General features: G+C 43.8%; 20 protein-coding genes and 2 long non-coding RNA genes across 74 annotated transcripts in view; 10 read left to right on the top strand and 12 right to left on the bottom strand.

The window, feature by feature from the left end:
• Positions 1-589: 589 nt before the first annotated feature.
• LOC129600902 (uncharacterized) lies at positions 590-3,042 on the bottom strand. 5 transcript variants are annotated; one of them, XM_055499560.1, is made up of 9 exons: positions 2,696-3,042; positions 2,524-2,604; positions 2,054-2,080; positions 1,727-1,908; positions 1,379-1,532; positions 1,270-1,311; positions 1,176-1,205; positions 1,044-1,096; positions 590-957 (listed from the first exon to the last, which is right to left on the bottom strand). In XM_055499560.1, exons 1-9 carry the CDS (start codon positions 2,766-2,768, stop codon positions 850-852), a joined length of 750 nt encoding a protein of 249 aa, XP_055355535.1. In that variant the 5' UTR covers positions 2,769-3,042; the 3' UTR covers positions 590-849. The 5 variants fall into 5 exon arrangements, with proteins under 5 accessions (XP_055355535.1, XP_055355533.1, XP_055355534.1 ...); XM_055499558.1 differs by having other exon boundaries at positions 1,727-1,962; XM_055499559.1 differs by having other exon boundaries at positions 2,065-2,133.
• A 338-nt stretch (positions 3,043-3,380) lies between these two features.
• LOC129600898 (uncharacterized) lies at positions 3,381-6,087 on the bottom strand. Of its 9 annotated transcripts, none has more exons than XR_008692169.1 (10): positions 5,867-6,087; positions 5,713-5,793; positions 5,568-5,648; positions 4,941-5,143; positions 4,811-4,871; positions 4,690-4,743; positions 4,386-4,433; positions 3,765-3,820; positions 3,606-3,701; positions 3,381-3,509 (listed from the first exon to the last, which is right to left on the bottom strand). XR_008692169.1 is itself a non-coding variant. In XM_055499546.1 (10 exons), exons 1-9 carry the CDS (start codon positions 5,919-5,921, stop codon positions 3,619-3,621), a joined length of 711 nt encoding a protein of 236 aa, XP_055355521.1. In that variant the 5' UTR covers positions 5,922-6,087; the 3' UTR covers positions 3,381-3,509; positions 3,606-3,618. The 9 variants fall into 9 exon arrangements, 7 of the variants coding, with proteins under 7 accessions (XP_055355521.1, XP_055355523.1, XP_055355525.1 ...); XM_055499546.1 differs by having other exon boundaries at positions 3,606-3,690; XR_008692168.1 differs by having other exon boundaries at positions 3,606-3,820.
• A 103-nt stretch (positions 6,088-6,190) lies between these two features.
• Positions 6,191-14,836, top strand: LOC129600896 (cilia- and flagella-associated protein 61-like). 3 transcript variants are annotated; one of them, XM_055499540.1, is made up of 9 exons: positions 6,191-6,415; positions 6,799-7,360; positions 8,096-9,376; positions 9,785-10,305; positions 10,649-12,034; positions 12,537-13,198; positions 13,368-13,643; positions 14,229-14,320; positions 14,405-14,836. In XM_055499540.1, the coding sequence occupies exons 1-9, from the start codon at positions 6,207-6,209 to the stop codon at positions 14,609-14,611; spliced, it is 5,196 nt and encodes a 1,731-aa protein (XP_055355515.1). In that variant the 5' UTR covers positions 6,191-6,206; the 3' UTR covers positions 14,612-14,836. The 3 variants fall into 3 exon arrangements, with proteins under 3 accessions (XP_055355515.1, XP_055355516.1, XP_055355517.1); XM_055499542.1 differs by lacking the exon at positions 6,191-6,415 and having other exon boundaries at positions 7,041-7,331; XM_055499541.1 differs by lacking the exons at positions 14,229-14,320; positions 14,405-14,836 and having other exon boundaries at positions 13,381-13,518.
• A 177-nt stretch (positions 14,837-15,013) lies between these two features.
• Positions 15,014-16,865, bottom strand: LOC129600906 (uncharacterized). The gene is made up of 3 exons (XM_055499575.1): positions 16,180-16,865; positions 15,555-15,706; positions 15,014-15,479 (listed from the first exon to the last, which is right to left on the bottom strand). The coding sequence occupies exons 1-3, from the start codon at positions 16,778-16,780 to the stop codon at positions 15,309-15,311; spliced, it is 924 nt and encodes a 307-aa protein (XP_055355550.1). The 5' UTR covers positions 16,781-16,865; the 3' UTR covers positions 15,014-15,308.
• A 56-nt stretch (positions 16,866-16,921) lies between these two features.
• On the top strand, positions 16,922-23,175 carry LOC129600892 (cullin-3-like). Of its 2 annotated transcripts, XM_055499528.1 has the most exons (15): positions 16,922-17,061; positions 17,120-17,317; positions 17,794-17,907; positions 17,964-18,242; positions 18,438-18,666; positions 18,967-19,115; positions 19,228-19,404; positions 19,481-19,762; positions 19,821-19,942; positions 20,276-20,610; positions 20,857-20,925; positions 21,009-21,273; positions 21,342-21,892; positions 22,017-22,163; positions 22,533-23,175. In XM_055499528.1, exons 1-13 carry the CDS (start codon positions 17,032-17,034, stop codon positions 21,364-21,366), a joined length of 2,274 nt encoding a protein of 757 aa, XP_055355503.1. In that variant the 5' UTR covers positions 16,922-17,031; the 3' UTR covers positions 21,367-21,892; positions 22,017-22,163; positions 22,533-23,175. The 2 variants fall into 2 exon arrangements, with proteins under 2 accessions (XP_055355503.1, XP_055355504.1); XM_055499529.1 differs by lacking the exons at positions 21,342-21,892; positions 22,017-22,163; positions 22,533-23,175 and having other exon boundaries at positions 20,276-20,588; positions 21,009-21,146.
• Positions 23,176-25,014: 1,839 nt separating this feature from the next.
• LOC129600889 (EF-hand domain-containing protein 1-like) lies at positions 25,015-28,335 on the top strand. Of its 2 annotated transcripts, XM_055499523.1 has the most exons (6): positions 25,015-25,329; positions 25,398-25,637; positions 25,914-26,213; positions 26,528-26,882; positions 26,941-27,299; positions 27,604-28,335. In XM_055499523.1, exons 1-6 carry the CDS (start codon positions 25,261-25,263, stop codon positions 28,258-28,260), a joined length of 1,980 nt encoding a protein of 659 aa, XP_055355498.1. In that variant the 5' UTR covers positions 25,015-25,260; the 3' UTR covers positions 28,261-28,335. The 2 variants fall into 2 exon arrangements, with proteins under 2 accessions (XP_055355498.1, XP_055355499.1); XM_055499524.1 differs by lacking the exon at positions 25,015-25,329 and having other exon boundaries at positions 25,454-25,629.
• A 394-nt stretch (positions 28,336-28,729) lies between these two features.
• Positions 28,730-32,059, top strand: LOC129600890 (calaxin-like). Of its 2 annotated transcripts, none has more exons than XM_055499527.1 (8): positions 28,730-29,164; positions 30,045-30,185; positions 30,256-30,281; positions 30,348-30,426; positions 30,600-30,727; positions 30,850-30,984; positions 31,060-31,160; positions 31,657-32,059. In XM_055499527.1, exons 1-8 carry the CDS (start codon positions 28,897-28,899, stop codon positions 31,766-31,768), a joined length of 990 nt encoding a protein of 329 aa, XP_055355502.1. In that variant the 5' UTR covers positions 28,730-28,896; the 3' UTR covers positions 31,769-32,059. The 2 variants fall into 2 exon arrangements, with proteins under 2 accessions (XP_055355502.1, XP_055355500.1); XM_055499525.1 differs by having other exon boundaries at positions 28,732-29,164; positions 31,060-31,231.
• On the bottom strand, positions 29,540-34,538 carry LOC129600891 (uncharacterized). Its single transcript, XR_008692161.1, has 4 exons — positions 34,370-34,538; positions 34,171-34,272; positions 32,688-34,104; positions 29,540-32,552 (listed from the first exon to the last, which is right to left on the bottom strand). It is a non-coding gene; the product is annotated as an uncharacterized LOC129600891 (long non-coding RNA).
• Positions 32,307-37,216, top strand: LOC129600887 (dynein regulatory complex protein 1-like). Its single transcript, XM_055499522.1, has 13 exons — positions 32,307-32,924; positions 33,014-33,107; positions 33,168-33,383; positions 33,440-33,661; positions 33,736-33,822; positions 34,000-34,122; positions 34,189-34,328; positions 34,402-34,536; positions 35,170-35,316; positions 35,462-35,876; positions 36,176-36,426; positions 36,542-36,697; positions 36,780-37,216. The coding sequence occupies exons 1-13, from the start codon at positions 32,695-32,697 to the stop codon at positions 37,054-37,056; spliced, it is 2,493 nt and encodes an 830-aa protein (XP_055355497.1). The 5' UTR covers positions 32,307-32,694; the 3' UTR covers positions 37,057-37,216.
• Positions 37,217-37,254: 38 nt separating this feature from the next.
• Positions 37,255-48,296, bottom strand: LOC129600909 (uncharacterized). 2 transcript variants are annotated; one of them, XM_055499578.1, is made up of 4 exons: positions 47,505-48,296; positions 47,098-47,387; positions 40,016-40,352; positions 37,255-39,264 (listed from the first exon to the last, which is right to left on the bottom strand). In XM_055499578.1, exons 1-4 carry the CDS (start codon positions 47,700-47,702, stop codon positions 37,342-37,344), a joined length of 2,748 nt encoding a protein of 915 aa, XP_055355553.1. In that variant the 5' UTR covers positions 47,703-48,296; the 3' UTR covers positions 37,255-37,341. The 2 variants fall into 2 exon arrangements, with proteins under 2 accessions (XP_055355553.1, XP_055355554.1); XM_055499579.1 differs by lacking the exons at positions 47,098-47,387; positions 47,505-48,296 and adding exons at positions 40,844-40,878; positions 46,023-46,037.
• On the top strand, positions 47,602-49,205 carry LOC129600913 (uncharacterized). The gene is made up of 2 exons (XM_055499586.1): positions 47,602-48,283; positions 48,651-49,205. The coding sequence occupies exons 1-2, from the start codon at positions 47,982-47,984 to the stop codon at positions 48,853-48,855; spliced, it is 507 nt and encodes a 168-aa protein (XP_055355561.1). The 5' UTR covers positions 47,602-47,981; the 3' UTR covers positions 48,856-49,205.
• On the bottom strand, positions 49,071-51,120 carry LOC129600911 (intraflagellar transport protein 52 homolog). The gene is made up of 3 exons (XM_055499584.1): positions 49,839-51,120; positions 49,523-49,674; positions 49,071-49,460 (listed from the first exon to the last, which is right to left on the bottom strand). Exons 1-3 carry the CDS (start codon positions 50,983-50,985, stop codon positions 49,230-49,232), a joined length of 1,530 nt encoding a protein of 509 aa, XP_055355559.1. The 5' UTR covers positions 50,986-51,120; the 3' UTR covers positions 49,071-49,229.
• Positions 51,121-51,138: 18 nt separating this feature from the next.
• Positions 51,139-53,094, top strand: LOC129600912 (uncharacterized). Its single transcript, XM_055499585.1, has 3 exons — positions 51,139-51,451; positions 51,541-51,732; positions 52,399-53,094. Exons 1-3 carry the CDS (start codon positions 51,394-51,396, stop codon positions 52,851-52,853), a joined length of 705 nt encoding a protein of 234 aa, XP_055355560.1. The 5' UTR covers positions 51,139-51,393; the 3' UTR covers positions 52,854-53,094.
• Positions 53,095-53,177: 83 nt separating this feature from the next.
• LOC129600910 (muscarinic acetylcholine receptor M1-like) lies at positions 53,178-67,677 on the bottom strand. 3 transcript variants are annotated; one of them, XM_055499582.1, is made up of 3 exons: positions 67,418-67,677; positions 55,690-56,453; positions 53,178-54,460 (listed from the first exon to the last, which is right to left on the bottom strand). In XM_055499582.1, exons 2-3 carry the CDS (start codon positions 56,267-56,269, stop codon positions 53,259-53,261), a joined length of 1,782 nt encoding a protein of 593 aa, XP_055355557.1. In that variant the 5' UTR covers positions 56,270-56,453; positions 67,418-67,677; the 3' UTR covers positions 53,178-53,258. The 3 variants fall into 3 exon arrangements, with proteins under 3 accessions (XP_055355557.1, XP_055355556.1, XP_055355558.1); XM_055499581.1 differs by lacking the exon at positions 67,418-67,677 and adding an exon at positions 61,049-62,104; XM_055499583.1 differs by lacking the exon at positions 67,418-67,677 and adding an exon at positions 59,156-59,273.
• A 7,181-nt stretch (positions 67,678-74,858) lies between these two features.
• On the bottom strand, positions 74,859-79,729 carry LOC129600893 (choline transporter-like 2). Of its 7 annotated transcripts, none has more exons than XM_055499534.1 (19): positions 79,108-79,729; positions 78,964-79,032; positions 78,791-78,877; positions 78,418-78,466; positions 78,277-78,350; positions 78,136-78,214; positions 77,999-78,080; positions 77,762-77,890; positions 76,877-77,361; positions 76,706-76,818; positions 76,562-76,621; positions 76,425-76,502; positions 76,249-76,349; positions 76,097-76,184; positions 75,575-76,033; positions 75,337-75,509; positions 75,132-75,260; positions 74,980-75,059; positions 74,859-74,910 (listed from the first exon to the last, which is right to left on the bottom strand). In XM_055499534.1, exons 1-14 carry the CDS (start codon positions 79,199-79,201, stop codon positions 76,101-76,103), a joined length of 1,584 nt encoding a protein of 527 aa, XP_055355509.1. In that variant the 5' UTR covers positions 79,202-79,729; the 3' UTR covers positions 74,859-74,910; positions 74,980-75,059; positions 75,132-75,260; positions 75,337-75,509; positions 75,575-76,033; positions 76,097-76,100. The 7 variants fall into 7 exon arrangements, with proteins under 7 accessions (XP_055355509.1, XP_055355505.1, XP_055355511.1 ...); XM_055499530.1 differs by having other exon boundaries at positions 78,943-79,032; XM_055499536.1 differs by having other exon boundaries at positions 76,097-76,189; positions 78,943-79,032.
• Positions 79,730-79,966: 237 nt separating this feature from the next.
• On the bottom strand, positions 79,967-83,842 carry LOC129600905 (uncharacterized). 4 transcript variants are annotated; one of them, XR_008692175.1, is made up of 7 exons: positions 83,428-83,842; positions 82,880-82,967; positions 82,771-82,819; positions 81,605-82,521; positions 81,297-81,429; positions 80,842-81,169; positions 79,967-80,715 (listed from the first exon to the last, which is right to left on the bottom strand). XR_008692175.1 is itself a non-coding variant. In XM_055499574.1 (7 exons), the coding sequence occupies exons 4-6, from the start codon at positions 82,188-82,190 to the stop codon at positions 80,926-80,928; spliced, it is 963 nt and encodes a 320-aa protein (XP_055355549.1). In that variant the 5' UTR covers positions 82,191-82,521; positions 82,771-82,819; positions 82,880-82,967; positions 83,428-83,842; the 3' UTR covers positions 79,967-80,715; positions 80,896-80,925. The 4 variants fall into 4 exon arrangements, 1 of the variants encoding a protein (XP_055355549.1); XR_008692177.1 differs by having other exon boundaries at positions 81,277-81,429; positions 81,550-82,521; XM_055499574.1 differs by having other exon boundaries at positions 80,896-81,169.
• A 6,728-nt stretch (positions 83,843-90,570) lies between these two features.
• On the bottom strand, positions 90,571-98,202 carry LOC129600903 (uncharacterized). 12 transcript variants are annotated; one of them, XM_055499567.1, is made up of 12 exons: positions 98,023-98,202; positions 97,528-97,615; positions 97,380-97,443; positions 97,064-97,198; positions 96,858-96,995; positions 96,024-96,744; positions 95,314-95,438; positions 94,939-95,024; positions 94,438-94,765; positions 93,619-94,172; positions 92,831-93,311; positions 90,571-92,536 (listed from the first exon to the last, which is right to left on the bottom strand). In XM_055499567.1, the coding sequence occupies exons 8-12, from the start codon at positions 94,983-94,985 to the stop codon at positions 90,803-90,805; spliced, it is 3,144 nt and encodes a 1,047-aa protein (XP_055355542.1). In that variant the 5' UTR covers positions 94,986-95,024; positions 95,314-95,438; positions 96,024-96,744; positions 96,858-96,995; positions 97,064-97,198; positions 97,380-97,443; positions 97,528-97,615; positions 98,023-98,202; the 3' UTR covers positions 90,571-90,802. The 12 variants fall into 12 exon arrangements, with proteins under 12 accessions (XP_055355542.1, XP_055355539.1, XP_055355537.1 ...); XM_055499564.1 differs by lacking the exon at positions 96,024-96,744 and having other exon boundaries at positions 97,077-97,198; XM_055499562.1 differs by lacking the exon at positions 96,024-96,744.
• Positions 98,203-98,357: 155 nt separating this feature from the next.
• On the top strand, positions 98,358-100,642 carry LOC129600894 (cilia- and flagella-associated protein 298-A-like). The gene is made up of 2 exons (XM_055499538.1): positions 98,358-99,619; positions 99,989-100,642. Exon 1 carries the CDS (start codon positions 98,597-98,599, stop codon positions 99,482-99,484), a length of 888 nt encoding a protein of 295 aa, XP_055355513.1. The 5' UTR covers positions 98,358-98,596; the 3' UTR covers positions 99,485-99,619; positions 99,989-100,642.
• On the bottom strand, positions 99,793-106,184 carry LOC129600895 (uncharacterized). Of its 6 annotated transcripts, none has more exons than XR_008692163.1 (7): positions 105,561-106,184; positions 105,183-105,334; positions 103,960-104,228; positions 103,550-103,767; positions 102,983-103,087; positions 102,341-102,587; positions 99,793-100,125 (listed from the first exon to the last, which is right to left on the bottom strand). It is a non-coding gene; the product is annotated as an uncharacterized LOC129600895 (long non-coding RNA). The 6 variants fall into 6 exon arrangements; XR_008692164.1 differs by lacking the exon at positions 99,793-100,125 and adding an exon at positions 100,622-101,352 and having other exon boundaries at positions 105,569-106,184; XR_008692166.1 differs by lacking the exon at positions 99,793-100,125 and adding an exon at positions 100,622-101,352 and having other exon boundaries at positions 103,960-104,213.
• Positions 106,185-106,350: 166 nt separating this feature from the next.
• On the top strand, positions 106,351-108,581 carry LOC129600907 (uncharacterized). 4 transcript variants are annotated; one of them, XR_008692178.1, is made up of 4 exons: positions 106,351-106,931; positions 106,994-107,055; positions 107,204-107,410; positions 107,517-108,581. XR_008692178.1 is itself a non-coding variant. In XM_055499576.1 (4 exons), the coding sequence occupies exons 1-4, from the start codon at positions 106,803-106,805 to the stop codon at positions 107,567-107,569; spliced, it is 447 nt and encodes a 148-aa protein (XP_055355551.1). In that variant the 5' UTR covers positions 106,351-106,802; the 3' UTR covers positions 107,570-108,581. The 4 variants fall into 4 exon arrangements, 2 of the variants coding, with proteins under 2 accessions (XP_055355551.1, XP_055355552.1); XM_055499576.1 differs by having other exon boundaries at positions 106,994-107,051; XM_055499577.1 differs by having other exon boundaries at positions 106,994-107,051; positions 107,204-107,326.
• A 5,985-nt stretch (positions 108,582-114,566) lies between these two features.
• LOC129600901 (uncharacterized) lies at positions 114,567-117,446 on the bottom strand. Its single transcript, XM_055499555.1, has 5 exons — positions 117,337-117,446; positions 116,518-116,737; positions 116,201-116,435; positions 115,189-115,342; positions 114,567-115,076 (listed from the first exon to the last, which is right to left on the bottom strand). Exons 3-5 carry the CDS (start codon positions 116,306-116,308, stop codon positions 114,787-114,789), a joined length of 552 nt encoding a protein of 183 aa, XP_055355530.1. The 5' UTR covers positions 116,309-116,435; positions 116,518-116,737; positions 117,337-117,446; the 3' UTR covers positions 114,567-114,786.
• A 2,466-nt stretch (positions 117,447-119,912) lies between these two features.
• LOC129600900 (uncharacterized) overlaps positions 119,913-132,611 on the top strand; it is an 18,033-nt gene continuing 5,334 nt past the window's right edge. For 4 of the 5 annotated variants that reach the window (XR_008692171.1, XR_008692170.1, XR_008692173.1 and 1 more), the window contains exon 1: positions 119,913-120,239. Coding sequence is in view for 1 of the 5 variants with exons in the window: in XM_055499553.1 (XP_055355528.1) it covers positions 120,213-120,239; positions 131,577-132,080 (531 nt within the window). In the remaining 4 variants the exon portion in view is untranslated. Of the gene's footprint in view, positions 120,240-131,576 lie in introns of all 5 variants that reach the window. The other variant, XM_055499553.1, reaches the window with a different exon arrangement.

Below are 132,611 nucleotides of genomic sequence, written 5' to 3' on the forward strand. Positions count from 1 at the left end.
TACGTTCTGGCGTTCTGACGTTCTAACGTTCTGGCGTTCTGACGTTCTAACGTTCTGATGTTCTTACTCTATGACGTTCTGACGTTCTAACGTTCTGACGTTGTTACGTTCTGGCGTTGATATTCTAACGTTCTGACGTCATGACGTTCTGACGATTTTACGTTTTAAATTTGACGTTTTGACGCTCTGAAATACTTATGGACTTTTGCATGACGTACTGTAATATACATATTTTACCTAAAGAGCAAGTATTTATGCATCCGCTATAGTCTCCGTGGTTACACTCATTATGTTAATCGTAAGTACTGTTAATCGCTGTGCAGTGAATACTTTTTCGAGTGCTCTTTACGTTTCCCATACTTAAGACCTGGTGAAACCATCTTCTGACCACTGGTTAATAAAAAAAAAACAAAAATCTATTGGCAAACCTATGGAAAATATGGAATTTTTTAAGACCAAGCTGGACTAAAACTGACCACGCGTTGACGAGTCTATAAAAACGGCGCATAAATATGTTTTGGTCGGTAAGATTGTATGAATATATAAAGACATACGTAAATCAAGTAGGGTACAACTACGTGCAGGAAAAACGCTTCACAGTCCACAACATTTACTCGTGTATTATATTACGACATAAATTACGAACTACTGTGCATCAAGGAAAATTAACCTGCACCAAAGCTATCAAAAAAGCGAAATTCTATCTCATGTACGACCGCAAATATCGTAGTGTTTGAAGAGACACATTTTAAACACAAAGATTACCAAGTACATTACCGAAAATATTCAACCTAAAAATTAAAAAAAAACAGTTTACATTTTTTGCATCAGCCTCTTGGAAAGAATCTTTCATGCAATATCTTCATCTTCTTCATCCTCGTCATCCGACTTTCTCTTCTTTTTCTTTTTATTACGTGTCATCCGCCAGACCATAAATAGGATAATCAGCGCAATTACCTAATTAAATATAATACACAGTCTTATCTCCTCACAGCACGCCAGAACAGTAAATAACAGCTATGAAACAATGATGTGTGTATTACCAGAACCAATCCAACAATAATTGCAATTGTCGTTGTAGACAATCCTCCCGTTTCTACTCATAAAAGCCGCGATTAACAGTTGCCGCATTCAACCACCCAAAAAGGCACACACAATAGCGCGCAGTGTTTTACCTTTCTGTGCAGGGATAGGGGTCGTTGTGGCTAAAGAGAATATGCGTCATTTATAATGCGTTTACATAACTTCGAAGTACCTTAAGCCTCTTACCGTTCACCGCTCTGCCCTGTGCGGCCGCTCCTCCTTCCTTTTCTGAAGAAGGTCGAAAACTTGTCATGACTCCAACTGGTTGTAAGGGAGCAATGAAACCATTACTAACCAGTTGCTCCTGGGTATGTTTCGGGAGGAAAAGTGAGCGCAGGTGTCGATTCGGTCCTTGATGGCAGACTAGGAGGAACCGGACCGTCCGGAAGCGCTATAAGGTAATCGACGTCCTCTTTGTTCATGCGCCATTGAGTATAAGTCATAGCTTGCTATCCAGCAAAGGGAAATAAACAAATTCATTTGTAAAAAGAAAACTGTCACAGCCGTGGTCGTAATGTATTCGTGATGATTCGCTGTACGCAAGAACGGTAGCTACTTGTACAATCATGCGTTGCCCCGCACTGAAGCAAATGTTTAACTGAAGCACGTAGCAGCAAGAGGAGAAATGGCATTACCGTCGTACTTGGTCATTATCATGAAATCTTTTCAACTTCATAACTTGGTTGTATAGCATGTTGTTGCAGCCGTCGTAGCTGCACACACATTCGTAGGGCAGTCCGATGAAATAGCAATCCATTGTGCCATTGGGAGGCCTATCTGTAGTGCGAACTTTTTCGCCAACGTTCGGACATCCGCGGATAAGATCTGAACGAAAAGGCATCTGATTATCGGGTAGCGGATTGGATCTTTTAAGCTGCACTGAAGGCAGAACAGCAGCCAGAAATTATTATCGATAGATTCACACTGTTGACCCGAGACGGTTTGCAGTATCCGCATGCAGGCTGTTTACCGTTGACGTACTGTAGCCTCCGGTATCCTTCAAATAAATGCGCACGTCACAGTACCCCTGGTAGCACGCTTTTGGCACGGCTGCAAGATAAGACTTTTGCAAAAGGCATCCAGGACAAAGTACAGAGTAGAATCCTGTACTACTCTGTACTTTGTCTTTAACAAGCCATGGCGTTAGCGTTGAGTAAGCAGAGATTTCGGCAGAAAACTAATCAGAAAAACGTAAAGCTTATGTGAGTTGTTGATCTGCTACTTCACACAGCAAAAGCAATTTCGGGTGCAGTACTAGATTATGTAATAATTTACACGCGATATAACTCATCCAGAACGTGTACAACAATCAAAATCCCAAAAACCACTACCAACTTTAAAACAACCAAAATTAGCATCAATAATTTTCAATAAATATATGTGTTTTCCAGCTACATCGTCGGACAATTAAAACGATATACTTTCGGCGTGCTAGCTTACTTTGCGGTATAGGTCCAGCGGAGCAAGGGCTGTCCGAACTATCCTCACAAGCCGTGCACACACTTCCTCCGCATCTCATCACTGTCCAACAAAATATAATAATTATGCGGCTAGTGGTATAACGTAATAGTATGAGAAATCCCAAGTCGCCTACTGTACGCTTTGTTATTACCTCGAAATGACAATACATACAAGCCAACAAGTATTCCTACGGGCCACAGAAAAATCCGACCGAGATCACACATACAAAGCCAACTGAAACTCGCGAAACCATTTGATTATGAGAGTGCGTGCGACTAGTAACGGTTATCCAAATTTTTTAAATCAAGCCGATCGGTTTTGCCTAAATATAAAATTCAAATTTCATGTTCGTCATCAGAAATGGTGATGGTGAACGGTTCGAATCTACAAAATTCTATGGGAAGGATAGGGTCAACTGAATTCAGAAACCAGTAAGTATGTGAGAAGTTTTCCGTAAGTACTTAATTTTCCCAACGTGAGATAGTTGATTGACATAGAATATGCAAGGTGTGTATTAGTCGATAAGTTGCCAGGCGAAATTTTCAATAAGATCCAGATGGCTTGGTGCGCCACTTGGTGCGCCACTAGTAACACTCCGTATGCAGATACTTATCTGAAGCTGTGTAAAAGCGTTCGTATGTGGATTAAGCTATTTTCTCACCGGAATCTACTGCCCGAATGAAACAATAGCTGCTAACTGCTAAGTATTTATTATGTTCAGCCAAACCGTTTCCGGTGGCATTTTTAGAAAAATTGTTTAACTGTTTCTGTTGTGCAAAAATATTCTAGAGCCACCGTGAATACCGAAATGCAATACTCAGGGATTGGTAGCCACATTTTATGTCGATTTATGTCGCAGTTGTCTGGTTTGACAGAAAAATATACGCTGCACGAAATGAAAGTAAACACACCAACACCTCACATCACACTAGACGCAACAATAAACGGTTACTGAGTTGAGGAATCTATAAAAAATCCAGAATGTAAATTCTCAATAATCAACATCACAACGTACGCACTAGACTAATATTTCTAAACATAATATTGCACTCAGCGTGTACCATCGAATTCCCATCAAGCTCTTCCTTTAGTTGAGCTCTGGCGACACTGTCGTGTGCTGGCGAACATAACTCCGCCAATCATAACCTGGCAAACACCTGGCAAAAATTACTTGATTTGCAGATTTGCAGTTTATCACGGACGCGAAGGAATTGGCATACCACCGAAACGCCGGCAACGATCACGATCATTTCCATCGACATTCTTCGCGATCCTGCTAAATTACAAAATATCCCGCTAGCCAAATGAACGAAATGTTTCAACAAGCGATTTATGGAACCGCCTCGTTTCGGTGCACTGACTGCGCAAATAGTTTGCCCCACATTCTCGGGCCGGGGTCAAAAGAATAATGTAGATGCCAAATATACAAATTATATTTTTGGTTTTTTATGTAAACATATATACCCATTCACTGAATCCAGTGCGCTGGCTGATTCCGTGTACAAGGGAATTAGCCGTGCGAATTTGGAACATTTGCGACATTTTTTGCGGCAAGAAACTGCGAAGAACATGGAAGCTAAGAAAATCGCTGCGTTTTGGTCTTCGGCTGCATTGTTGCTGTGCCATGACACGCTGGGCATGCCTTTGAAACGGCTTCTGCGTCTTATTACTCCGTATAACAACGACTATAATTGTCAACATTCGTGCTACTATTCGGTCCAGCTGAAGTCAACAAAATCGTACTGGCTCGTTCGTTTATAGCAGCTATTACGTTTTGTGGTGTCTGCCATCGCAGCTCGTTCCAAAAAATCAAACTGAATAAAATTACAGAAGTCGCATACCAAGACGCGGTACAGAAGACGTGGCATTCCGAGCTGATGTTTGGTTTCCTACAGGAAGTACATCACGTGGCAATAAATCAACGTAAATCAAAAGAACTATTGCGGATATGCATGCAGTATGCAACCTTTTATGTCTAACGGCTCGGCTATTTAAGTATGTAGCATATGCGTGCGAGAACTGATGTAAAAGATGCCTTAATGTTCTGTAATCGAGTGATTCTAACAAGCTCGCAACAACTGATACGGTACAACTCACTTGTCAGTAAAAGCTTAATACCTGCTTACAGTATGTCATGCTATATACCTGATCTGGTCCTTCCCATAGCCGGTGCGCCGCCCATTTTATCGTTAATATCGTCTGTTACAACCCATAAATTGACATTACAATCGGTTTGTAATCAGCGCACTGTGTGACCCGAACATACCAGACATATTGGCGACCCATGGTGCCTTGATTAACTGCTTGGCTTCTTCGGCTGTGAAGAACTACTAATAATTTCCCAAGCTTGTTCACCGTTAGAAACGACCGGCCACAGTACAATGTAGTAGACTTACACGTCTGCCTGGTAGTTTGTTCGTCTGTATGGGGATAGCGGCCATCAACCTTTCCAACTGCTCGTAGGAAAGCCCATTGCAGAGATCCTGCTGACAGATGCAGGCGTCACGGTTCTTGTTCCAGTTCTCGCAGTACATGGAGGCGTTTTGCGGGATGGGGATGTCGGTCGTATCCATGATCAAGGCACAGCTCCGGCTAAAAGCTACAAAACACGAATGTTTGGATTGCTGAGATTGTTCTTTAACCATACGGCTTCCCCGCTACAGTTTACTCTTAGGGTTTTACCTCAAAATTAGTTACTAAAGTTATTTCCTGGTCTAGTTACTGTACTAATGATTAGTACGTAGACCAGGAAATAACTTTCTCAGAATAATAAAGTTCAAATTTGTTATGGAACTGAAATTTTCTGAGCCACAAGGTATGGTCAAATTTTGAAAAATTGAGACCGGCATTTAAAAAATTGCTTTTGACGGTTTTTTCGATGCTTTACTGTTGTCCGAGCAATTTTTAGCAATTAATGTAGAACAAAAACTCGAAAACGGAGTTAATGATGACAAGAAAAAGGAAAAAATGCCAGAATGCAAAAAGAAGTCATACAACGTTTTCTGCAGTATACTTTGACTTACGATTGCTTAGTGGAGCGTTGATGACCTCAAAATACTCTGTCCTGCAGACTTTGTCACAGCTTGTCTGAGCACTGGCGGAAGCTGCAGGCATCAAAAGAACAATATTTATTGCAAATTGCTAACATTTTAAAATCCAGGAATATACCAAGATCGTTAACGGAAACGTCACACGTGGACCCAACCGAACCGGTACACTTGTAGCAAGTTAGTGGGCGTACTTGATTAACTGCAAGTTACAAGAACACATAATCAGCCAGAGTCACACAATTTTGATTGACAGTAAGTGTCAAAGAGATTACCATTAAACCAGAATTGCAGAAACACAATGACGATAAAGGAAAACTGACAAAACATACATCAGTAAGTTATTGCTCTTCTGCCCAGTAAATTAAATTAATAAATTTATTGGAATATAAAACTTCCTAGCTGAACTGCGTGTCTAGAAACAAAAGCATCGATTTCTAAAGCTGTAGCTGTCTCTAGTGAAGACCAGTGAAATACAAGACGGCTTATTTTTTGATAAACTTTTTACCATTTATAGTAGATCGCTTCCGGTTTGAGGTTTTAGTTCCCAGGCAACGCTGGCATGCTGTCAACTGTGGTGTCAGGCATGTGGCAAAAACGTGGGATTTAGCATAGATGAATAGTACTTCGCGGGCTATGAAGAATAACGACAATGTATCAGAGTCAGCGCCACGGGTATCACATTACAGAACTAAAGGACCAAAGGTCTACAGTCGATTTAAGGCTCGCAGAACAGAATATGCGGATATATCAGTTTTGCAGACGCTGAGCGAGGAGCAATGGAACGCAGGGAGGTTTGGTCGTCAACGTCTTGAGCAGTTACTGTAAGCAAAAATTCCTTCTCAAAACCCGCAAAATCTTAATCTTCGGTTTTCGTTGTGCCCCGATTGTTGAAGGCGCCTTGTACAGTTTCATTTTTGTTTATTATTAGAAATGGAGATGACAGGTTAACGCGATATAATTATTATGCGTTATATTGAGAAATTCTTGTGAATACTGCATATGCTCTGAAGATTTTCATTTTAAAAAACTGATCAGTATGCTTCACATTCGTTTCGGATTTTCAATATTTTTAGCAATTTTATTTTGTTACTTTGGCTTCCTTTGGCCGAGCTTGTTTTTACTTGTACTACTTCATTTTAAAAGGTACGAGTATAAATAACTAAAATACAATAGACTGCATGCTCATGATTTCTCTGCATTGCAGTGAGAACAGCCTGTACTCCGTTACCGTGATCGAACAGACCAAGCGCTTTGAGCACATCTGCGGTTACGCCGCCTTCAGCGACATCCCCACCCGTGTTCTCTCGCATATCCCAAACTGGTCGGACATCCTTCAGTCTTCTCTACCAACGAAATATTTCTCTAATGGGAACACTATCTTTCTCAGTGCATTCCTTTCCGAGCCATCCTCCTATCCTAAGATCTTGGAAGAATCCCTCACGGTCCTCTTCCATCTGCAGCCGGAGTTGGATTACTGCTTAGTCGTCACGGAAGGCAGCGAACTCGACTGTGTTTACCAGAAATGGTTTCCAGCATGGATTACATATACAGACGGAACGGCGGAGTTTTGTGTGGGCATTTGTCGAAAGGAATATGTGTTTCCCCGAATGGAGATCCGAGAAGCGGGATACGATGACGTTCCTCATGTTATTGGATGGTTCGGAAGGCTTCACGAGAAGGTGCGGAGGGAAGTTGGAGAGATATGGCTGGAGAAGATTGTCAGGGCCAGTCCGCAGAGTAAGGATACCAAGTGCTTTGTCGTTAAGGTAGATTACTCTGCGATTTTCTATACTCTTACAAAACCAAGGGGCTTTCCGTTGCCTGTTCTTCCCTTCATTTGCTTCTTTGCCACATTCTATCTGCTTAACGCAGAAGCCGCATACTTCTTATAATTTATCACAAAATCACGTAGCGGAAATCAGTTCCCAGGAATGTTATGCGTGGGAATATGCTCCGATACAACCGAAAGCTTTTCTGCGTCGCATTTTTTTCTATCGTTCCTTCTTTGGGTTCTTTTGTCCTGCATGCACTATTAATTTTCCCGATGCTGAAAGTTCTATATTGTATTTTGTTCTATGTTGTTCTATGTTCTGTGTTGAACTCAGTGCACACGATGAGGTAGACAGTACCGAATTGTAATAAGCTTGGGAACACAGTTTTGCTTTATAAAACTGCAATCAGATCTTAGTGCACTGTAGTGTAATTCTTCTCGCAACTTTGCTAAATAAATATGTACGCTGTTTTAAATGCTAGGCTATCTATTTATCTCGTATCTCAACAATTTCTCGTGAGGCTTTCGTCTACTTCCATCCATTTATTCGTATGCTGTCTGTTCTACCTGTACAACCAGTGCACCGTGCACGCACTTTCGAGATCGCATGTCAGTCAGCATCCGCTTAGGAATTAGGATTACGTGCAACATTTTATATTGTCGTTCTAGACTTACATTTTCACAGTTTTTGAAACACTAATCATTCTAACAGGTCGTTTATTTTTACTAGGATACGCAAGACACCATCCGCGGCTTCATCGGCTTAACAACTGCCAATATTGATTGGGATTATCTGAACCATTACTACGAAACTGATATCTTTCACCGGTTCAAAAAGATCACCGACTTTGACCGAGTGGCCGCGAGGTACTCCAACTGTGACATTGACCTTGGCGGCACCACTTCAGATGATCCTATCTATGGGCTACGGCAATCGGCTCCTAGCTTTGCGGAAGGAGGAGCGCCAGTTCTACCGGAACAAGAATCAACGGAGATGTTTATCACTGCTCTGGTTAATCAACTGGATACTGAAGCGATAGAAAACGAGGAGCAGAGGCGGGGTACCATTGAAACAGCTAAAGAAATCGTAGCAGAGTTGGTGGATGCGGCAAATGCACCGGACAGACGCAGTACCGCGGCAGTCACTTTAGACGCTGTTGAAGAGATCGAGACAGCAGCAAAAATTATGATCCGCGAGAGTCGCACAAATGTGGAGAATGCGAAAGCGATTGTAGAGGACATCGTAGATTCTTCAAGAGATCAAGCTGAAGAGCCGAGAACAACGGTCGAGGCAGCCGCTTTGCTGCTTGATTCCGTAATCAACGAAATCGACCTACCTGACGACGACACAGGACCGTATGGACTACTCGAATCTCCTGCAAAGGTTATAGCATCCGCATCGTCAACTTTTGACCTTTTATCAACCGCTCGCGCAATCGTAAATGATATGTTGGAAACAATCGACCATCCACGAGAAACGTTAACAGCACTGAAATCTTCGTTGCTGGCTGTTCCCAAAGTGGTGATCCCGGTGATTGGTCCATCAGCCAGTGACATCGACTTGGCGGATTACAGAGAAGATTCAGTGGATTATTCACCCAGCTTCAACATCGATGATTACGCGAAACGGTTAGTAGGGAGTTTGGTGAAAGTAGCCGAGTCGTCGCATTCTCTCACGCCCGCTTTGACGGATTCAGTCAAGAGTTTGATTAACTTTCTGGAAGAACAAGGAGTCAAGATGGCGGAACTGCGGGATCACGTAAATAGCGTGATGGACGTGGCGGGTATCGATGAGGCCACGGTGCGGTCCGTGGAGAATCTGATCGCCGATTTGGAGAGACTGGGATCCGATATAGTGGAAGAGGTCACGGAGCCGCCCTTGTCTAAAAACACACTGACGACGTTGCAAATCCTGATACAAAAATTGGAGGAGCAGGCGCAGGCTGAACTGGCGGCGGAAGAAAAGGAGTTCGATCTGCGTCTGCGACCCAGAAGATTCAAACTATCGCAGGTAAGGGAGTAAATGAATTAGAAAAAACCGGAAGAAAATGACGAAAAGAAACTGTTGCTACTGGTTCCTTGCATCCGCACAACGGCGATAAACACAACTCTGTAGTTGTAGTTATTTCAATCAAAAGCTGTTTGTAATATTTATAGTGCAGTTATGCGTAGCTACAATAACATTTTGAAAATTCAATGCTAATTAAGACTGTTTTAAAAATTCGAATCTTTTAAGAAATCGGTTTAATCCATTTGCTAATAGTTAAGCACTAAATTGGTGTTGCATGCGCTGCAAAATATCTAGGTATACTACTGGCTAGCTAAGCCTTGAACCCTGACGTTTGCAAGAAGAATATGCTACAATATTATGTAAAACTGATGAGCCATAGTCAGCAGCTGTTGAACTTTTGCATTATAGGTTCCTTACGAATTCTCCGTGGAAGCTGAGAACCTTCCCTTTGGCACTTTCGCCATACAAAGCACCAACATCGAAGATCTCGTGCGACCGGCTCGCTTATCCATAGGTACAGAAGCTGCCGACCGTTTAGCCGCGTTAACCGGTGGCATCCGGGATATCGTCACCGGAATGAATTTCAACGTTAAGAAGCCAACTGTACCTGTGTACGACAGCGAGCACAACGTCATCCCGCCTACCATCCATCGGGAAAAGGAGAATGCTCCCGTCCGCAAGAAGCCTGACCAGCCGCGTATTCTGGACACGGCGGATGAGCTACTAGAACGCGCGCTAAAGAATCAGCACGGTATTAAGGATTACGCATCGGAACCGATGTTCAGCAGTGCCGATGATCTCGTCAGGGTGCCACAGCCGCACATCGCCAGCAACCGTCAGGAGCCCGGAGTTCGGCATCTTCAGCGGCGATACAATCAGTTTTACCGGAATCCCGTGGTTGGACGGTCACATGAATTCAACTATATTGAGTAAGTAAGTAAATAAACAAACTGGTATCGAATAATAACATAAAGCTGAAGTACTTTATATTTTAACGTAGAGCATCAATCGCATATTGAGCAGCGCCAGATGCCTAGGCGCTGTACGTGAGGCAGGCTCTGTTGTATCAAAGTTGAATTGCTCCTTTTGTATCTTAGAATAAGAGACATAGCACCGAGCCTCCTTTTCAGAAATACGTATAAACAAGCTACGAAGCTACGATAAATACGAAGCTTGGGGAAAAGCAAAAACTGAATCCGAATTTATAGTGCTTCGCTTCTTCTTTGGTTGCTTTCAGAATAATGCAGCTAACCAATCCCGTGTTTTTTGTAGAGCGCACGGCGGTCAGAACGCGATGTTCCTCTTTCTGTTTTACCTGGATCCTTTATACACTACCCACACCGACGACATTCTAATGCACTGTTACCGCACATTTCCCGGTTATGATTATCTGCTAACTCTTACCACCACTACCGAACCCGACGGTCCGCTACACCAACTCCTCCGCGTCCCTTTCCGGGAGAACCGTTTTTTACGAGAAGACCTCTACATCCACCACATTGCTGGCCTCATCCGCGCACACGACATTGAATTCTTCCCGGGCAGCACGCGCGATCTGGAGGCCATTCAAGCCTTTCTCGGTGGGAAAGCCGATGGTGACCTTCTCTTCAACGCATTCCGCGACGCCGTTTATTACCGCACCAACCTGGAGACGTCACGATTGCTGACAACAGTGTTCCGTGTGGACGGATGTATTATTGGTTTCGCTGTGTATTTTCTGGAAACTGACATGGAGTATCTGGTGGCGCATTACGCATTAGAGGATCTCATGTTCGTTCCTGTACATAGTGACACCGGCTTCTGTCGCATACTGCATTTCATTATCAATCCGCTGTTCAACCATTTCAATCGGTACATTCTGAAGGAACTAATGCGGAGTTCCGGGGCGACATGTTTCTTCTATAAATTCTATCCGGTAAAATCGCAAGCGGAGCGGAAAGACACGCGTCCGTGCTGTCTAGAAGAGATGCTGCTCGTGCGACCGCGGAATGTGCTGAGGTTCTCTGATAAGGCCGACTGGAAACTGCTCCCGCCGCAATCAGCACGTGAACAACAGGAACCATTCGCCTTATACATGGTTAATCGGCGATGGCTCTTCGATCGCAAGAAAGTCATTCCATCCAGGATTGCCGTAATCGGCGCTTCGGATATGTCATTGCAAGTGACACGTAACATTATCCTGAATCCGCATCTCCGCTTTGCAAATCTGATACTGGTTAGCTCGCATGGTATCCCGCTGATCGATCAGGATGACGTGACCGTTAAGGCGTTTCCTTCCGCGAGGCAGTTGTTCACCCGGCGCGAACTAAATCAACTGGCGATACCGGCAAATATTCAAGTGATTTTCGGCACCGCGATTACGCTGGATAAAAGCCGGAAGGTGCTGTATGTCAATGATAAGCAGCGGATTCCCGTGGACTATTTAGTCATCGGCACTGGTTTACAGTTTCTCGATTTCGATGTCAGTGTGGATTCGCAGTGGCTGACTAAGCTGGCGGAGACCGTGTGTGCTGAGGCGTGCGCCGTTGCGAAGATGCCGCCGCGAAGATTCCAGTCGCCCTGTCAGACGCTGACGAATTTCTTCGTGGTTAATGACGCATGGCAAGCGGACAGTGTTATATCACAGCTGGAGGCGATAAGAAAGGATTCACAAAGCGGGTAGGACGTGGTTGAATGTTTTTAATTAATCAAAGCGAGCCTCACCGAGAATCTTTGCGGACTATGTTTTCAGTTGGCTACTAGCGTATATCTTCAGTGCATTTGTATGCAGTATTGTAGTGAAATGGCTATTGAACCCAATAGGTTTCGTTTGGTGCTATTGAACCAATAGGTTTAGGTTGGGTTCGTTTGGTTTCGTTTCGTTTACGTTTGCGTTTACATCCGCAAACACAAATTTGAAATCTAATTTTTGAGTCATAGATTCTACCCTAAATTATCGGCAACACCATAAAGGGGAAATTTCAAAATTTAATCAAACTTTTCCATATAAAATTATAAGTTGTGCCGTCCACAGAAACGAGATAATAAAAGCAGCTAACTATTTTTATCCGATCTCTCTGTGCCGAGTCTGCCGGTTACCGAACATAAAAGGACTGTTCGTTTTGCTTATAGACCAAAGAAAACAACAAAGGTTAACATTGATAGTTTGCAATTTCCATAGGTACTACGTCATATACGGCATGGCTCTAGAATCCTATGGATGCGTGACAACACTCCTTCGAATGGGCATTCTTGCCGAAGAGATTGTCTTCGTGGATCCCGCGCCCGATATCCGCGAAGCCCGCACGGCTTTTAGCTCCCCCGAATGTGAAACCTGGGTCAAAAACCTTATGTATATCAACGGCATCGTCGTATGCAGCGGCTGGCACGTCGTGGCTTACAACGACGGCGACGGCGGTGAAACGATCAAGACCGTGACCTTTTGGACAGACGAGCGGACCTTCAAGACATACAATGCGCGTGCCTTCTTCAACTTCACCGAGAAGGATATCGGTCCGTCAGCGTACACCTTCGTTAATTCGTCGTATTTGGTTATGGATGGGAAACTGGTGGTGGACGAAAGGTTTCATGCAACTGAACAGTGGATTTGGGCCGGTGGCGCCGGCTGCAAGTTTCCGCGGCGTTTGTATGCACCGGACTTCCGGTTAGCAGAAGTGAATGCCAGGGAGATTGGTGACATTATTGCTATGGACTTAATAAAAACTATTGCGCCAAGTCAACTCGGCGGCGCAACGGGGAAAGATGCAGATAGAGTGCCGGAGTTTAAGAAACCAGTTGTGGAATGTACGGAACTGCCTTTTGGATGGTATTACTGCAATATCAGTAAGCATTTATCAAACGTTAACTGGAATAAACAAATTGCTTTTAAGTGCTATTTGGAAAATATACGTACAGCATAATTCTAGATCCTTAACTGACCTTTTGGCAGAAGATTAAAGTAATCGACTAGAGTAATCTTACACTGATTTCGCCAACTTTTACCGATCTGCAGCTTCCCCGGCTAGATTGATACCAGGAGCGGGATGCGGAGAACCAGACGCACGATCCTTTAGAAGAAGCGAGAACCGCCGGGCGTTATCGACAGGAAGCCTTTTGGACGGAAATCTCTGTGAGATCTATCTAGACGAATTGAACAATGTGGGACAGATCGTGTGCTTATCTCAGTTACCGCTGGATGTGCAACGATTGGTGTTAGTGCACGGGATGCAAGAACGCTGGCTCGAAATGGTCATTCGGTTCGAAGATGGATACATAAAGGATTTTTTCGGTGCGTTACGTACACATAATTCTGATTGAATCTACTTAAAAAAACTATCTTAATAAACTGTACTCCCAGCCTCCCGGGTTGTAAATCTAGGGTCAGGTTTGAATGTCGACAAAAGAGCTAACCCATTATAAATCACCGACTATAAATTCAGAACTTTCTCATTTTTATGCTGAGGAACATTAGAATATTGAGCACAGTACTCGGTTCAGATTTATAAGAGTACTTATTTAACTACCAAATACGAAAAAAACATAAACTGGCCCGTACAATTACGTATGCGGTGCATTGACTAATGGCAACAGTCTGCTCCTTTTAAAACTTTGTTTTGGCGACGCCCTATTGATGATGCCAGATAAAAATTCATTTTTTATGCTTATTCTAATCTTCCTCGGTCTGTTTATTCCGAGTGCTCTAAAAATAAACACATAACTAAACATTATAGTGAACAAATAAGTAAAAATCACAATGAAATTGCATTCACGATGCGGCGACTTAGATCAAATAAATCAAACCAAATGAATCTGTCTTGGCTTTGAGTTTTGTGTAGTCAGTATAGTAAATCGCAGGTGCTATTTTATTTTTCAGATTACCTCCAAGAGTTGTGGCTATCATGTGTGCTTTACGATCGCTTTCCGATTCTGAACGGGGAGTTACGCCGACTGCTGTTGGCCGATCAGGTTAGAGCTACTGTAACCATGCGGCTCTGCAGTTGCTGGGCAACAGTTTAAATAGTTTCTCAAGAGCAGTTTATTTATTTTCAGCACGAAGGATCCAATCAGTCCGTTGTGGATATGATCCTGCAATGTTTTCGCGACCAGGAGCCCGTTCACGCACATGACAATTACCGTCTTGAGGATATCATTCGCAGAATTCGCATAACCGGAATTAAATTTGACTGTGTGCAAGCTATTCACAATTTTATGGCGACTAATTCTTCCGATTTAACGATGTATGCGAAAAAGTATTGAACTGATTTGTTAAAATTAGCTATTAAGTTACTGCCTTTGTGCAAGCAGCCTACCTTCAAATAATAGAAAAAAACAATGCAGCTGTTTCTTGACCTCTAGAATAAACTTTTCGATTGAATAAGGTCTATCGATCGCGGTGCGTTGTGCGTTGCTCATAAAACAATATGATTCAGATTTTATCCGAATACTGTAAAAAAATTGTCTGTCTGCGGTTTGTGGATTGCAAAGTTTCTAAAATCGTCAACTATTTTTGCCTCTATTCTCGCTTTTCAGTCTTTAGATCGGTACGATAAATATTCCGTTGTTCGAGGACCGATTTGGCGATTGGTGTGTTAGCAACGACTATAGAATACTGTGACAGCAATGGGATGGATTATGAGATCGTCGAAACTATAACGCTTTAGTAAAATTTTTTTGAGCATTCTTATTAACCGCAGAAGTGCTACAAAATGAGAAAATTCCGGTACTGAAAGGAACGAAACTCTAATGCGACACACGTGCCATAGTCGTACAGATCCGCTATGCTGATTAAAACAATCAAACCAAACCGTTTCTGTGCCTTCAGCTGGCCTAAAGGAATTACCACAGAATTAAGAGATAGAAGTTCCAATAAAAATTGTGTTTTAAAAGAATTAGAACAACTTGCACTGCACCGTAAAGGCTAAACAATCAAAACCCAAATAAAGATTAGGCATTTCTACGCTGGTGGCGTCACTTCAATGACAGGAGGTGGTGCATCGCCAGCTGCCGGTAGGGCTGTCCCATCGGCCGGTGGTGGTACGGCTTCTACTTTTGCCGTGGCATGGGCATTGACACCGGTAAGTTTGCTGCCGCGCTTCGTATGTCCCGATTTGCCGGCCGTGCTTGTCTATAACAGAAAATCCCATTAATTTTAATATGTACCCCCAAATTTTCAACTGCATGTAAACAAGCGCAGACTGACCTTTGCTCCCTTCTTCTTACAACAACTACAACAGCTGCAACATCCATCGTCGTCGCTCTCCTCATCTACTTCCTCTTCTATGGCGTTAATTCCGGCATCACCCGCTGCGCCAGGAGTCTCCACGGACTTTTTACGGGTCTCTTCCACCAGTTCTGCAAAACAAACACCGCACTGAGATCAAATACCTTTAACGAGATGCAACAAGGAGAATTTGATTTTGATCATCTTCGATATGGCCGGAGCAGCCATAGGTATAACCTGCCAAACTTAATAATTACTGCCAATGATTAACTGACTCATCTCAGATCGGCTTACACTGCTCAATTCCTGTTTCGCAATTTGCGTGAATGAAGCTAGGTAAAGGTCAAAAAACTAACATTAGACAAAAAATTTCAGCGCATCGAACAATTGTAAACAATTAACGGGGCATTTGACGAAATCAAATTTTTGACTTGAGCAAATGAAAGAAAGTTTATAATAAATACCCTGGATCTTCAAAATCTTCAAATTACATTCATCTGTTCTGTTCTCGTTAATGAACAACAACTACTATTACAACTCCTATTATACAATTACTATTACGTTATTACAACCCTCACACAATTGGGCTGCCTTACTCACTTACCTTGGATCGTGACGTTTAACGCAGCGATATCCTTTTTCAACTGCTCCGTTTCCGCTTTAGCCCCGCCATCCTGCAGCTGCACCCTCTCCAGCGACGATTTAGCCATCTGCAGTGTCAAATCCTGCTGCGACTCCATTTGTTCCAACAACTGCATATTGGTGGCCAGCTTGGAGCGGGCCACCTCCAAGTCTGCTTCCAGCTTCTTCCGTCGCTCGCTTTTACCTTTGGTTTTGCCCTTCTTTTTCTTCTTCTTATCCTTGCCCGCCTCCGCCAACTGGTCCTCCAGATTCTTGCGCTCGTCATTCAATCCGGACAACTGTGACTGTGAGGCGTCAATCTGGTCATTGAGCAGCCGGTTGTTCTGTTCCGTGGCGCCCAGACTGGCGCGCAGACGATCCAGCGCCGCCTGAGCGTTAGCTGCTTCCGTGCGGGCATTGGTAAGCTCAGCGCCCCCATTGGGACCGCTGATGGAGTTGAGACTGGTGCCGAGATTCTGCTGGGCAAAGTATAATTTGGCGAGAACGGCAAAGAGAGCGATCACCGCAATCCCGATAAATGAGCCGCCGATTAGTCCGCCATACGTGGCTAAAAACGCTGGCATATCCGTTCAGATTAATCCGACACTTTACGCACACTTAAACAATCGCCAACATTTACAAGCATGTTGGACAGCGCACGCTGTATTCCCGCTTGTACACATGTCAGGCAAGCGCGTTGCTCGGCAATAGGGAGACGATAAACATCGATACTTAAGCATCGTAAGCGAGATTTTAAAGAGCACGAAGTGCTCATAATTATGCTGTAGAAGATGCGGTTCTTTATGACGTAGATAAGCCTTTTGATGCATTCACGATGCCCCATTTGCGGATTAAGCCGTTTCCCGTAAGAATGTAGATCTCGAAAGGAGCGTGGACTGCTAATGACCTTTGCATCTTGTTAGGCGCCAGTGGGGGTCCAGTACGCGGATGATACGTGGACGGTGCTGAGGACCGCCATCGAGGCGATACTGCAGAAGCAGCCCGTTGAAACCAATTTCGAAGACTTGTATAATCATGCCTACGGAATGTTCTTGCATAAACACGGTGGGATGGTGCAGGATAATCTGCGTAATGTCATCGCTGCGCACCTGGAGAGCCATGTAAGCAACTTACTCAATGTTAAGTTTGTGCTGCATCTCTTTTCAAAATAAAAATTAGCCGGAGCAAGCGCGCTCCATGTTTCCATGTTTAACGAGCCTGCTTCGTACTTGGATTCAAGAACATAGTTATAAAATATTTACAAGCCAGCAGGTGTTAGAATATGCAGCAGTTGAGAAAAAAAACTGAAAGAATGTTCAGTGCGGTAACGAATCTGCGTATGTATTTCTATCTAATTTTGAGATTTTTATCACTGACAATTTCCGGATTTCGATGTTTGTTCGGATTTTTGTAGCTGCGGTAGTAGCTAGAAATTTTAGAGCAACAAAGCAAAATCTTCCGCTTGAGAACAGCACTAGTACATGTGTTTTTGAAAGCTGACTGCAAAGTAATGGTAAAACAGTTCATTATATTGATCAGTTATAGTGCTATACTGTTTACAAACTCATGCCGTAATCTTCTTTCCAAACTGCTCCAGGTCCGCAACGAAGTGGCCCAGTGCGTGGATGCCACCTTCCTCACCACCGTCAAGCGCACCTGGGACGCTTTCTCCTCCGGGATGCAAATCCTGAAAGACATTTTCATGTACATGGTTCGTGCTGTCCCCGCATCGCAGTCAATCTGTCATTTCAGTATGGTCTACTACAGGATCGCAAAGTCGATGTCCAAGATACGAAGACTTCCGCCGTATACGCTATGGGATTGGGATTGTTCCGGGACACGGTGCTGCATTTCGGTCGGGTCAAGGAACGCCTGCTCAGCACTCTGCTGGAGCTGATCAACAAAGAGAGAAAGGGTGACAGCGTCGATCGGGAGACGATCAAGGGAATAACGGTCATGCTGATGGATCTGGGTGCGGGATCGCGGATTGTGTATGAAGAGGATTTCGAGCGAGATTTCCTCGCGGATTCGGCTGCGTACTTCCGAGTAAGTTTGCTTTGCCATTTGATACTATCTGTGTTCTTCATCAGACGAATTTTGAGTATTGGAGCAGCCTGACTCAGCAGCTCTGCGTAATCTTACTCTGTACTGTACACTTGCAAGTGCACATGAACGCTTTCGATTTTGAATTTTTCCATGGGAGAAACTGAGTGTTTACAAGCAATCGTTATTGTGTTGCAGTTGGAATCACAGAAATATTTTTCGGACAACAGTGCCACCGATTACATCAAAAACGTGGAAAAGTTGATCCAAAGCGAAGGAGAACGGACTATGAACTGCTTGGATCCCTCGACGAAAACCGGCGTAGACAGACTGATTGATACCGAGCTAATCGAGAAGCACGTTGAGACCATCATCAATATGCCGGTCGGTGGGGTTGTGTCCCTCATTCAAAACCGTAATTTTACAGGTAAACCAACTTGTTATGTGCGCCGTGTAAACTGCACCGTCTAAAGCGTATGCCGGCGAATACGTGGGTGCATGTACTAGTACATGAACTGGGCGCAATAGGTAATATGCATAACATTATTTTAACTGAAATTGTGTTCGTCTTGTATATACAAATTTTACTTCATAAATTTTATTGTTGTTTAATTTTTCTTAAGTTTTACGTAAGTAATATAATTTTGCAGCATTGCGCATATTCCGTTTGCATTCCAATAAAAAATACCAGATTGGAAAGTAGAACAATGTACACCGGTCTCTGCAGAGATGACGGCAATGTACAAAATCCTCAACCGTATCAACGAAGGCATTCCTAAACTGCTAACACCCATGAGTCAATATCTACGCCAGCAGGGAACCGCTCTGATGTCTGACAGCACCGGCACTACAAAAACTCCTGTCCAGCTAATTCAGGTGAGCATCGCTTTCGACAGTATACAAAGGTTTGAAGCGGTTACTATCTGTACCGAACACTGTACGAACCAAAAACGCTGGTCAAATTCCCAATGTTATTTGTGATGCACAGGCTTTATTGGATCTAAAGCGCGAATACGATCTCTTTTTGGAGAAATCTTTCAAAAAGGATCCTCGTCTGCGTAAGATGATCGCCACGGATTTTGAATACTTCTTTAACCTCAACAAAAAGTCCCCGGAACTCTTGACTTTATTTATTGACGAACAACTGCGGAATGCCAGTAAGAACGTAAGATTGTAGTTTTGGGAAACAACCAGAAAGGTTACACTCAGATCATATTTAACATAAACCGCCTATGTTGTAGGTACTAACGGAGCAGCAGCTTAACACTGTCCTGGAGCAATCCATGGTCCTCTTCCGTTATCTGCATGATCGTGACCTTTTTGAACGATATTATAAGCACTTCCTAGCGCGGCGCTTGTTGAACGCCCGCGGGCAGGCGGAAGAGGCGGAGAAGACCATGTTGACGAAACTACGTAATGAGGCCGGGTACAGCTATACATCGAAACTGGAGGGAATGTACCGCGATATACTGTTGTCGGGGACGTGCAATGATAAGTTCCAGGATCACTGCTTTCAGAACAATGTAAGGTAGTGTAAAATGACAGGTCACGCTTTCGGCAGTACGTCACCGTCTGTTGTAGATTGCTACGTCGGTTGAGTTGAACGTACAAGTTCTGACAACGGGATTCTGGCCGATGCCGCCGTCACCGGCACCGATTAACCTGCCCTGGGAAGCGCAGAAGACATTTTTGGAGTTCCGAAAGTAAGAAACCTTTACGGTATTGCATGTTTTGGCTTCAGTTCCTAATTCTTTTAAAGCAGTACTGATTTGAGAAGAGTAAATAATGTCATGCGAAGCCTTTAAGAATTGGTTTTTATCAGACTAATTAATGGATTAGTTTTCTTTTTTACCGTATGCAATCAGTATTAGTTTTAAAAAACTAAGTTTGCGTCATTTTTTATTTTCCAAAATTCGAAGTATCGTGTATGTATATTGTGAATTTTTATGGCAAACGATGCTTCAAAAATAATACAAGCTTTTTTTTAATCGTAATTGTTTACACTCTACGTCTGAGTTATATTTTTTCCGTAATAGACTGTACCTGGATATGCACAACGGTCGCCAACTCAATCTGCAGAATAACCTCGGTACAGCGGAAATCGCTGCGGAATTCTACGGTCCGCCGGCTATCAACGATCAGCCACCGGCCGTCACTGGTGCCACCGGGCAGACTGTTCGCAAGTACATGCTGCAAGTGACAACCTACCAGATGGTGGTGCTCATGTTATTCAACAAACAGCCGGAGTGGTCTTACCAGGACATGGCGACAGCCACAAACATCCCCGAAAAGGATCTCAAGAGGGCCATTGCATCGCTGTGTACCAGCAGGATGCGGCTGTTAATAAAGGTGGGCGCTGGGAAACTACCAGGTACAGTTCCAGATTAAGTCAATAAAATTCAAAACACATACAAATACAGTATAAAAAGTAAACCAAGAATAGAAATTACTTTGACTAGACCAGTCAACTGCTCTGTCTTCTTCGCATAGGGTAAAAAGAACTAATATAAACTTATTAATTTTATAACGTTTCCACATAAGTAACGTTTTCTAAGAGTAACGCTTTCTTAGGATCACGAACATTCAAACTTGGTTAAATCTGTTGCGGTTTTTGCAGAAAGCGGGCATCGATTTGCTGTTAACGACAGCTTTTACTCTCAGCTATTCCGTGTAAAGGTCAACACAGGTATAAATAACATCTTTCACGGTGGATTTATGGTAATTTTACCAGTGCTTACATAACAGTCACACTGAATGTCGCGATTACAGGCGGAAAGACGGAGTCGCGCGAGGACACCTCCCATGAGGAGACCAGCAAGGAGGCGCGTGAAAAGCAGGAAAGTGATCGCCGCCACGAAGTGGACGCCGCCGTGATTCGCATCATGAAGGGCCACCGGCAGATGGATGATGCGGATCTCATTGCCGAACTACACAATGCACTGCTTCACCGTTTTACGCCCACCATGGATATGATCAAGAAGAGCATTGATGGACTCATCGCCAGGGAATTCATTGTGCGAGCAGAGGACAACCGGTACAGCACATTGTGTTAAAACTGTACCGTTGTGTGGCTTCCCGTTAAAGTCACCATGTCTTCTGCAGGACAATACTGCGGTACATCGCGTGAGCGGGAGACGGCGTTCTCATGCCAGTCGAACATTCGTTTTCGTTCTGAACCGAAATGGGGAAATATTGGCACAGCTGAACTAGTACTCGGCACGGTGAACAAGGCTAATCTTCTTTTCCAAATTTTATTGAAGCTGCTGAAACCAGTGCTGGTGCCATTTGTGATATGTGCTTCTAGTTTTTGTTATCTGCTTCAGTTCAGAAAAACTAAAATTCAGAACTTTAGCTAGTAAATACTCAAAAGGCGATTTTGCGGAAGATGTTTATCAGTGCACCTTTTCTCTCCAGTGGGTTGTCAGGAGACAACATACTTATTAGAAGTTTTCTGCCCATAAATATATGTACTGATGACGATCACGGTAAAGTTCTTGCTGCTTTTCGTGGCAGTATTCGGAATTCGGAAACTGTCATATTAAACCACCGATAACCACAGAAAATATGGTCGTACTAACGAATACATGTGTGGCGAATGTTAGCTCCAAAAGTCTATCTGGAAGTACTCATCGTCTTAGCTTTAAGCCAATGCAGTAAGTCGTGGCTGCATAACTTCAGCCCTGGATTTCTTGTGTACTCATACCGATGCAAAACGTTAACGATTCCCCGCGTGGCTTCCTAACCGCATTTTTTAACATTTACTCGCTGTTTCTGAAGGCGTAGGCATTAAGTGCTATGGATGTAAGGAAGAGAGCTGTTGGATGCTGTCAGCTAATAAAGGCACTCACAATCTGCAGTACGCTTCCGCTGATGAGCGGAAGGACTGCCCGACTGCGCAACTCTGCATAAAACTGCGATTCACAGGTGACTAATTTGAATTAATTGTGCTATGAAAATGGGAGACGAAGCTTGAGAGGACGAAGCGGAAGACAAAAAAGCCCGCACCGAACGGAACGCCACATAAAAATACTTTAGTCGAAAAAATTACTAAGCGCAACAAGATTTTAGCAGTTCAACTGTCAGGCAGATAAGAATGAAATTCACTTTGTCCACTTTGGTTGCGTAAACGAATGAACGGTTGATTCGCAATCTCTTACAACTCGATTTCGCTTGGGCTGAAAGTTCACGCCTTAAGAATTCATTTTGCAGATGAGTAGTAATAATACAAATGTGCTGTCTGAGTATTTTAGGTCACTCTATTAAGTAACGTGACACTAATTTTCTGTTCAATAGATCCGTTCGAAAGCCATGCGGATCCGTTTTACATTTTTGAATGCCTTTTTAACCCGGAATATCCGACTTGCGACAGCATAACCAAAGTCTGGACAACCACATTTGGGCGGAGCGTTAAGTGTCATGCATGCGCGACAGACTACTGCAATAACGAAACGTTGGGAACGGAGGAGAATCCCGGTTTGCCAGGCGATGCCAAATCAGCTGGCCCACATGTACACCCGGAAACCAGCCTGCTCATACTCATCCCAATGTTAATCCTTTCTACGGCCAATATACATCTGTCAACGATAATACGTGGAGCTGTCGTGCAGAAATGGCTACCTAATAATTTCTTTGGACATTCACATTTGTATGACGCTTTGTATTGGATAAATGCCAGCGCACTCTTTCTATACTCTAAAGTGGCATTCTGCTGAAACTTTTATCTTGGCACTGCCAGTAATGCTGTGGGCAGGACTGCTGATCTGTCCACTTCGAACGAGCACAGTAGTAAAATAGAATGACCAATGAAATCGCTGTATGATTGTTACAGCTGCGATTTTTCGCTTTGCTCTGCGCAGTGTGTCGTGTTTGTGATAAAAGATGGCAGCGGCACCTGCCACTGGCAACTGCCACCGGCAGTGGCACATGCCACCACGTGTTCTGGCAAGCGATAAAAGGTAGCAGTTGCCACAAATCAGGAGTGCTCGCATAAAGTTATTTTGGCACGCCAGTTAAAATAAGAACTTAACCGGATTAGCTCCAAAACAGGTGGAAATCGTTTGGCTTTTATTCTTTTATTAGAAATCTTTTATTCGGGCTACAGATTGTCATCAAACAAAGCATAAAAGTGCTTGGGAATATGCGAAAGTGTAGGTTTTCGCGCGGATATACGAATTGGTAATTTGGTACCGTGTATCAGGCCACTTCCCTTAATAATTAGAACTGCTACCTACATAAACGTATACTGAGCTGAGCGTTGTAAGCAAACTTTTTACTATTTAACAGCATAATCTATTGCAAAAAACCTGAACCGTAAAATATATCCTAGAAAGCCGGGGGCTGAAAAGACTTCCGAAAACCTTAGCAAGCACAAGAAACCTGAAAAATCTGTTAAAATAAGCGAATCTAACCAAAGAGTCGAAGAAAACTTCCAAACCCAAAATAAACGAACTGGATGGAAACACCAAATAAAACCAAACAGTATAATAGCGGTACGGCAGTCGAAACCAGCCTTGTTACGATAACCAGCATGGCAGCATCAGCGCCACTAAGAGTGCCAGCACCGCTGCCGCTACGACCACGAGAACCACTATCCGTAACTATCTGTAGAATCATTTTTTTCAGTTTTCGGAAGCTTTTTAGTTTTTTTGCTTTTTAGTTTTTGAGTTTATTACGTTTTTTCGGTTACTTAAATGTGTAAGGCCGTTTAAATGCGTTTTATATTTTATCAGAATATTAAAATTAATTGTTTTTATGAGCAATGCGGTTTTTATATTTCTCAAACCATATAACCGAGTACATTGGCTGATCCAAATTTAGAGAAATCGGACAGTTTTGCAGAAAAAAACTAAGTTTTACCGTTTCCGGCAACTGCCACCTTTTATCGCTTGCCAGAACGCGCAGTGGCAACTGCCACTGCCGGTGGCAATCGCCAGTGGCAGGTGCCACTGCCACCTTTTATCCCCTGCCGTTTGTGTTTTCAGTAAGTGGCAAAATGTGCTCAGATCTAACGAAAGCCAACTGAGTGAATGGTTGATGAAAAGGTGCCCAGCCACAACGATGACCGTGAAAGTGGCATTAGACGAAAACCCGACGAATAATCCCGACAATCGTTAAAACTGGCAACGCTAAACTTAATAAAGTCTGCGCTGTAAATTTATAGACGTAAGGTCACGATAAACTTGCGAACACTCGTAAAGAATAAAGTACAGCATGTTTCGGCAACAGGATACGTACTCAAAGTACTCGTATGAAATTATAGCAAACCGCGTAGATACGCGGGGTCTTTACAGATCCTAGAGCAGTAGACATTTTCCACCGCCGATCTTTCAAAAGTGCGTCACCCTTTGCAAAACGAAGACACGGATGATGATTGTTTGCAGATCAGACATATACCGGACCACCAGACAACTTTTACGAATGCAAAGATCTGCTGCGCAGCTGTCGTAGTCCGAATAACCAAGCAGGGCAAACCATGCGAGAGATGTATATGTGCACGGAATGTAGGACCGATCTTTACAATATTCCAGGAATGGAGGTACTTCCTCAACACACAAGTGAGACAACCCGATACTGCCGACAGTAAGTACTTAATCGTGTTACTTCAGGCACGTTTGATCATACACTGGATCCGTGCCTTTGGATTAAATTTGTTGCCTCTTGTCGTACGTAGATTTGTTGAACGAACCGTGTACCGTGTTTAAAAGACAGGCGTTAGCATGCTAATATGCTAATACCATGGCAACATATTGAGTGGGTGTCTCAGCCGGAAGGGGAATTTACTCGGCGAGGAGCTCAGGAGCACGTAAAATTCATGCACTATGTTTTCTTTATGTGCAATGTAATTCTCTGTCATGATAAAAACTTCAGTTTACAGTACTTCCAAATTCATGTGGATTGGAAGGCTAAGGAAAGTTTTGCGCTGTTTACGCCTATCATGCTATCTTAATTTGCTAGCTTCGTTTTAGATGTTCTGTAGGATAGAATATAAGATTTCATTTTCTGTCAGCGTTACTACATCATAATGACTGCACCGCAATTAGTGGCACCATCGTTTGCTCTCGGCTACACTAACGATTACCTGCGCACCAAAGTATGGAAGACAATCGTCGTTTAAACTGCAGTGTTTCTGCATTGTCTAAACACAGTTTTTGTGTGTAGGAGCGACATGGTTATACCCGTGCGCAGTCCCTCAGTGTTCCTGGTTGTGTGCGCTCCAGCCGCCCTTCGGGCGCATTTAATGTGGACGAACCTCGATTGGATTCTGATCAGTTTGGCGATCTCATTAAAACGGGATGCCTCCATCCGGAGTTCTACACGACGCCAACGCAACGTGCAACCAACCTGACATTGGCAGATGAGAAGAAGCTCCTGCAGGATCGCAACGCCGAAAGTGCGCCAGTTAGTATCTTTTTTACGGGCGGACTTTACTTTTATTAACAACGATCAGTTTCCTATTGCACAACGATTAAACTCATTAGCGCTTTGATTTAAAATATACATAACAATTTATAGGACACTTGGCATATAAAAACTTGAACGCGGTGCTTGTTTCTGCACTATTAAACTGCACCCCACGTTATTAGCATTATTGTACATAGCTGCTCAAAAATCTGTTTGAAGTTGTTACTGTTGAGCTAACCAAAGGCAAATTTGCTTCTTGATGTTTTACCACAGGTGTTGAGGTTCTTCGCCTACCGTGTGGATGTTGTACAGCAGGAGAATCCGTTTCTGAAGCTGAACCATCGGGTGCGCCAGTTCACAGTGTACTACTACACGGAGGATAACTCCATCCGAGTGTATGAAAATCCACAAGTTAATGCCGGCTTTGAGCAAGGAGTATGTTTGCGAAGAGCGCGCTACTACATGCCCGGCCCGGAGCGTGTATTCTGGCACTGGAGCAATCTGGATATCGGTGTGGACCTGGATCTCAGCGGACATCAGTTCCACCTTTACGACTGCGATGATTATACAAGGGTATGGTCACTAAGGTGCACTGGCATTTTAAGTTTTGTCGCTAAATCGATTATGAAAACAACGTAAGTTTGTGTCCAGTGGCGATCTCTTGGATCTATTCCAATGTTTCGCGATGTCGGATATTAGCAGCAGAGAATCGACACATGCCGCCACTATGTTCGTTGTGTCGTTCAGTGATGATTCGCGCCTAAATGTTTGCGTTTTCTGACGAGTGCGCTGTAGTTTGCCGTGCGAGCACTTCATATAGCTCTCTGGGATTGTAGAATCTCATTCCCACCAAAGTATGCAACTTATCGAACTTATTGTTTCTTCAGTACTATTATCTTTACAATGGATCAACAATCGGTCCCCCCGAAAAACTCCCGGACGATCCATATCTTCAGTACAGAGATTTTGCTGCGCGACCACATACCATTCCATCGGACAAGCCAGACATTCCACCGCTCAGCCGTTTCCTTCAGTACGACGGGAAAGTCCTGACTTTCGAGGTCATCATGGACGAGACCATGTTCAAAGCCGGTGATGTCCGCAAGATGTGCCTCAAATACTATATATACGATGACACCATGGAATTAACAATGCGACCCGCGAAGAACTCCGGCTACGATCCCGTACGGACCATCATCAAGCGCCAGAAAATCCCGAAGAACTTCTACAAGGACCTTGTTCGTAGGCACGCAGCGGTACTTCACTTCAACATCGCATAAAGTTTGATTCGTTTTTATAGCGGAGATCGGGGATAAGACAACACCGGAATGTTACACGTGGAAGGACCTGAAAGCGGGGCAAACGCTGTTGTTGTTCGGGAGAAAGGTCACTATTTGTGATTGTGATGAGGCAACAAAGGAGTGGTACAAGGCAAAACTGGGGCACATGGAGTTTCCCAAAGTCCATCCGGATGAGCTGTTGCCGCAGCAGCCGGAGTTGAATAAGCATCGGCATAGCGAATGGCATCCGATGCACCGGCAAGGCGGCTTCGAAGACAGTATGCAGAACTGTCTGAGTCTCAATCCACAGCCTCCCAAGAAAAACGATCTGCAGGCCATCGTTTACGATAAGGAAGTTCTCCGTTACGAAGCGCGACTGGTAAGCGATGCATAACAGAAAATAAGGGCATTACATAGTTAAGAAAACTTAGCGTGTGGTTTGCTGCTTACTTGTTAGCGCTTTGAACTCCCTCAGTGGCTTACGAATCAGCGAAAACTGGATATTGCGAAATACCTAACTTCAAATTTGTTCGACAGATTTGTCCTTAATTTATTGATTTATTTTATTGACTTTGGTTACTTGCTTCTTTATTTTACATTTTAGTTGTGGTATGAAGCTTCCTCAAATTGCGCTCGCTCAAACATCTATAAAGCGATACTTTCTAACTGTGCTCTTGTTAAAGGTCACCCAGGAGCCGGATGATCGGTCGCGACGTTTCGTCTTCTCTTACTTCGTCGGCGATGGAACCGTGATGATTATGGAGCAGTCTGTCGCCTCTATCAGTTCCGTCAAGCAGACATTCTTGTCGCGACGAAAACTGATCAAGGAAGGCACATCCAACCCACCCGAGTATTACACCGAGCAGGACTTCACTATTGGATCCGTGCACTTCATCTGCGGACGCTATTTCCAAATTGTTAACTGTGATGAACACGTGGTTAACTTTGCCTTGAGCCAGCCGGGAATGTATACTCCCGAGCAGATTGATCAGTTTCGCAGAGCGGTGGACAGCGGGAAAGCGGCAGTTAGAGAGGATGTGTATGTGGCAACCGGCGAGGTTGAGAGGGATGTTGCTGAAGCGTTGAACAAGCTGAACCGCTGGTACAACCTCGATCACCAACGGATCTACCGACTGTTTTTGGAAAACGATGTCGATAAGACTGGAAAGATTAATAAAGAGATATTGAGTAAAATCTGTTACGGTCTCGGGATTTCATGTGAGGATGATATAATTAAGGGCATGCTGCAGAAAGTTGGCAAGACCGAAGATGAGTCGTTCGAATTTGTGCGATTTCTTCATGGCGTCAATATGCTGCACCGATTTGTAGGGTCCGCTTAATGTACTCCATTCTAAAGCGTTTTTTGGAGATTTTTGGAGATTGGAGACATTGGGTAAAATAAACTTGGGCAGTAGCGCCGGATATCGTTCGTCGTGTTCCGATTTCGCAATTTTCAGCATAATAGTATCCAGCATTTATTAATGATATTTTAAATGGACAGTAATTTGACCATCCAGCATCCAAATCTCATATGACGTTATTACAAATTTATAGCTTGATTTATAACTCCCATTAGGAACAGAAGACCTTGTCTGCAAATGCAACTGACGAAACAACAAACGAAAACTAATGGTAGCACCATGAACAGCACAGTAAGCACTTACTGTACGGGTAAGTACAGTAAGAACAGCACAGTGAGTACTATACTTACCTAAGCTCGTACTTCAACGTGTGGTGTAGCATTACGGCCGTGCTGCCACGCTGAGTCGCTGACTTACCCCTATGAAACGGCACCAGTAAGCAGCAGTACGTTGGTTACAATTACTTGTTGGGTATTTGCTAAAGTGAATAATAATTAATAATTAATTAATAAGTAATAGTTAATAATAATTAAAGATAACGATGCAGGCATGATGCAGTTTTACATGTGCCTTCTTTGAAATAGCTGAAGTAGTTCGAGAGTTTTAAAATCTTGCATGATGGATAAGGACAAGACTACATCGACGAACCTGCTCAGCCAGGGAGTGACCCTGGATGATTTTTGGATGTTAAGCAAGAAACCGTACCTGACAAAGGACGGCGTATATAAGAAGCCTGAGCATGGCGAAAACGACGCACTGGCACCTCAGAACCTGAAGCTTTATCCTACGGAGGAGGACGAAGAGAGACGACAGCCGCCGCGGCTAGTTATTTTGAAGAGCGAAGTAGATCGTTTCATCGACAGCTTCTATCCGCACTCGGAACGTAAGTTCATGCGTAGATCTTTGAAGTTTGAATGTGAGATACAGTAAGTCAGAATTATGGTAGCTTAACCGCTTTCATTAACTTAAAGACACTTTCCAGAAAGTGTCGCTTTCCGAAAGAACCGCCTCTATACGCAATGCAAAATGTTTTATAAGGTTTGTTATGAGTTAAATTTGTTAGGAATTTTCTGTTTCAGTTATGTTACTTATGACTTATACAGCTTGAATTACAGCTTAAACAATTTCTTTTAAATGTGTATCAAGCTTATTAAATTTCTGGTTGGCTTACTTAAAATGGTTTGTTGCATATACGGGAATGGACTTCTGGCAAATTTTCAGCGGAATTATTCTGCTTGACAATTTAAGCTGGGTGATTTAAATGTTTTCGGGGTTCTCAAGTGTTGACACTGATTTCTCCCTCAGTTTTAGCAAGACAGTAGGCACATTTCACTTTACAGGCGGATTTAAAACTGGCTCATGTTTAGAATAAATTATGTAAAAACACTTTTTACCAAATGCATCATATTATCCACATATTTTAGCCTTGACATTTATGGATTATGCCTTCCTGATTTTTCTACTCTGCTGCGAAGCACAATGGCTTTATCATCCACTCCATTCGTTCCTAATGGGCAGTGGATAATTAATGTATAAAAAGAGCGTGTTAACTAACACATACAACCTAGAGTAGGCGTAAAGAGATTTTAATTTCGGAAAGTTTGCCGAAACTATTCCGTGAACATTTTTTATGAAACTCTGCCGACCTCCAATGTATTCTTGCTACATGACTGTGCGATGTTTACGCATTATGCCGTACGGTTCGTATGAAAAATCACAGAAAGGATGGCCGGTATAAATGCTACAGCTATTTTTCTTTGCAGTTCAGAAGAACGAAACTAGAGCGTTAGTAGATTTGTTCTTCGAACACGCTAAAAAGCCTAAGGGATACATGACGAAGACGCAATTCAAGCGCTTTATTTTTGGGACTCTGGACATGTATGACGCATTTCTTTGTGAACGCAGTAGGTACATGTTCACAACTGGTAAATCTATTCTTAATACAAGCGGTAACAGTAATTATTGTTTTTTCAGTGTTCATTATTTTTGACAAAAATAAGGTACATCGCACTAGTGGCAGTCCTATGCAGCCATTGTTGAAATCCATGTTCCAGCGAATTTTCTAGGATGAGTTAATCGACTATCAGGAGTGGACTCATGGAATGCACACGATTTTAGTGGGATCCATTCACGAACAAATGAAATGTATGTTCAACAGCAAAGTAGGATAAGGCGGTACAGAGAATAACTAAATACTTTATGTACGACCGCTTGTGATAAATTTACTTTCCACTGAAATAATTTATAAAGAGACGCACTACACGAAATAAGTAATTTATTGATAAGTGATTAAAAGTTACATTGTAATTGCTTTATAGATTGCTTTTTGGCGTACGATCTGCGCGGAAAAGGTCAGCTGGAATCTGAAGACATTAAGTTTTGGATCAAGCGGAGCTATTATAACCTGAACCCGATGACTGACAGCCAAAAAGCCGAATTTTACGAGGTCTGGTACGGTAACCGGCATACGTTTGCTGAGTTTTGAACGCTAGCGCATAGCGCCGCATACAGAGGTTACCCCAGGAAAACCATTTCGCTACTATTATTAATTTCCCTGTTTATTACTAGGACATTTATCGTTTAATCATGAATCGCATTGCCCACCAGAAGGATGACTACATAACCTTCAAAAAGTACCGCACAGCTGTCTGTGATAATCCGTCACTGATGCAGCTAATCGGGGCGGTTCTACCCGATCCAGAGGTAAAGGCATATGACAGATTAAAAGTGCAGTGATCTTTCTCTTTTTGGTACTGTTTAACAATTTCTTGTTATCAGATTGTCTGGAAAGTCAACGATATGCTCTTTCCGCGTTTCTTCCGCTCGCAGCATCTAATGCTGTTTCCACGTGGTGATGTGCCTACCGACCGCGGAATCAAGTATGACCCCAGCCGTCTAATGAAACGCTTCCCACAGCCGGAAGTCTGTTATCCACCCAATTTTATTAAAGGTCACTTCACAGAGTTATTGTTGTTAAATATATGAATTTTATAAAAACTGATTTTATTAAACCTTATTTATTATAATTATTAATGACTTATTAAAGTGCAAAACATTCTTATCCTTTGGCGTCACAAATCTGAGATCAAAACTTTGTCATTACTCAGCACTGAAAGCGGCCTTTGTATCCTTAAAAGTTTCTGAAGTTCCTGAACAATGCAGATACACCAATTTTGCGAACACAAAAACTTTATGATTTATTTCTGCTTCGTGACTTGTTGATTTATTACTCTCCTAATCATTTTTATTTTACGAGTAAGTCAATTATTTTATGTTGCTCTAGTCGCATTTAAATACTTACTATTTTGCAATCTCTGAGAACTAACACTCTTTCAACCTTTTACCGGCGCAAGTGAATAGTTTTGTGTGTTAAAGGCCCCGATGGGAAGCCGGTGCCACGAGGAAAATTTCCATACGCCAAGGAAGAATATCTGCAAACGTCAGGGAAAGATGCAAAGGATCCAAAAGCACCAGCAAAGGAGAATAAGCCAGAAGTAGCGGCAAAGCCACCGGAAAAGGCCGACGGTGGAAAAGGCACTCCGAAAGATGAGAAAAAGAAATGAATAAAAACAAGCAATTAGGCTATGTTTCTTGATTATCACAGCCATTATTGCGAACTATAAGAACAGCTATGATCTTTTAGGAAATTTTCCGATGTCTGTTAACTGTTAAATAAAGAAACTCGCAAGAAAATATACGAATAATACCGTTGTTTCTCTGTTTGAGCATTCAGTGCAAGGTACTGTATCGTTCCAATGCAATAAAAGTAAAAACTGTTTTATTAATAATTCTGTGAACTTTCACCGGACACTCGGGTCGCTAACACCAAGCATTTGATCTGCTATGGGCTGCAAATATTAACCACTCGACAAAGGAATTGGTTACGCGTCACACGTGTGACGGTGATGGTGCGTACCAAAATTCTGGACTTACTAGCCCTCATACAGTAGGAGTTGGCAGTTTTTCCAGCCTCCTACCACTCAGCCAGACTTTGAGCTGTTACTTGGTAACGACGGAGCACCTGCGAAACAAAAAGCAAAAGCAACGAGCTTGGTGATTTTATGCAAATTGCATACGAGTACTGCACATATAATGTACCAGCAATACTGTACAAGTTGCTTTATGTTAAGCCTCAAAGTACTGCTCATAATGAGGAATAATACAACGTTTTATTTTCTCCGATTCTCAGTATCACATCCACCCATAATCTAAGTCACTTCTACAGCGCTTGCTTTCCTTGAGTCCACAGCAAATTTGTTCGATTGGATTATCTATGAAAGATGTAAGCTTACATTTTGGAACAGACAGCGTCACTTTTAATTTGGATCTGCAGATGGTGGCCATACTTATAATGCGTGCTAAGTTTGCTGTTAAACTATAAGAAGTGCACCAGAAAAGGACCCTACCATTTGTATGGATCACGAAGCAGATTTGCGAGTTAAAGATGGCGATGGTCCTGCATCACAAGCCCATCTGGATGCAATCTTTGGCCAGTTTCAAGATAAGGATCCTATTTTGGATTTTCCCAAATTTCAGAATGCACAGCCTGTTAAAAGAGGATCTGGCATCTTGTCGAATGTTCGCGAAGAACGCATCATGGCTCGGCGCAAGCGGTTGGAGCAACGTCTGGCTCGCCAAGATCAGTGCGTTCGACAATTACGATCGCTTCAACCTTTTGTATTTATGTTGCTTTCCTATAAAGAGCATAGTGCACCTCGCTCTGTGGTTGCAGAAAGTCTAACACGGAGGAACAGATCGAAGATCAGCACGAAGAGAAAAAGACAGCCAGGATGCCATCCTTTGCACCAGTGGCGGAAAGCGCAAAGGTCACTTCATAAACCCGCTTGTATATGCAGCGTTCTCTAGGCAAAAGTTTCCTATGACAGAACTTCCGGAGAAACGTTGCGAAACAAGAAGACGTCCTCCATGGTTTCGTTAAAACTGTATGCCACCGTCGAATCCAGCGACGTCGTGCCGTTCGCCAACATCTCGCCTTATTAGAGCAACGCATCAAGGAGAATAAAGCCTTAAGCTCCCAACGAATGCAAGCCAAATTCCGGAAGTATTCTGAAATCGGTCATAAAACGTTGGCACTGGATGAAGTAAGTTACAATCAATCATTACAATCGGAGGAGTTATTCTTATTCGTTGATGATAGTTGGTGATGCTCCTAGAAAAATATCGGAAATACGGTCAAGAGCTGGTCAAATCGAAACAATCGTTTGTCGAGGAGATTGAAGATGAACTGAAAAGCCTGGATGATAATTTTACTCGCATACTGCGAACATATCAGAGGGACATTGATGGAGTTAGGAAGAAGGCTTGGGAGTTTTGCACGAAGCTGGCGGCATTTGGAAGGAAAGAAATTTACGAATTAAACGTAACTACGTGAAACTTCTGGAGAATTAGAATCGCTTCCTAATTATATTATGTAATGCAACCAATATCTTGCAGAAAATTGTGATCGGGATTGAACACGACTACACAAGGAAGGTTAACGGCCTGTGGGAACAAGGTTACGCCCAAGTCAGAGCGAAAGATGTAAGACCAAGTAGGTATTACATTTTATACGGTATCTCATAACCATCATGTTAACTGCTGTATATTTTCGTTAATTCCATCTTGTGCATAATTATTTGGGCTGTGAAGTTAGCGGTGGAAGTATTTTGGCTAATTTTGCCAGAAACGGAAGTTAATACAGTATGTGAAATTTCATAGGATGCGATTACTGTCCAAAGGGAAGAGTTACTAGACGAAATACTGGGCAACATGAAGGTCCTCCGCACAGCGAAACTGGATGCTTATATGGATGTAAAGATGATCCTGGATAACGACATTGTCGTAAGTGAAAACCCAAACGATATGTCACTTCTAGGTGAAGGAACGTACATGTTTGCCGTTTTGCAGTTAATGACGGAGCAACTGCAGAACATGCGAGCCAGCTTCCTGGTTAATGCTGAGAAGCTGGATTACAATTTGGAAATTCTCCAACTGCGCGAAGAGGAATCGATGAAAACCAAGAATAAACAGAAACGCATCATCACAAAGTATGGAATATACTCATAGTTTATAATGATCGATATTCTACCTGTAATAATGGTTCAAAGATATCGTTAATAGGATTCAAGATGAATTAGCGCGTGCAACCAATGAATTACGATCAGCGGAGAAGCGAACCCGTGCAAAATTAGTTAAGTACAAGAACCACTACATTGAACAAACGAAAGAGCTGATTCAAATGCACGAAACGCATGAGTAAGTGTTGTTGTTGTTGAGCGCTTGTACCGTTGTACGCATCAATAATAACCGGTATACACGCGACACGCATCCGATAAACGGTGCAAAGTGCACCGGCGGTTATGTAAGCCGGCAGCACGGTGCTCGTGTTGAGCGTAAAAATATCAATTGATTTTCACGGCATATGCGAGATAGCCGAGTTGGTAGCACTTATGGCTGTAAGTCGACAGACTCCGCGTTCGAGCCCCCATCTTGGCTCATTTTCCGTGAGTTCAAACCAACCTGAGGACGTAGAACCAACCTAGCCAGCCGATGTAAAAGTCATTTCAAAACCGGCTTTAATAAGTGTAGTTGGGTGCGATTCCCGACATCTCGCTTACTTTTTATCCAATTACTAAATGTGCTATTAGGTTAGAGACATTTTTTGGCTTAACTTTTAAAGTAAAACCAATAGACTTGTCAAAAATTTTGGCGCTGATCTATGGCTTTTTTCGTGCGTTTAACTTTTTGAATCAACGTGTTCTTGAAATAATTGTACTTTGCACTTGATAGTGAACTGCACGAATTTGCATACGGTAGTTAAAACGAAGCTGAAATTTAAAGAAAAATTAACTGATGTTGGCGGTAACATTTACATGACTGCCCTTACAGAGAATCAGTTGGAAAAGAATGGGCCATGTTTCGGGATTGCTGGATATCCAATGAACTTGCAATACGAGACACATTCCGAAGCCTGGTGCTTATTGATCGCTTCATCACTGAAGAAGTGTGCAATCGCACATGGTCACCGCCACCTTTGTACGTTTCAGCAACCCCTGTTTAAGCAGTAAACTCATTCATACTTCATAGTGACTAGTTAGTGATTGTTATTGTTTCGCGGACACACAAAAGCAATAGACCTGTAGGTTATTTTACCACCGAAAAACAATTTTTTATTGTGTAGATTCTTTCTCTCCCACATCGGACCAATTCACGCTCCACGATGGCGGCAGCTGCTGGCTACGTGGAGCAGCTACTACGAGCAACTCCAGGCGCAAGCGTGCGCAACCACCGAGCCCATGATCTCCCATGAAACGGCGTATGTCTATCAGTTGCATAAGCAATGCTGGAACATTCTCAATACCAAAAGCAAACGGCTCAGCATGTTCCGGTCGCTGTCGCTGGTGCGCCGGTTCCACTCTCCTGGCACCAACCTGCAGAATAAGATGAGCAGTGTGCAGAAAGCAGCGGTGGCATTGCCGTCACATATCCTCGGCCCGGTATTGCGCTGGATTCTTAACCATCTGGATTTCTTCAACGAGGACTACACGATGGACGTGATGAATCAGCTGCACTGGCAGGACAAATTTTGTTTCCAGGTATGACTAGTGTTACTCTTATTCGTGACGGTTGTTTTTACAAATGTGGTTGTAACCTTCAAGCGTTTCGTAACCGCATACAGTATCTTTAAAGTAGTTTTTCTCAACTAACTAGCACTCTTGAATGCCATAAGTCTCATCCATTAAGAAATATTTAATATCTTGTCAGTAAAATAGTATGAGTTTACAAATTGCTTACGGTAATATTAGTAATCTTTTGTAATCGAAATTTTGCACATGTAATATACGCGTGCTAATTAAGCAGATGGACGATACATATTATGGTCTTGTGGCTACAGGTGGAAGCTTTCCTTAACGAGTTCAAGGATTTGCATTATGAAGATCTGTGTGAGTTGGCCATGTTCTTTCTGCGCTTCAGCCGGTACGCAAATGCCAAGCAGGCCCGCAACGAAGTTGTGGATGTCAATGGCCCCGAAGTGCAGGACATGCTCAGGAACGTAACCGAAGAAGAATTACGCGACGCCAGGATCGAGTTCAATGATGTCTTCGTGGCACTGGCAGCGTTCATGGATTACAAGGAAACCAAAGTGTATGTATCTGCAGCTGCATCGCTTCCTTTAACAAATTTCAGCTTTCGTTTTCATTTTGATTCTACACGTACTTTTAATTCGGTCGGTAATAACACAGCGTTTTTACTACTGCAGAGTCCATGCAGTAGATTATAATCTTGTGAAGGCGAAAGGTAAAGGTCGCGATCCATCAGCCGATAAAGAATACCTGGCGCAGTACTTAACGGCATTCGATTTGGAGAAGAAGGCCATCGAATGGGAGCAGCTGATGTATGGAATTCGCAAGGAAGCGTAAGTGACTTCATGGCACATAAAAAGCACGTGACTTTTAAAATGGCATGTGTGAATATTCAGCTTTCTGATGTTTATGCAGACAAATTTCGGACAACAAATTGAAATTAGCCACGCAAACCCGGCTCTTGCGAGAGCGGAATCAGCGCCTCAAGCAAATCATGCACACCCAGCTGTCGATTAATCTGCAGCCGAGTCCCCATGACGATTATTCCAAGTTCATCTTTCCCCCGTTGTGGTCCAAGATGGACGAGGTAGCGCGTGAGCTCAGCTTGGAAGTGTCGAAAAAGCCGCATCCTGTGCCGAGATTTAAGCCCCACCGGCGCGTGTCTTTTGACAACTTAGCCATCAAAATGTGAATTCTTTAGCAGTTTCTTAGTAACTTTATTTAGCTGCTTTTTGATAACGTTGACCTAACTGTTTGGAAGATTGTTATCACAAAAGCGAAACTGGTAGTTTTCGACTTTTCGTGGAAGATCTGCACAAGCGGCGCATATCGAAACAGTAAAAACGGATGACAACCGGCAACATGAGCTTATTTCTTTTTTCGAATTTATTCACACAATTCTGTACTTAATAATTACGATACTTAACCACGCCTGCACTACAAAAATAGAGAACTAACTAGTTAATCCATAAAAAAATCAAACAACCGTGCCCAGTGTGGGAATGAGCACCTGCTGCAAATGATCACAGTCCATCTTATAGAAAAACAACCCAATCTCCATAATTACATAGCGATAACACGGCCAGTAAAAATAATCCGCCACGGCTTTCTGCAGCGCTGTCTTCTTCTCCCCCTTCACCGTCTGACCGCGTATCTGTTCCATAACCAATTCAAACTTCCGCAGCTCAAACAACAACCGATTCATCTTCATCAGCGTGGCGTAAATCTCATCCATATGCGACACGGACGCCGACCGCGAGCTGGTCAAATCTTTCATATACCGTTTGTATATCCGCAGGAAGACTCGCGGCATCCGCAGTCCGAAGACTTTTGCGTACGACTCTTCCATTCCATCCAGTAAATCTTTAGTCAGGGTCGACAATGCGTCTGGCTTCTTGGAAACATTATCCGCTTTAGCACTGATGGCTAACGGCGTGTATGGGCAAATGCCATCAAAGAACGCCATGACCTTTTCCACAACCAGCAGATATTCCTCACTGGATATCGATAGGACGAAATCCTCGCAGATCCGCATCAGATCGGCGAAATAGATCATGACCTTGCTTAGAAGGAGCCCTTCCGGTCCACGGCGCGCTTCCGGATCACAGAAGCGATTCCCGTCACAATCCCAGTACAGACGCTGTTTGGCTGTATCCAGCTCCTTCTGCTTCCCGGCCAACAACTTCTTGACGTATTCAATCTTTTTGAAAACCTTTTGCGGGGCGCTGACATTCAGTACAAACTGGGATAGGTCCTGGAGATGGCGGAGGAACTCCGGGGCCACATGTCGGGATTTCTCGTGACAGATCCCGGCTATCACTGAAATGTACGCTTCGATGGTCTGCCACAAATCCAATACAACAGCGCGTAGCTGGGTCTTCATTTGCTGGTGCTCAGCCAATAAACTGAAACTGGCAGATTTGCAGACTTCTTCGCCGAACTGGGGAAACGGCGGGTGGGGTGGTAGTTGGATAGCAGATAACAAACACCTCAAAAATGCCACTTTCGTCTGCTCAGTTTCAATGGCTACAGATGTGGTGGAGATATCGGGTTTCTTTTGCTCCGATTCGTGATCGCCGGCTTCATCCACACTGCGATGTTCCGGCCCCGATTCGGTGGTAGTCGACGCATGCGACGACAATATCGAAGGGATCCGCTTTAACTTCTTACCGATCTTCCGCTGAAGGAAATGCTGCTGCATCCATAGTACGGTTAGCATGACCTTTGCCAGCTTATGCCGGCTGTGTGATGCTTCCGCCAGATCCTTCTGAAGATCTTTGTTCGGTTCCTGTGAAACACAGAGATTCTCTAGTTCCTCTTCGGAATATCCTTTCAACGCGTCGCTATGCCGCTTCGTCTTCCGCAGCATCTCCACCGCTTCTCTTATCGGATTCATCGTCCGGCGATTCCGATCGATGGCCTCAATTGACCACTGGAGTTTCGGCTGACCGGGATGATAGCGAAACGGCACCACCGGATTCCACTCACTGGCTAACGCATCCTTGATGTTTTCGATCAATGGTTTCTCATTATACGTCGTCTCAAACGCGGTAACCAGAGCGTAGGAGAGGCAGCGGGGTGTGGCGTCGTGGAAAGGCAGGCGAATCTTCTTATCCCGAATGCGGCGTTCCCGGCGCTCAATGGCCGGCTTATCGCTATCGCGGGGCCGTGGTTCGTACCAAGGGATGCTGTCGGCGGAAATGGTCATCAGTGTGTAGAGCAGGGATTCCACGTCGTCGCGAGAGCTCTGCGGTTGGCGGAGGTGGTTGCGGATGGAAGTGTACATGAAGGTGCCGTCGAAGGAGTCGCGCTGCTTAATGAAGTTCCAGTCTTTGTTGAATCTGATGCTGAGGCCGAGATCGATTATCACAGGTTCGCTGCTTTCTTCTCGCACACAAATCTGAAAGAGCATAAAAAACTTCATAAGCAGCAATCGCTGGCTGACTAGCACAAAAACGGTATTAACATCAACGGCAACAAGCATAAGGAAAAAAGGTATACAAAATATTGTTATATACTGCAGATTTCAAAAGCAATTTTAATCGCAAAAAGAGGTTTAGTCAAAGGATTCGGAGTCAAGAATTTCTTCACCCAACAAGAACAAAGAGAATGCTTTTAGGGATTATCATTAAATCCAAAATAAAAAACAAAGAAGACTGCAACTTTGGAATTTGCTTCAATCTTTCTTTTCTTCGCATTTAGTACGCCATATTTTAGTATTAGATATGCTATATTTTAGCGGAAGAAGCGTCGTAATCAGTTATATAATGAACGTTTGTTTTGCCGTAGGATTTCGCAAAAGAACCACCAGTCACGCTAGCGGGGAAAGTTATTTCATACAAGTGCAGGGGTACCACAAATGTTATTCTACGTTATTCCCGAATAAATTACAGTAAAAATAATCCAATGTTCGCATCGCAAACGCTTGAAATGCAATAACCGACTTATTTTAGCCGTCGCTGTTCAAGGAGCAAAGAATCGGATAATGCAGTTAGTGCTGCGGCGTTACATACGAATAGCGAGAAGATTTCTAGTGCGGAAAAAAAGCGGAATACACCGCGTTAATAAACCGTCTACCATCTGCAGAATTCGTCTAGCAAATAGAATAAGATACTAATTATTTAACACGAGCAACGTTAGGCCAACCTTACGTTTGCAGGCTTGAGATCATGATGTATGTAGCCGAGATCATGCATGGCCGCCAGACTGTCCAGTAGCTTAGCCGCAATTCGGCTGAGGGTGACCTTATCCACGGGCCCGTTGGCTTCCACTAAGGTTTCCAAATCGGGTCCGATATACTCGGTCACCATGTACCGCTTATTGGCCAGCCAGCCCAATTCGCCTGTACTACACTGGTGTAGTTTGGGAAAGCCTTCCACCGTCTGCAGTGCCTGCAGCACGGTGGCCTCCCATTCCAGATCCTCGCCCGGCGCATCTTGGACCTTAAGGGCGGTAACGATACCACTATCCGGTTGTTTCCATCGATAACTGCAGACATACAGCCAATTTAAAGGACATTCTTTGTGATGGCGCGGTTTCGTAGGATGCATGCAAAGTGTACGCATGTTCGCACATGGGTAGCACGCAGTGTACTATTCAAATGAAGCTCTCACTTTCAGAGAACCGTTTGCGTGCTCCGAGCTTTGCGCCATAAACTCAGAGAGAATGTCCAAGTTAGGACATTAGTGGATTGGTTCTGAACCACATGGCACCACCAAGGAACCACAAGTGAACCAAGTCCTCTTACTTGCCGACATGCTTGCACACTACCCCTGTACCCCGTGAACCAATGGAACCAATGGAACCTAATGGAACCACCATGGAACCACAAGTGAACCAAGTCCGCTCTTACTTGCGGACATGCCTGCACACTAATTTCTGTATCCCGTGAACCAATGGAACCAATGGAACCTAATGGAATTACCATGGAACCACAAGTGAACCAAGTCCTCTTACTTGCCGACATGCCTGCACACTACCTCTGTATCCCGTGAACCAATGGAACCAATGGAACCTAATGGAACCACCATGGAACCACAAGTGAACCAAGTCCGCTCTTACTTGCGGACATGCCTGCACACTAATTTCTGTATCCCGTGAACCAATGGAACCAATGGAACCTAATGGAATTACCATGGAACCACAAGTGAACCAAGTCCTCTTACTTGCCGACATGCTTGCACACTACCCCTGTACCCCGTGAACCAATGGAACCAATGGAACCTAATGGAACCACCATGGAACCACAAGTGAACCAAGTCCGCTCTTACTTGCGGACATGCCTGCACACTAATTTCTGTATCCCGTGAACCAATGGAACCAATGGAACCTAATGGAATTACCATGGAACCACAAGTGAACCAAGTCCGCTCTTACTTGCCGACATGCTTGCACACTACCTCTGTACCCAGTGAACCAATGGAACCAATGGAACCTAATGGAACCACCATGGAACCACAAGTGAACCAAGTCCGCTCTTACTTGCCGACATGCCTGCACACTACCTCTGTATCCCGTTAACCAATGGAACCAATGGAACCTAATGGAACCACCATGGAACCACAAGTGAACCAAGTCCGCTCTTACTTGCCGACATGCCTGCACACTACCTCTGTATTCCGTGAACCAATGGAACCAATGGAACCACCATGGAACCACAAGTGAACCAAGTCCGCTCTTACTTGCCGACATGCCTGCACACTACCTCTGTATTCCGTGAACCAATGGAACCAATGGAACCTAATGGAACCACCATGGAACCACAAGTGAACCAAGTCCGCTCTTACTTGCCGACATGCCTGCACACTACCTCTGTATCCCGTTAACCAATGGAACCAATGGAACCTAATGGAACCACCATGGAACCACAAGTGAACCAAGTCCGCTCTTACTTGCCGACATGCCTGCACACTACCTCTGTATTCCGTGAACCAATGGAACCAATGGAACCTAATGGAACCACCATGGAACCACAAGTGAACCAAGTCCGCTCTTATTGGTAGACGAGCTTGCACGTTACCTCTGTACGCCGTGAATTTGGCGAAGTTGCTTTTTTTATAATAACTGCAAGTGTCGTCATTGTTTTGCGTATTTTGTAGTTGGCGAGCTAGGTAAATTGAGTTTTGTCGTAATATTTGGTATTTGTTTTGATAACGTAAGAAAAGATAATATTTACGAGAATGACGTTTTCCTATGTGCTCTCTTGGCTGGTAATGGTCATTGCAAGTTCATTTCTGCAATGTAGACGCTTTGGCATTCAAAATCCGTACCCAACAGACAACAAAAGTATGAAACACCGGGCCGTAAAAAAAGTTCCAAGGCGCCCGCAATTTGCGTGCCGGTCATGTTCGCATCAAATGCCGATATGGCAATAAGAATGTATTTCTCAGCATTTAAATTTCATTGTTACACATTTTCTGCACAGTTGAATTCGTGCTGGAGAGACGCAGCAAGCCACTTTTACTGACACCGCTGGTACTTACTATTTAGTTTTTGCGCTACTGCCCAATGAGTTAATTTTTCTAATTTTTTCGGCCGTGAGTAACCAGTGGTGACTTCGATGACCACTGAACCATGATCATTAAGAAGAGCAAAGTTAGTACGATTTTGTGATTGCGCATGCACATTTTTACCTTGCATGCAGATTTGTACACTCCAGGCTTAAAACAGTAGCACACTCATTTGTACCAAATCAGGAACAGAATTTTTCAAAGATCGCAGTCGGACGGTGTCCGGCTACGTGTGTTTGAACTGCTCATCTTTAGATAAAGTCCTAAGCATACATGGTGTTTTTTTTTTCATAATTATCTGATGCGGGACTCATTTGGCTATTAGCCAAGGAAACCGCGAACCCGTTCAGCTCCGTTTTGATCACTTCAGGCAACCACCGGACTCAACGAGGATCTAGTTAATCAGTGTCTTAGTTTTTATCTTGCTCTTCAGCATCCCTAGAGGCAGCTCCCTGATCGATTATTTGTCTCACAAATTATCAATAGTTTAGTCTACTGTCTAACACTACTTTAATCCTGCACTTAAACAAATTTTATGCAAATACCAGCGATCGAATACTGCAGAGACTTTATACAGCATAAATCGAGAATTTTCTCGAACAACATTTTTGCACTATGCAGAACTATGCACACAAAATTTGTCCGAGGCACGCGTGTGTAGCCGGCAGGAAGGTTGACGTTCAATGAAGGACATCAGCCTTTTTCTAAAGGTCATCAACCTTTTCACCAACCTTTCGGTCTTTTCCTAAAGGTCATTAACCTTTCCATCAGCCGTTTTGCCGAACGTCGTCAACATTTGTTTAATGATCTTCAATCATTCTGCCGAAGATCTTCAAGCTTTAAGGCTCTCATGTTTTCTGTACAGTAAAGGTCTCAGAGACACAGGACAGGGCACGCCATAAAGGGGCAAAAACACGGCCGCACTTTGCGGTTGCTTTATTCGGCATTTTGTTTCGGAAATTTCGCCTAGTTGTTACAGGCTGCCAACCGTAAGACATACTGCCAGTGCCGTTTGCAGCATCGGCAGGGCACGATCGCAGATCAAACACAAACATATCGTAATTATCGAATGAGAGCCCCAAATATTTCAAACGCCTCACGTGGTGGGCTCCAATTACGGGCATGGGCTTGTATTTCGGAGGGGGCTTCAATTTTTCAAACTAACTTTTTTGGCGTTCGCTAACATGGGCTATATAGCATTTAATTAAGCCCATGGGCTATATTTCGGGGGGAGCTTATAATTCGATAATTACGGTACGTCATTATGGTTAAGTGTGAGTGTCTGGTGATTGTGATTTATGGATATCGCACAAATTACAAACACGTATTCTATATATAGCGCTCGACTTGAAAGGCTCCTCTTAATGCATACGAGTATGCATTTAAATTTCACCAGATATGAAATTTTTAAACACAAAAAACATTTTGCAAATCTGTTCGTTTCTTGAAAGCTGTTGTATCACGTAGTGCGATAGGAAAAAGGAAATCTGAAAGAACCCACAAGTCAGTTGCGCGCTTCCGTTAAATACTCGGTACACTGCCACATTAAGAGCGGTCTTATATAAATTGGTAAGGGCCGTTGTTAAGCGATGGATATGGCTTCTTTCGGCCAAAGCTTCTCACGCAAGAAGATTGCACATAAATCGGCAATGGCAAATCAAGGATACGGTAAAAAACATTGGGTGTGCTGGGCTACAAAACTGGCAGGTAACCAATCTTTCCCTACAGGTCATCAACCTTTCCCTTAAGGTCATCAGCCTTTCTGTAAAGGTCATCAAACCTTTCTGCCGGCGACGAGCATTGATCTTATTGTGCTCACTGTAATTCATCGCGCGAAAAAATATTTCGCCACTCGGTTAAGTAATATGTCTACGATGTTCGTTGCTACCTGTTTGATCATAAGTATCTGTACTGTAAGCGGTTTAACTGATAAGGCGATACCCATTGTAAAAACTGTGAAATGTTTGCAATTGCGCAAAAGCTTAATAAATGGATGCCGCCACCGCTTTGGCAGAAAGGTGGATGCATCCGCACGCCTTTTGCGATTTGGTCGTTAAACAAGGCAAAGTCTGTTTTGGTCGTTTTTTAAATGAAATTTTGAGATACAAATGAGAAAACTTGCCACCGATTAATCGTAAAACGGAGTACTTTGTACTATTTTTCACATCCACGGAGAAATCTTTCTCCATTCTTAACTTTCTGCGGGACAACTCGCGGGTCTTGCTGCCCTTTCCGCGCGTTACGTTCCAGTAACAGGCCTTACGCAATCGAACACACAGACGTCTTGTAATAAACAAAAACTAAACTATTTGCCTCCGCAAAATTAACGTAGATACACATAATGACTTCGAGGTAAATCAGTGAATGCCACTGGCGGAAAGGTGGAAGACCTTTACAGAAAGGTTGATGACCTTTGGTGAAAGGTTGATGTCCTGCCAGCCTTACAGCTCAACTCCCCATCATGTTTTTTTCCTTATGTTTGGCACTATAATACTTGTTTGCACGGTGTCCACAATCACCTTACGCTCGCACTTTACACGTACGTTTGTGTGTGATCTGCTATAGTGCCCTGCCGATGCTGAAAGCGCCAGTATGGGTTGTGAACTTGCGGCCGACTGCTGGCTGGCAGGAGCAGCTAGCCAAATAAATTCTCAAATAATAACTAGCCGAATAAATTTTCGAAATAACTAGCCCAACAAAGTACGCAATCGCAAAGAACGGCTGTGTTTTTGCCCGCTTATTGCGTGCCCCGGCCTGTGTCTCTGAGACCTTTGCTGTACAGAAGCATGAGAGCCTTTCGAGAAAGGTTGAAGATAGCAGCAGAAAGATTCATGATCATGAAAAAATGTTGACGACGTTAGGCAGAAAGGCAGATGACCTTTAGGGAAAGGATAGTGGGAAGGTTGATGACCTGTAGAGAGAGGTCGATGACCTTCATAAAACGTCAACCATCAACCCGTCAACCTTGATGCTGGCTACAAGCGTGCAGTAAAATTTTAGACGCGGAAAGATGTTTTCGTTGGGTTGTTTCGTTGGGTTGTTTTCGTTGGAAACTCTAACAGTTGAATTGTCAACTTTGTCGCCGCATGAGGTCCGAATTTTCTCACTTTACGCGCTTGCATTTCCGTCGCTTTTGATCGGGATGAGCGGAAATGCAAAATTAGATAATCAGGATTTCGCGTTTCTAACTTCCAAATAATGATTCAAACAATGCGGTATCTATTTGTGCTGCTCCAAAATAATCACGGGCATTTAACGTGGATGCCCAAAGCACTGCATGGGACTGCGCAACTCGTCCGCTGGATTCAATAATGCCCGTCGCATTTACAAGGAAAAGATATTTTTGTACGATTGCATGTCGGCAAGTAAAACTACACCTGTGTTTCCAAGCTGGTTCCATTGGTTCACGTAGTGTGCAGGCATGTCGGCAAGTATGGTTCACTTGTGGTTCCCTGCCGGTTCCATTAGGTTCCATTGGTTCCATTGGTTCCGGGATACAGAGGTAGTGTGCAGGCATGTCGGCAAGTAAGAGCGGACTTGGTTCACTTGTGGTTCCATGGCGGTTCCATTAGGTTCCATTGGTTCCATTGGTTCCGGGATAAGAGGTAGTGTGCAGGCATGTCGGCAAGTAAGAGCGGACTTGGTTCACTTGTGGTTCCATGGTGGTTCCATTAGGTTCCATTGGTTCCATTGGTTCACGGGATACAGAGGTAGTGTGCAGGCATGTCGGCAAGTAAGAGGACTTGGTTCACTTGTGGTTCCATGGTAATTCCATTAGGTTCCATTGGTTCCATTGGTTCACGGGATACAGAAATTAGTGTGCAGGCATGTCCGCAAGTAAGAGCGGACTTGGTTCACTTGTGGTTCCATGGTGGTTCCATTAGGTTCCATTGGTTCCATTGGTTCACTGGGTACAGAGGTAGTGTGCAAGCATGTCGGCAAGTAAGAGCGGACTTGGTTCACTTGTGGTTCCATGGTGGTTCCATTAGGTTCCATTGGTTCCATTGGTTCACTGGGTACAGAGGTAGTGTGCAAGCATGTCGGCAAGTAAGAGCGGACTTGGTTCACTTGTGGTTCCATGGTAATTCCATTAGGTTCCATTGGTTCCATTGGTTCACGGGATACAGAAATTAGTGTGCAGGCATGTCCGCAAGTAAGAGCGGACTTGGTTCACTTGTGGTTCCATGGTGGTTCCATTAGGTTCCATTGGTTCCATTGGTTCCGGGATAAGAGGTAGTGTGCAGGCATGTCGGCAAGTAAGAGCGGACTTGGTTCACTTGTGGTTCCATGGTGGTTCCATTAGGTTCCATTGGTTGACGTGAATCTGTTTAACGTCAGCGTTTTCTTTGCTTGGTTCCATGGGTTCAGAACCAATTGAACCACTTGTGTCCTGGTCTATGGGTTCATTCCTATGGAACCACTAATGTCCTAACTTGGACATTCTATGTAAACTCATGTACGAAACAGACACATACTTCGCATAAACGGTACATTAAGTATGATACAGAATTACTTAGGTGCAGACAACTGCTACAGATGCAATCACCATTCGAGTTGCTTTGTTAAACGTATAAAATAATTGCTTGCAAAATAAGTTGCAAATCGGCCATTTACAAAGCTAGCTGTCAACGTGTCCGCACATGCTTCAGGAAAAATTATGGAGCTAATAACGAAAGTTGCAGAGCATTTTTAATAACTGAAAAATGAAGAATCTGGGCACTTACACGACGCCGAAACCGCCCTTGCCAATCTCCACCGTCTCCTGATGCGAGTCAAGCGACATCTTACTCTTCTTCGGCACTTTAACGCAGAAGACAGAGAGCTGATCCAAAAGGTCATCGCGGCGCTCTTTCGTCGGAGCCAGGTAGTGCAGACTGTCATCCTCGTTCTCCTTACGCTTCAACGTGATACCCAAACGCAGATCACGGGCCGTAAAGGGAGCTGCGCGCTTGCTCGGTTTCTCCAGATAAAAGTGTTCAAGATCAAGAACCGATTTGGTCGTTGGACGCGCGCACTGCAAAATTTCACTAAATGTATAATAGCATAAATAATTTGTATACACTAGGAAAAAGAAATCAAATAAGCGAAACATAACGTCAAAACGTTATTGGTGAATGCAGCTTATACGTACGAAAACACTTTTGCAGCGGCGAGAAAAACTGGAGAAACAAACGGCTGGGACCTCCTCGACTAATCCATCAGAATCTAATTTCCACGTAATTGACACCCACTTTCCTTTGGAACGAGAATCACGTTTAACGAATTTTTTCAAATTCCCCGAAAAGAGTGTTAGTGTCGCGGCAACATGGCCTGGATGTAGATCTGACATGGTCTGGTGCTCACCATATTGCTAATCGCAGTGTTATTACTCAATCGAACGCGCCAGTATGCAACTCTCCAGATCTGATCTTTCCGTATGATCTTTCCGTATTAATCGTGCTTCAGTGTACGGTAATCACCGCGCTATGCCTGCCGGCTGCCGGTGATCATTCCACGTTGCTACGGACAACATACAGGTTCCATCAGCGGGGAGCCGTGCATCCGTCACAGCGTGCTTCGAAAGGTGTGTTTGCAATTTTATGCTGCACAGAGTCGCGGAATAGTGCGAATGAATCCGCGATTTCATATGATCAATAATATGCATAAAGCCTTCGCATTCTGCGGCCCCTGGTGGCAGGATACGCTTAATATGAAGCAAGCGCCCACGGAGACATTGGAGGATTTCGCTAATCGGGTGCTGAAGCGCGTGCAGGATGCCACGTGCTCCAAGCAGGTGCACCAGGAGATCGCCATGGGTATTTTCATGTGTGGCATCGCGTCGGACGCGGTACGACGTTCGCTGCTTGTGTGCGATTATCCGCATCTGCAGGCAATGAGCGCATGGGCTGAAGAGCACGGGGAGGATGATGAGTACGTGCGCATTTGTTTTATATTACGCAAGCTTTTTTATACTGCAAGCGTGTCTACTAAATGTCTCCCTGAACGTAGCATACGCAGTTAAATAACAGTAAATTGTCAGTAATACTCTATGTGTAAGTCAGTGAACGCTGATGTACGGTAAACGGTAAACCCAACAAATTTTGATTTGATTACACAACCAAATCCTCTACAATTTTGTTACCGATGAATTGCGATTTCAGTTTTCTTTTGGCGTATTTACCGATACAAAAATCCGAAACTTTTAAGCAATTTTCGTTGCACCTACCTTTAGAAATATAATTTTTGCACTGTGCATGTGGAATTCGCAAGCGCAATTTAGCTAACTGCGCCTTTATAGAATGCCCGTTTTGGATAACGTTGAAACTGTCGTGGAAGCGCCAATTGTCCCTGTCAAGAAGCCAATCCGCCCAGCGAAGCGTGCCCGTCGTAAGTGGTATCCTGTTAAGCGCTTGTGCCGTGTCCTGCGCAGCCGCCGGGAACTACGCCGTCGCAAATGGATGCGAGCACGCGTCATGCTCAAAGTGGGATCATCCCGGGTGTAAAAAGGTGACAAGATTGTGCAATATGCATCAATCTAACAAGAGTCTTCATAAAACAACCAGTGCAGCTTTTTCGATAGTGTTACTGTCTTTTTATCACTATATGTGCGACCTTTGGTTGAACTGCATGCATGAGCCTATTCGTCGTTTCTGGATCTTCAGATATTTATTTTTATAGCTTGTTGTCGTTATTTTTGAATAGTTCGTTCGTTCGGTCGTTCGTTCGTTCCTTTTTTACTTCTGTTTACTTTCTCAAACCGCTATACTTTTTAAGTTCATTGTGGTTTTGACTTTTGAGCAACAAGATGCGTTTACAGTGGGCCGTCGATGGCTAAAGTCTCGGCGATTATTCCGTAGTACGAATCGAGCAATTTGGTTTACAAGAATATGTTTTTTGGTTTATTTGGTGATCCGCAGCGTCGTCTCGCTAAACAGTCATGCAGAATCTGTTCATCAGTTAGTGGTAGATTTTCGCTATGACTGGGTGCCATAAGCGTCACAATTCTTTCCAAGCTGATGGGGGGAGTGGTTTCGCGCCGTATGTCGCCCCTGGCGCTACAGCTGCTTAAAGAGCTTCGCGGTCGGTTTTGTGAGCAAGGCTTCGGATTCTGCAGACGACAATGACAACTATAAAAGCCGAAACTCCTCATATAACGGGTCCATGACTTACGAAATGGAGATCGTCTCTTCCCGGGCTTGTGCGTCCTCGAAGGACGGTATCCACTATGCGGCGAAGAATGTCTTTGCTATTAGGCCGCACTCCTTCCTGACCCAGTCCAAATAGTTTTCCAGCTTTCTGTACAATTTCCTCACGACTGCCACCTAGAAGAAACAATTCTGGCTAGAACAGATCTCTCGTTACAAATTTGTACGAGCTTGTGCCACAAATATATTTTCAACGTGGCATCGTTTAGAACTGTGGAGAAAGCTGTGATATTAATCTGTGGTGTCGATTCCGCACAAGATTCTAATCCAACGTTGCTTACCATCTTTGAAGAGTTTCTCCAGTGTGGCCTTATCGCCGAATAGCTCTTGGTCTAAATCAAACAGTTCAAGAGTGGGTGCTCCCGCTAACCGCACCTCCGGTGGCATCGTCGGGTACACCATCTTGGGCAGGTAACCTTTAATTTTCGGGGGCATTCGCACACTGTTCACATCCCAAGATATCCCCAGCCGTTGGCCCGCTTCGATCAACGCGGCTTCCAATCGGAAATTCTTCCCAAATTCATTTTCCACCTGGTCTTCCATAAGCTGGCGAATCGTTTTCTCCGGGAGTTCAAAAGCTTCATCGAACAACGGTTCGGCTCGCACCGCCTTGGGAATAACAAACTGCCGTTGTGGTCTGGCGGGAATGTCTTCAAAATCAGGGAAGGTTGAGATTTTTTCGTGGAACACCTCATTCGTGGTGAGAATTGTATTTAACAGAGAATTCAAAAGTTGCGCGTTCTCTTCTTTCTCGATGTACTGATCGTGGAAGGCGTACAGCGATCCAAAGCACGCGACCTTTCCGTGCGATTCCCCCAACTGGGACAGCGCGCACAATCCTCGATCGGGAGGAAAACAGCATTTCCCTGATGTCAAAACCGGGATCGCAGGCTTCCCAATCTCCAAGCTGCATCCAAACGGATATACAAATTGCAGATCCTTCGCACACAGCGGCGAACTCTCAATAACTCCGTCGTGGATTAATGCTTCTTTGGGATGGAGATACTGGCGTGGTGAGCTGCGGACCACGGAGTCCCGTGCAAAGGTCACACCGTAATCTGACAGCAAGGAATTAAGGTTGGTCTTCAGATCGTGCTGACCACCTTCGCCAGCCAAGAATAGAACGTTGATACCTAACGTAATAAAGGTCTTCAAGCACTGAAACTCAGAAGCGGTGAAAGGACGCCGTGGGCCCGCAACAAGCACCAGGACGGTCTGCTCCAGATCGTCCGGATCGAGATTATCCAGATAAGAACGGCGAACTTGCAAATTGTGATGCTGGGCGAGATGCGCAGCAAGTTTGGTGTACCCGTCCGCGGCAGTGTAGGGTTCATCTTTCCCCTCGATAAAGATAGCGATGTTCGGCAGCGGCGCTAATGACCCAGCGGACATGACGCCGAGGAGGAAGACTAAAGCCGAGAACAACATTTGGAGCGGTTATGACGCTGAACAAACCTCAACGCGTGTTCCTAATCACGTAATGCACCGATCTCGACTATCGCTGCGCCCAGCGCCAGAACCGGAAGTCGATCAGCGCTGTTGCTACGTACGACAGCGCCAAACGTGGCAGCGCGTTATGGCACCTTAAATAAACAACTGGAAATAATTTATATTTTATAACTGTAGTATGTCAGAGCTAAAAAGCAGTGTAAATACACGAGGTCTACCTACATGACCATGCTAAAAGCAGCACACAGATGATATGAACCTGAGAACGATATTACGCAAACTGCTGGAATTTAAAATTGCTCAGTACCTTCATAATCCCGTCTATGCTTTCTTGATCAAGAAGATTCGTGGATCTGCAGCGCATCCTCCAGCGAAAAATGCCTCGTGATGTCGCTAACTTGGAACCTTCTGGTATTCTTTTTGGCAGCGTATATGGCTAAAACTAGTGAGTACAGTAATATCTGTCGGAGAGTCACAGCGCCACGAAACCTTAACATTAAATTAGCGATAACGCGAGGCCACTGTATGTATTAGGCGATGGGCTGACGTGCTACGTGTGCAAATCATGTTATGGCGGTTTGGAGTGCCCAGAAGCAGTGTCGGAGCAAAATATAAATGCCTGTCCCAATTTTGCTGACAAAACGGATCAGACTTTTATGCCATGGACGCAGTTTGAGTGCAAATCCCAGAATACGGTTCCTCGTTGTTTCCGCAAGTATCGCATAGGTAAGTTGATCGTCGATTTTCTATCGTAGTATGGTTATGGCACTTGAAACGCGCCACAACCATACTTTGTAACGTACAGATCGCTTCAGCTTGTGGACTATGACTCCAACAAAGTTATGGACGTTTTGTATCTTAAATCAACCCAGATTCTTTATTATTATTATATACAGAGCAAAACTCTTTTAACTCAAATCAACTACATCTGTCTTCTGTAAATCAGTTAAACTTACAGTTCCGAAAGGAGCTAGCTCTAAAACGTCCTAATACGAGATTCAATGATGCTTTCGACTTCTAAACAGAATGCAATGGATGCAGGATCTGCTACTAGATTTGAATCTGAGGCAAATTCAAAAATTCAGCAAAGCTGTTAAGTACTTATGCTACCGGTCTCTTCTCTTAAAGGTCACGCTGCATATGACGCTTTGGCTGGCAGAAGTTATGCTAAACACTTATGCAGGCGATCTATGTAGATTAAATTTTCTTATAATTTTGTTTCGGTCGAGCCAGATATACCGTCTCGTATGACTGCATAAATTTTGTACGAGTAACCTCTCAAGTTTATCCCCATCCGCCAAATCCTTGTTGAGAAATTCGTTACTAACGTGAACGATACTAACGTGAACGATACTAACGTGAATTCGATACTAACGTGAATTGTGCCTGTAGTGAACAATCCGTGGACTGACACATTTGGACCATTAGAGCGTGATCCACGAGAAAGCAGCACATATGGTTGCGAGAATCCGGGACGGAACTGCACGACGGTGATGGTGCCGGACAAGTTTGAAGCGAAGACCCAAGCCGACGTCGACAGGATATTCCGCTGTGATGCCTGCACCAGTAACCTGTGTAATACTGTTCCGTTTGTGGAGGGGCGTAAGGAAGCGCAAGAGGAAGCAGCACGGTGGAAAAATGGTCAATTTGCAACCACTCAAGCACTGCCAGTGCCTCCCACTGGGGCTGTGACGGTGCCGCTGGACGCTACCGATCAGAGTGCTGGCAATAACAGCACTGTCCTTGGGGATCCAGACCTGTCTGGCAACTGTCAACAGGGTAATACACACGCCCTGTTTCAGCTTATAATGCTTACTTTTTGTATTTCCGTCCTTCCTGGCTTTTGAAGCGCTTCTGTTATGCGCAGGTTCTGTACCCAGTATGTATATTGATTTTATTTTTTTAATAAATTAGCGCTGCGTGTATGCCTGTCGTTTAGTAAAGGTCACCGCGTTTTAGTAGTACGTTTACTTGATGTAATTAACTTTCTTTTTATGTTCGTTTTCTGATCCTGAAGCAAACTGTAACCATTTTTCTGCCATGTGGTGATGTCTAAAACTTGGTTTAACAAAAGGTCACTGTGCGTTTCTTTGTGCTACCGATCTTTGTTAAAAACGTAGTGTAATTTTTGCCCAAAACAAATGCGAAGCGCTGCATTTAAAACTGCCGTAATTTTATTCAATTCAATGGCACGAAAACGTCCGCGAAATACATCAAATAATTACAACAAAAATTCACCCGCGCGACACTGCTCAAGTCTTCCTGACATTATAATGCGACTTGGTCTTAAGGCTCTTGCGGCACGACAGAATCCTAATGTACGTCTTGCGGAAATTGGCATTACATAAGGCATAACAGATTGGATTGATTGTGCTGTTAATGTAGCACAGATAATAACTCGTATCAAAAAACACATCCGGTATGGCTTTGGGGAAAAACGTCCGGATCAGCACCAGGACGTTGTAGGGCGTCCAGGTGATGATGAAGGCAAAGAGTATTGCACTGAGGGTCTTGGCCGCTTTCTTATCCTGCTTCTTGTCCACCCGGGCCTTCTTGCGCCCCGCCGAGTGGGGCGTCCGTCCCTTCCCCTTGCCCCCGGGTGGCAGTACCGTGTTCCCCTGGAAGACGGAGGGCCGCGGCATCCGCTTGGAGCCGGGCCCGGACGACGGCGACTGGGTATCGGCGCTGGAGACCCGCGGCCGGGGGCTGGGCGCGGTCTCCGAGAAGGGCGTCTCCTCGTCGAAGGAGATCTCTTCGATCCGGGGACGCGAGAGGTGGTCCGCGGCTTCCGGGAAGGTGATCAGAATGGTGTAGGTCTCCGAGTCGACGTTGGGATCCGCCAGGAGCTGCTGGGGCGTCCGCGGTCCCTTGGCTAACAGCGGGGTGTTCGCCAAGCGACCGTTGCGCTCCCGGTCGTTATTGGTAATCCGGTTGGTCGACAGTGTCCGGGAGGTGGTCTCGGAGGTCTGCGGCACCGTCATATCTGCGCCTTCATCACTGCTATCGTCATCGGCGTAGTCGTTGGTCACCTCCCGGTCGATTTTGCAGCAATGGAGGATCCGCCTCCATAGCGGACGCACCGGCGGCGGTGGCATGCCACTCTCCGAGGGGATCTCGGATAAACGCTTACTGGAGCGGAAGGTGGGCGGCTCCAGGCTGAAGTTGTTGGTGGAGTTGGGCACGGCGGAGGCGGTGCCCAGGGGCGGGTTGACGGCCGGGTCGTCGCTGGAGGACGTGGACTTTTGGCTCATCTGCATGGGCAGCCGTTTAGGGTCGGCGGTGAGGGTGTGGAGGTCACGTTGGCGTTTGAGCGTCTCCCGCCAGATCTTGACGTACAGGATGGTCATGACGGTGACCGGGAGGTAGAAGGCAAGGCACGCAGTTACCATTGTGATATACTGATTCGTATCCAGGAACTGAATGTAGCATTGGTCCGCTGCAACCGTTCGCCGGCCTGTAAATAAAAGCAGCGGAAATCAGTCGTCTTAATCAAAATGCTATAACTTCCAAGAGAAACTCGCTAAATACTGTAACGAACCAAGTACCAATTATTTTTTATATATAATTTTTTAGTAATTTTCGGCTTTGGCTTTCATATAAAGTGACCTTTATACGTGCATGTATATAATGGTGTTATCACAAAATTTCATATAATATTACAATGATTTATTTCTTGATGTTTGTTAAAGATGTTTACTACGTCTGCAATAAAATAATGATCCTATTGCCTTTCAGGCATTAGGCTCGACGTTTATCATAATTCAAAATTTGTTCTATTAGCGATGCCAGCTTGGTTGTACATTTACGGCATGATGTTAATAATCATTGCGCCGATAAAGTTTTGATGGCTTCTTAGAATAAACCCTGACTAATCGATGGCGATTGGTGCGGCAGCAGTGATCCAGTCGGAATGCGGTAAATAACCGTTGCGTGGATTGCCGCACTCACTGCCACTGTATCTGTACTGGCGAATGGCTCATGTTAAATAGACGCGTGTGCCAAATTGCTATCATCAATAAAAGAGGGATTTTTCAAAGCAAAGAAAAATATCAAGATCGTCGCGTTGATTAATGAGCTCCTCTACAACTTGTCACAAATCCTAGCCCACTATTTCCGCTGCCCAGCCATTAATGGCTTCCACTGATCGTTTCATTTGCCTTCCTCATCACACTCGCGCCCGTTGCTCTACCGCTGATTTATGATAAACTTCCCGTATAATGGCCTCTTTTTGAAGGGCAATTCGTTTACTTCATTGTAACCGCTTTTTTCTCTCGAGCCTTTACGGAAACTCCTACTGTAGCTGTCGAAATTTACGCAAGAACTGAAATTAAATAAACAGGAGCAATAATATAAACAAACAAAGCGCGCCACAGATAGCCAAAGGTCAACTTAAAACGCTCTCTTAATTATACAATAACGTAAAAATTTCGCAAACGGTTTCGACTATTAATTTCCATAAAATAAACTCAAAAAAGTCGAGTACAGCAATTGTATGTTATATTATATATTATAATCAATTTCTATAAAAAACAATCGTCGCTTCTCTGTATTAATTTATCCATTTCTTTTCCTACGGGTAAATTTCTTCAGGACTTCCCAAAATATCAATAATATTTCAGTAATAAACTAACAACATCAAACCGTGTGATAGATTATTAAACATTTTTTGCTTTTTTTACCGACCTTCAATATACGGCCAGGCGTAAATCCAGGGCGGCCATAGCACCAGCGAGATGAGCCAGGCCGCCGCGATCATCCCAAAGGCCCGCTTCGTCGTCCGGCGCGCCCGGTATGTCAGCGGGCGGGTAATGGACAAGTAGCGATCAAAACTGATAATCAACAAATTGAGCACCGACGCATTACTCATCAGATAATCCACCGCCAGCCACGTGTCGCACACAAAGGCCCCCAACGGCCAGGAACCGGTGAGGATGTACAGCGTGTACATGGGCATGGACACCAGGCCGATCATCAGATCAGCAAAGGCCAACGACAGGAGAAAATAATTGGTAATGGTCCGCAGTTGTTTGTCGACGCGCAGCGACAGCATCACCAGGATATTGCCGAAGACCGTCAGAAAGGCCAGCAGGCCGCAGATGACGGCGATGACGACGGTCTCAGGCAGCCCGTACGGCGGCCCGCCGGCCACCGTGGTGCGGTTGGTCGGCGCGACCGCCGCGGGGCCGGCGGTGCTGTGCACGGACAAAGGATCCATGGAAAGCGTCGGCGACGGCGTCAGCAGAGCGTACACGGCCACACTCATCGGGCTGGTCGGCACGGACACTCATCGGGCTGGTCGGCATGGGCGGGGCCAAGGGCAGTGGGTGGGTAGCACGGCGTGGTGGGTGCATGCTGGGCTACGCGGCGCAACCGGTCGGCATCGCATCTCCGCAGTCCAAAGGCAGGCGATTAAGGGGGGCTCAATGCGCGGCAATGGGGTCCATGGCCTGCAAAGAGAACGGTGGATATTAATTGTGATTGGTGCAAGTGACCAGTTTGTCAACTGACCACTACGCGCGTACGGCTTATGAATGCCACAGTCGTCCATCTACATTAAAGGCTGCTTTTTACCCATTATCATAATTACCACCTCAGTTCATTTTCTGTTTCATATCTTCAACCGTGTTACACGGAAGATTTCAAATGCTATACCGCAAATCAAATAATTTCATAATAATATGTTATGAAAAATATATCCATAGCACTATAGTGCTATGGATAGCTATCTGTCTGTACCTTTACGTCAGTATATGAAACCGGGCGAGGATCGTCATATTATTAAAAAAACACCGAGCATTTACGTAATCGACCAGTGATAAAAAACCTTATTGATTTCTTTAAAGAATCGGTGAGTGAAACGTTAATATTTGGTAAAAAACTTATTTGTAAAATAGTCTGTCGTTTTTACAGTCTGCCGAGAGATGTGAAAAATATTTTTCGTACAGATAAGTACTAAAATCGTTAAAAAAATTTCAGTTATTGCGATGGGCACGGCCAAAGAACACTCCAGAGTATTGTCCACTAGTACGTTGTGCTTCGTCCCAGCCAAGCCCTCCTGCACATTTTCGCCTAGCGTAATTTATTTACAACATTCTGGCATTAAACACATCATCTATTTGCACAGCACTATTGGATGCGCTACCCGCGTATCTCCCTCTGTATACCAGCACACACCACACAACCCTTCCGCAGTCCAAACTGCCCGTGCGCAAATAACAACGAACTCCACGCGGGACCTACTGAATCCGCCATCCAGCATATCCCCGCGTAACCCGAGACGCCGACGGGAATCTTAGCCGGCGAGCGGATGCGCACTTGTGCCATTGTGATCATGTTACATTTGTTTGTCTAACTGGCCATTCACTGTGCCCTGTGTGTGTGGCGCGCTGGCATTCTACGCCGTCCACAATCACAGCAGCCGGGAATAATGCCGCCAGCTGGTCCCGGGACACTGCGCACCGCATTGTGCCGGCCAGCGGAGCATGACGGATGTCAACGCCGAATGTGTTTGTGCTGGCAGCGGGGAATTGCGCCCGGATGAGGAAAGGCGAGCGCGCACGCGGCCCCACCACAAACGCGCGGAACGGGAAGGAAGAGGCATTCCCGAGTCAAGCGCTTTGTTTGAGTAACGTTATACCCCGGCAGCGCGCGCGCAGATTTCTATGAACGCTGGGAATTGTGGTAGGCCAACGTGAGGATCAGCTTAAAGAACGCGAAACGGACAATACGCACGATTTCTTGGAAATGTTTGAACCGAAACTTTGGTTAACACTTAACCGTAACCGCATCAACAACTAAATAAAGCTGTACTTGTCAAAAAAAAACTGACAATTATGCATGGAACAAAATTTGAAACAAAAACATGTATCGGTATTTTTTTTTCATGACATCCCTGGTTTTGAAAGTACTAATTTTAAGAATTCGTTTCACAGAAATAAATTACCAGGGGGAATTTTAAAAATCGAGATTATTCTAATTTCGGTTGGATGCGATCAAATCCAGAGAAGCACGTGCAAAACACCATTGAGAAAGGGCGCAAAGCGTACGGGATCGAGGTCACGCGGTCTGTCCTCTCCAAGCTGTCAGTTAAGTAACCAGCGTCAGCTTTAGGAGAACTGAACACAAACAATGCCCGACACACTGCAAACAGTGCTTCCGGTTTCCGCCAGGCAAATGAGTCAAAAACTATTGGCTTAATGTCCAGATCGTGCCGGCTACAAGTAGGCCAGTTGGAAAGCTATTATTTCCACCGCGATTGCAGTGCCGCATGCCGACGACCCGAGTACAGTTTTGCATGCACGGAATTATCCCGGCTTCCGGATCGACGACATTGTTTTATGGTCACAGGCTTCTTATAGATAAACTGGGTCTAGTTCTCATCAAAAGACTGTTCTGAGCGCTATATGATTAGCCTTCGGAGTGACAAACGTTCAAAAACGTCTAACCGTTAACAGCCCTATTAAAGGGGTGACAATTGAGCAGTAACTAGCAGCCGACATATTTTCATCGCGTTAAAGCGGCCTTTACAGAATTCGAAGAAAAGCGTGCAAGATTAATTAATTTTTGCTTTGAGAATCTGGTAGGGCTCTAAGCTGCACAAAACAAAATTTATTTATTTGGGAAAAATGGTTCTATCTTCTTGATGAAAAAAGTGTTTTTCGATCCAGGCAAAAATCTATTTACCGCACTATTTCAATCTAGAAATTTGTTTCCAGAAAATAGGTGCAAAAATAAAATTTTCTTTTGGATTTTCTTCCAAATTTTCCCTCATTGGATCGGCAATATAGTTGCGAAAACGCCAGCCAGTAAGTTATTCAAGGTTGAAAAATGTTTGACAGCCACATAACTAATGCATTCCACATCGGAGTGGTCGCGTAAACACACCACACAACGTTGACTGTGTACGTTGCACTATACAGACCACATTGTCACCGACACCGAGCCCACCCCATCCATCGGCGCCGGCGGAATGCAAAGTTAATTAGCAGTGAATGTTGACTCGCTCAAAATAAACACACACCCCGGCAGTGGCAGCAGGCCCGCGCCATTTGAGCGGCTGGGCCGCGCGCGGCGTTCTTGTCAACAAGCTAAAGCTTATACAGTCAAATGCAATTAATCTGACCAATGGAAACAACACACACACACTCACTCTCAGTGCGCCGGTGCCAAAATCAGCGTTCGGCCATTAAATACCCGCCGAATGGACGCGGGGCCAGATATCTAACATATCAAGCAGGAGAAATCAATGCAATATATACCCGGTTATGTAAGCCGTGCCGTGGAAGAAGAAGGTTATACACAGTAAGCGCGGCAGAAGAGCGGAGAAGGCCAGTTATGTTGCACATCCTAAGTGCGACATATAACCATCTAACCATACACTGACGACAGTAATCCCAAAAATACTTTTCCACTTGGCTTGATTCATCAGCTGCTGAGAGGAGCTGTGCGGCGCTGGCTCTCTCTGTGTAGTGTGGAGCTGTGTATGTGTATGTGTGTGTGTGTGGCGGGAATAATGTGGCAAATTTACCCGACAATATACACACGAGATCATTTCCGTTGTAAACTGCTAATTTCGCATGGTCATGTACAAATGGGTCTTAACTGCTCAACAATTTGCTGCGGACAAAACGCCCGGCAAGTTGTCCGGGCGCGCGCAATCGAATGAATCGATTAACTGCTTCCGGGGGAAGATTTTATTATTTAACTGCTTTATTAACATATAATCTCTGCCGGTTAAAAACTCATTCAAAACAAAATGCTGTTCCGCCTTAAAAATAATAATACGAATAACCTGTGCTCTTAAACGTTTTCCCCAGTAGCTTTAGATTGATCAGCTCCGCAGTTCGCATTTTCTTTTACTTATAAATATATTCAAGAATTTAAAGCATTAAAAAAAGACAAAATTAAATACAAGTATTTGGTACAATTTTAATTTTCTACGCTTTATAACTGCATGAAAATATTATGCCAATTTATTCGCTGAGTCGGTTAGCATAAAACACGGTAACCGGCTTCATTCGGACGGGCTTGATTGGGATGTTTTGTGTGTGTCTGTTGGGGCAGGATGTAATGCGGAAAAATTAGCGGGATGACAATACAGTTGAGCGGTGGAATGGGATTGCCTGGGCCAGCGCGGGAGGGAGGGAGAGCGCCGGGGCAGCTGCCTGGCATTAGCCAGCTGATAAGTCAGGCGTGAAATTTCCAACTAAGCCCCGGCGCTGATGCGCGCGCGCGCAGGGGAAGCCGGCTTTTGTCGAGAGCGCTCGCGCTGGCGCACAGTCGCATCAGCGATTTCTTAATCAGCTGTACACAAGACAAGTGCCAAGCATAACTGGCCTAACCAACCAAACAGAAATGAATAATCGTCAAGGAGTCCCACCCGGCAGCATGCACTATAACCACGCTGCTGATCCCTGGGTAGCAGTTTTGCCCACTTGTCCCTTATTTGTGGATAATTTCCTGATCGGCTGTTTATGCAGTTTTTTATCATTACGGACGCGTCGATCGGTGGATTATCCAAATATAACCGGTTTCTGTATATTGGCTCTCTACCTATACGCGATACAGCTTGATATCCGCCTGTGACAAGAGCCATTCGGGCAGGCCCAACATACTCTAAACATCATTTATCCCAGCGGGGAATGTTGACTGAAAAAACACAGCTGACCGCTGAAGGATGTATGTCGTCATTTACATTTAACACATATCACCACTTGCCGGCTAATCACACTGACAAACACGCGGTTAAGTGCCGGCTTAAATGCTTATTAAGCGGCCCGGTGTAATCAAGAGCGCCAACGTTATAGCCACAAGCACCTTCGCCCGGATTACGCAACACTCGGGAATTAAAGGGACGGAGAAGGGACGCGCGTGTTGGAGTGTGTACGCCGCACAAACGGACCTGTCAACATAATATATTCATCGCTTTCTTCCCTAGCTGCGTTGCCTGCACGCTACGCACAAGTTCGTACAATCGCTGCGTCTTCCCAATTGCCTCGCTTCACGGACAGGAAGAAACCGGGATAAAATATTTACGGTTTACCTTGTAGCAGAAAATCCCGAAGAAAAAAATTCACGGTGTAATTCCGTATAAGCGATTAGAAATTCCGGTTTTCGGTGTCAGACGAACGCGGTGAATCAAGATATGAGACAGTCAATCGGAGAAACAATTCGGCGCCGTTGCACATGTCATTATGCGCGACAACCGCCACGATACTGCCGCCAGGCCGATTAAGAGAAAAAACTGTTGATGTCGATGATTAGCGCAAATGGCTGACATGGCAAAACCTCAGCCGTATTAGCCCATCCGAAAAACCCCGCCGGTTTGTATGATGAAGAGGATAACGCGATAAACGCGGTGCGGCATAAAATACGACGACGGAGATAGATAAATATGTATGTACTGTGTAAAGCGCGCGGGCCACACGATATATACATACAATCATATATATACACACATGTACAACGGAGAGAGAGTTTGATTAGTTGTCAGCGGATGAGAAAAATCGTGCCAGGTTTATACTCGGAGAGGGATGCGCGCGCGCATGTACACACATATATAGAGTGTACAAAGTTGTGGGTGCAGTGTATGAATTGCGTCGTCGCGGAAAAGGAAACTTGAGTGGATGAGGCAAAACACTGGGCACCGGCACAGCACAGAGTTCCCGATAGACGTCCAGTTCAATCAGCTAACACAGACAGCCTACATTGCACAGCACACGCACGGGCCCGTCATGGATGGGAAAAATGTTGGCTGCTGCAGCAGTGCAAAACGCCACCGGAGCTCGACAGCTGACTCGGCATGGGAACACCGGCAGCCGCCATGGTTCTGACGACACAATGCACCGGATCGCCGGACATTCCTGCGTCGGAATCGCGCGTGTGCGAAAAAAATCCCGGCGGCAACGAAAGGTTATTCACCGCGCGCGTTAAGGAAGCGCAAGATAATGGTCGCCGTAAATAAAACATGATGTAATTAACATAGTCCTGTATTACGCAATGTAAGATTCGAAATTTTCTCAAATGCAAGCTTTCTAATAAAACTCGGATGTTGAACGTTGTCTAATCCGTACTAATGCGCTCCTTCGTGTGCGTTTAAATTTCCCAGGCTCCTCATTAAACTGTTTTCTGCTTTTACATCCATAGCACATGTAAGCAGGTTGCACATTGTGGCGTTGCTAAGGTGACCGCAGCAGTTCGCTCGATCTCGAAGATGCGCATCAAATGCCTAAATCTTACTTGCATAAGTTGTATAACCGATTGTGTTCGTGTGGACTTATTCAGCTTGGTTTTCCAGCACGCACTATCACGTTTTCTTGACTGTGTAGTCTGTGTATGTAACTGTGCCCAAGCACTTTGCTAATGATGTCGTGCTCCTGCATTTACCCGGCACATAACATGAGCCAGTGGTTAAAAAAGCCGGCGCTTTTTTCCTGCAGTTCCTGTACAGGCACAGCGCGTCATTACACGCGCCACCCGCACCGAAAAAAGGTGGCAGGCTAACTAATAAGTCATTGAGTAGAATCACGCTGATACTGTTACCCACTTTGGCCAGCATGGGGCTGGGGCGGGGGCAGCGCAGATTGGGTAAGCGATGAAATGGAACACATGATCCACTCACTCACTCTCGCGTCTCTGTCTCCCTCTCTCTCTCATGCAGGCTATACACATGCACTGATTGACTCAACTCGATTTGCGCGCCAAATGCGCTTCATGGTGTAATCTAATTGCTATAAAGCATATTGTTCATTCAGTCTATTAGTGATGGGGACTCGACAATGGCTGGCTGCGTCGAGAGTGTGGCATGTGTGTGAAAGGGCACACGCGCCCGAGGAACACGTTGTGCGCTAATGGCGGAGAGAGTGTGGTGAAGTTCGCGGCGTAATCAGGGGTTCATGCTCATCCCCACTTCACATGCGCCCTGCTAATAATCGGCACGATTTTTGACCGAGATTTTCTGGGGCAGTCGAGAATCGAGGTTACCACCGGAATCAGTTCCGATTGCTGTTTCCTGGTCGCCGTATCGGTTTAGCAATCTGTTTTCGTAAAAACACTATAATTTTTAAAGTTATTTAAAGATATTTTTTCTGATCGTTGATTGTTTTTATTTTGAACAGAGTATCTCTGTAAGTTTTTGCAGTAACTCAAAACTAAAGGAAAAACGGTTTTTTCGCTGTGACGCATTCTCGTAAAAAAATATGGCAAAGGTTACTGCAGCAGATTCGCTTTCATAAACCACAAAAGAAGATCGCTTCTCCGAACGGGCAGGCTTATCCGAGAAATGTTGATCCAAATATAGCCGGCGATGACGCGCCCCAGTAAATGGCGTCTTTAATAGGAAGTTGGCGTGCCGGAAGACGTGACCCGGGCCAGCGACTTTGTCCGCCACGATCGTTGGCACCCGCGCGCGCCACACAAAAGCCCCATATCGATAAATCACTGACACACTGACCACTGTAACATCTATAGAAGGGTACAGATGAAACTGCACGATGCACTCGGCGCGCAATAAAAAACGATCGGACGTTGCCGACTGCGCAGGAACCGGCGGTGGCGGAACTACGGATGCGGATAAGGAGAAACCGGGGCTGGTGTACGATAATCGCTTTAGTGGACGAGGCGATCACGTGCACACGTGAAACGGCCACGCTATGCAGCGGATCGATACCGGGCATATAAGAAAAATACTCCAGCACAATATATTTATCGATGTATCTGTATATGCCTGCTGCAGCGCTGCGAGAGTGAATAAAATTGACTCTTTTGCATGTAAAGATGTAGTTACTGCAGCCGACAGTTTGATCAAGGCTTCTATGCAAATATTGATTGTATCGATCCAGGACAATATTTTCCACATTTTTTTTGTTTTTACTCACAAAGAATCACAAACCCACAACGTGTATCACGGCGCGCGATGGTGCTGTCAGCGCTTAACAGCGGCAATCATCGCGTTTTCCGCGGCATAAAGTTTGGTGCCCGGACGAGGATAAAACTGGTCAGCCCCGATGGTTGTATAGTCGTGAAAATGTGTATCTAAGCGCCGTTAGCAATTACGGTTACGATTGACTAACAGCGGCACTGTAGCCCCGGCATTGTTTGCTTACCAAGCACAGCAGCCGTTGCTCGTGCAAACATTCGCGGGGGCCAAACGGGAAGCACATACATACACACACATCGGCGCATCGATTGACGCGCGCGCCACTGCAGCTTTCATTTCCTGAATTGACTGCGCGCGCGGCTATAGCCGTAACCCGGGGTTTGGATATTTTCATTTCATTCCCGCTTTTTCGCCCCATCCACAAAATCTCAGCCGCGTCATTCAATACACGAACACATACAGTCCCATGAATACACATTATACAGCGTTATATGACATTTTGATTTCCAAACACTTTACCCCGTACAACATTAAAAAGCCGGGTGTCAATTACGCATTAAAACCGGTGGTAAAAAAAGCCGGGTTAAACAATGGCATGGATGGCGGGTGTTTTGTACAGAACGTGATTTTATTAGCGTCTGTCAGTGCTGTGACGATGTAGGGCTATATGCTGAACAACAGCTTGCGCGCGCCGGTACTTTTATTCCCCATTGACCCCGGCAGACATTTCCCCGGCCGTAATCGCGGGATAACTGCTCATTTATTGCCGTTGTCAGCGATTAGTGACAGTCGACGCCATTAATTCTATCATCCCCCCGCTGCATTCTCCAGGGCACCATCACATATATATACGGCATGTATGTATGTATATGAACGAGTGTATACGCCGTACATTGCACCAGATACCACCCCGTCACCATCATCAATAGGGTATTTAAGTCTAAACGGAAACAACTGCACTCCACTTCCTCCAGTGCGCGCGCCACAAAGCAGCCATTTCCCACATTTACACGCCCCGGCACAGGGACGCGGCACTCCGCCGGAAGACAACAGTTATTATGCCACGAAGCTGGACGCGGGAACGACGGGCTGTACATATACGCGCCAACTAATTAGCTGGCAATGAATGCGTGCCGGCACACACACACTGCAGCCTACTTTTTCCATGCACTATTTTCCTTCCTTCGCAACAGGGAATTTCTAATGCATCACTTTAGGGAACGCTATAATATTTAAAACTATTTCCTGTAAATTTATTTTAACCGCTAGTTTTTTTACACGTGAATTATGGAACGCGTAACTGTGGAGAAAAGGAAACTGATTGCTTTGATTCCGTTGTTTAGTACAGCTCCAATTATTACAAGCACGTGGGCATAATGAAAACTTTTTTGATTATGCTAAGTAAATAATGGCGGGTGACTGCCGTGGTCCAGTTGACATTATCAGCCGACCGCAATGAAGCAATCAGCGACAAATCCTCAAAGTGAATAACCGCAGGCGATGCCGGCACATTGTACTTGGTTTCCTGGCGATGATAAATCACAGATAGAGAGATGCGGGGCTACTGTGCAGTGTTTAAGTGCTGATGGGCTTTTTCTTCCCGGTAAAAGGGACGCTGTGTCTAGTGTAGACAGTACACATACACACGCGCGCACACATTTATCTACACATGTTCGTCAGTGTGTAGCGCGTATTATGATAGGGAAGGAGTAATCGAAAATGCAATTTCCTGCCGACTTTCAGATTGCTTTCAAGTGGCTTCTTGACCAAGCATCTCAAGTAGGGGACATGCATTTCGCGGGATAGAGAGAATGGCATGCAGGCACACTGCATACACACACGTGTCAGACGGAGGCAGTGTATAATTACACAAAAACAGTCACACACACACACACGGAGAGATGTACATGGGGAGATGCGCCCGCGCCTGGATATTGGGCCAGATGATCGACCGCGACCAAGGAGGCACTTGAAGGAGAAAGGCGCGCCCCGGCGATGGCCGCACACGCGCCGGAGCGCCTCATCATCCCGTGGAATTATTTACACGGGAACGGAGTGCACATTTCGGATTTTTCTGAGTTGCTTCCTGGCGGAGGAACTTGAGTGCGGCTGCGGGGCGGGATTGCCCGTGGGGATTGAGCTGATTTTTATTGTTTAGCATGGTTCAGATTGCCTTAATTTAGTGAAAAGAAAATATAAAAAATTGTTAGCGATACTGGGAAGATTTTACCTGGTATTTTTTAGTTGAATGTATTTTCGTACAGTAATAAATAACCCCGCATGCGAAAAGGCAGTTAAAATGTGTTAACGGGAAGCGTTGTCCCTCTTATACCGACGTCCCGTTGCGATACCGGCATCGATGACCTGCAGTAACTTGCTGCATTCACTGAGCTGATCGATTCATGGTCTTCCGCATCTAAGCGGAATGCAGTATAAACTTGCTTCTGAAATCTTTACAAATAGAACCTGACTACCATGACGTAAGAACGACAATATTATTCTTGGGAATTTAATGCAGTGGCGCACAAGTTTCAATGGTAAAGTAGTTATGCATAATGCAGTTGCGCGCGCCACCAGTGTTCAAGTATAATATCTTAAAGAGCTCATTGGCAATAATTCGTGCATCCCGTACGCCATTTAACGAAATAAACAGAAATTATCGCACAAATTTTGTGCACTGTCAACATCAAAAATATCCAAACTTTATTATATCAAAAGCTGTAAAATTATTATTAGTGTTCGCTGTAAAAACCGTACGCTGAAAAAAATGTGAAATGTTACAGGTATTAAACGTGTAGCTAATTAAATTCTAGAATGGGGTAAAATAATTTCGGTTTTATTTTTTGCCTGTATAGCCGACCATGCAATTTGCAGATGCGGCATCTAAATGAACTGGCATATTCTTTTTCGAGTTCTCAATGTCCTGTGAATTGCATAACCGCCGGCTATACTGTATACAGCATCGGGACGATATTTACACTAATCTCCCGCGTTTTCCAGATGCGCACAAGCGGTCAGGCTTAAGCTAAACACTTAAATACGCTTAAGCTGGAAAGTGAATCGATTGATGCATATCATGCATAGACTTCCCCGCAGCAGCCGCGTCCCGCACTCCGGCTACGTGATCCCGCAATAAAGCGGATATTATAATCTCATCAAAATTCCACTGGCTGGGCTGGTATACATGACGGGCCATGGACCGCGGCATATGCGCCACGACCGCTGAATGAAGGCGATTAAAAAGAAATCAGATCTCATTGCAATTAAGTTGTGGTGAATTCCGAGGGTTTGTTTTAAATTTACCACGCTCGACTGCAGCCGGGACGGATATTTATATTGCGCATTACAGCATGGGCATTCGTGCGGAAAAGCCCGAGTGTTTCGTAATAGCAAATGAAAAATGCGGTTTTAGAAAAATTACACTACATCTACGCAAATTTGTCAGTGGCACAAGCAGCAACTATTCTGACCGGCGATATTCCAGTTTACACATTACTGCAATCCAGTGAAGTAGTTAAGCTGTCATTCACTTACCATTAATCTATATAACCGACAATAAAATCGCAACTATTACAGTAATCTCCGTCGAGAATTCCAATACGTATAATATTGATTGTCTTATATTTCCCGATGCGGGGATAAGAAAATCACGTGTGGAAAGACACAATGTTAACGGGTTAATATGCTAACAAGGGCAATCAAAGGTGAATCGCCGGATAAGTGAAAAAGAGACACTGGAACGCCCGGTGGATGTGGAAGAATAGCGAATTACTTGGACGCCGCTGCGCTAACGGTGTGTCTCTGCTCAACGGAACTCTCTAATAGCGAGAGACACGTGAAATTCCGCTGTGTTCAAGGGCGCGCAATCCTCAGGATTAGGAATATGCCGTCAGGATAAGCGGGAGTGGCCTGCACTGTGCTCGTGTCTACCAGTCTGACGTATTCAGGATGAGGGTGGGTGTTTGGGAGGGCTCAACCAATTACCGATAACAGCAAAAGCACTTCACGATGCCGGTTGCTTTCCGTTTATGTAGTACGGTATGGTAAGATATGCTGCGCGCTCTGGACTTATTGTGGACGAAAGGTTTTTGCGTTAGTTTAGATATGGCTGCGGATCGTAAGTAGAGGGAAGCAAACACAAGCGCTGCAAAACAATCTTAAAGCTTTTGCGTTCCAGAAAACCGTGCAGGTACAGTATATATAGACATGCCAGTACAGGTTTAGTTAAAAAGCAAAGAAAACTGAGCTAGTGCGGAAAACAGTTGTTCGGATGTATGTAGATCTAGATATTTAATGTAATAATGAGCAAGTGGAATTGGCATCGTGCGTATCCAATCACTCTGTATTAAACGCACTCCGAATTATCAGAAGGGCACAAATGGCAATGGTTATAACAACGAACGCCGTTTCCGGTTCGCTGGTTTACATGGAATTGCAGGAAATGCTATCATTCATTGCAAGGACCTGGGAATTCATTCCCGTACATGTTCTGCAAAAACCTTAACTGGCCGCTAAATCGTACTGTAGCCGCTACGTACTGTAGATCGTACGTGAAATTGCACCTGGTTCAGATCGGGCCACTGCCGGGCGCAGCCCACGTTACGTAGAACATGGCGCAGCGTGTGCGCCATTTATCCGTACATCAGACTCTACAGTGCAATTTTGTGTAGCGTCCACAATAGGCGTTCACACAAAAATCCCGGTTGTCGGTTTCGTCGCACGGATCATTCGTGGAATGAGTATACCGTATGCCTATAAGGCAGCTTAGAAAACTCGCTATCTGTCGCGGCTTATTCCTACGTTTACTGACAGCTACCATGTTCTTTATAAGCGGCTACCTTTTGCTAAGCGTGCGCGCAAATCAGAATTATTTTGAGCATTTTTCAGCTTAGTTGCATGCATACTTCGCCTTGCCCATTATTTCAATCAGTACCGCTTTAGGGATCAATATATTAATCACTTTACCGAATCGAGAGCCTCTGTGGCGGGCGGCCACATGAACAACCACGGCTGACTGAAATGCAGTCTATGCATATCACCATTCAGTCTATGCAGCCTACGCGCTTATCAGTGTGCAATCTATGCAGTAAAGACCAGCAATGCATCTATGCAGTAGAAGTGATTAATATATTGATCCCTAAAGCGGTACTGATTAAAATAATGGGCCAAGCGAAGTAGATTATTATACGTTATTTTTAAAAGTCCTGTCGTCGTCAGTGCATGTACACGAGCGACGTAAGCAAGATTAAAGCATGTACAGTTGTGATATGGCGGCATTTATTATAGATAGCTCAAAGCATACTGTACTAACAGTAGTCTCATCTTCAGGAACAAACTATTTTGAAATTAATAAATAATTGAAATGTTTGCAATTAAGATCGTCGGTTTCGTCTGTTAGCGGCTTAGCTGAAGCCGAACTCTCATAAGGCAGTGCAGCAATGGACAACCGGTTAAACAACAGCTCTTTATATCAAAATTAACACGATAACTGACTTTACAGATAATTTTTTACTCAGGTTGCACGTAAAACTGTAAGTATTTGCCGCATTGTAGCGCTAATCGTTAACCGGGAAAGAAAGATCTGAAGGTAGTAGGCGTTCCGTTTCCAGTGCAATCCTTTTACGATCACTGACATGATCGCACAAAGGGCACCAAATACGGAAAACCAGCCAGACTCTAAAATTTAATCTTTTCACACTTTCACAATTCTCTTAAATTCATCTAATCGGAATTACGTGTTGTCAATGACAGTACGACTTCAGATGCTGAAGAAATCAAAAACGAAAATTATTGCACCCGGGAAAGCCCTCCACTCTAAAGCCTTCATACTGCACGAGGAAATGCAGGACGGTTCGTGCTTGGCTCACTATACCGACAATTTGCCGTAATGAGAAAGCTGCACAATATCCTACAATATCGCGGTCTAGCAGAGGTTAGGATGTTACAACAGTCTCACTCGTGGAGCTCAAAGAGGACTGACTACGGCGGTCCTCGAAGAAACCCGCGACCGTTACTTACATACAGCTTCGATTGTAGCTTTATAGGAGAAAAGGTTACATAATCATCAAAAATGACGCTTACGTTTCGATTAATTAATCGTTTAAATTAATTGAGCGGTTATTGATAAATGATTACCGTCTGCCTCGAATCTCCGGTCTGTTGGCAACTGTCCAACTTGACGACAGAGGTCGCAAGCTGAATCGTTTACTGGGAAGATGGGAAGGCGATGAAAAAGAGTGGATCGGTTATACTAAAAACTGAACACTATGTGCCCAGTCAATTTAAGAAATGTGCCCAAAACACCGTTGATTTTCACCGTAAATCATTAGAGGGAGACTTTTGAAAAAAAATGTTTGCCGGGTTCAGAGATAAGGATTGTGTCGGATTGCCGGATTTGTAGTTGAGGCTATTCAACTTAAGCAATTCAATTAAGCAGTTCAACTGCAATTCACAATAATTCAGCTTAAGCAACAAAAATGACGAATGCAGCCGCAGCTGGAAGAATATTCTTGTATCAGGAGACGAGGTGTACTTATACCCAACCCACCGGACCAGAAAAGGATACGACATTGTGCAGAGATATCTGGGGTTTTAACAAAAACGCATTACATGTGCAGTTTGCGGATTTCACTGTGGCTCCCGGCGAAATCGTGGAGAAAGGCATAAGGTTCTATTGAGCAATTTTTTCGTTGTATGAGCGAAGGCCATCAAGAAACTTCTATTCCGATAGCCGAAGGTTTCACCAATACAACCGCTGAAATGCCATTTATCAGACCAAAGCCCTAAAAAGCTCCTTACAACTTATGGCAAGCACAGGACTCATGGTCAATCTTCCAAAGAAAGGGAGAACGTACCGTTTACGGGCAAGTTCACGGGAAAGCGGTCAAGGGCGACAAAAGAGTCATATTTTTCAGTATACAGATTGAGAACATAATTACATGGAATCTTTTGCTCAAGAAGGACCGGCCCGATAGCATTGTCCTCTCCCGGAAAACCTTGATCCAGAACAAAGCAGGTCTTAAATGGATGCCGTTGGTCTGCGCTATCTACATTAGTTCTTGTAACGCTTCTTGCGGGTATCACACTTTCTTGCAGAAGCGAGCAATTACGCACAGGTGCAGTTTCGCTGCTTCGGCTACGATGTTGCAGTTGGCATAGAAAGGAAAACTCCGACAATTTTATTGAACGGTCCGGCAGAGCGCGTTTGCCCAATCAAAGTTACAATCTCTGGTGTTTGCTGGCATACGAGTATAGTTCAGAGAACCGAAGACTATAGGGAACATACATCACCCCAGTTTTAAGTACTGTATTTTACCACCATTTAGTTGTATTAGGTGCTCAGGATCGATAGATGCGTGTTTGGAGCGTTTGGAGAAAACTAATGCTAGGCTGAGATGCTTTACTGCCGGATTGCGACATCAGATGTTCAGGGTTCTACTATTTACCAGAAATCGAAATCTCGTGTGCGTAATAAGGATTAGCGTTGGGGGGTGAGTTGCTAAGTGAAAAGGCGTTCGACTAACTATTCTTCCGTCGGGAAGGTTGTCGGTTACAACCGTTCGTCTCTCCATAACACAGCTGGCAAAACATCCGCCCCCAATATTTTGTCCGGCAAAACCGCCCGCCCAAAAAAAGGGTTATAAAATTTACCGCGGCTTTTTTTACCATCGCACGGGTTAGCCGGCTTACAGGCAAAAGCGTTCGGCGGACGATCATGCGTCCGAACGGTTTTGCGGGTTACATGCATTTACACTGCGTTGCTGCCTAGTGCCTACCATTTAATTTCGTAACAAAAACTCTGCTCCGTACAACAACTATTTATCATTAGTTTTTAAGCAAGTTTCAAGAAATACTAACAATTTAAGAATTTCAGTTGAGGTGATAATGAAATTGCATAGTTAAAAATAAAATTTTCCATACATTCCGACGTGTCTCGAGCGACTGGGACGGTGCAATCGCAATTTTGAATAACGGCTGGCGTTGAAATGCATTACCAACTAAATCTGGGGTTGCGGAAAGCATAGACCTCTCGCCTTCCGGTGTGTCAGTTTTCGGAGCAATACATCTTGGGAATACGCATACGCTCTTCAAAAGCAAAGAAGAGATGCATTTGCACTATAACTTACTGCCGAATCTGGGAGAAAGTAGAAAGAGTAAAAAAAGCATCACTGTATTCGATTTTTTTCCAGTTATACAGAGTACAGCACTACTAAAGCAAGTGGCTGCTCGGCTCAACAAACGTTTGCCTCACAATAAGCTCGTACAACGGGTACAACGGGAGTAAAACTTTTGTGAGAAGGGCTTCTCTAGAAGCGTGTTTCAGTGATTCAGACCTTTTGCTTGTAACGTGCGGCTGTTAGTGCACAGAACAGCTCCGGATTTCATCCCAAGTACAGACTGTATACTGCTAATGCTAATGCCTAATATCACGGTCCAGTCAAACCTGAAGTGACCTCAAAGTGTTAAGCAGGTAATCAATGTCTGCAGCTGTGCAAAGCAAAATAAAAGTTCAAATGCCCGCAGCATCACTAAAAATCGGATTAGTTTCTCTGCTGTCTTGCATACATCCGGCTCGTAATAACTATTATTACTAGCGCACACATCGTTTTAATAACAGGATGGATCTCAAGAAGCTTATACCAAAAGATACAAACGAAGAAAACCTGCGGACGATCCTCATAAAACCCGCCATCTCCTACGAAAACTCAATCCATCACACGAACTACCAGCAAGCCTGGCAGAGCTCGAGCAAGGGCACGCTTCCTGCGAGCGTGTCGGATACTGAACGAGCAACAAAATGAACACAACCGCGATCCGCAAGCGTGGGGCGAGATAGCTTCTGGATGAAAATGGTGATGATAGAAATCGAGTAAAAAAAGCTGGGATGTTTTTGTTTCTTGTATTTTTTGCATATTCGTTTGTAACAAACGAATATGCAAAAAATACAAGAAACAAGAACATCCCAGCTTTTTTTAGCTTACTTGCAGTCGAGGAGATGTAACCATGTAGTGAGTACAACACAGGGTATGAAAAAAAAATCGCGTGGTTATATTAATGGAAATAACTCTCATTCTCAGTCATTCTCCAGCAATATTCTGCTGCAAATCAAAGCGTACACTGCTTGTATAACGTTAAACTTATGGTTAGCGTTAAAACATAATTAAAAGCAGAAAATATTGATTCGGAAGGGCAAAAACAGAACATGTGGCAAAAGAGCACTGCGAAAAACTTCTTAAACTGAAAAGGTAAGTAATACGCCATACGGCTAGCAAGTGGGGTAAATCCCAATGCACCTGCGACCTTATTCATCGCGCAGGTGAATAAAATTATTTGACTGCAGTTGCTTAGTGACACTTTCCTGTCAAGTACTTTACCGCTCCCGGAACCGCATTCGGCTTGCATTCGCACAATACTCTGTACTTAAGGAGGAGCCTCGCTGCAGTGTTTTGCAGCCGAATCAACGCGACGTTACCGCAACCACAGCTACGCCCCTACCACGGCATTGCACGTCCAAATACAGACGCAGAAAAATTATAGGAGAAATTCCATGTCCAGTGAGACAATTAAATTTCCGTACCCCATACTGATCACCAGAGAAGCCTGTTTCTTTCGATGCGATGGCTGTTCTGATTGTAAATGTTAGCTGTTAAACATGGAGGTTAGCAGTCATACTTCCTGTGGGATTTGCGAGAATGCGTTTTAATTTTTTATAAAATACGCTTTATCCTGTAACTATGTGTCCTCTTTTGCAAAAAATGTTTGCGAATTTGGGTAATAACACTGCATTATAATTTACAATAAAACTGATATAATTAATTATTGTTTAGTTTTTATATCGGCCAAAATGTTCGTAGAGTGAGAAAAACTGTGAATGATAGCAAGAAAACTTAACCGCAAAAAAACCAAAATCTGAACCAATAAGTTAGAACTCTAACAGCATTTCACACTTTGCTTCTCAAATCCATGCATCTTAATAAACAGTATAGTGTAATTTACAGTAAAATAATTATTAAAAATAGTTTTTGTAAAGTGCTGTACACAAGCTTTCAATAACCGTAAACATTGCCTATTCCAGCAAACAACATTCACCGTAAACTGAGATCGCATTACTCTTTAAAGGAATGCTTTTCTCGTAGAAATCGTGTCCGGGGATCTTCGATCGTCGGCATTTTCTTGTCCTCAACGTACGGAGGCACACCCGGTCTTGGCGTTGGTGTGATCTCCTTCTTCGCACGTGGCGTCAGAATCTCCATAAGCCTGACCGGCATCGAGTACGGGCGTTCGGGTGTACCGTCATTTTGCTCCAGATCTTCCACTGCAATAACATATTTTTAAAAATTAATTCGTCTTAAACAGATGCAGCAACAAAACCCCACGCTTATTGTTTCCGAAGTATGCTGAAAACTAAGCCCCGGTTTAGCTTAAAACCAGTACGCCTAGTATACTGACCGATCCATAACCAGTGAATATTAGCAGCGACATAGACAATTTGTTGAACCACTTACGGAAACACAAGAACATGGTGTCCACCGCGGTTTCAAAAACCTGAAAAATTTCGTTGGCGATGAAGTACGTTCCGAGACACACAGCCTGAAAAAAACTCCGTTACGCAAAGGTCACAATCAAAATGTTAGAAAGGGTACCATACAATTGTCGGCAGCCATGTGTAGTTAATCGCAGGCTCGATTGGATCCATGCCGGGCACCCAGCCAGAAAAGATATAATACGAGGTCGCTCCTGAATTTAACAAAGAAGTGAAACAGTATCATTGTAAAAGCAGGCAGCACGAGTTACGAGCAAGCCGTTACCATTTACGCCGACAATGGTTAACTTCCCCAGAAAAAGCAAAAATGACGTAACGCTGTTGATCGCAAGGACTCTAAAAATACAAACGAGTTGCGGCGGCTGGTGCTGTTGAAGTTTATGTAATCAAAATACTATTTTAATTATTACCTTAACGTGTTTCGAGCGATGAGATAAAACGCTGATTTAGCGGATGGATAAAAGCCTTTTCCGTAAATGGCAATCTGCAGTTAACAGAGAATAAGGAACATTTCCAGCCAAATCCAGTAATTACTGTGACAGAACTTCCTCACCATATTATAGGCGTTGCGATTGATAAATTTGATGAAGGTCTCAAAAATGAAGACGCAACAAGAAAACGCTCTGCAGAAACCTAGTCGTTAATGTTCTCTGATTGAGCACACACGATGTCACAGCATTATGCTGGAAAAAGAGTACTGGGTACCTGAGAACGTAAGCAGCCGTCTGCGAACTCAGCCGTTTAAAAAGCCTTCCAAAGAAGTCGAAAATAACACGAATCAATCGGAAGATAGTAACCAGCAGGGCGCCAAACGCGATGGATCCCAAATGGTATCTAAAAAGCAGCCAATCAATGGCATTACTCGATTTTTGCCTTTTGACCTTTCCTGATCTACCGAAAACGCACCTACTTGTTCGCCACAAGGAATCGCGTAGAACCCAGCGCGGTATATTGTGGGCTTTATCCCACGTCCAGTAATACGTAGCAAACGTCCCAGACAAGACCAAATCACACAGTGCCATTGTGAAGAAGATGGTCCAGAAAATCATGGCGATATTGTACAGCTGGAGTGTTATCAGACCGCTGCAAACAGTACGTGCCAGCTTAAACGAGATCCAGCATCGTTTGTGTAATTCCGTTAGACGAACCCCGATATTCCCAGCTTCTGCACTTGACACTCAGCAGCTATTTTGGGGTGTTCTTTCAGTTGTGTTTTAAATGTCTAGAAGACACGGAAATTTTCACGGCAGTATTTATTTACCCGATTTCTACGACAACGACTGTCATCAGAGATACAGCGGGGCGGCGACGACTGTCATTAGAGATACAGCGGGGCAATGCGGCTTCTGTCTTGGGCACCGTTGAGAAAGCTGATATGTTTAATGAGCTTTGGTTTTCCTAATTGCTTTTTAACACGTGTTGAAGTGTGGGTTTGAAATAAAGTCCTTTGTATTTTACCCGTTACGCTGTGTAAATCGGCTAATTACGATAGGTATTTAGAATTACTCACGTTTGGATCGCACGTATCGTTGGCCCGAAATCCCTCCGTTGTGTCGTCATTTGACTTAGTAACGGTTCCCGTGAGTTGTTGTGTGCTCATCAAATTACTACACTCAAACCCACTTGCTCAGTACCGGCCTCATAAGATTACAAAATTTGTACGTACATACAGTGCTACGTAGATTCCCAGCGCCAGAAGTCCCGTCTCCACGATAAAGGGGGCAATCGGGAAGAGGACTGTGGACTTGACAGCGCTAACTGCTCTGATAGACGTTTAGCTTACATTATGACAGATTGTGGCCTTTGTAAACAGTGTGCATACTTGGATGCTTCTTGCATGAGCGCCACGGCGGTCCGGATGCGACTGCGAATGGCAAGCGTTAGCTAAAAACAGAAGCACGATCATTCCACATAGCAATAAACCTATTCAGAACAAACGTATTAAATAACAGCCACTTCCGGTTTGCTTTCAACTGAAAGTTAAGAGATCCATCTCACCAAGTGTTAGCCAAAAGTCTTGGTTAGTCAAGTACAGCGTCAGATCAAAATAGTTCGTGAGCCCCGTCACAGACTTTCCTGATGATAAAAAATGACGGTTGTAATAAAACGAATAATTTCACCCAAGAACGGAGTACCTTCTGCTTTTTCAAAGGCTTCCATAATCAAACCATAAGTCGAAAAGCAGTAATAAACTCCTACAAGGACATAGAGTACTATAAAAGCCATGAAACGAAGTAAAAATGTAATGTTTTGTGAAGGAAAACCTTTTCACAACTTACCATAGAGCATCAGCGCCGAAATGGTCGCCATTGCAAACCACACCAACCACAGCGCCAGCCAGCGCATCGCCAGTACCCACGTGAAACAAAAAAGTGCTCCCACAAAACAAAACCTGAAAAATTTAGTCCAGTGTGGACTAAAAAGAACACTTCTTTGTGGGCAAAACTTACAAAAGAATGATCCACGATGTGCCGGCTAAATCTTTGGTAATATTGGCCATGAACGCTTCCGTCTTCATGTACTCCATTAACCACCGGGAACCATTATGGGCGTCGTCCGCCGTGATGGTCTTATTGTCCAATCCGGTGACATTGAGGCCGCGTCCACTGGCGTCTACCGTGGTTGTATCGGTGGACGCTGCAGTACTACTTGTAAGATTGCTGGTGGTATGCGTGACAGTGGTCGTCACAGTTGCCGCTGCCGAACTCAGCGTGGTAGCACTGGTAGTATTGGTTGGTGTTGTAGGCGACGTGGATGTCGTGTTGCTATTGACGGTAACGAAGACGGGCGGAATACGCGGGATCTTTGTGTCAAAGATGTTGAAAAATGTGCCGTTGTTATACATGCCCAGACCCGGGAAGCACCGGCCTCCGATGGCTCCACTAGGGAAGTAATAAGCAGCGCATTGCTGCGAGGTCACCAGTGCAGTCACATCCTAGAAGAACGCATAGTAGTTCGTAGAGCGGCACTGGATATAACAATATGCAAGTAATAAGCTACAAGTATGCGGGCACACTGGACCGCAAAAAAAGGTGAACAACCACAAGTACCAATGCTTGAAGGCTGAAACCGTATTGGCAGCACCAACAAGGTACTGTAGATAAATTACCATTATACCACAATAGCACTGTAGGTAAATTACCAACTAAAAAGTATTAATAATCACCTGCTTAATCATTGACCCCACGCCTAAAGTCGTTATTCTTGGTTTTCAGCTTAAGCCAAAACAACGCATTTGACCTTTCCGTTTATTTATTATAGCAGTCAAAACTTTGCGGTCCATTGTACTTCATGTTCAAATCAAACTACTAAGCCTTGTATTTCTCATTACCTACACGAAAGTCTCGGATATTCGTTTTGTTCACTTCGTAGCTACAGATCAACCGACTGGTATCAAGGTCATCGGAACTCGTAGATAATTCCATAAAGGAGAAGCTGGAGTTTGGACACATTGGAACGCAAACCTGCGAAGCACAGTATTTTGATTGTGGTCGTCGTATACGCACGGTAAATGACTGACTGCATGGACAGTTTCTCCTTTAACTACAAATGTTTCTAGACTATTTGCATACCGCAGTAGTAAGGCATCCGGTTATCAGAGCAGCTACACCCACGCACTGCGTCAGATCGAAATAAAACAAGAATGGCATGCTCCTGTAAAATAGGTTTGTTGGCCATTGTCAGGACACACTTATCAACAGCTCCTTACTCCATGAGATCCAGTCCGCACACGAACCCCAAACTGTCCGCTGGATTCATCAGTCGTTTAATGTCACCATTCGCTAGCGCTGTTAAGGAAGTTGCGACAGATTAGTCAGTTCCACATTGTCGAACGTACGACGGAATGTACCGTAGCCGATGATGGCCAACCAAGCAATCAAGCAAGCGCCAAATATCCCCAGCACAATCGGATCAGTTAATCGCCTATACGAGAAAAACAATCGGTGCATGTTGCCGCTTGATGTAATGGACAACGGAACAGGTGTATTACCTTAGCTTCACGGGCCCGATAAAATTTGGATCAAACGGTCGCGGTGTCCCTAAGAAAAGGCAGTGCAAAATCAGTTACTGCGTACAGTATAATTAGGAACAACACATTATTCCGTTTCCGTCGGATCGTGTAGCCAATTGGCGAGGTTATCACAATTTTAAAGGTTAAGCTGACTTGCACTTTCGTCGCACTATAAAACGAGCTTGCTCAGCTTTACTCAATACCGCTTGGTCTACGCGCTACGCTAGTTTTTTCACATGTGTACTCATAAGTTTTGTTCTGACACAAAATCTTTTTGAGGACTTCAAAGCGATAAATCGGTGACAGAAAAAAATTTACTCTTAAGTGTCTGTTTGCAACAGTACCTACTCACCTAATGCAGGGAAATGCTGTTGCTTCCCGATCTGGATTCCCAGATCATCCGGTTGGACTTGAATGTTCTGTGTTTTGACTTGCTTTTCTGAAATGTGACCAAGTAACACAGTTAAACTACGTACTGCTGTCTGCAGCGCGATAAATTCGCACGAAAAAGGTTCCTCACTAAACTGGAGTTCGAATCATCTGACTTTTTGGGATCATTTGTTCCAACGCCGATAAGAGGCTGCTTTTGCTCTTCTGCCAAACGGAAAAGATCGATAATTTACTGAAGATGAATGACGATTCCGAGGAAAAACAAAACAGCATACGCACTTAGTGTGAACAGAAGATCATTCGGCTTCTGGTTATCATCGAAAAGGCTGGCGGGCATAACTTGCGTAACTGTGTAGGACGGAGATTCTTCCATTGCATACCCAGAAAGTTAGGTACCGGTATACACACTGTATCTAATCCGCTTTTAATAGCTGCTTATTTAGCTTTTCCAGTACTCTGCCATTCCGTATCGACCGATATTTTGTGCAAGGACGACTAACAGTTCGCGACTTTTTAACGATGGACTTGACAGCATACAGTAAACCGCCTACACGCCCTCCGCAAACGTCATTGCCGTTCATATAACACGATAGAGACACGATATAAAGTATGATATTTCTCTCAAGACAAAAGCTAAATTTTGACCAGCTGAGCCAAGCCGTAGTTCGCACACTACTATAGCAATATCATAATCTATAAAACTCGTTTTTGCCCTTTATCGTTAAACAAAAAATTCCCAAAAAAATGGTGGAAACCGGGTTCAGTAAAATGTACACATAAAAATAAATTCCTTGCAAAGTAACAGACAGTGCTGTTGGCAAAAATGTTGAATAAAACTTGTAAGAAAAGGTTCACTAAGCTATCACAGTAGGCACTTATTTACGGTGATATGTCTTTGGGGTTTTCGCATTCGCATCCCTGCAAGGGAATCTGACAAACAGCGTTACTGCAGTGGTGAGAAAATGGGCACTATGTGTCGCCTAGTGATAAGGTCATGACGATACATAATTATTGTCTGCTGTAAGCGTGGCATCTCTATAATCTAATGCATAATTGTGCAGCACAGCGTTTATAGCTTCGATTTTATTTAAATATTATAATTTCTTCATTTCCATTTTGTACGTCTTCAGTACTGTTTTGTTCGCAGTTACAGTACAAACATGCTCGTGGATAGCAAAAATAATAATTATGTTTGCTATATTTCGCAATCTTCAATCGAAACTTATCTTATTGAAATCCAAGCCACGCAAAAACGCCTCACTTAAAAATGAAATGGATTTGTACGCCGATTTTAACTGCTTAACAACGCATAACTGTCGCAAAACGCACTGCGGTTTTGGTTCACAAAAGGTACGGTGCGAGATCTATCGAAACTTTCGCACCGCAACTAACGAAAAAGGCGAATTTAGATTTTTGCAAGCTTCGATGAAGAACGCAGCTTCTTTCATCGGCAGCTTTTTGCAGTAGCCGTCAGGATCGACCGTACGACATGTCGTGCCACGTTTCGTCCTTATGTGCTTGTCCTTGTTTTTGACCTCTTTGCCGGCTGCTGCTATTTGCGCATGCCATAATCGATTTGAGAGTTAGCGAATGCAGTATGTTCTCTCAGTCTGGGCGCTGGTTTTTCGCCTTCGCGTTCACGCTTCCATGTCTAACCATCAGTCGGGACAGAGTTCGAACGTAATACTGGACCGGGCAACTCTCAAGAATGCAACAGGCTGGGTTAGGCATGCCACTGCAACGGCACGTTGTTGATCTTTCGTAATATCATCGTTTAACTACGCTGATCGGGATTTCCAAATCCGGCGGGATAGCAGTAGATTCATGACGTCCGTGAGTGTTTCACGATAACGTGGCTGGATCTTGTTGCTGAACTGGATTGAGTACCTACAAGAAACGTAGCTGATAACTGCAGAGGATCAACAATTGACCAAACTGCTGAAAACCATTCGGAGGCCACATGAATATCTGTTTTACATATACATGATGCATAAAATAACACTGGTTCCGTACATATTATGTACTATGCACTGTTGTCTGTAGGTGGACCATGGGACTAGCGCACACTTTTTGACAAATACGTCCGGGGCTATAGTGCTATCCTGTTCTTTTTCTGTACTCTTCGTTGTACGAGTCTTTCTGCCGCCGATCCAATATAGGTGTTATCAAAATCATCGTCAGGTTCCAGTTCTTTAGGAACAGGCAGCTGGCTGGTAACGCTCCGACTTGCGTAGCTGACGGACGAAATACGCGGTGACGCCGAGGACAGCAAGAAAGTTTAAAATGCCAGTGAGAGTGGACGCTAGGGCTGCCTCGTAATGGCTGGCATCCACAGGATTTTCTGCATAATATAACAAACTTGCGTTAAAACTGCATGTTTTTTGTAAGACTTACATCCATGCACCATTACAGCCATCGCTGCTAGAACGAGGCATATTTCTACTGTACTTGTGGTCTAGTCACCATACAGCCACAGAATGTGCCTTGCGTTGATGAAATTTAGGGAGATATTCTGCAGAAGGTTTTGGTAACGCAGTGTCGTCATAAGGTCATCGATATTAATTCCGGATGTATTAATGGCAAGCGATAAAATAACCACCGCTGCAAATCAAAACCGTTAAAAGAGTTTCAGATAAATACTTGAAAGAACGTATAAATTGCCAAACGAATGCGGAAAAATTATCGATAAATAAGAGCTGCCAGAAAATTGGAAATTCGTACATGAGCTCATGGGCGGCTCCGACGGTGTGTGATAGGCCCAAAGGTCACTGCCGACCGAGTAGTTCTTGGCTATTAGCTGGACAAAATCCTGAATCTGTCGCAACCATCCATCGGTAACCAAGCCTCAGATGAAGCAGCGCAAAAACATGCCTTCCACATCTTTCGTCCATTTGGTGGTCAGGTTCTGCGCCGCTTGCGCCACTGTTGTATTGTAGATGATCTGCAGGTAAATCCGCTACCGACGTGTCAACAAACAGATTATCACAGCAGATGCGCAACGCTCGTATGACGACCCACGCAAATGCCGCTGTGCCATTATTACGGTCAAGGAATACCGACGAGGATGCGTAAAATGCGGTGTAGTTAGCGCACCCTGCCAACACGTGCGTCAGGTCCGTGAGGCTTCCCACCGTCAAGTTCGCACTGAGCGCCATCAGTTCACTCTGGCTCGTTACATTTTGGGCGAGAGGGAATCGTCGGTCAATGGAGCTCAAATTAACTTGCCTGTAGTGGGCCAGAAGCTGCATACTTTTCGTTATGCGCCGCACCATCCAGTCCCGTGTTGTATCCTGCACGGCCATGTTCAGTATGGCGGTGACGTTCAGAATCTGCAGAGACAACCCTTGATAAATGGCCTGCATGGCACTGTTGATGCAGTCGATACGCTTTTGTCGGTCGCTGGTCAGCGCTTTCCGCCATAATCCAGCAAAAATTCCACGTCGTCCGGACTATACGGTCAGGCATAAGTAAGGAGCCGTTGACTGTCATTATTTATGTTGATGTCAACAACTTTTGAATACAGTGGAAGATCGTCCAATTTGCAGCTCTTGGCCCGGTCTTGGACGGCAGTGGAAATAGTGGAGTTCTCCGCGTAACCGGTTAGGTTGAAGTTGACGATGAAGTTCACCGCTAACCGGTTCCCATTTGTGGCGTTGATTCCGCCGGTTGGACCAAAAGGCACCGTTTGCTTAGCTGCAACACAAACAGCGACTCTGTTAATTATCATTTCTACTAACTAAACTGGTGATTTGTTTGGAAATGATACTGTTTATTTTCCTTTTGGTTGGTAGACCGACTTATGCAGAGGTTAATGAGCACCAAAAAGACGAAAGAAAGTACAGCAGAGGAAAACACCTTAGTCTGTTACAAGATCACTTTCCTTAGTATTTTCCTAACTTTAAAACTTAAATTTATGTGATCAATGCCAAATTTTGTACGCACCCGACACTGCACAACCGCGAAGTAGCCCAACATAGCCAAGCCAAAATAACTGCAGTACACAGCACATCTCTTAACGGGAATCTTGCACAACATTAGTAGCATCAATTACTTTGGGATGTTCGATTCAGCATAACGATTTACCGCCCAGAGGCTCGATCCGAACCGATGTGCGCTGTAACAGTTCCACACAGCGCAGCCTAAAAGATGATATTCTCCTTAGCTCAGATGTGTCTATAAGTACAATACATAATCGCATTCGCATCTAACAGGAAGGTCGCTTTGTGCGAACCGAGCCAAAAGTACAATATTTTTTTATATTACAAAAACAGTTTCAATATTTTCGAATTGTTTCTAATTCACGACCGTTAGTTTTCATAAGCGACTGCCAACGCAAAGTACTTTCAAAACGTAACAGTTGCAGAAATCACATCGAAAACAGCTCTAGTGACGCAAGAAAATCTCACAATAACCAGAATTTTACAAAAGGTCACCGGATATTACATCCGCGGTGGAAAACGATGTAGTGTAAAAAATGGCCAGCACACTTCCTGTTCAAGATTATCCTGATAGCTATTATTTGAGATTAACGATAAATATGAATTAATAAAAGTTGTTCACCTCAGCTAAATTATTTGTAGCGGTCTGTATATCGCGCACCTGTAACCCTGCGACATCCTCATGTTTTTTGTTTTGTGACCATTCGCATAATTTAGTCATGGCTGCGCTTGGCAGATGAAGCTCTGAAGCCAGGACACGGGACAAAACGCACGACATATTATACGCCATCGATTTAAAGCAATCATTGTGGAAGACGTATTGCCACCAATTCATGTACCATTTTTGGGATTGGATTTAATTAAACTTATGTTCCACCTAGAAGCGGATCAGACTGCCGACAGTTCTGCGTAGCTCTTTGCAGTCACTGCCAGTCAGAATAGGGTGATTAGTTTTTAAAACAAGGAAAAGCCTGCCCCGTTCACGTAAACTATGTAGTAAATTGGTAATCACAGCCTAAAGCAGCTTATTTGGTCATTAATGTGACTAAGCATTATAGGTCACGATGGTTTTTAATAGCTGTGACTGCATCGTGCACATTAGCGCCTGTTACTTTGTAAATAACCTGAGCGTTCACGATGCAGTACGAGAATAATACTTAATTTGTCATACCAATCACCACGCAACTGCACAATAATTAGCTGTTGCTAACTGAGTAAAGCAAGGAGTATGTTCCGTTACTCCAGCCGCATCCTTCTTCATTCGATTTCGTACGCCCATCAGCCCATGCAATTTTTAGAAACGTTAATTAAGGCAGTCCCGTGAAAAGACGACCGTTCGATACCCGCGAAATCATTGAACGGCTTCGGATAGCACAGTTTAGATTATATGATAATGTGGTTGGAAGAAAGCCATGTGTGGGGACTTTGGGGTTGTACCAAAGCGCCCCTATATAAAGTTATTATTGTTGATTGTGAGCAGTTTTGACCTCGCGCACAGATGATGCGGTACCTAGCTATACAGTTGTTTGGTTCTGTCGTTAAAGAGTTGTTCTTATTTTTCTGGAGTTCCTTAAGAGGGCTTGATCACTGCAAATCATTACGAAAGAGGAAATAATTCTGTGTATGACCTTGCTTGTTTATCACGTTTAGAAGATTACGGGAATTTTGGCAAATTTTGTCTCCGTGATAATATGTGGCTGATCTTCTGGATTCGATTTAGCCTCGCCGGGTAATTTGGTCATGATTGAGGATCATCAAATTCCTTGTATGGGATTATGCTTGAATAATATGCATAGTCCGGGTATGTATCACTGCAAAAAGCGAAACGCTTTTTGGTCTCTTGAAAAGTTACTCAACTAAATTAGTCCACGGACTGCAAATCTGCGCCTGCTCGTATTCTGTTTGACTTGAAGCGTTTTCATGTGGTCGTTTGTTGGGTCATCGACGGCGAACAAGCGGATTTTACTTCTTTTACTCCCAGCTATCTGCAAGACTGTCCACTCTTCCCTTCCCAGTTGAGGTACTACCGCGAAAGGGCTCGTAAGTCTCGCGTGACCAAGAACTGCGTGATCATTACATGCTGATGTATTTGTCTCAAATTCGTATGCGGAAATAGCCCCTGCTCATCCACGGGAGTAAAATAAACATAGTATCCATCTCAGTGAGGGCAAACTCTCTTCTGTCCAGCAGGGCCTCTGCACCGCATAACTGTCGTGCGAATGCACGGTGAGTAAATGATAAAATTAATGTACCAGGGGCAAATGCCATAATTTACGAAGGCACGATTGCCGGCTGTGATGATTACAGATCCCAGATCTCAGGCTTTTCCGCCCTGCAAACGGAAGTTTCCGCTTCGAAGTCGGCGACAAGCTTGGTCTAGGAATTATTCAAAATCTTAACGACAATTCGGTAAATGAAGCTTGTGCCAGCCGAATTTTACATTCCCTTTGAAAAGAGGGCCAAAGGCCCAAAAGCCCGTTGCAGCAGCAGAAGAAAAACAGCCTCGTATCGCGTGGGCCACTACTAGGAGACATGTCGCCAAGCCTGATTGACTAGTCACAAAGTTGCTAAAATCCGACTTTTCACATTTTCTGCCGTCAAAAAGGCCTTTTCTGAAGCCACAGCTCAGGCCAGGGTAGTGCTTATGGCGAGCTGGATAAGCTATTCAACGCAGCTTGGTCCGTGTGCTTCGCAAGTTTGACTTTAACTCAATCACTTTGAAGGTGCTCATGTTGCAGTGCAATAGTTCTGGTTACTCTTTTAAAGCGGAGAGCATGTTTTCGACTGTAGTTTCATGACTTAACACATAGCAAATTTCATCTTTCGTTATTTTTTTATCAGCCTCCGTAAACCGCTTCGCAAGCTGATGGCAAAATGACACATATCTGTAGTGACCTTCTTCAAATGGGTGTTTCTTTGCACGGGGTGCCACTTGCACAAACCGAACTAAGCCCTCCTCGTAGTCTACGAATAGCATCAAACCCAGGATTATTTGGTATTGTAGGCTTTATCCAAAACGGACCGGCATTCGGTTGTGTAGCCTTGTCCCCTCTGTCGAACATGCTATCCGCCGTAAAAATACCGTCGAACTTTGCAGCACGGCATTTTGCCTTGTAAATCTGTCCTGTCCAACTTGTGTTTCAACTTTTTGAGTTGCGTTCATCGCTTCGTCTTACCATTAGTCTGATGGCAATGGAGCCATTCTGGATAGCAGCAAAATACTTTGGTGACCTTAGTCGTCCGACAGTTACAAACCTTACCATTAGTGTTACGTCAAGAAAATCCGCGCCCGATAAGATCTTTCCAGTTTAAGGTCAAGGTGCTATTCAGTTGGTCCGCAATGCCGATCAGGATAAAGCTGCTAAATTGCAGACCATTGCAGAGATCTTCGGTGCACAGATACGTCATTCGTGATCTGGACAATCTTTGTGTCGCCCATTTCATCCTTCCTTGCGTTGTAGACAGTATTTTGGAATACAGCCTGGGTGAATCAATGTCGCAGTTGCCAGCTCCAGTAAAAGAAACAGGCTCGAATTCGTGAGCAACGTTTAAAGCATTATACAAGCAGCCTTTCGACACCGAACAGGGAAATTGGTGACGGAACTTAATATTGTCAACAGAGATATTGTGGTCTTTAGCGTGTTTCTACGTTACGAGTAGGTGCATAAAAGTAACGGGTCATCGGAGAAAAGGCCCCCAAAATGGATGCGAAATTCTAAGATGCAGAATGTTACGTGGATGGTGCCGCACTGCGCAGTGTTGACTGTCCTTCAAATTGTGTTTCCCCAGGAACGCAGTGGTTGTTTACATTCAACCAGTTTTTCTCCAGTCGATATTATCATATTTGCTACAATGAGTGTCTAGACTGATGAGCACTAAGCAGCATCTGAAGAACAGACTGCACAAACTTTCGTTTGGCTTCCCATGGTGGTTGATGTTTGTCGGAAAGGGTGCGTCGTTTCTTGCATTTCGGAAACATCCGGCACCCCGTGTTCTCTTGGATAGATGTCTCTGCCCAAGCGGGTTACCCTATCGGGTCAGCATTGCTAAGGTGTCGTAAGCCTCGTATCACCAAGAACTGGTTGACCAGTGCCAGGTTTGTGTAGTTGGCTCGGGTTACGCATGCCTAAGTAGCCTCTGGCGCATCCACGGAGTAAAAATATTAACACAGTTTTCGTACCGGTCAGGGCAAACTCGGGCACAGTAGAACATTCGCAACGGACTGCAAAAATGCAGTCGTGGTTCTTCCGCTTCGCGGGGATAGCTCACCTTTTGTAACATGCTTCACGTAAGGGAGATCAGCGTTCGATACAGCCTGATCGGAACATTCATACCACCGGGATATTCAGTTTGTACGCAGGACTGGTAAAGACATTGGCAGCAGTAGAGCTATTAAATTGCAGACGGTTACATAGGTCCTCCGTGCAGCTGATCTGGACAATTTTCCTGTAATCCATTTCCTCGTTGTTTTCAAAACAACGGTTTAGAATACGACATCGGTGAGTCAATATTGTAATTGGCAGCTCCCAGTGATAGAATACATTTACATCCTCGAGCTACGCTCCAGCGCATTATAAAACAATCTTTCTACACCGAATTGAAGAATCGTTACCGCATTGCCACTGTCCGAAAAAGGTTCGCCAAAACTCTACAAAGTTCAGTTTGTTCTTAAATCTTACGATGCTTCTGACTAGTGCGCGCTAGCTGGCAAGGCAGCTCATTGCCAGTTTTCGTCCCGCTTGCAGAAATGGCAGACTTTTCTGCAATATAATTTGTGACAGGGTCGCTGCCGCTTCTGACCGCTCATAAAGTGTTTCTTGAAATGCATTCCGCAAGGTACCTAAACTCTGAGTAGTAAAAATAACGGTGCGTAAAAATAACGGCTCATTGTGGAAGGGCATGCACAAAAATTATATTAGAACTGTAGAATATGTCGAGTAAGCTGTTCTTCCGCATTGTATCCCAGTGTATACAGTGGTTGTTTACATTCGACCAGTTTTTCTCCGAGCTATATTTGCTACTAAGAATGTTTGAATTCTGCTAAAGAGTAGATGGTTTTGACACAAGTAGATTTTAAAGTCACATAACTGCTGGTGTTTAATGGTAAGGTTGCCTTCAATTGCGTATCCTGTGCCATTTTCCGCGGCATGTGTCGATGTGGTCTTTCCATCGCTATTACTGAAACTAAATACAGCTACTTCCAGTACCGTACAGTATAGAGCAGGGAACGATTATGTCAATTAGAACGGGAGCAGGACTAAACCGTCCACAATCCAGGCGTTATCGCTTTTTGATCGGAGGGATTCGCGCTACCGTGGTGTGGAGGTCATCATCCTGTAGTATGGTAGGTAAAGAAATATCTAGCGAAAGCTTTTACCAGACGTCGTTGATCGATAACGCAGAATAACAGGTTTAGCCCGAAATCAACAGCCGACAGAAGCTGCTGGAATAAAAAGCAAAAGCTCTTAACGTTAACCGTTGAAAGGCATTCATTTAACGGCAGTAATATGAATTCCGTTACGTAGTGTTAATTTTGTTGACTTTCCTCAGATTTCAATTTTTAAGCGATAACGGGTAGCGACTACTTTGTACGGTGTTTTTTTTGCACTGAATTGGCTAATAATGACTCTTGAAGGTTGGTTTTCCGTATTTGGTGCCCTTTGTGCGATCATTTGAATGACCGCAAAAGGATCGCACTGAAAACGGAACGCCGCACTCATCAAAAACTCCAAACGATTTGCAAAACATCGCAACAAGTATTTAATGTATGATTAAGCCACCTATTTCCGTAGTCGGCTGAGGCAGATAAATAGAATAAGAACAAATAGCTTTTGCTTTTACAGGAAACCGGTGGCTGTGTAATGTCGCCAATCTCAATAAAAATGAAAAAGTATTCAAGTACGGCAATTACAGTACAGTACTCTTCAAGTATTTTTAATGCTAGTACAGAGTAGTATTTACAATCCCCGGACTGCGAAAGTTTAGGCACCTATAGGTTTTACTAATTCACGCTACTCTAAATTGCAATCACTGTTTGCACGGTATCACTGAGTTTAAAAAAACCATGTACAATACAATAATTTTCTCCTACGAAATACGATTCCAATTTCGAAATATAGAGTAGTATGCGCGTAATGTGGGCAAAGTATATAAATGGCTTATTGCCCGGAAGTGTGCGGCCCGCACAGGTGACGTGTGGGAGTAGGATCACACGCCGGGACGTACGTACAGATGCTGACTGTCCGCCTTCCATCTGCAACATAACGGATAATCTAGTCAATCCCTACTGTGATTTGCTGTTCTCTTTTACTAGCGGTGTATATGATGTCATAACGCAAAGTCTATATAAGTCCTGGTTGTCACTAATATCGGCAGCAGTCACGGATCAGTGGTCTGAGACTTGACTCCTGAGACTGTTTTCTAATTACGATTTCCTAGCGTTGTGAACTGTGGTGTGTATTGGATTAAAGAGGCAGCAATACTTGTTCCTACGGAAGTGCATAGTCGTTCCCGGATTATCGCTTAGTATACAGGTTTGCTCGCGACACAACCGTCCTAGCTCTTGCCGATCCTCACAGGACTTGCGACCGGAAGTTGTGGTTAGACCGTTCCTGCTTAGGGATTCCTGAGATCTCATGTTCCTGATTCGTTCGACCTATTTCCGCCATAGTTTATCTGTTACAGTTTGAGATGAGAGTTGCCTACCGATTGAGCATTACAGCGTGGAAGAGTAAAGATTGTTCATGGAACCTTAATCGGTGTGAACGCTTATACACGACATGGCGCCCACCGGTGTCTTTTAATTTTCCCGATGTAACAGAAAATTATTGGTGGAAAGTTTGGTAGTAATTTATTGGTAAAGTGGTCCGTACAGAAAGGCGCCGAACCGCAAAGGTGCGCCGAAGGGGTCAGCGTTCCTGATCTGGCCTAACTTAGTTATTTTAGCGAGCTTCCTCGCAATTTGTGAGCTTCCTCACTGGTGAGCTTCCTCGCCAATTAAATTAAATTTATTTAATTTGGACCGTAGGAAACCAGTCGAAACCTCAAAGGTCGACTGCGTGAATTGAGTGGTGTTTTGGTTGGTAATTTCCGGGTTGTCTGCGCAAAGCAGTAACCGCGGTGAATAAAGTGTAGTCGGCAGTGTCAGTGTGCCTGGCCTGCAGACTAATCAGATAGTAAGCACTGAGCCACTGTCAGTGGCCAGGTGAGATAACGATCTCCAGCAGCTCGATAAAGGCAAGCCGCAAGCGGTAGCCGGAATCAGCAGCCAGAGATAGTTGTGAGTGAAAAAGGCAAACACCGGCAAACGGTGATTGACCTGTAAGTTAAAATTACGGCAGCACGCAAAGTGCAGCAGAGTAATTTTTACGTAACGACCTTCAGCAGCTCGATAAAGGTAAGCCGCAAGCGGTAGCCGGAATCAGCAGCTAGAGATAGTGATTGTGAAAAAGGCAAACACCGGCAAACGGTGATTGACCTGTAAGTTAAATTACAGCAGCACGAAAAGTGGCAGAGTAATTCTAGCAGTTATTTTTACAGTCAAACCGCAGGCGCCCTATCATTTTGGCCACCATTCATTTTGGCCACCATTTATTTCGGCCACCATTCATTTTGGCCACCACTGATTTTAGTACCGCGTTCGATTTTCAGCTAATACGAGTACATACATTCATTACGCTGTGAGCCTGTGATCCAGCAATGTTTCCTCAATAAATAAAACATAATAAAAATAAACATAAGAAAACATAAGGAAAACAAGTAAATTTAATAACATAAACCTAAAATAGTAAACACACCAAAAAACCGAGGGCAAGAGTTATTATTACTCATTTGGAGTCACTGTCTGGCAGTTTTTGCGTATAGGACAGATCAGACATTTCTGACAAATGGAAACAAATGAGACAAAATTACACAAAAAAATTAAAACTCTAAACAAAATGAAGCAAAAATAAATATTAAATCTTGCCTTGGGTTTGTAAATGAAGCAAAATGACATAAAAATTCCAACAACCCGCGCTTTAGATACAGATCACATGTCAATATACATCTACCGGCGACTCCACCGTCGACACGTCATTGAGAACGGTGACCTCTTGTCCGTCCATCTCCAGCACACTCCACACCGTCCCATTGTGGTTGGACGGCACAAAGTACTGCCCAACCTGCCGCGCGCCCCGATACATCTCCAACGTGGCGCCCGAATTCGGTAGTCCATCGTTGTTCACCTGCTGACGATACGTGTAATCGTGCACGCTGACCCGATACACGCCGCTCAGCTGCTTCGTCACGGTGATCGTCTCCGGACCGTAGCTGCTGACGTCATCGACATCCAGATTGGTATGCCCATCCGGGCTGACCATCAGCCATTTTGGCCAATAGACGTGCATGCGCTCCATGATGCCGTCATTCGGACCACGGATGTGCAGGTCCAAATCCAACGGAGTTTCACCCCATTTCAACACAAAACGCGTCTCTTCGCTGCCGATGACTGGGGAAATGACGCTGTTCTGATTGGCCCGCACGATCCCACCAAGGATCACCACGGTAAAGGTCATGGGGGTGAAGCTAGGTTTGTTGGCCGCGGCGGTGTAGTGCCCCGTCGGCAAATTCACCGACCAACTACCATTTACGGTTTTCGCTGTAGCTACCACATTCCCGTATACCGCATTAATCCCTTCGCGAAACTGCAAATCAACGTCCGATTCCGGCATTCCAGTGAAAGCGTTGCTGATCAGCCCGCTGGCCACGCCCAGCCCGATAAAACGTCTGTTGATATAGAGTATGGGTTCGAGAATTAGTTCCTGGTGCGCCGTAACCGTTTTATTGTGCATAACCGCGGTGTAGTATCCCGACAATTCAAAATGGAAGATGTAGGTGGCGCTGGGCAGCGACAAAGCGAATTCCCCGGCGGCATCACTGGTCTCTGTGGAGCGGAAGCTTTCTCCGGTTAACTGCGCGATGACTGATACGTCGCCCAGTCGATGGGAGGTGTCGGCGTCCCGGACAACGCCCCGTGCGATGCCACGCGGTTGGAAGACAATCGGGTGGATTGTTGTCGTTGTTGGCGGCACCGTTGTCGTAGTTGGTGACGCTGTTGTCGTTGTTGAAAACAATATCGTCGATTTGGCCATGGTTGTCGTTTTCGTCGTAGCCAGAACTGTAACAGGTGTAGTCATCGCTGTTGTCGTTGTAGTGAGCGGCGCAGCGGTCGTCGTAGTCGTAGACGTTGTTGTTGGTTTCTGTTTGATAAAGAATCGCGGCTTCTTAGCATAATCAATCATGGCATCATCCAGAAACTTTCGACGACGCTGCAACGCCGTCACATTGTACGTTATGCTCCGGCATTCGGACCCGACCGGCGACTGCCTGACTACATACGGTGTCAAGAATGAAGTGATATTCGCTATGGTCAGCGCCACCGGCCGCATCGACCCTTCGGCCACGCGTAGTAATTTCGAATTCCGCCCACCGCTGCGGTACCGGACAATCCGTTTGGATGAAAAGTTCCCGTAGCGCACACGGGTGATGATGTGCGTCCCGAACTCTTTCAGGAACGCGACGTATTCGTTGCGGTCATAGTGATCGGGTAGAGCGCACACAGCGGCGAGGAAACGAGGTTCTAAGATGAGATCATCGTTGCTGTAAACGAGTTTGGCTTGTTGGAAAGTGGTATAAGAGAGATGATCCGTTACCGTGGCGTCGGCTGCCAAGAATTTACTGATTTCACGGAGTGTCGGGCTCAAGATGCCGGTGTTTTTGGCAACCGTTGGCTGCAATCAGGATTCTTTAAAGCACTTGTAACGCGAAGAAATAGCGTAATGTACTGAAAAACGGTGACCTTTCGAAAAAGAATGGAAAACTTGTAAATCAAATGGGCAATAATATTGTAGCGCAAAAAAAATTCACGTACATCTATCTATAGATGGATTTGGAAATTTAAGACATTTATGAAATTATAATTATAACAGTGAAAATTTAATTCGTAGTTCGATAAAAGATAAGATATAACGTCACTACTGGTAACTCACACCGCGCACAAAAAAATAACACTGCTAGCATCTTACATGTAACGGTGTCTTGACCACAACGTAACGTTCCAGTAATTCCTCCTGATAGTCATTCTTATTCTGCCAGGTTACTTGCATCTTGTCGCGATTGGTCGACCGCACTGTTGCGCAACTAATGGGCTCTTGGCAAGAGCGCTCAACAGCACACGGACGGAAATCCAATAGCGAGGGGCCACGATGCACGGCCAAGTCAATGTCCCCGCCCAGAGGATCCGCTCGTAGCAAGTCGTAACCCCGTCCCAATAGGGAGTAGGTCATGTCACCCAGACAGGCTTCGCCCGGATGGGCCAGGGCGCGGCTCTGAATGGCGCGGATCCGGTTGCGGATGCCGGGCGGCCACGGGATGGTCTGCGGCGGCTGGTTAGGGCGTTCGGCTTGGCTCTGCTTGCGGTAGTCCTGCAGGGCGCGCCGCAGGTTGGCCTGGATGGTAGACAGCCATTTTTTTACCGAGCGTTTGTCTAATCCGTCCACGACAGCCCTGGAATCAAACTTCCACAATTAACTGCTAGCACCAGATCTGTTACAAAACAACACTTAACGTTTATCTAAATTTGCCATTTATTGAAGATTCAAACGACGGTTAACCTGACGGTGAACCCACGCTCAACGTACGGTAGTTCGAAAGAAAATTCAGTAATTAGTTTTCTCAGTTTCATGCCCCTTTTCTTTTTCAGTTAAGTATATTCTATTTTTTTGACTAGGCTCTTACAGTTTCATTATGTAGCGGTAGAAAAATCATTTCAGAAAATTTTCGGCGATAAAATTAAAAGAACTTCAAACATTACCTGCAATTGTCCGCTGACGAGCCGTTGATCCGATCGGTACTTAACAGCGACGAAATATCCACCAGTTTCGTCACCCACGGAACATTCTCAACCGTCTCACTGATCACGCGAGCTGCACTTGCCGGGTCTTTCAGGATCTCTTTCGCTATACTGTCCAGCATTTTCGGCGTAACACTGTCCAGTTTCAATTTTTCGGCCAACGCCTGGTACTGACCGCTAAAGGTCACACCGTTCTGGACGTAATACTGGAAGATATCTTGCAGATGGATGGGGATGCGTCGGCGGGAAAAGGTCACCAGCTGGACGTCCACAACCGCATGGGTGCCGAAGCGCTGCAGGAACGCAATGTATGCATCGGCATCGTAAGTTGGCGATAGATCGCACACGGCAGCGGCGACTTCATCAGTCAAGATTTTGAATGAACCGTACTTGAGTTGTGCGTGTTCATGGATGGACATATTTAACAGGTCGACGTAGAAGGTTCCTTCCGCTAAGTCTTCGCGGAGGGGATCAAGCTCGGAAGCCAACAGCCCCATTCCGTTAATTAGATCACCCTGTAATTTGTGCAAGAACTGTGCAATTACGGTGGAAAACAATGCTATTCTAGTGAAACAGCAAAATTAATATGGAATGGTATTTTTATAAATCCGCAAAAAAAAATAATTCCAACTGTAGCTGAATTAAACAAAAAAAAATATTCAAAAAATTTTTATCACATTTTCATAATTATTACTAATTAAATAATTAGATATTAATTAATTAAAAAAGCATTTTACTTCCTGTGTGTGGTACCTTAAATTAAAAAAGCATGTGTGGTACCTTAAATTTTCCAATTATTTCTACGGATTTCTTCATGGCGCGTTGGTAATCGGAGAAAGCATTGATGAAAATCTTGGTCGACGTCTGCTTCAATGGACGCCCGTTACCGCTGCGATTGCATTCCGCCAAGAACGTGGGACACCGGTTGCCGCGACGGTATGTCGTCGGCAGAAGGCGCATGTCATTAATCAATCCGGGATCAATGGACGAAGAGAACGGATTGGCGCGCATCAGATCGTAACTGCTGCCCAAATGACGGGAAACTACGGGCACAGCGGATAAAGGAGCAACGGCAGTGTCCTCCGCGCTGTCATCATCCTGGTCCACGCTGCACGTGCCAAAGCAAAACATAAGACATCATTCGCGCAAATTACCGGTAAAATTAGGCTTGTGTGGATTATGACTTGTGCTGTATAAAATGAATAATAATTTCCAAAAATAAAAAATGAGTAAAGTGAAAGAGCTATTAAGAGGGAACGGAGACAAAATATTCAACCTTACCCAGGTACATTTACATCTGTGATTCCGTGGACAGCTGCATAAATCATGCAGAGATGCAAGAAATGACGGAGAACTGTCTTCCGCCACTGAAACATTTCGGTTTTCGGATCAATTAGGAAAAGAGCAAATCTTTATGGTCTCTTGTAACAATATTATTCAGATAATTTGTAAATATGTTCACCAGCCGACAACAACTATTGGCTAAAATACAGATAAAAGCTTCCAATGGCGTAATTAACATGTACTTTAAAAAATTACGAATTACTCCAGTTGTCCATGAGTTATCGTTGTACGGTAACTAGAAGTCGGTGATTGAAACTGACTGGAGTAGTTAAGTGTGGAAATTTCTGTACAGACACCATGTGAAAAACTTACTTTTAAAGCGCAGAGACGACCGGAAGTGACACATAGTATGGGTAGGTGTTATCGGTTTGATCAACGCGAGATAGCCCGCTGTCCGCTTGAGAAAAAGCATCCAATGACATCAGCCGCTGCTTTTCCTGCAATGCAAATGACGAAGAGAGGCTCTTAAAAATCGTCATCAACACTTTAATCACAAATTGATGACTATAGAGAACTAGATAATGAGCAAAAGCCCGTTTTCTAGGGGGAGCATTGGTAGCTAATAAGGTAGCCATATAAGCAACCATAAACCGTACATGACTGTACGTTACATCAAATTACGACAGAATTAGTACTCCTTGAAAAACCCACTGCAAGCTCATTTCCAATCAAACCTTACGCAAAGCCAGGCTAACGTTTTTTTTAAATTTCAGAGAAATTAGGATACTCGTAAACTGGCAGGATCACTACACGGTCACTAGACTCACTACATGTGTACACCATCTGATCTATACACCATGTAATGATCTTTATACAGTGTATAAAGATCACTACATGGTGTATATATCACATGGTGTACAGATCACTACACGTCGTGTTAATGAAGTGTGATTTTTTTTCTCTAGACAGATTTGTCTAGAGCTCTTGTTTTTCTTTGCGATTCACGTAATTTTTGGTAAGCCTTTTCGAATAAATTAGAAGCCCTGCCATTTCTGGTTCCAACCAGATTGGCAGGGACAAACCATCTCGCGGAACTGTTCGCCAAGAGGCACGAGCCCATCGTTACTCGTGCCTTCCGGCTTCCAGCACATTTCTCCATTCCTTGATACTTTCTCCTTCCCTGATTTTACTCATGACTGTTGATCTGATGTCGCACTGTTTCCCTGTCTGTTGTATGGAGGCCTGCGGGGCCTGGAGTTTGGGCCGCGGGGAGAACTTAGCTGACCACAGGGGCGGACTGCAGGGGATTTCTGGGCGCTGTGCTCGATGTGATCTGGGGTTAGCAATTCAACGCTCTGCGTTTCGACCATTAACCAGTGACCTAGCTAGTGCAGTGCTTTGGCGTTCCGTGTGGGCTTCCTTTGTGTCTGGTGAAGTTGGGAACCGTGGGTCTGGATTCTGGAACCCTGATGGACCCTGACATTTTCATTGCTTTCTCGCTCATTTCATTCCACTGTCTGTGACCATCTTCGCGAACCTCCTGGCTGGTGAATCTTCCGAGCTCTGTGGACTGGCGAATGGGACGTGGAAGTTGGGAGTTGGATTTCCTGCTTGTTGCGCTCGTTGTGATCTGGGGTTATTAATTCAACGCTTTGCGTTTCGACCGCTAACCAGTGACCTAGTTTGTGTAACATGTGGGGGATCTGTCTTTTAGACGTCTGCTCATCTCGTTTGCCATGTTTTCAGGATTGGTAGATTTGCTTTCTGCGGATTTTGTTCGAAACCTGTATTCCATGTGGTTAACTATTAAATTAAAAAGATCACTACATGGTGTATAAAGGATTAATAATTTCCGAATTTATTTCATTGCAGAAGAGATGACCTTTCGTAATAGGACTGACTGGATGTGTTCTTACCTATCTGTTGATACTGGTCCCATGCATCACACACCTCACAGTGGTGCCGGCTAGAGCTATTCCCAAAAGCGGCGATAAATTCCTCCAGGTCATTCTTCCAACTTTTGTGGCAGCCTCACACCGATGAAGGCCCCACCACTGTCAAAACACGAAACTTCAGGAAAATCTAAGCAAAATCGATGAATTTAGCTGGCGTTACACCATACTAAAATCTTCAACGCATTTTATAGGCTCTCCAGCTGCCGTGTGGTAGCTGAGAAACGTCAGAGAAGTGTCGCTTTCCACATCGCACTCGCGGCATAAAGAACGGCGATGCAGTCATCCAGTGCGCGCGTGTGTTACTAAACAAATGCGCAAACTGGTAAACGGGTCAGTATTTATCGGAAAAGCTGAATACTTTAGGTGATATCCTAGAGAATGCAACCTTGCGAGTTGCGACTAAGAACGCATAATATATAGTAATAATAATGGTACAGTAGTATTAATCTTATGTATTTCCGGACAAAAGGAGCGTTCACACACCATCGCCGTTGAGTGTATACAAAGAGTTGCATCCGTTCAACATCTTGGATGATGTTCATACCTGCTGCAAAACAAGGTCAGCACGGTTGTGGCTCTGTTCAAACAATCGTGGTCGAAAAATTATGCGGATCGCTGTAAAACTGCTTACTGATGTTTGTAGATTCGCGCCATTGCGCTGATATCCTCCTTCCCGTTCTTCTCTGCCGTGGAATTGATGAATTACTGATAATCATTTCCTGGGAAGCAAAGCGCAGCGTCGACAAACCGCCGCAACATAAACGAATAAAATGCGCAAAAACATAACACTTCAGAAACTTCAGGCTTATTGGAAATTATACTGTACACAAATTTTACACACAATTGCGTTCCTTTGGTGTTTAATGGCTAATGCCAATACACTACGATCCTGCGATATGATGAATAGTAAAAAAAAAAACAGTAAGCAGAATCTACAGTAAACTTGTAATTTCGCTTAATGTAGATATAGGTACCTTCGATTACAAATTTAATGCAATCATAGATTAACTTTAATTCTCCAAATTTTAGTAAAATATAACAAACGGCCCGGAATGAAAAAACCCAAATCGCATGTTTCATATTAACAAAACATTGAAAACGGAGCTCAAGTTGCCAGCAGACTCACCACTCAAGATAACAAAAAATGACAAATTAAAAAATGAAGTAGGTTAGGGCCAGTAGTTGTCCATTATAAAAAATGCAGTAGTTAGCGCAGCAGACCTGCTATTTTTGATGTAAATGCGTACGCCCTTCTGGACGCAGTAAACGCATACATATTGGTGTGGTGCTCGAATTTGTAGCGTAGTCCTTGAGAGTTGAGGAGACTACAGACCCTGCGGCATATACGGTGGCAGCCGCTCCAACAAATGAAAGTAACATCGCCATGGCAACAAATTAAGCATATACCGATAACGATAACACGTATAAGAGTACTCTTAAACAGATAAACTGGTATCTGCACACGTGCACGGCCCCCGTAGACATTTAAATACTTGTACAGTACTTACCAACACTACATATACTACAGTACGGCTAGAATGCTAAGTTTTTGAAACATCCCAACTAAAGCGAATATCTTTTCCAGAGCTTGACCAATTTTTGCTTCAACCTTGATGAGATAGTCTTCCAGTTCGGCAGTTTCATTCCCTATACGTAGTGCACCTTTTGAATTTTCCCATAGGATTGCTTGATTGCATACCATGGTGCTCTTACACGTTAAAAAAGGTGATGACGATCTGTTTCTGTTCGAATGTTCTGTCAGCATCCCCATCACATCCCTTACCATCGAAATAGCCAAGATCCATAACGGTCGTCAAAAGATCTTTCGCATGTGCTCCGAAATGGATTATCTGGCCGATCACGGAGTATCCCTTCCAACCAACATGGTCGGCCTTCTACCAGATCAAATCCAGGAACTAAAACTGACCGATCCTGGAGCGACTATGCACACCCCGTCGGGTGGGTCTATCTCCAATCCCGATCCTCATCTGAAGCGTAACGGTCACGCTCCTGACGAAGAGATGGCGAAACTCTTGAGAACCACGTGTGAAGCAGCCAAGCAGTCCATTCATAAGAATCTCATCCAACAAGGCACCGTCCTTTCTTATGATCATATAAGCGAACAGTTTCTGAAATTAAGAGATGCGCTGATGGCCGTGTATCCCATGGGACTGCCCCTGTATGATCCACTCCATGTTGAATCAACCAGCATGGAAGCCGCGGATTTGGACTGTGGATACGGGAGCTTTCGCGATGTCATTGACCCGCAGAACGCGGTTTTGTGGTGGGCGGGAAAAGAACTCAAGGGGCAAGATGAGAAGCTGCTCCGAAACTTCATTGGTTCTAACGAGAAAACCAAGATTGTTATTAAGCTGACGCAGAAAGGGTCCGGTGCACCAGGGCGTGAAGCCTGCTATACGGACGAGCAGAGAAAGGCGATGATGGCACAAGCGTTCCGGCGTCAGCAAGAGGTGGAGAAGCTGATGGAAGATGACGACGACCACTATCTGAATTCCCAGTGGGCGGATAGCCGGGCGTTGAAGAGGTCATTCCAAGGGATTAACAACATCAAGTTTCGTCCAGTGTAGCAGAGATGTGGAATTCCTGTAGCTCTGTTTATGTACAGATACTGTATATGTACATTGTACAGCGACGCATCCTTGGATTTTGCCGATCGCATGACGTTTTTGCGAGAGGACCGGTTGAGATACATCGACAAAAATGTAAGCAATACTTTACAACTAAATTAAGAAAGCAGTACTTTACAAACAATTAAGTTTAACTATCTGCGAGAATATTGTATTGAATAACACCGAGAAGTTTATTTTACTTATACGGCAAAGCTGCTTTAAAAACAGAATAAAACGACGTACAAAGTGGATATTTTGTTGTTTTTGTGACTTCACTTCTTTTACCTTCGCGCTTTCCCATAATATTACGCCATTTTGGTGATCGTTGAATTCAGTAAACACAGTAATTAAGAAAATATTCTTCGCATTGCAATTAATACGAGCACAAGAATGTTTTCGGTAAAATGGTTCATCGATTACTCTAGAGCTAGTACGAACTGACTGAAAATAAATATTTTTCAGGAATAAATTCAGCATCTGGAGGATCATCGTTTATACTTTCCGCGGCCGGCATAAAAATCCAAACTGATTCAATGAGAGTCTGCTCTTCAAGTCCAACAATACAGACTGCCGTGGAGGCCGTTGTGGTGTTGGAGCATCTAAATAGAGCCCCGTAGAAACAACAAGAAACCGTTATCAATTATCTGACCGGTAGAAACCTGATGGGTGTCACCGATTTTATTTCCCATGGGACCAGATTTTGTCTACGAATCATCTATGCATTAGCGAGGCCGTGAAGCGTCAAAAGGTGGATGAGAGGCGAAGGTTAAGCTACTTTTGTTTGTAAACTGCTGGACGCTTTAGAGGATTTAACGCCTCTGTTGCTGTATGTTTTACACTCTGATGAGTGTCTACTTGTCCTTAAACCCGAACATTTAAGTACGAGCTATTTTTGTGTTCCTGTCAGCTACGTGGTTCTTACGCCTTTTATTCGCACAACACCGTGAATAAACGCTAACGGAAGCCTAGTTTTTCCGCATCCCAAAAAATTGATACTAATATTTTCGTTAGAGGAACACCTGCTTATTACAGCATCCCATGGGATGATGAGACCGTATTGACATTTGCGGGTGATGTACTGAATTACGAGTATAATATTTTATTAAATGCTTTGCAATTGATGACAGACTGACAGTAAATCGTTATTCCGTCCCAAAATACTGGGCTTGTGTAAAATTCCAAAACCTCGTGCTTATAAATCATTTTCTCGTAGCACAAATAAAAGCAAAAAGCACAGGAAAACGAACAAAAATCGCATGGTTTTCAGACGAGCACACCCCATTTAAAATGTCAAGGTAATTGCGCTAGCATTTATCTAGGATAGATCCTAGAAAAGCGGATAAGATTCCGCAAGCATAAAGTGAAGCAGTATTGCTTAATCGTGTTATTGCCATTTCATAATTACGAATTCTGCTCATCGAGAGCCAAATCTACTCGATAAAAATTCTGACAGCAATGCCAGGCCGCAACCAGAAAAACTATCCGGAAATATGAACAGACTCTTTTAAAGCATGATAGACTTCACAACAGAAAACATGTATCACGAAAATGTGTATCGCCATCGAACCGTTGCACTACGATTCTCAACAAATCTGCTGTTTTCCGCTTTCTCTATCTGTCATAACAAGTTATAACCGCCGACGCCGCTTTGAACCTTACCTCTTTCTCCTGAAATACCACCTATCACCTTGCCCACTGCCCAATGACCAGAATGCATAGTCAAACACCGAGTCACGTTGGGATCTCCGTGGGAAATCACCGGCAGTCGCCTGTCACAGGCTGACAGGCGACTGCCGGTGGAAATTTTGGCTGCTTCCAGCGAGCAACTGTTAAGAACGTGCACTGTAACTACCGTAAGTCAGTTACTGCGCACTATTTCATCTCGTGCGTAATACGAGTAATTGCATACGAAAACCAGAGCCCTGCACGAGCCAGGCGGCAGCTCGGCTCTGAAGCGCTGGCGCTCGCGAGCACTTCGACGAGCAGGCGTCGTTTTGCGAATTGCGAACGAGCTGAGCAATGCGAAAAAAAAAACTGCGAGCGAGCCGAGCGAGCAGGATGGTCGGTGCGAGCGATCGCCTTCGAGCCTACGAACTGACATTGTGCGAACGGAGAGTTTCTGGTACAAAGTGACATTGACGACCTGAAAACGATCTTAAACCACCGTCACCTTCGCGCTTTCGCGCATTTATTTATTTATTAACTTTCCTAGACCGGTTGGGACTCGGGACTAAATTTTGATATTTTGTACTCGTAGCCAACAAAAACATTGACAGGTTTATGATCAGTTGAATGATTTCAGAAAGGTGCATTTTAATTTTTGAGCATTCTATTATACGTATTTAATTCAGGCCAAATTAAGAAAACTACATCCAGTTGAAAATTAGAGAAATGTATTAGCAAAAAAATGAAAAGCTAATGAAACGGACTACCAGTATGGAGATATCTGTATAAGTGATTGTCTGAACATCCAATTACACTTATGTACTGAGTTTTTGTGTTGGTGAAAAGTTTGGTATAATTAATTCGTGCAAAAAATTGATACGTAAATTTTTGCCGATCTTACGCGAGCCGATTTACCAAAATAAAATTACAGCCGAGTTGAGGCGGAAGTAAATAAAAATTGGAAAACGAGCGAGCTGAGCGAGCAGGAAGTTTAAAAAAGCAGAAACGAGCGAGTTGAGCAGCACTTTTGCTGCTCGCGCAGGGCTCTAACGAAAACTCCACGATCAGAGCCCTTAAAGGCCACGTGCAACGCTATCGCTTCTAAAACGAATTTCATAGAAGAAACGCACGCAAAATCCACTGACTTACCGCATCATGCGATGAACAATAGTCGGCCGGCTTCCTTAGCCCCGCCACCATCGTCTTAGCTCCAGTGGGCATGCAACACGCTTCGCTCCTTTCAGGGTCGATCCCCGCATGAACTATTCCGCTCCGATTTCTCATCGATTTGTTTCACGCTTTCGCCTTTCCTCCTTCGCCCATACCATCAGAGGCTGAGGTCACCGTCTTGAGGCTGCTTGCGAGGGATCGTATATCGAGCCTGACTAGCCACAGTCTGAAATGCAATGATTACAGTATTTTTGGCATAAGATAAAATAAAAGAATTTGCAATTTAATTTCCAATATATTCTGTTGTCGTAAACGCATGATCGGTACATCGTCTACCTGAAAAATCTGTCTTTTATTCTCCCATTAGTTCACCGGCATTGTGCCCGCATTGGGCAACGAACAGTGATGCAGCAACGAACAGTAGGAATCGAAATTTATACCAGAAATCGTAGTCTAACGGCTGTTAAATGCTTATATCCTAACGCGATACGGCGAAAGCTGCGCTTGTATTTGCAACACAAAATGTGTCTTTTTGTTGTTCGAGCTACGATTAAATAGTCGTGTTGAAACTTTTTATGAGCAAGATGCTTTGAATTTAATTTGATCGCTCGCACTCCTCACCGAACTCCCCGCTGCTACACATCCGCACTGGAACTTTACTTCCGCGTTTGCGCAGCGTTTTCCCAGACCGCTTTCTTGGACATTTCTCTACTTTCATCTCTGTAACTGTCAAAAAAACTTACTTTAAAAATATGGCAAAAAATGTGCAGAACTTGTAAAAATTGTTTCCTAACCACCTGGCGTCAGCTTGCATTGAAATTAGTGTAAGTAATGCACACGTACATACGCCAGTAACCCGTGAACAGGGCATATCGACACCATACACTTTTCGCATCTTTATTAATAATCGCATAAGTTCTGGTAATAAAGAAAGAAATACGCTATCTTATTCACAAACACTACGATCGCACCTTTTTTGCATATTACTGTTTTCTGCCGCTGTTACCAAAGGAAAGACTTAACATTAACGAAACCGTCGTAACAAATTATCCCCGTCGTAACAAATTATCCCACAGCTAGTTTGTTTCGTTGTTTGTTACTGACTAGAAATACGCCTCTTATGAACAAAGTCATCCATGTCGTCTGTCGCGTATGCAGGAATTAGCGAGTACCGACAACACTTCTTACCGGCAGCGTCCAGATTGTGTTCGCCGGTGCAAGAGGGCATACTGTTGCAGTGGTGGCACACTGGCACTTGAAACCGATCTGGCAGATTAGAATTCACTCCTTCGACTCCCGCTTAGGCACACGCGCTCTTGACGCTCGCTGTTTGCCGGTGGTTGTCGATGGCGGCAAAATTCGACTGGTCGTCGCTTGGTTGGACAATTCCAGCACCAACTCTCTAACTAACAACAAGCGATTAAGGAAAACTCTGAAAAAGTCAAACTAAATTCAAACAAAAACTGGAGAAAGCGGCGATAAAAAGTCAAAACCGGTAATGATAACTTCACCATAAAGAGCAGTCCATAACTAGAGCCATTTGCTGCCAGGCATAAACATTTCTGTAAAAAGAGTTTCCTGAAACAACACCAACTTACCAGCTGCACCGCTCCAACAGATCCGCTGGGAATATTTCTGCTCTTTTCTTTGCTACCCTAGAGATTCAAGCGGACGTTCAGTCTTACTACCGCTGATCTCCCAGTGGGCGCCGGTCGGCTGGGCAGCTGGTTGCAGGCGGATTGTCTTGCCCACGTTGAACTGGATTTATTCCATGCTGGTGCGGCGTTCGTGCGAGGATACAGAGGTGCGATAGGTTGGGGTTGTTGGAAAGTCGAGGCCGTTTGAAGATTTCCTGATCGGGGATGTGCTTTAGCAAAAGCAACGACATTTCCATTGATTTCAAACACCAGCAAAGAATAACCTTGGGCATTACGAAATTTCCGCGCTTTAGCTTACAGATAAAAGTATGATGGTAACAAAAATACTACAATCGAACAAAAGCACAGAGCAAATGAGTACCGAAAACTCCGTCTACAGCTTTGTGCGCAACTTCCGCATCTGAAAAATCCTGGTAGCCACAATACTACAATTCACTCCACCACAACATACGTCAACGATCTCTATGACTGTCTTGAAATGTCTTCGTACGAAGAATCTACAGTATTCTTTGACGTTTGTATTGTAAACTAATAAGCACCCAGTATCTGTATTACTGTCACACTGTGACTTACGAGTATAATGTCCCAAGTACCGAATATATACACATGATACAATATTACTATATTTAGGCAATATACGTAACCACCGTGAAATTTTCGACTGTTAGCATGGTGCTATATGCCGGAAAGGTTAGGCATTAGTTATTGATAACCGCTAATAAAAACGGAGGGCAAAATAACGTAATACAAGCGTAGAGAGATTCACATCCACATAAAAGAAAAAAACAAATAACACCGGTACACAGAACGCCAAGAAGGAACAGAAAAACAATGACGTAGTAGGCAAATTTTTCCATTACAGCGCATAAAGAACCGCAGACATGCCTGTTTCACTAGTCTCTGGGATGCTTAAATAACACTGGGGAAAATTAAGTACAAGATTTCCATGAATAATTTTCAAAAAACTGAACGCTGGATTTCATAACTGGTCAAAGCCACACGGCACGCGACGGCATCATGCAGCATTCGCACTTCTCAAGGGACGACTGGCCACCCAAAGACAGGGATCACAACACAACTAACACATGCAGCCACACTAGCACCAATCAGAGCTATCAGACGACATTCACAAAAATTCTCTCACAGCGTGACCCATGACTTACTCGTTGTTTGCTGGAGGACGGCGATGGCGGAGCTAGACTGCTGGGCTTCTTCCAAGCCAAGGTCACGGGCGCAGCGGGGCATATGGATCCCCAGGGAGAGCGAGGAGTTCACAAGGCAATTAGCACCGAATTCTGCATTCAGGAAAGGAAAACTAAAACATGGAGTTAATTGCTGTAACATCCAGCGCACCGTATTGGGATATCTGGTCAGGTGTTTTACCTTGTATTTGTTAATTTATTTATTCTATCTCGTAAATAATTTTTTATCCAATGATTTCACTGCCTAACCACAATTCATTTAATAATATCTATCTATTCAGGATAATTTCGTTAAAGAAGTAAAATTTGCAGCATTGCTGCTCTGACACAGTAACCTACAACGAAACCTGATTCGAACAATCCACAGCAATTTCGGTCGGACTGGCCGCCATAAATAGGAATCACGGGTCGTAAGTTTAGTGCCATGATGTCGTGGTTTCTCGATGACTGCAAAGTCGCTAGCAATTACAGAGTACTGCAGTCACTCGCACTGTAGTGAAAGGCAACGAGGTTCTCCCGGAAACACCGTGTACAAGGCCTCTGATAACACTCTCCACAGGCTGTTACTAACGTAAGCGGTGCTATTTTCTGACAACTCCACAAGATTGAATAGGGTGCATGGTTGACATTTCGGGCTTGTTTCGTTTAGGAGTTTGTGACGCGACCAGTCATCAGAATGCTAAAAAATCTCACCCGAATTCGGATGCATTTCACTCGCAAAACACTCAGATACCTTGCAAAGGTCTACGAAAAATGGCTCAATTAGCCAACCGTTTCAGTTACAAAAAGGAAAGTGTGTGAATTCTGACCAGAGACACAAGGTATCTTAATCTTTGCGATGTGTGTGTAACATAACTGCCAGTGAGCGACAGTGTACCAACAGCACCGCGAAGAAATTTCCTGAATATTGCGTTGCAGCATTTATAGTGTAGTTCCAGCAGTTGGGGTGATTGTGTGCAGTTAGATTCGTGTGCGGTTGTTTGTTGCTGTCGTCGTGTGCAGTCAAATAGTACCAGTACCATTGTCACTTTAATAAAATCACTAAGCAACGGAACTTTGTACTTCAAAACCTGCGCGTAATATTTCCATAATTCCTTGAGATATCTACGTACTCAACCATAGCGTGGCAAATAACGACACAGTAATAATATGAGACCTTTATTGTTTTGCAGTAAGTATGTTTACCGGGTAAACTTTACCCAAAATAAGTGCCTTAGATGCCTGTTTCCGGTTGCCGATTCTGTTTGTCCGCATCTTTCATTGCAGAAAGAGACATATTAATTTTACAAGCTACAACATTTGACGAAGAAGAAAGTCGTTTGTTCTCCTCGCCTCCCATTCCGAAACTTTTAGCACTCCAAATCATGGCATACTTCGAGTACGATACCTGATTTGCCCTTTGATTTTCACTGCAACCTGCAAGCCTTTTGGTTATACGGCCCGCATTGGTTGCCTGATGTGGACATCGCGAATTATCGTGCTGTAGACATTCCTTTGTGTATCACATTTGCATCATCATTCATTAAAGCCCGGACTACAGCGGTGGCGGATGGTGACCTTGATTTGCTGATGCACTGTTAAATGGGCGCTGTGAAATTTGACGGCGGAGGTAATCCTTTGCTGTATGAAGCGCTCCGTTCTGATGGCGGTTGCCTCGATCGGTGCGTCAAACGCAACGATTTGGTCGACGTTAACAAGGAATGCCAGCCGGTAAGACGAACCAAATTGTAGACATCTTCTGTTACCTTTAAGTATGGGTTCTCTCGCCGTAGTGTCTGGTTTTGGTTGAAACTCGTATCAAGGGACTCAAGGGCAGTGTGCAGACAATACGTTAGTACGGTTTAGCAAATAAAAATTTGGTTTAGAATTCCATGTGGGACTTTTCACTGGTTTGTTCAAAATTGTCATCAGTTTATGAAAGCATTAGATTGATAAACCGCTTACGGCTGAGCGCTGATATTGTACATAAGTTTTTATAACAGAGGCAGCCATAAGTCGGCTGTCCGTGATGATCTCAGCGAGGGAGGGCGGTCAGATGAAGATCCTGTCTGTTGAGGAAATTCCGAAAAATGGCGATGGAGCGGAATCGAACCGCTGGCTACCGAGTGAGATCCACGTAGCACAGCCACTGTGCCATCGCCGCTGTTGGCGAAGATCAAGATATTTGTGCTTGAGCTTGAGCCAACCAGGTAGGCGGCGGATGGGCGGCTGCTGTGTGTAAAGAGGATTCTCCTCTTACATTTTCATCTGTATTTATTTATTGCGTTTTGATTTGACCAATAAAGTATTTTGCAGTGCGCAGCCTTCGGAGTGTAATACTGAAAAATGGAAAAACTTCGGAATACTGAAAAATGGAAAAACTATGGATTAATCGGAATATAATGTTAACATTCGATTAATTCAAATATTCTTATCGATAATTCACTCGATAGAGCAGGTCCCCCATAAAAGTTAAGAACCGCTTAAGCAGGATTTCTAAGCTGCTTTGATACTGTACTTTAGCCGTTAAATAATCAAGTCCATCTGCTTCATAATCATTTCTTAAGGAAACGCGGTGCGACTGATTTCGTATTTCTTCTTACAGTTGTATAATGCGGTACAACTGAGTACAAGTACTACGAACTAATAACTAATCTGAGGTTTCTGTTTCTTTGGTTTCTTCTGCTGAGAATGTGCCGCCTTTAGTAATGAGTAGTAAAAATTTTATCTGTGATTTGTGTGGAAAAATTTGTTTGACGGCGCATGGGATAGCGTCACATCGCGACAGTGGAAAATGCAGAGAAGCTCAAGCCCGCAACTTACGAAACAAACCCGGGCTCCCCACTGCATCCCCTCAACCAGTTCCACACGACGAAAACTTGCTGGACAAGCTCTCTCGATTGCGACGAACCAATCCTATCCTCCCGCATGTTCCAGTAGGTGCGAGAGATGCATGTGCAAATGCGTTTGCGGAACTACTGACCGCATGCTGCGCGAAAAATGACATGGAAGCGTGGAGCAACTTACTCTTCTTTGCACCAAGCATCCTGACAGCTCCTCCTACGAAGTCTGGTAGAGGCCCATCACTCGCTACGTCGGTGAAGAAGAACTTGTCAAGTAAGCAGACAGAAGATATCATCCCCTCGAAAAAGAAGCAGCCAAAGCCAAAGATCGCAGCAGCATTAAAGGCAAAACTGGTCAACGCCAAACTGGAAAGTGGATCAATCGGACGCGCGATGAACATTCTCGTTTCACAAGAGACCATCGCGCCTTTAACTGACGAAGTCATTGCGATTTTAAAAGAAAAACATCCAGGTCGACCCGTTGACCTGGATGCTACGGTGCGTAACGTCGACGCGATACCCTCTGAAGTAACACATAGAGAACTGATAGCTGCTGTAGAGTCGTTTGATACGAACCTGCCCTGGCCCGGATGGATTACGCGCTGATCATCTTAAGGATCTGCTATCCACGCAAGGAGAAACGCAGGAAACTGTTAGACGCCCTAGTGAGATTTGCGGATCACATACTGAACAAGGAGATTCCCGCAGAAGCAAGGAAAGTGTTCTTCGGAGCAAACCTGTTCCCGTTCCTTAAACCTAACGGTGGCATCCGTCCCATTGCATCAGGATGCACGTTACGCCGCCTTGTAGCGAAGATAGTTTGTTTTCCGGCTGGCAGAAGAAATGGGTAATTATTTTCGCCCGGTCCAGTTCGGTTTGGAACGAAACAGGAGCAGAAATCATCGTGCACAGTGCCAGGGAGTTTTTACAGACGCCGTCGACAAAGCCGCGCGCATTTTTAAAGTTTGATTTTGCAAACGCTTTCAACACCGTTCGGCGGGATAAACTTATGGAAAAAAGTATTCGACCGGATACCCGTATTATAATTTTGTTCGTTCTGCGTGGAGAAGACTCAGTTCTATTCTGCATTTCTCCTGCCAGTGGTGTCACCATACCTTCCGCTAGCGGTGTCCAGCAGGGCGATCCTTGTGCACCAATGTTCTGGTTTACTAACACAAGATGTTTGTTCCCAGATTAAAGCCAGAAACTAACCTGTGGTTTTTTGGATGACGGTGTGTCTGCTGGAGACCCTCAAGTTGTTAAAGACGATATGGTAAATCTCCAAGAAGCAGCCGCCGCAGTGGGCTTAAGACTAAACACGGCAAAGTGTGAATTATTCGTGGACGGCGGAACACCTGCAGAGCGTGAAAACGTAGCCCAGTTATTCCTAAACGCGGTACCGGACATTCGCATTTCTAAACCGGAGGAACTGGAACTGTTAGGCTCACCCTTGCTGAGCGAAGCGATTGCGGGGCGCGTTGATGAGGAAGGTCGGTCAAGCACAAGTGCTTGCCATTCCAGCTCGGTATATTGCCTTCACATCAGGCGTTTTTCTTGTTAAAGAATTGCTTGTCGCTGAAATTGTTATATATTCTTAGAACTTCTCCCTGCTGGCAGTATCCTGAAGAATTACGGAAATTCGACGATGTCATCCGATTTAAAGCGGAACAGCTGACCAATGTTGCAATGTCGGACACAGTATGGAACCAAGCATCGTTACCCACGAAATTTGGAGGCTTAGGGTTGATCAGCGCAACAGAAGTGGCGCTAGCTGCTTACACCTCATCAGTCCATGGTGCTGTCGACATGGTGTGTAATGTTACCCGCAATGAATCCATCAAGGATCGGTGTAACCGCCTGATAGAAGTGTGGACATCTCGCTTTTCCACCGAACCCCCTCGCACAGAAAGTCGCCGGTTTCAGTCCGCGTGGACTACGCCACAGCACACCCAGACAGCATCCCGCATGATGGAGAACGCCGACGTAATTACCTCTGCCCGCCTGTTGGCTGCATCCTCATCGGAGTCGCGCCTGGTTGTCAGCATTGCCAGTATCCCTCTTCGGAAACCTGTTGGAAGATGCCCGCCGCATAGCCGTTGCGCGACGGTTGGGAGCCCCGGTCTGCGAACAGCGTATGCCGTTGCGGTAACGTAGTGGACAGCCTGGGATCACCATGGCTTGGTTTGCAAGTTAGCGAAAGGAAGGCATGGCGTTCACGCCGTATTGAATGACGTGACCAGCGAGCCTTGAACTCTGCACGAATGCCATCGTCCCTCGAGCGCCGGGACTGGACAGAGGAGATGGCAAAGACCGAACCGGAGTTACCGTTTTCCTTGGAAAAATGGAAAACCGTTAGTATGGGATGTGACAGTGGCAGACACGTTCGCTCAAACGTGTTATCGCCCCGGACGTCACGGGTGCCGGGAAGTGTAGCAAGGCACGCGAAAACCATAAGCTAGGAAAGTACGATGGACTTGCAGACCGATATGTAGTACAGCCGATCGCGTTCGAAACCACGGGCACATTGGACCACTCACAAAGAAATTCTTCAGGAGCTGTCGCGAAAGATCAGCGATTGTACTGTAATCTCGGTCAGGAGAGTTTGCGAAAATCAGTAAAATACAACGGGGAAACGCTGTCTCTGTTCTTGGAACGTTTAACGACATGGTTGACAACGAGAATGTGTTTTTTGCTTTTAAGCTACAAAAAGGTAATGTATTGTACAGAATCATGCCGTTACCGCAAAAATCATTTCTTAAAGTGTAAAAAAAGTTAATTTATGTGTCCCGAAACAATAGTAACCCAAAAACAAGATTGTGCAGCGCCAACCCAAAACTTGTCTATACAGTCTTCTAACTTTGATGGCTGACATCTCCTTGGGATAACAATTTGTTACGGTTGATTTGTCTATAACGTACTGGACTGCTTAAGGACTGCTTCCAGCTAAACGGCATTCAACAAGAAAAGCGCGAACGTGATGTGCTATGTCTCCATATTTTTATTCATACAATCTTACCGTTCGAAACGTATTTTTCCTGGGTTTTTATGGATAAATCAGCGCGTGGTCAGTTTAAGTCAAGCGTAGTCTTGAAAAATTCCTAATTTCCCATAGGTGTGCCTTCTGAATTTTGATTTTGTTTTAAAAGCGTTGGTCAGAAGAAATTTTTATTAGTTCTTAAGTATAGAAAATAGATTACTTAATATAACGACGTTCTTTAGATACTGGTACAGTGGTAGTGTGGTACTGTAGTGCATTCTTACGAGTAAAACAAATTGTTGCCACGGAGGCAGCAATTAGTGCAATAATGTAGAGAAAAATCGGAATTGCACGGACCATTTAATGAAAAAAGTGAAAAAATAGCCTGTGGTCACAAGTTCAAGAAAAATCGTGGGGAGGTCAAATATTAGTTTCCGTCCTAGAGGGTTTTGCCGAGCGCGGAGCGCGAGGAATACCTTGCTAATGCAAATTACGAGTAAGCTATAGTTTTCGTTACCTCATAGCTATCTTCTATCGCGATTTTGCACGTATATTCATATGCCTTTTTTTTGTGAGTCCGTGTGTGGCCTTGGTTTTATGAGTACGTTGATCCTCTGACTGATTTTCGGATTGCGACGTCAGGCAAGTTTGCACTGCGACTGCATCCATATATTCTTCAAATGCAGTGAAAACGGAAAAGACTTCCTTTGTGTTTCCAGCTCTTCTGTGCACTGCTTGAAATCAGGAATTATATCATGCGCTACCGAAAATAGCCACCGGTCTTCGTATCCCTTACCTAAGTACTTAACATATAAACGTATTGTACAAGTTCTACTGAACCTCGGAAAGTGTTTGAAGAGTAAATGTATTATTTTTTCTTTATTTTGGAAATTTCTTGAAGAATCTGTTCGCAGTAAATTCCAACTACGGTGGATTTACCGGATCCAGGGGCTTCTATCACTGATAAGTACACTGTATTGCCGGGCAAATCAATCGGTCTTCTTTCGGCATCATCCCAAGATAACATCGTGACTATACATATAATTCTTTACAGGCATAAAGCACTAGGGATTGACTAGAAGTATTGGCTTTTGTAACTGTAGTGTTGAAGATGATCTTTTTCATTTTGAGTTTTTTTAATTAACTTGATAAATTTGTGAATAAACTTGCAATCGATTTATTTTTTTTTTAATGGTGAATCATTATTTGTTTGAGGATGTTTCTATCAGTTAGGATCTAATTCATTAATAAGGAATAATTAATGATGCTCCATCAATTTAGATTCAGTTTCTGTTGTACAGCACCGCTGTCCACTGTTTTCAAGTTTTCTTAATTGTTGGCAATCAACTTAAGTGATGTAAAACACAGCTGTATATGACATTTTTATACGCGAACAGATTATTAAGTATACGCTATAATACGCGCTTGTGTTTCGTATGAAGAGTAAAATTAATCTTCGGCTAATTCGTCTAACCATACGGTGGGTGGAGACAGCGGGCATAGTTTCTCAGGCGTGTCGGACTGTCGGTTTCCTTGGTGTCAGATTCTGCTTATAAAGCCTTCCATGCTTTTGGTATGGAGCGCTCATTCAAGTCCGCCGTTTCTCATGGTCAGTGAACCAGTGTCCATATCATAGGAACTAGCGCTTAGTGCAGGACGCCCTCGTGCTGCTTATGCTCATGGACACAGGCACGTGCCAATTCAATAAAACACCCTTCAGTGACCCTGTTGTTTGTCACCACGGCGCGCAGAAAGCGTACGATACCTCGTGGAGGCTTATAAAGAGTCGCGTCCACTGCTCGGTTCGGACCGCACTGTCAACGCGTTCCCGTGTATTAGCGGTAAGCGCTTCTCGTGGCGTTTAGCTCGCGGCCGGTCGTATTCCTTTTGGCCGCTGACACCGGCCACGCAGGTCCTCCAATTATAATTATGCTAGCGCATCTTGAATGGCTTCTTACCCTCCTTCGATAGGATTTCCGCTTCTACAATGCTTCTGTCATGTCGATTATGCCATGGTGCTCCCTTCCAAGCCAGCCTGTGGTTGAGGACCTTTGGTATATTATGGGCATTGTGTATTATTTCAGTGTACCCTGGCATGTGGCGCAACCGTCGAGTACATCATCTTCAAAATTCACCCATTCCCCACGTGCTTGTTCCTGCGGGCAGTCGTTGAAAACAGTCATAAGATCCGCATGTAAAACCCCATTATTCGTGCTTGACAGATATTTCTGATAAGATTCCATGAACATTGTTGACCCTTCGTGCGCTTAGAATAACCAGTGCTCTTTGTCAGTGTCAGTGTTCTTATGCCATAAAAACTTATGCCTTTTACCATCTTGCGGAAGTACAGTTGGCATAAAACGCCACAGGATCGAATGGTACAGTGTCTTTTAGTAAAATCTGTTCTTCACCCATGCCCTTACTATTTTTTTTCTAAATATGGAAAATGTACACGCAGGTATCATGGTCTTATTGACAGACTGTTCTTAGCAGCTATCCGACACCGATATATTGTTGAAAGACTCCAGAAAACCTCTGAGTGGTTTCTGGTCCGGAAAATGCCGCTTGCACGAAATAAACGAGTCACTGGGTAAGGATGGTATCTGGTGCAGACTGCAGAGGATCAGCATCGAAATTTAACGGGGACAGTAACGGGAAATTTAGTAAAACGTACTCAATTTAAGTGTATTTATCGAAGATGATTTCTCCACTTTACCAAATCAGCTTCTTAACGTTATAAATTCGTGAAAAAACTTATTAAGTATTATTTTTATTGCACAACAGTATGTATGTAGATAATTATAACAGCTCCTAGCTTTCGTTTTCCACATGATTCCGACAAACAAGGTCACCGCAGTAGCAAAGATGTGTTTTTTGTACTGCATACAATACAATGTCGAGAGTTGGTTTTCCGTGTTTAGTGCCCTTTCTGCGAGCACTTGAGTGATCGCAAAAGGACTGCACTGAAAACGGAACGCCGCTCACATTTCAGTTAGTTTTCGAGCGGACATACAGTACAATAAAGCTATGTGATCTGCAAAATTATTGAAAATGGGTGGCAATATAGTGAATATACTTAATAAATTTTTTACCGCACAGTGGATTCTGAAATGGCTCCGAGTACATATTCACGATTCGTACTTCAAAAAATGCTTTACAGCCTTTAGTTTACCAGAAGCTTTGGCTACCTGCACGGAAATTATTTCAGCAAGAGAGTAGATACTGAGGTTCTTCCACTGCTTACGTAAGTACATATTTACGTAGGTTAAGTAAAATATCAATCATTTAAAACCGAGATCCATTATTGTTAATTGTAAGAATACTAGCAGATACTGTAATCTTCTATCTGATACTAGTTCCTGAAAACAGTTTCATACTAGTAGAACCAATCGCCAGGGCGAGCACGTAAATCAGAATACTTTACTGATGAAACGTTTAACGTAAGGAGTACACTATGTTCCAGTCAAAGCAATTATTTAGGAGGCATAGTTTCGATGATTTCGTAGCAGAAAGCCAGAAATGCGCGCATTGCGCGATGACCTGTTTTATTCGCCACCACACAACCTCCATATTTCCGATATTTTCCAATATCTGTTACCACTTTTCTTTTGCATTCCCCTAAATACAATTAACGAAATGCCAATGGAAATACACTAAATTCTCATTAGACACCAATTATAAATTTGCAAATCCATAGAAAGTAAATATGGAAAAAATGACAGCGCAAATCAAAAAAATCCCATTAAAAAATATAAAATTAGTAAAATCAAATACAGATACAGTAAAAATCAAAAACAGAAGCAAAGACGGATTGCCAACAGAAGAACACCGTGAATTGTAAAAACACCGAACTGAAAGCGGTAAACAAAGGTCTGGGACTGGAATTATGGCAGTTTAAGGTGCAGCGGTTATCCGCGGAGCACACACAACACCACAGAGGGCGTAGATTTAGGGGACCCGCGGGGAGGAGGGCAGAGATGACGACGCTGGTGGTGGTGCCGACAGGATGCCGACATGGTGATTTGCGCACCAGCAAGATACCCAACGGACGCTTACCTAACACAGAAAAATACACACTTCCATATTACCGCATTAACGCTCAAGCATCAGCAGTCCTCCAATGTCAGCACATACACAACTGTAAAGAAAATTATTTCGTATCGGTTACCAGTGCGAAGAGAGGCTTGACGATCAGATCCTGGAGGCGCTGCATGGTGCCGACGTGGAAGAGGCGCAGAGTTGTTGTTCAGCCGCAGCGAGATCCCCACGTCACGCCCCACCACCACCGTCTGCCGGATGGCGCTGTCGAATGCGCTTTGAAGCTGCTCTGCAATACCCAAGATTGTATTCTAATCAGAATAAAACAATCCGAAAAATCAGCTACCTAATTAACAATCGTATTAACAGCAACAATCACAGCCGGTAACGACGGCGTCGCCTTGAATAAAATTATGAATCATCATGTCTTTAATTACCCCCAACGCGGTCTTCATTGCGGCTATACACAGTAATCTAATTCGACTAATAAAATGCTAGCAACTTCACTTTGCTATTTTTATTCTGTTTTTCCCAATTAGAGCGCTAAAATTACCGAATCGATTCTACTATGCAAAACACATGCCATGTTTAAAATCCCAAAGTTCTATTTTTAGAATTAAAGCCAGTCTAATATGTATTATCTTTTAGTGTAACTGCAACAACGCTGTCTAGATTCTAGAACTCCGAGTCAAGTGTTAACAGAAAAATATAAACATTCTATCTCCACTATTTTCAGTGCATTTATTTTCACAAAATACTGGATGGAAATACAAATGTAGACAGCCATCACTCTACGAAAAGCGACTTCTTTTACTGCCAACGTGTGCAGCCTGCCCCGTCTGTCAACAATCAATACTGTCTGTGTGCCCGCAGTTCAGTCGTAGAGTAATGGCTTTAGCGGAAAAGCATCCACATTTTGAAGCTGTACATCACTCCACTCAATATGATTACGAATTCAACTCTTCTGTCAACCTCAGTTCCTCGACATTCGTTCTGCTACCTACAACTTAAGTTTTAATATCGTTTTACTATACAGGAATTTTGTTTTGTAATCTGTCGACAACCTTTTATACATCGTTTCTTTAATTTTATATAAAAGAGATAGTTCCATTCTTCACGATAATCTTATGTTAGTACGGTACCTGCATATTGAGATTTTTCTCCACCAGCGGCCGGGAAAAAAGGGGCTGCGGGACGACGACACTGCCCGGGGCATTATCACTGCCAGATGCGGCGGCTACCGGCTCCATCCAAACACCACCCGCGCCCACTCGGTGTCTCCTTTTCGGCTGACCACATCGGCACAGAGCCGCGAGATTCTCGGCCGCCGGTGGACTCTTCCACGGCGTTCCGGCCTTCCCCGCCGCCGTGGCGCTCCTAAGTACCGTAAACGTCGTCACCAAGGCAGAATAACACTAATACGTAGTATTACGTACCGCGTTGCGAAAGTAAAACATACTGTATTACGAATCGTTCATAATGCCCTTGAAGGTCCACCACATGCGCGGTGCCGAAGGGTGCCGCTTCCGAAGCTGGAGGAGATCGCGACACGGTCCCTACTGCAAGGGAGACAGGGTGCCGCCGTCCCGGGGAGATGGGAGGAGCCGGTCGGCGGCAGCGACTCGCCACTGTAACAGACAGTGCTGGTCTGATCGCCTCAAACAATAAGTCCACTAAAGCTGAAAGCCAAACCTGGATAATCACTAAGAATAATTATTAAGAGTAATTATTGTTAATGTTGAATAATTAAGAATTAATTAACAACACACGTCGTAATATGCTTATTATACACATCGTATGCTTTCAACAAAAGTGTAGCGATATGCGGCAACAGCTAGTTCAAACATCCGCAGGCCAGCAACAGCAGAAATGATTAACAATTGTTTAAAATCTTAATTATATAACTTTGTAATTATTAACTGTGTCAACTCATTTTAATTACTTTACAACTAAAAAGCAGAATTCTATCGCGCCGACATATGACGGTTTTTGTATAAGTTTTTCTTTCTTCAGTGGTGCGGCGAGTACACCACTCAGTGATAAAATAAAAATCTACTGAAGTTTCTAGACTGACAACAAGATGTTGGTTTACTACAAAGCGCCTAACCGTGTATGGATCGATATCAGTGAAGCTATGGAGCCATCGCACTACGACACTGCATTAATCAGCTATAACACCGGATGTATTTTGGAGAGCCAACTTCTGTGCCAATATACCGACTGTCAATCGGCATGATTATTTTCCGTTTTCACGGTTTTTCACTACGCTGCCGCTTACATTTTGAAGAAGCCGGACCGGCCGCAGTGGTGCTGCATGAGGATGACGCGTTGGCTATGGGAGATGGTGGCGCGCATCTCGTCCTGCGCGTCTCGCCTGGAGCTCCAACAGCTGCTCATTCTTCTCCCGTAACGAAAAAGTGCACAATCAGACCTAATAAAGAAAAGAAAAGTTGAAAATACAAAAGAAATTCGAAACTAACTATGCAGCCTTTAAAACCAAACATTCTTTTGTATCATATAATAGTGACCAGTAGCACATTCACAACAGTTGGCATGGCCTGGCATATATTTTTAGTACTCGTATGATTCAGCACGCAGACTGCACACAAAAAAATTGTCAATAAGTGTACAAATAAAGCACAAATTAATGCGAATCGATACTAACGGATACGTAACGGCAATTTCTGCCAGTCCGCAATTTGAAAAAGGATGCGTAATTTTTTCCCAGGTTTTTGTACGTGTATTTTAATCTGGAAAAAGACCATTTTCTGATTCTCGCCTAAATTCAGAGATTATTTATTGTTCAAACTTTTATACCGGCGGACAAAACCGCGCCACTGATGTTAAAAGAGCCAGCCAAGGGCGCTCACTCCTCTGCGCTTAATAGGTATAGGAATCGTCTCTTATTCGTAGAACACAGTCCTGTACAATTATAAATAAATGCAATGCGTAGCGGACATACAGTGACATTTCTAACTATATTACCCTCTATTTGCACCTGGAACATAACCGATGGAGAGCAGATGCGATGAGTAGACCGGGAACGGGAAGCTCTCCACCACATTACTGGGCTGGTTGGCTTTGATGGCGGTCACTTTTCTGCAGGAGTGCGTCAAACTGCAGATCCAGATAAACGCAGAAACGGCTGCGTACGCATTTTCGCGCAGCAGGCACGACTACAACAGTCAGCATGCGTGGCGACCAGTTAATGCCCTCAGCACGCCCGGTATACATTTAAGCAACGTAGAGCGGCAGAGACATCGGCGTCCTCTTCCGAGTTCCGGAGCTGTAATCCCACACACTAATGTATCATTTCGCGTTAACTGTAATTCGCGATAACTTTTTTCCACTTATAAAGCTTCTCATACTGCCGCTTACAATTTGAAGGAGCTGGACCGGTCGCGGCGCTGCTGAATGACGACGCGCTGATTCTGTGGGAGTTTGGCGCGCATCTCGTCCTGCAGCTCCATAAGCTGTTCCTTTACTTGCTCTTCTCCTGCACCAACCGCGCCATCTCCACGCGCGTGAAGCGCTTCTGCACTAATGCATTCTCGCTGTACTGGCTGGCTTCATGCAGCTTCAGTTCATAGTGCTAACGCATCCGCTTCACACTGCCTTCCAGGACGATGTGCTCCTGCAGCTTGTTCTTCACTTCCTGCAGCAGGCTGCAGCGACGCGTTCTCTTCGCTGTACCGTACATCTCCTTCTCACTGAAAAATTGTCATCACTGTAATTTATGGATAAAACAGCAAAAGGGGAACTGGAACGAAATGCACCGAGTTTCCCAACATTCACAATACGTTTTAAGAGAAATAAGGTTGTTTAGTTTTTCAAGTTCCCGTACAGTGTATCATATTAGACAGTACAGTATATTTTACAGACGATCAGGATAGCACTGAGGAAGTGTTTCTGTTATGAGATTAATGTTTTCTAGTACTAAATTTGTACTTGTGACATTTTACAGACGCATTAACGTAGTAAAACGGACTTCTATTATTTCTATATATACGATTACTCGTTACTCATTTCTGCCTAATTTGCTGATTCTCCTTAATAAGCGTTTTAGACGCAGAATGGAGTCTTAAAAAGATTAAAATTTCTCGAAACCAAAATGTAAAATGAAAAATATTGTAGAGAACAACCTACCAACAAAACAAAATAGCAGGAGAACTAATCAGGCATTGCATGATCACTATTGTGTTAGCTAGAAGACTACTCGATACTGCACATAATCCAAGAAGCAGGAACCACAACCAGAGCGACAACAGCTATGTCATAAACAAGATACCTGGACAATTCGTCCAACGATATCATCCTGGACAACCGCCAAGGCATTCTCACAGCAGCCGGATAATACAAACAGGCCCCGAAGAGCAAACAATTTACAACGCCCTTTGAAGGAAATAACCGAAAAATAATCAGTCAAGATGAATTATCTATGCTGTAAACGAAATTAGACATCTATTTTGTAAAATTAAAGCTCTTCAACGATCACACTAACGCGTATGTATCTTTACGTTCGCACATCCTCACGTATTCCGGTTAAGTACGTACATACGTATGTGGTTTAATGAAAGTTGGCTAATTCTGGACTGTTGCAGAAACTTCCAACGAAGAATGTCAGTGGATATTTAAAAAGCTCAAAAAATACAATAAATACTGACTCTAATTTTGTCTGTAATGTGGTGGAGAACCACGTGTATACGACATCGGCGTTTACGTTCGTTTCTTCACGCCACATCACTTAAGCCGTTAAGCGTACTCGTAGCCCTTGTCTCTAAGCAACCGTACGCTTGTCGCTGCCGCTCCATAATCAGAAGCATCTCCAGATTCCTATCAGAGTAACACTGTAACATCAATAATAAGTTTGCACCTCGTGGCCGGATACAGCGATTCGGATTTCGAATCAGCTATTTTTTTGTTATCTTTTGGGATTTGGAAACTACGGCGTTTTAAAATTGTTACAGTTACAGTATTTTACAAGGAATCCACCTGACATCCGCTTTAGATTATAATAACTAGTACACTGATGGTTACCTTTAGATAGGATAACATCAGTTTTGCTGAGTGGGATCTACGATGGCCGGATAAGATCCCCTTTGAATCGTGTTTGTTTGTTGATACCTTTAATATACTGTACGCTGCTCTAACTGGATGTGGTTACTGCTGACAGATTACCAGGTACGCTAAACAGCTCGACAAAATTAGAATTAATTCTTGATTGTCTTGAACCCCAGTATGCAGTATAAAAACTGGGCAAATCCGTTGAACGGAAAAGCCTGGTGCACAAAGACGGCAATGGTCCTCGTGCGAACACAATCCGAATCAAACTACAGAATACTGTACATATAGCAATGTGAATTATGAATTTATTAAGTAATGTTTCCATTTGGACGACTACCTGGCTGGTACCACAGCCACCTCCAGCCCGCGTAGCCGCTTTTCCTCCGCCTAAACGATGGCCCTGCAGTATGGCGCGCAGTATCGGTACGTCCGTTCTTGTGGGCGCTGTTAAGCAATTGCGTTCCTTGTTCCTTTCGAAGCGCATCGTCAACACGCTCCCCAACATGACGCTCCCCCACATAAGCGGTCAACACGCTGCCCAATATGACCCCAGCATGAGTGGTGGTCAGTAACGTATACGTGCTACCGAGTCGCTTAAGCTACTCGGTGGTAGGTACTCAGCTGGTGCCGGACGTACTCCCTTTGATTGTGGCCTACGCCAACTATACATGCAGGGTCTTATTTTGGGTTGGCACTTGGCCCTATAGTTTTCTGGTGGACCTGGGCGGCTTTTCTGCCCACTCCCTGATATGAATCACGTCTCCACCTGTATCAAATCGAATCGGCGCTCGTTAGATTCGGTCGGTTTGTCCAGTCCCACGCCTGTACAAGGTCAAGGCCAGTTTAGATATTCCGGTCTGCGGCAAGCTGCAAATGGCGGCAGCGTGTTTTATGCATTGACGCACATAGTAATTATTTGGTGAAGGCTCCGCATGCCACCTTCTGAACACCACTTTTGGCTCTGCGTACCACCATGTATTCAATAATTAATATTCATAAGCGTCTATCTATTTTTATTAAATTTTAACATCAAGGATAATCGAATGATTCGCTTGCGCAGCTACATCCGTATCAACGCTCTGCGCTTCGTACAGAGTCTGTACATGGCCGGATATGAGATCAGATCCTGAATTCGCAATTCTCTCGGCCCGTCGTCCGGCGTTTCTTTTCAGTGGAGCAGTTCTTTTTTTCAAAGCATTCTAAAATCCATTTTCGGATACCTTGGCCGACATATGAAGTCCATGTGGGGCTTCTTCTGTGGAAAAGGTCATACGCAAATGCCGCAGCAAATGATCCGCAGCTTAAACCATTTTTTTTTATGTTTGCACGTTATCGTATCGGACCCGCAGTTGCTCTTCCGGCTCATCACAGCCGTACAGCTTCCAGAGTTCCAGTGCGGCACTGGAACTGGAACTCTGGAAGCTGTACGGCTTAGTTAAACACAGCACCATTTCTTATGCGTCTGCATCCCAGCTTGGCGTGAAGAAATGATTCACACCGTTAAAGTGAATTGTTGGTTGCGTTTCTGAAGCCTTCAGCTTTTAAAAAGATCGCAGTAACATCTTTCAACGTATTACTTCTATTGGAAGTTTTAAAAAATTTATGGCGGTATGCAGAGACAAAAGTGGTATGCAAAAGGTACGCATTTAATTGTACATTAATTTTCTTTCGCTACGAGTAGTGATAACTCAGGCAACGAAGATAACGGTTGCTACCGATGCCAGTAAGTCCGATATCTGCTTCTTGAGCTGAGCGAGTTCTTCAACCGTTGGTTTGTCTTTTGTGTGCCATTTGCATTTAGTACAACGCTCCGCCATTTAGTACATTCGTCATTAATTCGCTTGGTGTCTGGCCTAAACCGGGTGGTATTAGAAGGGTATTAGGTGGTATTAAGAGCCAGAGATGGTATGCAGAGGCAAAAGGTGGTATTAGGAGCCAAAGGTGGTATAAAGGTGGTTTGCGGAGCTTTCACCATATTGTTTTGTAGAATACAATATTTTGTACGGGTTGGGTTCTTGTTTTTAAATCGGTGTACGTCAGATATAACTGGGTAAAAACATATTGTGTTTCAAAAACGTTCCGTTCGCCACCTTTCGCAGATATCGCTTCAATAATTTGAAAAAGAAAAACGGGAGAGAACAGGACATGCAGTGCTTCGTGTATCTCTGGTTAAATAATTATGATTTGTTAACCCATCTGATCTGATCTGTTAGCCCATCTGATCTGTAAGCTGACTGGTGTCGAACAACAAAATCATACTCTTTGTTAACAAGAACGCCAAAATTCCTACTATTATAATTATTATACTAATATCCGCGGAATGTATTTCCTCATCTGGTTGATTTTGTTTAATCCGTCGAAATGCTGTTGGAGCCTCAACTTGGAGGCGTTTGCCCGTAGGGATTTTTGTTTTTTGGTTGGTTAAGTGTCCTGTAGTTCTCTTGGAAGGCAGCAGTGCGAAATCTGCTTTGGAAGCAGTTTCGAATGCAGTAAAAATAATTTCCGATGACGACAAGACCTCTTTATCGGCCAGGGTCAAAAAGAGGGAGGAATTTTGAGAGGGAGGAATTTCTGCCTGGTCAAAAAGAGGGAGGAATTTCTGAAGCGAGGGAGGGAGGAATTTTGATATGGTCAAAAAGAGGGAGGAATTTTGAGAGAGAGGAATTTCTGCCTGTTCAAAAAGAGAGAGGAATTTCTGAAGCGAGGGAGGGAGGAATTTTGATATGGTCAAAAAGAGGGAGGAATTTTTTCGAAGTTCAAATGAAGTACTTAGTGACCTCGAACCCAGGTCTCCGATGTCGCCACCAAGATTTTCTCATTATTTGCACAGTATGAAGGTCTGAGTCGAACTGAAGTGCTCGGGGACCTCGAACCAGGGTCCCCGAGGTCGCCACCGAGATTTTCTCATTAAGATGGTATCAGATGGCGCTGACTAGGCGCGCATCGACCATCGACGGCGAAACAAAAGCAAACCCGGATGAAGACTTTAATGCCGAAATCTGACGCACACCGCGCTTTGCGCAAGCTAAGAACTAACTGAGTCTTCTGTAGGCAGCGCAGCTGCCTTACAGAGCCATCGAAACGCATGAAAATGCCCAGACAGGAAGAAACCCAAAACCAACCAATGAGAGAAGGGCTGAATCATAAGCCCGCCCTGACAATGGCGAGCGAAGCGAGCCCGCGTTTCTAATTCAAGACATGTTGACGGTTCGCTGAAACGGAAGCACCAGTGACCTTTAGGTTGCCACGTGACCTTTGGGTCGCCACCGATTTTCATGGTGATTCCTATACAGTTTGACATGCTGAGTCGAACTGAATACTCGGGGACCTCGAACTGGGACCCCGAGGTCGCCATCACGACATGTACCATATGTGCACATTGTGATGTGCTGAGCCGAAATAAAGTACTCATGGACCATCGAACCCGGGTCCCTGAGGTCGCCACTACGATATGTAACATATACTCACTGTTTGCTATGCTGAGTCGAACTGAAGTGCTGGGGGTTCTCGGAACCGCGTCCCCCAAGTCGCCACCACGATACATATTTTATATCCATAGTTTGATGTGCTTTATCAAACCACTGCGGGAGGTCGTAGAAACCGGGAATATTTCTAAATATTCCTAAATGTTTCTAAATATTTTCACTAACATTTCTTATTATATTTCCACATATTCCTAAATACATTTCTAAATATTCTAGATATTTTTCGACATATTCCTGACTATATTTCAACATATTTTTCGATAGTAAAAAATATATCTGAAAATACGTCTTAACACATTTCTAAATATATTTTTGATAATTCTAAAATTAATTTTCTGATATTTCTGTACAAACAGCTTCTAAATATTTCTCAATACTTCTAAATATTTCGCAATATTTCTAAATATTTCTCAATATTTTTTTCAATGATTCTCAATAATTCTATGAACATTTTTTATCATGTTTCAACCTTTTCCTAAGTTTGTTTTAAAGTTTTAATATATTTTAAATATTCTAATTACGTTTTTAATTCTTTTTCACATTTTAAAATTCATTTTTAAATAGTTCGACTTCTCAATTGCTCTACCATTTTGAATTACGTGAAACGTAAACGTAAAAATTCTGATTACGGTGTTGAGAATATCTGAGAAATAAAATACCGTAAATATAAAACTGGTTTGAAAACAAGGTTTTTAAAAACGGGCATTTCCCTTCAAAATACTAAATTTTTAAATATCAAAATACATAGCATGCCGAATTTTATCTAACTAGAACCTGTACGTTATTATCCATGCTGAATATTTTTGAAACGAATTACGTTATGTAATGCTACTGTAGAGATGAATTCGAACACCACTTTTAGATCGAATTTCTTAATTGTTACCGCAAGCTTTGGATCATAAATTCAGATTATATTATGATATAATCTGTTGTATTTTATCACCGTTCGGATTCTAAATTTGCATTGGAAAAATGAAGTCTTGCTAAAACAAAATTGTATATTTGAAACATTGATTTTTTAAAGCAAATCAACAGCGCATTTCCTTTATCTGCGGATGACACTTTGCAACACAGCTACATATGACACAATGCTTCATAATGAGATGTGCCGGTTTGTTTTAAAACTCATTGAAATTTCATACAATATGTTGTATCTCCTACTCTAGTATAAGGTCAAGCGGGCGGCGGTTTTTAATTTAAAATGTATAAGGCAACGAATGCGTTAAGCATTAACAGGTATGCGCTGAAGCTGCTGAATCAGCCTAGCAGATTGGGCTTTCAGATGTACATCTAAATTCTCATTATGAACCACCTTTGTTAAAATCGTACATGTAATTGCGCATAATTATGTGAGCCGTTTTTACACCATGATTTAATTTCCGTTTCAAAATCATGAATTACTTTATTATTTCGGGTTTTTAAAATAAAAAATTATTAAGCAGCCAGAAAAAAATTAAAATTTTTATTTTATTTAGTGTGAGTGAGTTTTGTCTCATTTTTCATTCATCACTTTACACTGGCATTTAAGTTCTATTGCGAATCGCTTTTCATCATTTGATAACTTATCCTGTGCAGATGGTTTATACAAAATATTTAGGAAAAAAAATTCATTGGAACTGATATATCGGTGTTTTTGCGCAACATTTTGAAAACCAAATTAACGCCTCAGATAATATTCCTATTTCGTTCTGAGTTTTGGCTAGTATACCCGACCAGTGCTGAAGTGGATTTCGGGTAGCCGCCCGGTAGCTACTTAGATTTAATAATGAGCCTTCTTATGGATTTAAAGATGGTAGTATGTATCGGTAAATCGAGATTAAGCCTATTACTTACTTCGAAATTAGGTTTTTTGAGACAACTAAATCTACAAATCTAAGGTATTTTGGCACCTACATATATTGAACTATTCAGATGTCTTCGTTTTAAGCTATTTTGATATTTATAATAAATAAATAAATTTATTATTAAATTATATATGCACTGACTTTGATATTCTGGTGTTCGGAGATTCAGTTATAGATGTAGCTGTTAAGTAATTCTGTTGTTTAGGCTTCTAATCATTTTAAACAATTTAAAAGAAGTGAAGTTTCTAGGAATACGAGGACATTTGGGTGCTGTGAACATACCCTTCACGATTAAGGTGCGATAAACACCGGGAACTAACTTCACAGAAGATTTTATTTTGACAAAATGTTATATCCGAATATTTTCACCGTCTGTTTCGACAAATTGCGGTCCACAAAAAATTATCGTATCTTCAAACCACATTTTAAAAGATCATAGTGATTCACAATTTTAAGTCACAGAACAGAAATTCCCTCTGACATGACTTGACTGCTGCGTCCATAGCAGCATCATAACAAGCTCTGGCGACTAGATCCGTAGCTGATATTTGTGGACAGTTGGATTTAATACACGTAGCAAATCATAATAATCAGTAAAAAAAGAAAAACAAACATCACTACAACAAATCTAAAACAACAAGATACTGGAAATAAACAAATATGTGCGAGTACTCGTACTGGGTGCTGTGCGTTTTAAACTTGGATTTAATTTTAAAATTCCGACCGTGATGCCAGTAGCGTTGCGAGCTCCAGAGCAGTCGGGTGTTCATCGCACCCTAATCGTGAAGGGTATGTTCACAGCACCCAAATGTCCTCGTATAAATTCTTGCATTTAATTTTAGTGTATTCAGAAATATTTAGAATATTTAGAAATATTTGAAATATTTAGAATATTTAGAAATATTTAGAAATATTTAGAAATATTTAGAAATATTTAGAAATATTTAGAAATATTTAGAAATATTTAGAAATATTTAGAAATATTTAGAAATATTTAGAAATATTTAGAAATATTTAGAAATATTTAGAAATATTTAGAAATATTTAAATATTTAGAAATATTTAGAAATATTTAGAAATATTTAGAAATATTTAGAAATATTTAGAAATATTTAGAAATATTTAGAAATATTTAGAAATATTTAGAAATATTTAGAAATATTGCAGAAATTGCAGAGATTTGTACAGAAATATCAGAAGATATAATTTTACAATAATCAAATGTATATTCAGAAATCTGGTAAAACATAATTGCAGATTCGAGGAACGCGGTTCTGAGGTCCCGGGGCACTTCAGTTCGACTCAGCATAGCAAGCAATGAATATATGTTACAAATCGTTTTCGCGACCTCAGGGACCCTGGTTCGATTGTCCCTGGGTACTGGTTTATTTCGGCTCAGCACATCACACTGTGCATGGTACATGTCGTGATGGCGACCTCGGGGGCCCAGTTCGAGGTCCCCGAGGACTTCAGCTCGGCTCAGCATGTCAAACTGTATAGGAATCGGTGGCGACCCAAAGTCACGTTTCGACCTAAAGGTCACTAGTGCTTTCGTTTCAGCGAACCCTCAACATGTCTTGAATTAGAAACGCGGGCTCGCTGCGCTCGCCATCTTGAGGAGAAAATCTCGGTGGCGACCTCGGGGACCGTGGTTCGAGGTCCCCGACCACTTCAGTTCGACTCAGCATGTCAAACTGTATAGGAATCGGTGGCGACCCAAAGTCACGTTTCGACCTAAAGGTCACTAGTGCTTTCGTTTCAGCGAACCCTCAACATGTCTTGAATTAGAAACGTGGGCTCGCTGCGCTCGCCATCTTGAGGAGAAAATCTCGGTGGCGACCTCGGGGACCGTGGTTCGAGGTCCCCGAGCACTTCAGTTCGACTCAGCCCTTCAAACTGTGTATATAATGAGAAAATCTTGGTGGCCTCGGAGACCTGGGTTCGAGGTCCCTAAGTACTTCATTTGAACTTCGAAAAAATTCCCCCCTCTTTTTGACCATATCAAATTCCTCCCTCCCTCCCTTCATGAATTCCTCCCTCTTTTTGACCACGCAGAAATTCCTCCCTCTCAAAATTCCTCCCTCTTTTTGACCCTGGCCTTATATACACAGTTTGAAGGGCTGAGTCGAACTGAAGTGCTCGGGGACCTCGAACCACGGTCCCCGAGGTCGCCACCGAGATTTTCTCCTCAAGATGGCGAGCGCAGCGAGCCCGCGTTTCTAATTCAAGACATGTTGAGGGTTCGCTGAAACGAAAGCACTAGTGACCTTTAGGTCGAAACGTGACTTTGGGTCGCCACCGATTCCTATACAGTTTGACATGCTGAGCCGAGCTGAAGTCCTCGGGGACCTCGAACTGGGCCCCCGAGGTCGCCATCACGACATGTACCATGCACAGTGTGATGTGCTGAGCCGAAATAAACCAGTACCCAGGGACAATCGAACCAGGGTCCCTGAGGTCGCGAAAACGATTTGTAACATATATTCATTGCTTCCTATGCTGAGTCGAACTGAAGTGCCCCGGGACCTCAGAACCGCGTTCCTCGAATCTGCAATTATGTTTTACCAGATTTCTGAATATACATTTGATTATTGTAAAATTATATCTTCTGATATTTCTGTACAAATCTCTGCAATTTCTGCAATATTTCTAAATATTTCTAAATATTTCTAAATATTTCTAAATATTTCTAAATATTTCTAAATATTTCTAAATATTTCTAAATATTTCTAAATATTTCTAAATATTTCTAAATATTTCTAAATATTTCTAAATATTTCTAAATATTTCTAAATATTTCTAAATATTTCTAAATATTTCTGAATACACCTAAATACCTAAAATTAAATGCAAGAATTTATACGAGGACATTTGGGTGCTGTGAACATACCCTTCACGATTAGGGTGCGATGAACACCCGACTGCTCTGGAGCTCGCAACGCTACTGGCATCACGGTCGGAATTTTAAAATTAAATCCAAGTTTAAAACGCACAGCACCCAGTACGAGTACTCGCACATATTTGTTTATTTCCAGTATCTTGTTGTTTTAGATTTGTTGTAGTGATGTTTGTTTTTCTTTTTTTACTGATTATTATGATTTGCTACGTGTATTAAATCCAACTGTCCACAAATATCAGCTACGGATCTAGTCGCCAGAGCTTGTTATGATGCTGCTATGGACGCAGCAGTCAAGTCATGTCAGGAGGGAATTTCTGTTCTGTGACTTAAAATTGTGAATCACTATGATCTTTTAAAATGTGGTTTGAAGATACGATAATTTTTTGTGGACCGCAATTTGTCGAAACAGACGGTGAAAATATTCGGATATAACATTTTTGTCAAAATAAAATCTTCTGTGAAGTTAGTTCCCGGGTGTTTATCGCACCTTAATCGTGAAGGGTATGTTCACAGCACCCAAATGTCCTCGTATTCCTAGAAACTTCACTTCTTTTTAAATTGTTTAAAATGATTAGAAGCCTAAACAACAGAATTACTTAACAGCTACATCTATAACTGAATCTCCGAACACCAGAATATCAAAGTCAGTGCATATATAATTTAATAATAAATTTATTTATTTATTATAAATATCAAAATAGCTTAAAACGAAGACATCTGAATAGTTCAATATATGTAGGTGCCAAAATACCTTAGATTTGTAGATTTAGTTGTCTCAAAAAACCTAATTTCGAAGTAAGTAATAGGCTTAATCTCGATTTACCGATACATACTACCATCTTTAAATCCATAAGAAGGCTCATTATTAAATCTAAGTAGCTACCGGGCGGCTACCCGAAATCCACTTCAGCACTGGTCGGGTATACTAGCCAAAACTCAGAACGAAATAGGAATATTATCTGAGGCGTTAATTTGGTTTTCAAAAATGTTGCGCAAAAACACCGATATATCAGTTCCAATGAATTTTTTTTCCTAAATATTTTGTATAAACCATCTGCACAGGATAAGTTATCAAATGATGAAAAGCGATTCGCAATATAACTTAAATGCCAGTGTAAAGTGATGAATGAAAAATGAGACAAAACTCACTCACACTAAATAAAATAAAAATTTTAATTTTTTTCTGGCTGCTTAATAATTTTTTATTTTAAAAACCCGAAATAATAAAGTAATTCATGATTTTGAAACGGAAATTAAATCATGGTGTAAAACGGCTCACATAATTATGCGCAATTACATGTACGATTTTAACAAAGGTGGTTCATAATGAGAATTTAGATGTACATCTGAAAGCCCAATCTGCTAGGCTGATTCAGCAGCTTCAGCGCATACCTGTTAATGCTTAACGCATTCGTTGCCTTATACATTTTAAATTAAAAACCGCCGCCCGCTTGACCTTATACTAGAGTAGGAGATACAACATATTGTATGAAATTTCAATGAGTTTTAAAACAAACCGGCACATCTCATTATGAAGCATTGTGTCATATGTAGCTGTGTTACAAAGTGTCATCCGCAGATAAAGGAAATGCGCTGTTGATTTGCTTTAAAAAATCAATGTTTCAAATATACAATTTTGTTTTAGCAAGACTTCATTTTTCCAATGCAAATTTAGAATCCGAACGGTGATAAAATACAACAGATTATATCATAATATAATCTGAATTTATGATCCAAAGCTTGCGGTAACAATTAAGAAATTCGATCTAAAAGTGGTGTTCGAATTCATCTCTACAGTAGCATTACATAACGTAATTCGTTTCAAAAATATTCAGCATGGATAATAACGTACAGGTTCTAGTTAGATAAAATTCGGCATGCTATGTATTTTGATATTTAAAAATTTAGTATTTTGAAGGAAATGCCCGTTTTAAAACCTTGTTTTCAAACCAGTTTTATATTTACGGTATTTTATTTCTCAGATATTCTCAACACCGTAATCAGAATTTTTACGTTTACGTTTCACGTAATTCAAAATGGTAGAGCAATTGAGAAGTCGAACTATTTAAAATGAATTTTAAAATGTGAAAAAGAATTAAAAACGTAATTAGAATATTTAAAATATATTAAAACTTTAAAACAAACTTAGGAAAAGGTTGAAACATGATAAAAAATGTTTATAGAATTATTGAGAATCATTGAAAAAAATATTGAGAAATATTTAGAAATATTGCGAAATATTTAGAAGTATTGAGAAATATTTAGAAGCTGTTTGTACAGAAATATCAGAAAATTAATTTTAGAATTATCAAAAATATATTTAGAAATGTGTTAAGACGTATTTTCAGATATATTTTTTACTATCGAAAATATGTTGAAATATAGTCAGAATATGTCGAAAAATATCTAGAATATTTAGAAATGTATTTAGGAATATGTGGAAATATAATAAGAAATGTTAGTGAAAATATTTAGAAACATTTAGGAATATTTAGAAATATTCCCGGTTTCTACGACCTCCCGCAGTGGTTTGATAAAGCACATCAAACTATGGATATAAAATATGTATCGTGGTGGCGACTTGGGGACGCGGTTCCGAGAACCCCAGCACTTCAGTTCGACTCAGCATAGCAAACAGTGAGTATATGTTACATATCGTAGTGGCGACCTCAGGGACCCGGGTTCGATGGTCCATGAGTACTTTATTTCGGCTCAGCACATCACAATGTGCACATATGGTACATGTCGTGATGGCGACCTCGGGGTCCCAGTTCGAGGTCCCCGAGTATTCAGTTCGACTCAGCATGTCAAACTGTATAGGAATCACCATGAAAATCGGTGGCGACCCAAAGGTCACGTGGCAACCTAAAGGTCACTGGTGCTTCCGTTTCAGCGAACCGTCAACATGTCTTGAATTAGAAACGCGGGCTCGCTTCGCTCGCCATTGTCAGGGCGGGCTTATGATTCAGCCCTTCTCTCATTGGTTGGTTTTGGGTTTCTTCCTGTCTGGGCATTTTCATGCGTTTCGATGGCTCTGTAAGGCAGCTGCGCTGCCTACAGAGACCAGTTGGTTCTTGGCTTGCGCACAAAGCGCGGTGTGCGTCAGATTTCGGCATTAAAGCCTTCATCCGGGTTTGCTTTTGTTTCGCCGTCGATGGTCGATGCGCGCCTAGTCAGCGCCATCTGATATGGTAGCAGCTCACGGAGACGTTCGTGTGTTGCACAGCGGGCTTGCCCCGCTCACGGGCCACCTCTGAGTTGTGGACCAGATCGCGTGATCGCGTCCTGTGCCAACCCCGGGTACGGAGCTCACCCGGCTCCCCCGGATTTCCCGTCAGTCGCCGGAGCTGTGCCGTCACTCCCGCAGAACGCGGAGGAAACTGCCTCTCCCAGAAAGGGATGGAGATATCGCCAAGCCAGAAGTGCAGCGATGGACGGACAAACCCACAGCCACACCGTACCGATGACGGATGCCGACGGTGGACGCAACCCGGACCAGCAGGAAACCTGCGGACCCTTCACCACCACCAACAGCCATGCCAACCCCGATCCCCACGGCTGGATCGACCACCATCACCACGCCGAGAAATTCACCCCACCAAAACCCTGCCACAGCGACCTTTCCCCCGGCGGAGCAGCGGAATTTCCTCACCGGAGCAGCGTATTTTGTGTTTGCAGGGTCATGGCCGTACCTGTGCCCAAACCCTGCCCGATTTTCCCCAGACCATGACCTTTCCCCAGACGGATAAAATGCGGAATCTACCGATTTTCGCATCCGACCCTGGATTCTGGCGCGACAGTGCGTTGACCCAGGCACTGGACCGCATGAAGCCGAACCAGGACCAGACCGACCGAACCCGAGCCAAACCGGCCCAGAAACATTCCTGAGCCGAACCGGATCCGAGCCGCCCAACCCGGGACTGAGCCGGACCAAACCTGACTGAACCAGATCCCATACCGGACCACGTGAGCCGACCGAACTGGAACCGAGCCACCCGGTAGTACAGTCTATTAGATATAGTACAGGGACCGTACCGGTCCCTGTATCCACTGTTCTTTTACGGCGCATCACGCCATTTACCTGCACTTCGCAGGAGCTCAGTGTTAGACCGTACAGGGATGTCAGGGCGGGCTTATGATTCAGCCCTTCTCTCATTGGTTGGTTTTGGGTTTTTTCCTGTCTGGGCATTTTCATGCGTTTTGATGGCTCTGTAAGGCAGCTGCGCTGCCTACAGAGACCAGTTGGTTCTTGGCTTGCGCG

This window comes from Paramacrobiotus metropolitanus, unplaced genomic scaffold, assembly GCF_019649055.1.
Source record: "Paramacrobiotus metropolitanus isolate TYO unplaced genomic scaffold, Prichtersi_v1.0 Parri_scaffold0000202, whole genome shotgun sequence".
Taxonomy (NCBI): Eukaryota; Metazoa; Tardigrada; class Eutardigrada; order Parachela; family Macrobiotidae; genus Paramacrobiotus; species Paramacrobiotus metropolitanus.

Excerpts from the sequence above, each read along its gene's own strand:
- LOC129600902 (XM_055499556.1), bottom strand. The coding sequence starts at position 2,768 with ATGTGTGATCTCGGTCGGATTTTTCTGTGGCCCGTAGGAATACTTGTT. Across the intron at positions 1,206-1,269 it reads ACAGGGCAGAGCGGTGAACG|CCACAACGACCCCTATCCCT; the intron begins GTAAGAGGCTTA and ends TATTCTCTTTAG. Across the intron at positions 958-1,043 it reads TTATTGTTGGATTGGTTCTG|GTAATTGCGCTGATTATCCT; the intron begins GTAATACACACA and ends ATATTTAATTAG.
- LOC129600905 (XM_055499574.1), bottom strand. The coding sequence starts at position 82,190 with ATGCAGGCCATTTATCAAGGGTTGTCTCTGCAGATTCTGAACGTCACC. Across the intron at positions 81,430-81,604 it reads TAATAGCCAAGAACTACTCG|CGGTGGTTATTTTATCGCTT; the intron begins GTCGGCAGTGAC and ends TTTGATTTGCAG. Across the intron at positions 81,170-81,296 it reads GCAAGGCACATTCTGTGGCT|AAAATCCTGTGGATGCCAGC; the intron begins GTATGGTGACTA and ends TATATTATGCAG.
- LOC129600906 (XM_055499575.1), bottom strand. The coding sequence starts at position 16,780 with ATGCCAGCGTTTTTAGCCACGTATGGCGGACTAATCGGCGGCTCATTT. Across the intron at positions 15,707-16,179 it reads GTTAAACGTCACGATCCAAG|AACTGGTGGAAGAGACCCGT; the intron begins GTAAGTGAGTAA and ends TTTGTTTTGCAG. Across the intron at positions 15,480-15,554 it reads GTAAGAAGAAGGGAGCAAAG|ACAAGCACGGCCGGCAAATC; the intron begins GTCAGTCTGCGC and ends TTTCTGTTATAG.
- LOC129600894 (XM_055499538.1), top strand. The coding sequence starts at position 98,597 with ATGGTGCTCTTACACGTTAAAAAAGGTGATGACGATCTGTTTCTGTTC.
- LOC129600909 (XM_055499578.1), bottom strand. The coding sequence starts at position 47,702 with ATGTCAGATCTACATCCAGGCCATGTTGCCGCGACACTAACACTCTTT. Across the intron at positions 47,388-47,504 it reads GCCGCTGCAAAAGTGTTTTC|TGCGCGCGTCCAACGACCAA; the intron begins GTACGTATAAGC and ends GAAATTTTGCAG. Across the intron at positions 39,265-40,015 it reads ATGATCTCAAGCCTGCAAAC|ATTTGTGTGCGAGAAGAAAG; the intron begins GTAAGGTTGGCC and ends ATGCTCTTTCAG.
- LOC129600910 (XM_055499582.1), bottom strand. The coding sequence starts at position 56,269 with ATGAGTGTGGCCGTGTACGCTCTGCTGACGCCGTCGCCGACGCTTTCC. Across the intron at positions 54,461-55,689 it reads CGCCTGGCCGTATATTGAAG|GCCGGCGAACGGTTGCAGCG; the intron begins GTCGGTAAAAAA and ends TTTTATTTACAG.
- LOC129600912 (XM_055499585.1), top strand. The coding sequence starts at position 51,394 with ATGTCGCTAACTTGGAACCTTCTGGTATTCTTTTTGGCAGCGTATATG. Across the intron at positions 51,452-51,540 it reads AGCGTATATGGCTAAAACTA|GCGATGGGCTGACGTGCTAC; the intron begins GTGAGTACAGTA and ends TGTATGTATTAG. Across the intron at positions 51,733-52,398 it reads TTTCCGCAAGTATCGCATAG|TGAACAATCCGTGGACTGAC; the intron begins GTAAGTTGATCG and ends TTGTGCCTGTAG.
- LOC129600896 (XM_055499540.1), top strand. The coding sequence starts at position 6,207 with ATGAATAGTACTTCGCGGGCTATGAAGAATAACGACAATGTATCAGAG. Across the intron at positions 6,416-6,798 it reads CAACGTCTTGAGCAGTTACT|TGAGAACAGCCTGTACTCCG; the intron begins GTAAGCAAAAAT and ends TCTGCATTGCAG. Across the intron at positions 13,199-13,367 it reads ATGGTATTACTGCAATATCA|CTTCCCCGGCTAGATTGATA; the intron begins GTAAGCATTTAT and ends ACCGATCTGCAG.
- LOC129600893 (XM_055499530.1), bottom strand. The coding sequence starts at position 79,201 with ATGGAAGAATCTCCGTCCTACACAGTTACGCAAGTTATGCCCGCCAGC. Across the intron at positions 78,081-78,135 it reads TGCGGACTGGATCTCATGGA|GAGCATGCCATTCTTGTTTT; the intron begins GTAAGGAGCTGT and ends CCTATTTTACAG. Across the intron at positions 76,819-76,876 it reads ACATCGTGGATCATTCTTTT|GTTTTGTTTTGTGGGAGCAC; the intron begins GTAAGTTTTGCC and ends TAAATTTTTCAG.
- LOC129600903 (XM_055499561.1), bottom strand. The coding sequence starts at position 95,033 with ATGTTTCAGTGGCGGAAGACAGTTCTCCGTCATTTCTTGCATCTCTGC. Across the intron at positions 94,173-94,437 it reads AAATAATTGGAAAATTTAAG|GGTGATCTAATTAACGGAAT; the intron begins GTACCACACATG and ends CACAAATTACAG. Across the intron at positions 92,537-92,830 it reads TGGTCAAGACACCGTTACAT|CCAACGGTTGCCAAAAACAC; the intron begins GTAAGATGCTAG and ends TCCTGATTGCAG.
- LOC129600898 (XM_055499543.1), bottom strand. The coding sequence starts at position 5,921 with ATGTTTTGTCAGTTTTCCTTTATCGTCATTGTGTTTCTGCAATTCTGG. Across the intron at positions 5,794-5,866 it reads TCTGCAATTCTGGTTTAATG|TTAATCAAGTACGCCCACTA; the intron begins GTAATCTCTTTG and ends TGTAACTTGCAG. Across the intron at positions 4,744-4,810 it reads ATGGGTCGCCAATATGTCTG|ACGATATTAACGATAAAATG; the intron begins GTATGTTCGGGT and ends GGGTTGTAACAG.
- LOC129600913 (XM_055499586.1), top strand. The coding sequence starts at position 47,982 with ATGAATCCGCGATTTCATATGATCAATAATATGCATAAAGCCTTCGCA. Across the intron at positions 48,284-48,650 it reads GAGCACGGGGAGGATGATGA|AATGCCCGTTTTGGATAACG; the intron begins GTACGTGCGCAT and ends GCGCCTTTATAG.
- LOC129600890 (XM_055499525.1), top strand. The coding sequence starts at position 28,897 with ATGATGGATAAGGACAAGACTACATCGACGAACCTGCTCAGCCAGGGA. Across the intron at positions 29,165-30,044 it reads CTTCTATCCGCACTCGGAAC|TTCAGAAGAACGAAACTAGA; the intron begins GTAAGTTCATGC and ends TTTTCTTTGCAG. Across the intron at positions 30,728-30,849 it reads AAAAAGCCGAATTTTACGAG|GACATTTATCGTTTAATCAT; the intron begins GTCTGGTACGGT and ends GTTTATTACTAG.
- LOC129600887 (XM_055499522.1), top strand. The coding sequence starts at position 32,695 with ATGGATCACGAAGCAGATTTGCGAGTTAAAGATGGCGATGGTCCTGCA. Across the intron at positions 35,317-35,461 it reads ACATGGTCACCGCCACCTTT|ATTCTTTCTCTCCCACATCG; the intron begins GTACGTTTCAGC and ends TTTATTGTGTAG. Across the intron at positions 35,877-36,175 it reads AGGACAAATTTTGTTTCCAG|GTGGAAGCTTTCCTTAACGA; the intron begins GTATGACTAGTG and ends TTGTGGCTACAG.
- LOC129600889 (XM_055499523.1), top strand. The coding sequence starts at position 25,261 with ATGACTGCACCGCAATTAGTGGCACCATCGTTTGCTCTCGGCTACACT. Across the intron at positions 26,883-26,940 it reads CTTCTACAAGGACCTTGTTC|CGGAGATCGGGGATAAGACA; the intron begins GTAGGCACGCAG and ends TCGTTTTTATAG. Across the intron at positions 27,300-27,603 it reads TCCGTTACGAAGCGCGACTG|GTCACCCAGGAGCCGGATGA; the intron begins GTAAGCGATGCA and ends CTCTTGTTAAAG.
- LOC129600911 (XM_055499584.1), bottom strand. The coding sequence starts at position 50,985 with ATGTTGTTCTCGGCTTTAGTCTTCCTCCTCGGCGTCATGTCCGCTGGG. Across the intron at positions 49,675-49,838 it reads GGAGAAACTCTTCAAAGATG|GTGGCAGTCGTGAGGAAATT; the intron begins GTAAGCAACGTT and ends TGTTTCTTCTAG. Across the intron at positions 49,461-49,522 it reads GAAGAGACGATCTCCATTTC|AATCCGAAGCCTTGCTCACA; the intron begins GTAAGTCATGGA and ends TGTCGTCTGCAG.
- LOC129600907 (XM_055499576.1), top strand. The coding sequence starts at position 106,803 with ATGGGCGCTGTGAAATTTGACGGCGGAGGTAATCCTTTGCTGTATGAA. Across the intron at positions 106,932-106,993 it reads TTAACAAGGAATGCCAGCCG|TGTCTGGTTTTGGTTGAAAC; the intron begins GTAAGACGAACC and ends CTCTCGCCGTAG. Across the intron at positions 107,411-107,516 it reads CTTGAGCTTGAGCCAACCAG|TGCGCAGCCTTCGGAGTGTA; the intron begins GTAGGCGGCGGA and ends AGTATTTTGCAG.
- LOC129600901 (XM_055499555.1), bottom strand. The coding sequence starts at position 116,308 with ATGGAGCCGGTAGCCGCCGCATCTGGCAGTGATAATGCCCCGGGCAGT. Across the intron at positions 115,343-116,200 it reads AGAAAAATCTCAATATGCAG|CTTCAAAGCGCATTCGACAG; the intron begins GTACCGTACTAA and ends ATTGCAGAGCAG. Across the intron at positions 115,077-115,188 it reads TCAAGCCTCTCTTCGCACTG|GTAAGCGTCCGTTGGGTATC; the intron begins GTAACCGATACG and ends TTTCTGTGTTAG.
- LOC129600892 (XM_055499528.1), top strand. The coding sequence starts at position 17,032 with ATGCCCCATTTGCGGATTAAGCCGTTTCCC. Across the intron at positions 17,062-17,119 it reads TGCGGATTAAGCCGTTTCCC|GCGCCAGTGGGGGTCCAGTA; the intron begins GTAAGAATGTAG and ends GCATCTTGTTAG. Across the intron at positions 20,926-21,008 it reads CCGTGTAAAGGTCAACACAG|GCGGAAAGACGGAGTCGCGC; the intron begins GTATAAATAACA and ends TCGCGATTACAG.